We start from the raw sequence: 144,179 nt of genomic DNA on the forward strand, positions 1-144,179 counted from the left end.
CGACAAAACGTCAAATGTCGGTTTTAGCGTCAAAACATTAGCAAATGAATGTGCATTAGCCTAATGTTGTATTCTAATAGGGGGGCTAACTTTTTAATACAAGTTTTCTGAGAAATTAAATATAGGCCTACTTTATTTCTCCAAAATAAGTCCTAGGCTAGCCTGAAAGGTCGACCATAACCAGTTCTATATGAACATTCAAGCTAAGTAAATGAATAAGAGGCTGCAAGGAAGGAACTAAAACGCTAAAGGCATTATTAAAAGATGTTTTGTGTGTGTGTGTGTGTGTGTGTGTGTGTGTGTGTGTGTGTGTGTGTGTGTGTAAACATGTAGCCTAGCTAGGCTACTAGACAGACGTCTTTGACCGTTGAGCTCATTCGCGTGTCGTGGCGTTTAAAAACGCAGCTCAAGTTAAAATAAATTCAACTTTTATAAATGCTTCTGGGTTTTTTCCACTCCTTGTGTTTTAAACGCAAAATGCGTTCTGTGTGAATGGTCCATATACAACCGCTTACCTGACAACCTCGTTTTCATTTGCGAAAAAATAAAAATGGCGTCACACCTGACTAAAGACGTAGGCCTATATTCAACTAAACCATCCCATTATTTGGAAGGTTCCTACAAATCGTTACCACCACATTTTAACATTGTTTATGTCATTTTTTTATTGAGTGAAATGAATAAGTGACAGATAACAGGAATTCAAAGATTGGGGAGGGTTAACCTTCGAAGAAGGAAGCTGTGATGGAGGAGGGAGGGGTAGCCTACTGTTAAACGTCAAAGACAGCACAAAGTCTTTTGCCACGTAATTACGAGAGCCTTTCAGCTCCATCTTCTCTCCCAGGGGTCTCAATTTTTCATTTACAATCCACTCCACTGCATGCCAATGAGCGCCGTTTGAAGTGCCAGAACGTGTGGGTGTGAGTGAGTAGAGCACGGCGTGGAGCAGAGGAGAGCGCCAACAGCTTCGGGAAGGCGGTGGAGTGTCCTGCCTCCTCTCGACGCTTTACACTCATGCATCTGAAAGGCATCAGCATTTCTGGATCGGCGCTCAGTCAACAACTCCGTGGAGCTCCGGGAGCTTTTTTTCTTATTGAACCAACAGTACTTTGCAGAAAGAGATTACATGGCTATGAGTGAACGGATTCAACAGAAATCGTGGTCTTCATATTAAGTTCCACAAAGTTTTAGACCAGGTTGTAATTTTTGTTCCACCTGGATCTGTGGGAACAACTTTCCTATAGGTAGCTAGCTATCATAGTGAGCAAAGGCAACTAAGACATCGGTTTGGAGGCGCTGTTTCTTATGAGTTTGTCTTCAAATATATGCGAGGAGGACCTGTTTGCTTAACCTAATACACTTGCCCAGTTTTTTTTTTCTCTTGCATCGTATTTGCGTCATGACTTCTAGCTATGCACATGTAATGGACAGACAAGCAACCATATCCAGCAGACTGGAGAGTCCCATTACAGCCAACCTGGAAAACCTGCAAGCCAAAAAGAACTTCTCGGTGAGCCACCTGTTGGATCTAGAGGAGGCTAGAGAAATGGTCGGTTCTCAGGCGGATGAAAGTATTGGCGAAACGGGCAGGACTATGCTGGAGTCTCCGGGTTTAACCAGCGGCAGTGATACAACACAGCAGGAGAGTAAGTGTGGCTGCTCATATTCCATAAGAGTTGTTGTAGATAGATAGAATAAATACCACTGAACAGAGACAGCACAATATACAATAAACTAGCATATATAGCCTAAAAATACTGTCAGCTTTATTGACTATTCTGTAAATGTGGCTGTCAGCTCCTTCCTTGATCGCTAAATTGAATTTATGACTTTTAAATGTATTAGGCTATAGGCCTACTACAAAGTTTTTCATTAGAAAACTTGTAGCTAGGCGATGCGAATTTTATGTCCAGAAATAATACTAGCAGAAAAAAAGAATTCCGCATGAGAAAATTTTATGGGTCGTAAACCCATTTTGTACATAATTTATGATTGTTGACATTCCAGCCCGTAATGCATTAATGAAAATATGGCCCCGTAAACATTGCACATTGCGAACTTTGTATTCATATATATATATATATATATATATATATATATATATATATATATATATATATATATATATATATATACTTTTTACGAGAGAACCGCTTTCTGACATTGGCTTTCATTATATAATTTACTTTAGGCTATATGATAGGCTAATTAGAATATTTGCAACGAATTTCAGTTAAAAATGTAGAGAAACTGAATTCATTTTTTAGTTTGCTTAGTCCAAGATACGATAAAAAGGGCGCTGGAAAAAACCCAGTCAAAATCCTAAATCTAGCTGGACCTTTTCAGTTCATTTAAACACTATAATTTGTCATCATTATCCTGCATCCGGAGAACATACATATGCGATTATGGTATCAAATAGCAAACTTCCATTACTAATGTCTAATATAAATTGTGTTTTTTTTTTTTTTTTCTTGAACGAAATAGAAATAGGCTATATAGGTAGGCTAATGAAAATATTTTTATTTTGGCCTGTTGCATGTCTTTCAAACTTACATATAAGGTTACAGTTGGATATAAACCTTTGTCAAAAAAAATTAGTAGGCTATATTATGGATAGGTCCTATTTCTTGTTTTTTTGCATTAGCACATTATTTATTTTTAATGCAAAAATTTAAGCTAATAGCGTTGGCTTGTAAATTGCCGTTCTTAGTGAAATTCACAATTTAAAAACTTTTTTCATAAATGTTTCTGTTGCATTTTTAAGACCATTTCTCTATCACGAAATTAAAATTTTAATTAGCGAAAATGAGAATTATTGCATTGTTTGACACATCTTTTATCCCCCGGCGCTTGTAAAGCATAAATGCGTTAGTTCTCTTTTACAAATCAACATTAGCTACTCACACACCATTCACAAAACTAGAATTTCAACCTCTGAGAATGTAAGTTTGTTTTAATATAATTTACAGATTAGCACAATAATTTGTTTTTATAGGCAACGTTTTAATGAAATTAGCCCCCACATGATCAAACTCCCATATATTAAAATAAATAGCCTTATTGTTGTCATCTTATAAGGATTGTTCCAAAATACTGAGAAATTACAAATACAGGGAAATAAGAATAAGATGCATGAGGTATTTGAACACAGTGTAATACAGTAGTTTATGTTTTGTTATAATTAATTCACTCTTTCATTATTTTTCAGTGCTTTTACTAAAATTCTTGGACTCATTTTGTAGAATCATTTTTAAGCGTTCCCCATAACAAGCCTATGCCCCATTAAACAGCTTGAGTTTTCATTAAATGTAACAAACAGGAAGTTTAAATAGTAATTAAACTGACCTTTACAATCTGGTGAATCTGAAATTCTAACCAATAAAACACTGGCATTTAACAATCTTTCCAACAGGCCTAAAGGGACTGAACCCCTGCTATGCCTTAGGTCAAATGTCAATTTTCATCTTGTGATCCTTTGGAAAATTATGATTGTGGAACTACTGTTGTCATGAAAAAAAAAAAACACTGCAGTTTGTCTGTGCTGTCAGCTGAATGATTATCCAGTCTCATGAGAGTCTAAGTTACTTCTGTGCTTTTGGCTGTAAAGTGGGGACAAATGATGGGAATAGACTCTTTAAACATTGTTTTTAAATATGCTTGTTTTGACATGCTCTTTCTTCATTTTTTTTTCATTTATTTATTGCTTGATTATAGAAGTGCTGGTGAAACAGTGAATATTTTGCTATGCTATTGGTCAGGATAAAGAAAAGCTTTCTTTAAGTTTATAAATCTCCCCTTTACTGCACACTGAAGATGAAACATGAGCTTGAACAAAAACTCAGTTCTTGTGAGAGCACACAATGTTTGTCAAAAGAAGCCCATGACAAAATAAATAAATAAATAAAATGAAAAATATATATATATTTAAAAAATAATAAATCAGCCATGATTTATGGTCTCATTCGAAATGTCTAGGCTCATTACAATATATTTTTCATTTGATAACTTGTACAGTGATGTCCATCGGTTTAACTGGGATGACATTGCTGTGTAAATTTGTTTTTATAGTTTTAAATGTTTCTTTTTCAAGCCACTGTAAAACACTACAAAAGGGAATAAATGTAAAAAAAATTTTTTAGCTTTGTTTGCGATTTATGCTATTCCAAAAAAAATAAAAAAAAAAAAAAATAATAATAAATATATATATATATATATATATATATATATATATATATATATATATATATATATATATAATGATATTTAACTTTTTAAAAAATCCCTTTAAAAATAATCCCAGAAAAATCCAATTTTATTATTTTTACATAGTCACAGCAATGACATGAAAATGGCAAAAATAAAACATATAGTAACATAGTAAGAACAAAACACCTGCTGATGGACATGAAATTTGAATTATCTAAAAGCTGCAGCACCTGAGATAACTATCATATGTGTTTTACCAGATGAGCAGCTAAACTCAGAAGAAAAGAAGAAGCGGAAACAACGGAGGAATAGAACCACATTCAACAGCAGCCAGCTGCAGGCGTTGGAGCGAGTGTTTGAACGGACACACTACCCAGATGCCTTTGTTAGAGAGGACCTGGCACGCAGGGTCAATCTCACTGAGGCTAGAGTTCAGGTGAACTTTACACCTCACAATTACTAACTGCAGTCTATTAGGTCCTGGTTGATTAGAAAATACATACATTTTAAGATTTTTAATTAAAAAAAATGTACTGAAGCTTTATTCAAATAAAGCTACTTCAAAAGTAACAAATGGTTAGAAATAAAACCCGATCAAAATCAAAAAAGATTTAACAAGTTGTCTAATTCAAGGTTTCCACAAGGATGCAGTTACAGATGAACGTGATGGTAACACTGAATCTTTGTGTTGTTTCGCCACTGTCATCGGCCCCATCGCCAGATTTCGACATGATTGTTTAAAAAGCCCCAGCCGATCACTCTGCCTCTCAGCACACATGCTGTAGGCCGCAGCCAGTCTCCACATTCTCCTGTAATGAGACTGTTTTTGTAGAAAGATGGGGATTATTCCCGTTTATAGATCAAGAGAAGGAAGGGGAGAATGAAAGGAAAGAAATAGAACAAACACATCTGCAATTAATGTGTCCCAGAAAGGGAGCAATACAGAAATGCTTTGATAAAAGAGACTTTGAGCTCATTCCTCAGGCGCTGCGTAACCGGACACTGTGCCTCCACCAGGCCTGGTGCTGCAGCCAAAGCTTCGAGATCTGGGCTCCCCGCTCTGCCTTCAACCATGTTTCACAAGCGCGTTTGCTCATTCTTCAAGCCTCTGATGTGTCCTCTGCAAAAAAGGTGTACATGTGTGCACCAGCGGATCAGGCTGAATTTCAAAAAGCGCAGCAAAATACTGCCCTACAAAGGCAAAATGCAGTTAAGCCAACGCTGAGACTTAGAAAAACGACTTCAAAGTTTTTTGATTGAATTTTCAGTGAGTTAATATCAATTTTCACTCTCCATTTTATGAATCCCATCATATCTGACCCATCTTATCTGTATGTCAGTAACAATCTCAAGCAGAACATGAATCATCTAATGTCAGAAAATATAGAAAAACTAACATTTTTTTTCCCTAATGTGGGCAATATTATATCTTGAGTCTTGAATCTGCTTTGCTCTGCAATTCGTCTTTCATCGCTGTGTGCTAAATATCTGGAGTAACCACTGTACTGTCATTTCGGCTTGTGTTCTCATAGGTGTGGTTCCAAAATAGACGGGCAAAGTTTCGACGTAATGAGCGGGCGATGCTGGCCAGTAAGAACGCTTCACTTCTCAAATCCTACTCGGGAGACGTAACGGCAGTGGAGCAGCCTATTGTCCCCCGTCCTGCACCCCGTCCAAATGACTACCTGTCCTGGGGGAGCGCAGCCCCATACAGGTAACCCTCTGAATCCTCCTCATCTCATTGCTTTGGTTTCATTTCCTCTCTGTATGCATCTTCTGCTCTCCTGCCGTGACTTCATCTTCTCCAGCTGCCCATATTTTCTTCTTCCAAACATTTCAAATTCGATTTTTCGCACAGTTTCATTCTTAAGCTCTTTTGGTGTCTTTCAAAATTTTGGTGGAGTCGGAGGGCCACGCCGGCAAACAAGAAAAAATGCTTTTCCCAGTAGCGTTGCGTAGGTAAAATAGTCCAAAGTAGAACAATGACCAGCTAGCGAGCCGTTTTCTGCCTCTCTTTGTGGAAGTGATGGTGGGCCGATCCCCTGATGATGAAGTGATAATCTGAAAACAAACCATATTAAATCCGCCTGTGACCCTCATGACCTTTGGGCCATAGGATACAAATTGACTTTCAGAGGAAGAAAAGTCCTTTGGGCAGGATTTTTTGTGACTCTAGTTACACTATGGTTCTGTTTTACAGTAATCTTCATTCTTAAAAGCCGTATAGAGTAACTAGCCCTGCCACTCCGGCCAACTACCTTTTTCCCAGCAGCTGAAATATGCAACTCGACCGGGAACTCTTTCTGGCATGGATACGCATTTGACCAGTGACCATGCCAGTAAAACGAGCTTGCACAATTTCAACGCACACCTAATGCATTACTGTGCACATAAAATGCATACATATTAATGCAGTATTGAAGTATGAAGAATTATTAACTATTTATATATTCTTAAGCTGGTACCCAAGGCCGGAGGGAGGGCCAATGCGAGTGCCACAGAAAATGCTGCCCACAGAAAGCAAGTACTTTTTTAAATTTCTATTTATGGTTTATCATTTAAATTGCAAACGTAAGCATTATCATTGGGTTCACATGAAAACTTTCCATTTTTATTTATTTATTTTAAATCTGAGGCTCGTTTCTCATCAATTTCTAATTGACACTGTAATGCATGTAACATCATAAAATTTTAATTGACTATCATTCTCATATCTTATTTCCAGCACCATGGCAACCTACCCACCCACTTGTGCCAACACCACTTCCACCCAGGGAATGAACATGGCCAACAGCATTGCTAATCTGAGACTGAAGGCCAAAGAGTACAGCCTCAACCAAGTGCCCACTGTCAACTAAGTCTGAAAAGAGGGACGGGATGAGGGGACAAAGAGAAGCAAGAGACGGTGAGAAGAGAAGAATTCAGAAGAGCTGGATGAGTTTGGCCTCCTGCAGTGTCAGAGCAGAATGGATATGACTTTTCACCCCCTCCTAAACCAATGGAATTGCATTGATGTCCCTCTCATTTGGCTTTTTGTTTCTGAGAAACTCAATCTCATTTTGTACTGATCCGAAGATTGTAAAGACAACGCAAGGTCTGCTCTTTGGAGGACAAGTCAACGAGCAGGGCTCCGCTAAATCAGTAAGAAGTGGCAGACGGAGCGTCTGGATGCTGTAAGCTGTTCTTTCCTTGTTTGTTTTTGGCTGTATTTTGGGTCGTCCGGATGGAAAGTAAAGAAACTTCATGGCAAACAATGGAGGACTGTTGTTCACCATTCAAAATAGTGACCCAAAATGTCTCCAGGTCTACATCCAGTAGAATAAAGACACATTTGTGGAGATTAATCGGTAGACATGAGATGTTTAAAACCATCAATGCTAATGGAAGCACTGGGGCTGGATTACATCTTTTAATGTCTTGAATATTACACCACTGTTAAAGGTAAATACTGTTCCCCATGGTGACCTATGTATCTGCTCTCAGTACATTAACAAAATTATGTTTCAGTTTTTCTTGAGGTGATTTTTTTTTTTTTTTTTGCCAATCATATTTTTCTTCTTATATTTGGAAACCATATAGTAATAAAAAATGTCAAGCAATAAATCTTATACTATTGTGTTGAATTCTGCAGTTGAAGAGACATGCACTCTTTTGCTGTTTTTGCTCACATTTGAGAAACTGTTGCAGGCAACAGTATTACTACATGACCTTAAAAATATATCCGCATGTAACATTTCTTGCTTTATGTTAGTCCAAACACCGACACTACAAAATAAATAATCCAAAATGAATTCTGTTTCATATTATAGATTTCGATGATAGTCAATGTTCTTTGAATTGGGTCTGATAATATGTGAGAGGATAATGGGGTTTTGGATTTATCCTATGATATTTTTGAACTTTTTGCAGGTAAAGTCTTTCCGTGAAATGCACCGTGTTATTTGAAATCATTTTAGAGCATTGTGCAATATTAAACAATGCTGTTGAGCTATGTATTCCTTGTTGTACTAATTCTGCCTTACATCTAACATCTCAGAAAATTTTGTAAATGTTGATTCCTCATGTACAAAGAAAGAAAATGTCCCACTTTTTAGAGCATTTCAAATCAAATTGAATATACGTCTTTTTCAGCAGCATGTAAAGATTAGGCACATTAAATACCAACAAATGTTTCAATTGATTATTTTCAAGTTCAAGCTCTTTGACAGAAGCTCATTACATTAAGTGTCATGGAGTATTATGTTATTTTTCTGTACTGAACATGTTACTCGATATGTTAAGTACATCGTTAAGATTAGTTTCTAGATCCGATATGCTTTTACGTTGCTGGGTGAACAATATGTTGAACTTTTTGAACATGAATTTTAGTTTTGTCGCTTACTCACGCAGATCATTGCAATGTCTTTAACCTTGAAACTTTTAGACCCAATATTTGTTTTCACGAGTATACATGTGTACGATTTGATCACTTTCGGGAAATTCAGTGTTTTGGTTTAATCCCGGCTACCAATTATGTCCTGTATAATATGAGCAGACAGCCACAAGCATGTTTGACACACAGTATGGTGGAAAGATAATCCCGGATACCCATTTATTTCTATGGGGAAAAGAAAAATCCAATAATATGAGGTATTTATAGAAAAACAACATACCCAAAATTTGTAATTTTTTTTGCACTTCAAATAAAAACAACAACAACAACAAAAAAAAATCCTCAATTTTTTTAAACACCAAACCAATTGAATAAAAGAAAACTGTTGATTACAAGCAAATCAATGATTGAAAAATAAGATGCATGCAAGTCTGCACCCTGCCTTGTTTTGCAGATTTAATTACACCTAAAATAAGTTAATTCAGTCAATTTACAATAAACCAAGACTGCAATATATGACATTGATATACTGATATGTAATGATCATCATCAATTCCCAGGTGAAAAAAAATGTATAATGTACTTAAACTGCTCTATTTTCGTGCACTAATTTTGTACTTAATATACTCAAAATTCTTCTTTAGTACTTCTTAAGATTATCTTAAGAACATCTAAGTGTACTCAACTGTGCTATTTTGAGACACCATGAAATATGAATTTAAATGTGCTTTTAATACTATCTCTGTGTTTATAAGTTGTATTTAGATACTACTTATAGTACATTTGAACCCACAGTGTACTACAAGTGGTAACTAAATATATTTTTTAAATACAGAGATAGTATTAAAAGCACATTTTAATCCATATTTCATGGTGTCTCAAAATAGCACAGTTGAGTACACTTAGATATTCTTATGATGATCTTAAGAAGTACTAAAGAAGAATTTTTAGTATATTAAGTACAAAATTAGTGCACGAAAATAAATCACTTTAAGTACATTATTGAAATGTACTTTTTTTTTCACCTGGGTTGTTCCAACAGTTAAAATATAATTTATGTGAGTGTAGCAAAACCTGAAATGGCAATTCGCTGAACTGTGACATATTCTTTATATCTCTAATATTATTATTTATTAATTACTTGGCGATGACACATATTGAAACTCGCAAATGCTATTCAATATAGTGGAATCCACTTCTACAATGAGCAAGACTGTAAGCTAGAAATTCTGGGAAATTCACTAAATCAAAGACAGGGAATGGGGCTGTTATTATTTCCCATCATTATTGTCAGACCAACCTACTGAAAATGCTTTCTACGGTCCGTGTTTACACCCACGGGCGTTGATTAGTGACATGACTCATGTGTATATATGTGTGTGTGTATGGAAGTGCCTTGTTCTCCGTCCAGACTATTGCATACTCTCCACGCTTTGGTGCTCAGGTCAGGTCGAAGCGTCTCACCTTTCAGGCAGCCAGGCCCTGTTGACCTGAAGTGCTTCCAGATGTGCGTAGGCTGTGACCCACTCGCCCCACCACCTCAGGCCTGGGGCCCGGGCCCCCTCCATCAGGGCTGACAGCATCCCCCTCGGATGGGTGTACGCGCAGCCGCCCGAGCAGATGACATACAAACACCTCACCCCCTCAGCACCACATCTGGAGCCTATTACAGAGGAGACAGTCAAAGTGAGCATGGGGGGAAGAGTCTGAACAAGCGTGTGTGAGGAATATATGCATGATAAGGTGGAGATGTTTGGAGTTAATCTGAGCGTGTATGCGTCTACTTATTTCCTGTGACCTTTTTCGTCTCTTGAATCTCCCTTCTTGTCTTTTTTCCTTTGCTCCATAACAAATTTACCGCCTTCCATGTCAGTCCTCTGGCAATTGGCTAAGGCACTGAGAACATGTGGCCACAGCCAGTTTATTAATGTGAGCGCTTGGATTAGGGTTTGCACAAATCTAAAAGTTACTTGTCTTTGGTAAAATACAGTCCAGCTGTTTACAGTGTGCGGTAGAGGCGAATGTCAAGACGGCATTGTGTGCTGACATACTCTGACGCTGAATGGAGTTGAATGAAATGTGTTTTTGCCGTGCAGAGTTCATTGACCACAATCCACCTGCTGGGTTGAGCTACAGAGGAACACAATCATCTTTATGACAAAAAACATAGCACTTTGGCCTTTCAGATGGATTGATTGGCATTTTAAATGTATGTTTAATGTGCATGTCTTGGTGGAATTCCCTTGTGTGGTTTTACTTGCTCTGTGTGTTAACATTGCACTGAGAAAAACAAGGTGTTCTTAGAGCTTTAAAAATGAAAACAGCAGGGGATTTTCTGAGTTTTACTTATTTTAAGTAAATATCTTGACTGAACTTTAAATGTCAAGTTGCCATTATTTAAAATCTGGAACATTTTTACCGTGTTTTACCTGTGATGAGAAATTCATTTTAAACTTGCACAGTTTACGGCGGTCTTAAGAACTTTTCAAGGATTTTTGTTTAGTTCAAATATGCCTTCACGTGCAATCGGAATTATCGTAACTACGAGTTTCCTAGCTCGGGGATAATTTTGATAAGTTCCCGAGTTGGGGGACCATTAACTTTAAACATGGCGGTTGCTGCTGTGACTGGTATTCTGTATTAGTTTTTTTACCCCCACAACAGCTTTTCATTGCCTTGTCATTAAAGTAGTGCATATTTACTTATGAATAACCATTTGAAGCGTATATATTTTATATACAGCGAAAATAGGATGTTTTTGACCGAAATTCCAGAATAGTCAGCAAGTTATCTAGATAGCGCTGTGCATGTTTATGGTTGTCAGTGAATGGGACGCTAAATATAATTTTGACTTTAATAAGATTTATTTCCCTAATAAATACGTAAGAAGAAACCTTGTGGCCTTCTTTCCTTTCCGACAACAAAACATTTGAATGCAACTTCAGTAGTTCAAAATAATTTTAGTTCCTCCTCCATCTTCACGAGCAATACTCAGCGCGTGCCCCATAACGACTAAATAGGATAAACGCGCGCTCTTGTCTTGAAGATTTACGTATGAGTGCAAGATTACGTATGACTCGTGTTTTAAATTATTTTTACGTGAATAATATTATTTTGGAAAAGTAAAGTAAGTGTAAGTAAAGTAACTGTTACTTAACTAAAAGTCAACACCTGTGTTATGATTAGAGGATTTTTAGAATATGTAGGCCTACACACTTAAAAGAAAAAACTAAAAACACTAAAAGAATTAACGTGACAAACGCATGCTGGGAAGAAGGCCAACGATACTGAATCACAAAATGTTCAAAAACATTTTTTTTGTATAGGCTTATGGCTGTCACGATATTAGATTTTTCACACCTCGGTTATTGTGGCCAAAATATTTCACGATATCGATATATCGTGATATTCATAGAATCCTTCAGTCTAAGTAATTTTTACTTTGTTTATTTAGTTTTTCTCTTTCAGGGTTGCTGCACATTTTTTAAAGTAAAATTTAAGGCTTTTTAAGACCTGAAGAAATAAAAATGAATACTAGAATACAGGGGCGGTTTCTTCATTAGGGCAATTGGGCGACGCACCACCTACAACTAAGTGTATTTGTACGATAGCAGTAACTGTGTAAAGTGACTGTTGTAGAGTAATCAAAATAGCCTAATAATCTGTTCTTTTGTTTTTATTTAATTTCATTTTTAGTTTAGTGTATTTAACTTGTGCTTTAAAAAACATTTAAAATTTTAGAATTTAGTCTAGACCTAATGTGATTTGACCTTTTTTGCACATAATATAGCATATAGTACAAGGTTACATACATGTTTGTTTTTATAGCCTTCAATATGAACATTGTTTCAAGGACAATATTGGGCAGGATGTGAAATAACAGTTTTTTTAATTAAATATGCTTTAAATACCTAATTTTCCCTGTTTTAGATAAGCAGTAATGATACATTATTATATCACTTGTTAAATGGTTATTCAACAATTAGCCTATTCATTCCTGCATTTCTAATTTTTTTTTTTTTTGCGCCCCCCCCCAATAATTTTTTGCACCATCCGCCACTGCTAGAATATACATTACGGCTCTTACCAATCAAATTAAAGCTGCTAAATAGGATCTTTCCGTCGACTGAGAATCCAAAGACTGTTACTGAGTTTTTGAAATGAGCGCATGCTTAAGAGCAACCCCCCTCCTTCACAGCTCATTTTGTACACGAGTATTGGAACATGAGTGTTTGTTTACCACCGACATTCGCTGTATCGTGTTAGTGGATTCATTATGTCGGCCTCACCGCAGGTAACTCATAATCTGCAGTTGTTACTCCTGTCTCCTGACAAAAACATTGCATGCGGCGCCTGTGGAGTGTGGAAAGTTACTGGAGCGCGCAGCCGCGCACGTCTCTCACAAGGAACGACATGGCAGTGATTGACAAGCCAGAGGGCCAATCGCTTAAGTGATGATCGTGCAAACGATTGGCTGATGTTTTTAAGGCCCTACCTCGTGCACAGATTATGTATATTAATATTATTCCTTTCAGTGCACCTAATAAATAGTCTTTTATCAGTTAGTAAAGACAGTTTCAAGTAATATTGCAAAAATGTATAAAACAAAACATCCTATTTAGCACCTTTAAATCATTATCATTATATTTACACAGCATTTACAATTTGTCTACATAAATTTAATTCAGTATTTAAATATGGATTACTTTCTAATTTTAACTTTTTAATTAAAATGTCCCTTAAATATGAAACTAAACTAAACTGCCAGTAGGTGGCAGCAAGTCACTGTCTTAATGAGTGAGTGAGTCAACCGATTTGTTCAAATGACTGATTCATTCAGGAACGAAGCTCGGATTCATTCGTTCTAAACGCGGATTCAGTCAGAATAACAAAAACATTTCTGTTGCACAGGGGCTGTTCTGCTGTTCATCATTTTGAAATTTCTTTGGCGAAATAAGGAAAAAAACAATATTAACAATACTTTGTCTAAAATGTAACTCACATTGTTCATTTAACAATAAGTTGAAGGAACATTGCATTTGTGCTGATTTGTGAAAAGGGGCACTCTTGCTCGTGTGATATTGTAATATAACTACATCTTATAATATGATATAATGACAAAAAATCGTCGGGGCAAAACATACCTATGTATCTTGAATTTTGAGGGTATATAACTGCATGCATAACTACGTCACGCTGAATAAGACGAGTAAAGAAAACGCGGTAGGCTACTTATTAAAAGAATCACGCTTTATTTAAATATATGAACACAGAAAATCACTGTTAACAGGTTAATATAACATTTCCCATTCCATGACTAGTAAAATAATCACAACTTACTCTCTGTAAAATGGAGTAATCTGCAGGATGATGGACACGGAGGTGGGTAGAAAGGTTGGTGGTATTGCCACCCTTCGCACTGACTGTAGCCAGGGGCGTAAATCGCGGGGGGGACAGGGGGGTCATGACCCCCCCTATCTGAGTGCTGTCCCCCCAAAAAATATATATAATTAATAACCACGCTAAGTATTGTACATAAATTATATAAACTTAAAATAATTATGTAAGTAGTGAAGCAATACAAACGCAAACGGGCGTTTTAAGTTTAGAAATATTTTGAGTCACCCCTCCCTTGCCTCACAGTGGTTTGGTCCACCGCGCACGTCACACTCGCTTGTGTGTTGATTCTGTATAAGTCCGGCGGCGCCGGCGGGAGAGAATAGTTCTACAGACAGATGAGTTCCAGTAAGTCGGCTCTCAAGGCTATTTTATTCAAAAACATCGGATGAAGTGATTATTTTTACTGTTGTGTGTTCGGTTATGCTCAGTGTGTATTCACAAAGAATAAAAGGGACTTTGGTATTCATCGTATTTTGGTAACTTGGTTGTAAACAACTTCAAAAAAAAAAAAAAGTTTAAATATAACTAATATATATATATATAAATATATATTATAAGATTTTGAAGAATATTTTGGCCAATTTAGTCAGTTTTTTCATTGAACCAAAGAGAAACAATGAGCATAATGGCAGTCTCCATGCTACACTAATAATAGTAGGTTTTCTTCTGTGTAACATTACATATATTCTTTATAAGTAAAATTTTGGCTGTTATTTGTGTCCCCTTCAAAAATTGCTCTTAAGAAATTTTATGTTTATTGTCCCCCCCTACTGTCAGATGAAATTTACGCCCCTGACTGTAGCTAGGAAAATCCTGCGGATTGGGCTGTCTAAGGAGCCGAAAAAACTCCCATACTGTCGAGTTTACTTTACTTTTTTCGGGTGTGGACAGAGCCTCTCTTCCGCTCGGAATAGCCATCTCACGACCAATTCGTACTTATTCTACGAGGTGGCTATTTCGTATAAATTCATACGACATCACTCGTGCGAATTCGTACGATTTGTCTAAACCCCAGTGACGGTTAGGTTTAGGGGCGGGGTTTGGGGTAGGTCATTCGTATGAATTCATACGAATTTGTCAACTCGTAAAATACATACGATTTAGCAAAAAACGTATGAATTAGTACGAGTGAGGTCGTATGAATTCATACGACTTAGCCACCTCGTAAAATACGTACGAATTGCCGTGAGATCAGGTTGCAATAGCTGCGCGCGCTGCATCTTCTTGTTTGACAAGCGTCAGCGTTAAGGTGCAATACTGCAACTTGAGAGCTCAACCAGGTACTGGGGCTGGAGTATTTACATGTCATGATATCATAAGCGTCCTATTCATTTTAAATATTGTGGTTATCGTCAATACCGGTATATCGTCACACCCTAAATTAACACAATATCGATATTTCATGCTTTGAATATCACGGTTATCGTCAATACCGGTAGTATATTGCGATACCCCTAGGCCTAACACAAACATTGCATTCTTTCATCTCACCTGATGCTTGCTGGTGTAACATAAAAAATATGAGTAGGTTGTAATATAAAAGCGGTGTCACTGTCAAGAGGTATTAATTGTGTTCCTGCAAAAATTATTTTGATCATTATTTGCTTGATCTAAGAGTTGTTGTTTTTTTTTTTTTTTACAATTTGTAATGCTACTGGCAGTCTGTTCTTTTTTCTTTTCTTTTTTTAAAACCTTGACCTCTTGCAAACTTGCTAAAAGCAAAGGGAGCGACTCCCCTGTGGTAGCCATATAGCGTTCTATTTTGCTGCGCTTTCACTGTGTCTGTAATTACAGGTTGTCTCTAAAATTTCAAAGGATGCTAATTATTATGCAATAGACATTTGGGGGATGTTAACTGGCTGTTTGGACATCTTAGGCTCAGATGAATATGTATTTTCATTTCTATCTCTTAAACAAACTGCCAGTGCGCACAAGTCTGGTGGCTGATGTGACATCGCTCTTCATCATCATCACCATATAATCAACTTCAGCTTCTCCCTGCACGAAAAGTCACATCTATTCCCTCAACAGCTGAACTATTTAAAATATGCACTGTTAAAAGGCTTTTATTTATAAATGGGGCAATGGAGAAGTGGATTGGGTTTTGGGTTTACATGGCTCAGAGCAAAACACATGTGAGCCCTGGCCCAGCCTGGTGACAGCTTTCAACTCTCCCTGTTCTCGAGTGAGGAACGGAGAAGAAATGCAGACCAAAACATCTTTCTCTCTTGCCAAATTACTTCAGAGCAAAAATCTGTCTATCCTTCTGTGTGGCTTGGCATTGCATTTTAAAAATGATGAAAAAAAAGAGAAAGAGAAAAACGCTAATGGAATACAGTTAACCATTTAGTTGACCTTGAAGGGGTCAATGAATACCTAAAAATGAAAATTATCCCATGATTTATTCACCCTTAAGCCATCCTAGGTGTATATGACTATCTTCTTTCAGATGAACGTTTTCGGAGTTATATTAAAGTATATCCTGACTCTTCCAAGCTTTATAATGGTAGTGAATTGGGGTGCGAATTTGAAGCCCCCAAAAGTGCATCCATCCATCATAAAAAATAATCCATACAGCTCCGGGGTGTTAATAAAGGTCTTCTGAAGATAGATTTTTTAAAGAAAAATATTCATATTAAAAACTTTCTAAACTAAAATCACTATCCGGCAGACGACCTTGCGCATACTGCGCAAATCGATTTGCGCCACAAGAATAAACTCTGATGAGATGTATGATGTAGGAGTAGCATAAGTTTAGACACCTCTCACAGTTTAAACAAGCTCAAGCTCATCTTCTCTCTTTCATCTTTCATATTGAAATCTTCCGACATCTTTAAAATGTCTTGTTATCGTGACCAGTGTTTTGTTCTTCTCTACCCTCTGCACTTCCGCGTTCATCATTACGTCATGCGTCGGGTCAAAACAGTCGCTCTTCTGCCGCAAATCGATGCGTATAGCCGTTATTATAGTTAATAAAGTTTTAAATATGGATTTACAAAAACCCATATCTTCACTTCAGAAGGCCTTTATTAACCCCCGGAGCCATATGGATTATTTATATGATGGATGGATTCACTACACCTACCCCCCACCCCCCCATTCGATACCATTAAGCTTGGAAGAGCTAGGATATTTTTAAATACATCTCCAATTGTGTTCATCTGAGAGGAGATATACACCTAGGATGGCTTGAGGGTGAGTAAATCGTGAGATAATTTCCATTTTGGGTGAACTAACCCTTTAAGTCTTAGGATAAAATATTGAGTGGGGGTCACATGGAGAAACACATGACAGATATGACAAGCTCATGAGCACCATCCTGTGGAGTATTTACAGATGCACTTTGCCCTTTTATACCAGTAGCAAAAATAGTCAACTGAATGAGTAGATTTTAATTGAAAGGAAGTGGTTAGAAATAACATTTATTTATGCTCTGATTCACCAGCACTAGGAAAGCTTGACTGGAAACTACACGGTCCATTCCAAGATACCTAGTCTAATACAAGTACATTTCCTTTTCGCACTAATAAAAGTTGCTGCTGTTCTCACTAAAATGTTAGCATATTACCAAAATGAAAAAAGAAGCATTTCTCAAACAAGATCAAACCTTATAGGGTTAGTTCACCCAAAAATGAAAATAATGTAATTTATTACTCACCCTCATGTCGTTCATCTTCAGAACACAAATTAAGATATTTTTGATAAAATCCGATGGCTCAGTGAGGCATCTATAGACAGCAATGCCATTGTAACTCTCAAGATCCATAAAGGTACTAAAAGCACATTTAAAAGTGTTCATGTGAGTTCAGTGGTTCTACTTTAATATTAAAAAGTGACAAGAATACTTTTTGTGCGCCAAAATACAAAATAACGACTTTTCAACAATATAGTGATGGGCCAATTTCAAAATAATGCTTCAGAGCTTTACGAATCGAATCAGTGATTCGGATCTCCTATCAAATGGCTAAACTGCTGAAATCATGTGACTTTGGTGCTCAGAGTAATAAATTACATTATTTTCATTTTTGGGTGAACTAACTCTTTAAAGGGATAGTTCACCCAAAAATGAAAATTCTGTCATTACTTACTCAGACTCAACTGCATGAATTTATTTCTTCTGCTGAACACAAAAGAAGATATTTTGAAGAATGTCCAAACAGTTGCTAGTCTCCATTGACACCACGGTATTTTTTCTGTTCAGTGGAAGTCAATGGGGCAGATCAACTGTTTGGTTACTCATATTCTTCAAAATATCTTCTTTTGTGTTACTTGAAATAAATTCATATAGGTTTGTACCAACTTGAAGTAAATGATGACAGAATTTTCATTTTTGAGTGAACTATCCCTTTAAGCTCTCAAAATAGATAGGCTATCAGAACCTCCCTTAAACACAAAAAACTAGGAGGAAATCAATCTTACCTTTCCATCATTAAAATGAAACAAAACAGTTGTAGATGATTACGTTTAGGCTATTTTACAGTACTGAATCGACATTAATGACTTTGTATTGTATGGCTTTCTGTGAATCCCATGCAGTCCTAGACAACTTAAAACAGACAACTGAACATAATAAATATATGAATATGAATAAATACTTGCACTTGCTTCTCCTGTGTCTCTTTCTTCTCTCTTTGCAAGCATCTGTATGTATGTGTGTACATGTGCTGTGTGCGTGCACATGTCAGTGTGTGTGCCAGCAGAGAAAATTAAAGGCAGACTTTCCGTGGCAGGCGTCATCCCCAAATTGCACATTTGGTGGGGAATTTGACCTGGCTCGAGATGTGACAATAATATTCATTTCACCATGTATACCCCTGCACCCCCATTTACACACAGTAGAGATCATTTCTGAAATACAAAACCTACCCCAAACTAACACAGAGAGAAAAGAAGAGTGATTGCGAGAGAAAGAAAAAATTATTTCTCCCAGTTTTGGAAGATAAAAACCATTGGTAAGCAGATCTAAGCATCGGCTGTTTGGAGAAGATATGATGTACTAAGGCTTTAATAAAGATTAATGACCAGATTACTTCCTCCCTGTAAAGTTAAAAGAATAGACTCTTCTATGTAATATAAAGCGAACTGTTACTTAAAGTGTAGGGGGATTCTTAAAACAAAAGCTCTTGATCTTTTCTTTTGATGCTAATGTTTGCTGAGGGTCTCAGGCTGACGTCATACCTTGTATTTCAATCGCTTTTGTCTTGGAAACTTTGATTTCTTTTCCTACACAAGTATGCATTAAGCCTGAAACTGCATAACATTAGTCATCATAATCCTAATGAATGGCTTCCTTACGTAGGACCTTTGATGAAGATCTGATCATATGTCTGAATTAACATCTTAAAATACCCTCTCCAGGAATGACCTTTCTTTTAAAACCTGAGGAAATGGTGTGACACAACCTATTTGCGTTTTCCTGCGGTTTTAACAGGCACTAGGGGGATTCGGGTGCACGGTGGATGTTGACCTTTGTGTTTGACTCGGGCGCCGTTGTCACAGCACTGTTTCCTCTCCAGCAGGCCGGCGCCGCCGGGACTTTCTGTCATCTCAGCCCTGCTGGCAAGAGTAATGAAAGCAGGAAGTTATCCAGCTCAAATTAGTGATAGTTTAAACACAGAGGTCAGCCTAAACAGCCCATTCCACACTTCTTGAATATATCAGCAAATGTGTGACAAGGCCTCAAATCTTGTCAGCAAGGTAAAGTGGAAAGTTAAAGGGTTAGTTCACCCAAACATTCTGTAAATAATCATGTCGTTCTAAACCCGTAAGACACTTGTTCATCTTCGGAACACAAATCTTTTCAATGAAATGGGAGAGCTTTCTGTCCATCCATTGACAGTCTACGCAACTACCACTTTCAAACCAGAGAAAGTTAATAATCCATAGCTGCATCCGAAAACTTAGGCAGCTAATTCATTGCCTCGCTGCCTTGTTATAGGCAATGACTCTGCAGACAGCGTTTGAGCACAAAGGTACCTCACGAAACTGATTTCAGACAGATTTGAGGCAACAGTTTAATGATCTACAGCAAAATAGAGCAAGCTTTGGTGAGAACTAATCAAATTTTAATTACTACAGTAGTAATTTCTCGCAAGAAATTACATCAGAAGTGGAAAACGTTGGTCAGAAATGTACATTTACACAAAAACTGACCAGAAACCGCAACGTTCAGATGCCATCTTTCTTTTTCTAGGCAGCATTTGGCTGCATCCAAAAACTGATAAATACTGCCTTTGGAGGACACATTCCAAGGCTGAATCCCAAATGGCACCCTAATAAACCCTCACGGTCTTCCTCTGAGAAATGTACATTTACACAAAAACTGACAAGAAACTGCAACGTTCAGATGCCATCTTTCTATTTCTAGCTCAAATGTCAATGAATGGAATGCATAGGATTGTGGGATATCAAAGGCAGTGAAGGATACATCTATGCTGCCTTCAAAAATCAATCAAAGGAAGGTATCTCAGGAGACAGGAAGTGAAGCTAACATTGGATTCGGACATGCCTTGATGCCTTTCTACCTTGGAATGCATCCTCAGAAGGCAGCATTCAGATCTAGCCCATGTGACTCATGTGATGCATTCACACAACAATGGCTGCATCCAAAAACTGATAAATACTGCCTTTGGAGGACACATTCCAAGGCTGAATCCCAAATGGCACCCTAATAAACCCTCACGATCTTCCTCTGAGTGAAGTGCGCATTGAGCGCGCATAGCGGCCACAAAGGGGGGTGCTCGCGAGCCCCCTTCTGAGACCTAAAATGAATCGGTGCGTTCCAAACGGGATATGTCGCCCTCCGAAAGGCACTTCGGAGTGAAAACAATCATGGCTGCCATATTGAAGGGTCATTCCAAACCAAAGTGCTCAAAACTGGCCACTTCAAAGAGCCCTTCGGAATGAAGGATTTCGAAGGGTACAACTGATGGACACTTCAGGCCCCCATTATCCTTTGCACAGGGAAGTTGTTTGGCATCACAGAATGGGTACAGGAGCCTCAGAGTTTGATTTTACCTATATGTATGTATAATATTTTTCTATACTACTGTAATATTTATACTAGTTAGGTTTGGTACATTATTATGGTCAAAACATTGTACTTCAACAAAAATACTTTACAGCTGCCTTTATCAGCCCATTCAAATGTTTCAAATAGACACAATATACATTATATTTAACGTACAAGACTGGTAAATGAATGCGTATTAATACAAAGAGTAAACCGGGGGGGAAAAGATGAAGGCGCCTCCTTGATTGTCTCGTTAAGATGACGCAGAAGTGCGTTCCAAGAAAAAAAAAAAGTTTTATTGACCCCTACACCCTTCATCCCTTTGAAGCTCTCACTCCGGAGGGTAAACCCTTTGAAGGGATTACGGCATAGGGATGAGCCCTTCGGAACGCAGGGGATGAATGGGACACCCTACAGTCTCGTGGAATTAACGGACACATGCACGCGGCAGCCATTGTAAGTCCACAAGACCGAAAGTGCATAGAAGTGTGCCAAGTCTGTCCATATAAACTTTCCTCATCCACTTCACGAAGTGGAACGCACTTCAAAATGGCGGCAGGGATTCTCCCATAGACAGTAAAAGAAATGGACACAGCGACCCCATTGGAACTCAATTGAGTCAAGTGAAGCCCATTTTTAGCGATTTTTAGTACTTCCGTTTCTGACGCGCAGACTCACACTAAGCTTGATGACGTCCGCAACCTGTCTGACAGATGTAAATCTTCTAGTAGCTGTGCGTGCAAACTGCCATCGTTAATCTTGCAGAGACGGCGAGCTTGAGCGGGGAGTTCTTTGGCGTGAGTGAGCAGGAGTAAGTATTCTGATTAATTATTTTGTGTAGTATTTTAAAATGTAACGCCAGTATGCCATATTAAGATAATCTCCCCGATTGTCTGCGAGCTTCTCCTCCTGTCTGTACGGTAATTTCTATACTGTGCGACAGAGAGTCGAGTGGTTATGACGCAATCGTTAGCTTTCTACGGGGCCATAATGTAACATAGAAGGTAATGGAGCCCTTTATACATTGTTGTGTATCTTTGGAAATAAATAATGGACAAATGGAGTCTTTAAAAGCCTCAGATGTAAAGTTATTCACTGTCAAAGTGACGCCAAAATGAATGGGAGTCAATGGGGATGCTAACGCAAGTGAAGTTCTGCTACAAGATGGCGGCACGCGGCCGACTTCAACTTCCGGTCGACTTACTTGGGCACTGGATTCTCCCGAGAGAAAGTAGCTATGCAGGTCGTGGTGCTCGTGAACGTGCGAGTCTGCTCTCGTATCAACACAACACGCATGCGCCATGGTGCTCTCGTGAACTCACGTTGGAGATTAATATTTTGTAAATAAAGTGGCACATCGTTTTTTTTGTTGTTGTTGTTTTTTTTGTGCAAAAAAAGTAATTAATGACAGAGTTTTAATTTTTGTGTGAACTAACCCTTTAAGAGAAGAGGAATGTTTCATGCTCTATATAGGGCATAATATTTTTGGATCCTGTCCATGTCCTTTTCTAAATAACCCAGAAGTCTATTCTTTCTCACTGAGCGGAAATATTCATCTTGAGAGTTGCCACTGCCTACACAATCCATGAATACAGTTTAACAAACAAAGAAATAATTTATGATCAACAGGGTTATTATAAGAACATTCAACCATACCCCTGCAGGCTTTGATGTTAAATCAGGGATTTTAAAAACTGCATTATAGTGCTGATGTACAGAACTGCACTGCCAAAACTGGGTTCCCGCTAATGAACATAACATTCCTTGTGTCTGTAATATTGTATCTAATGTGTTTATTAATAATTTTAACTCATGTTCAGCACATCTGGAGCCAGTTTTAAAATTTATAGATGTGAATTTTGAGATATTAGGCTTTGTTTAACAATATTAATCAAAAGTAGGCCTATACTGTGTTTATATAAGAAAGTTCTTTACAAGGGCCTATGAATAAATTCTAACATTTTTCAAGCATGTATCCAGTGAGGCTTGTAAATCATTTGGCTCATAAAGATATGCGCAAGTATTTAAAACTCAGTTTGTTGATGTTTTTATATTGGCATTCATTGAAAGCAAGCGGCCCCAAAAGCCACAGGTGAGCATGACGTCTTGGTTCATATTCAGCTCTTACACTAAGGGAAAACCTAGTAACCATCTGTCTGCATTTAATGAAAAGCATTCCACCGCTTTTTGAATTAATGAAATATTACACTGAAATGTTCAAGAATATCTTTAGACAGGATTTACGCGCCAATGGACCTGTTTTGGCTTCCAGGGATGGAGCAATTCTTAGGTTTCCCTAGAATCATCGGTTTCAGAAACAAAGGAAATCCATCTGTAACTTTCATGTCTTGTACTAGAATCTTTCATTCTCAAAAACCATCTATTATACTTAAATTAAAACTAAACTAAACTAAAAAACTCTAATTTACATAGTCAAGCCTACAGAGAGTAGAATCAGTGAATACATTTTGTGAATCTGATGATGAATATGTACTATAATTCAATCAGCGTTTAGCGTGTGGATACCAGACAAAGTCACAGACTTCTGTGGATGTCATTGTAATAAAAAAAAGCCCATCTATGTGCTTTGTTGTCCAGATGAGGCTTTTCTTGTAGCTTGCGCTCCAGCCCTGCTGCTCTGAGGGGAGCACAGTGGAATTTGGTGCATTTCCCCTTTTCGTGCGCTGGACTTGTTCGCTCACTGCCAACTCTGGGCTCCATTTCGTCTCCACATGGATTCTTCCCTCAGGGGTCACCATGACAGCGAGCAGATCGATAATTAGAAAAACAAAAATGGGAGCCTGTGGACATGGAGGGCAGAGTGTAATATTAACACAGACATTGAGGAATGGCTGACGAATCGCAGGCTGTTATGACAGCTCCAAACAATCCCGGGGACGACTGAGGGACAGAGTGATGACTGGGTTAGACAGGGAGGGGCCAGTTAATGACACACCACCCCACTCCCAAACCCCTCTTACTCATGCATTCAGTCATAAATTGTTCTTTATACATGTAAGGCTGTTACTGTTAATTCCGTAGGGTCAAACGGCTGAAAACACTAGTGAAAATTGCTTCTATTTTGATTTATATATATATATAATTTTAATTTAGTATATGTTCTCAGTTATAAATAATATCGTAAGCATAACAATCCGATTAGTGATCTTAAATTAGTGCAGTATCTTAAATATTTCATATTAATTTAACATATTTCCCCCCTCCGCTTTTTCTTCCAAATTTCTTTTGTTTTTAATTTCTCATAGACTAACCCTATAGCTCACCTCCATAGTCTCAAAGAATAACTCCCTCATTCTGGAAACTAATGTGGCGACAATAAATTGACTGTTTGAAGTAATTAAGAGGGAGTCTGATAAATGAAATTCACTTGTGCAGCTGTTTTCATGTTAATCTAATAATATGCTGTAGCAAGTCTTGGCCACAAGGTGGCGTTAAAATGCACAGCAAGCAAGGGCTGTGGGTGGCAGGTACCATGTGTTTTCCGTGACCCCAAAACATTTGACAACAATTTGTTTATTTGCATGTTGTTGTGGGTAAATTTTGAAGGTTGGGCTTGTTTTGTAAATGAACTAGTAACTAACACATAATTATGCTTTTCAAGTGTTGCTCCAGTAGCGAAAATTGTTTCCTTGCTTACCAAAAAGAAAAACAGAGAACCAAAATAAGCTAAAATCTCTTCTCTCAGTGTTCAGCTGACTCAATCTGTAATTATCTTAGAAAGAGGTCTTAACACCTTCAAACATCTAATGTTCAAAAGTAAAAAAAAAGATGTTCCAGATGTGACCTGAACCAAACTCTTTACAGTCTGCATGAAACGGAAGTTCCAAATTGTGATGTATAATCCGAGTGAAACGGCTTCTCGAACTAGAAAAGGTAGAACGGGACTTGATTTTGTCCATCAGCAAATAGACTGAATGGTTGTGTTTTGCTATTGCTGTGATGTCATGTGAGTGACAGGTTGTCCCGCCCTCGCGGCAGTAAACACATCATCAGAGAAGAGATGTTGATGCAGGTAGGAGGGAAAGTTATTTTGCTTAAAGATTATGAGGACACATGAATAAAAAAATAATGATTTGCATGAAAAAAACAATAATAAATACTGCAATATTCCATAAAAAATAAGAATGTAAATTTTGATTTCAAGGTGACTTTAACACACTTCTACGACCAACGACTGTTTACTTTGTTGATTTACTCTTTGATAATGTGATCTATTCCTTCATTTTCCCCTTCTTTCTTCATCCTTGCCTTTCTTTTCTCCCTATTTATGAGAAGAGAGAGAGAAAGAGAGAGAGAGAGGAATTACTTGCCTCTGCTTTAGTTCCTTTAGTTATGTAAGTGTTTTGACTTCAACTGTTTTCCCTTTTAGTTCATGTTGGAGAATAGAACTCTATTTTAGGCTTTTTCATTCATTCTCAAAACACTGAAATGACCAACATGTGTTAAGTTTATCCACATCTTTCTTCATCAAAGCCATAGGAAAAGAGGCCCTGTTTCAAATATGTTTCCTTATGCTGTACTTTTTTCTTTAAATAAACTGTGGATATATACACTAATGTGAACACTGAGATTTTCTGCACAGTGTGCTGCACCTGTACACACACATTTTCCTTTTGTACGTACTCTTACAAATGTGCCATAGAAATTGAGTTGTTAGGAATTATAACTATTTCATAGTTTATGAAACACCATATTAATAACATATGGAATAATGTCGCCTGATGGACTGTATGCAACTTTACACGGCCAAATAAATAAAATAAAATAAATTAAAAAATAATAATTTTTTAAAAAATCACGTTTGACTCTCAGAGACTGACAGATATTTAATTTTTGGGTGAACCTACACTGTAAAAAGTGAAACATTGGATTAACTTAATAAAATTGAAGTAACCATTCACAATAAAGATTTTACATTGACCTAATGTTCAGAAACCATTCAGTTCAAACTAATTTTCTGCATTTCATGCAAACTCTTTTCTGAATTTGGTGTAAATCAATATTTTAAATTGGCTTAAATTAAAAAAAACAAGTTTCTTAACAGACTTGATTTCCTGCAAACTCTTTTCTGAATTTGGTGTAAATCAATATTTTAAATTGGCTTAAATTAAAAAAAAGGTTTTTAAGAGACTTGATCCAAATTTAATTTTCTTCAATCTGAAATATGTATTCATTGCAAGTAATATAAATTGCTTCACAATTGACAATTAAAAATTTTAAATTCTCTCAAAATATATATATTTTAAATGAGTCAGATCAAACATTATTTTAAAAGATTTATTAAATCACTGTTCTTAAGATTAGACTTTTTTTGGCAAAACAAACATTGTTTTACAAATACAAATATAATTCAGAGAAATAAATTTAAATCAAATACAAATCAGAGATATTGCCACATCCAGTAAACAACAAACAACTACTAATACGATGTAGTGGAGACTGGGGTGAAAGAATTTCTGCCATCCTGTGTTCATCAAAGCACTGAAATGGAGGCTGTCAGTCAGTCATTGACTATGCAGCAGAGTGGAGAGGCGACATATTTTGGGGGTCATTTTTCTTGCGCCAAGTTCCATTAAAACTTTCAGAAAAAAACTCAAGTGAATTTCAGTTCTTTTGGATACTCGAGGTATACCACATATGTTAGTCCAAACAGCATTGCTACAAGCAGCTGCGGTTGAGGGCACGTTACTGAGGACCTCTGTGGACTCAATGAGAACCCTGGTGTCTGTCTGTCTCACAGATTAAGACGGCCATTGTTTGCTCCAGTCCATCACCTGGCATATCCTGGCAAGACAATACATAGTAATGAATAAAGAGTGTATCAGTATCTCAGAAAATTAAACACTATTTTGGTTTTGAGTGGTTGATAGCACTGTTGCGGTCTATTGTTTTTGTGTACAGATCTCAGACCCTAGGCTGCCTACAAAGGCGTTTTTTTTGACGGCCTGCTTATGGGGCGTGCAGCTAGCGGATCATAAGGATGAATATGATCATTTATGTTTTCGGCCTGCAATCGCTGATACAACCTTTAAAGGGATAGTTCACCCAAAAATGAAAATGTGATGTTTATCTGCTTACCCCCAGCGCATCCAAGATGTAGATGTCTTTGTTTCTTCAGTAGAACGCAAATGATGATTTTTAAATCAACCGCTGCCGTCTGTCAGTGGTACAATGGAAGTCAGCGGGAACTTGGACTATAAGAGTCGAAAAAACTTCCATAGACAAATCCAAAATTAAATTAAGACATCTTAAACGATCGGTTTGTGTGAGAAACCGAACAGTATTTATATAATTTTTTACCTCTAATACACCACTATGTCCAACTGTGTTCATCAATCGATTTGAGATGTCTGAACTCGCTCCGACAACGGAAGTGATGTCTAGCACTCATTGAAGTATATGGGCGAGACATCACTGCTTTTGTCAGAGCGCGATCAGACATCACGAATCGATTGATGAACACAGTTGGACATAGTGGTGTATTAGAGGTAAAAAATTATATAAATACTGTTCAGTTTCTCACACAAACCGATCGTTTCGTGTCTTAAGACATCAATGTGTCGTCACGAGCGTTGGTGGCGCTTCGTTTGGATTTGTCTGTCGTGTTTTATTTACTTTTATAGTCCCAAGTTCCCGCTGACTTGCATTGTACCACTGACAGACGGCAGCGTTTGGAGTTAAAAATCTTAATTTGTGTTTTACTGAAGAAACAAAGTCTTGGATGCGCTGGGGGTAAGCAGATAAACATCAAATTTTCATTTTTGGGTGAACTATCCCTTTAAAACAACCAGGGCATCCATAACACTTCAGCTGAGCCAAATGCAGATTGCCTCCATATAACACCACACTGAAAAGGCTAACAATGTTAGTTTTAGGGGCATCATGCTCAGATCTTCACTCATTGTGGTTAGACGGAGTTCGTTTGAGCACAAACAATTGAGTTGTCAGGGTTTTAATGTTGGTATCATACAGGGCTGTACAGTGTGACAAACATGCTACAAAAGAAATCAGTCTGTGCTGACAACTTTCAGGCTACTGGTGCTAAAAATCTTTTAACCTATGTAGCACCAGTGTTACGCGCAAAAAAAGTTAACTTGGGTAAAGTTGGTTTTATATTCGCACATTCGGACTTCTGATAAATTCAGACTTTCAATAAATGTGCAATACATTAATGTTTGCGAATTTTAACCAGCGACACGATATTGACAACCAACCATTGTCAACTTACAACATTTTTCACAGTCGATCAAAATAGGCAAGTATTGTTTTAATGGCATATTTACTTCTGAATGTCCAATGTAGTGTGATTAACAAGGCTATTGAATACGGATGTCTGAATGTGCGAATATAAAACCAGCTTTACCCAAGTAAAAAGTTAATGTACAACCCTGTCATAGCGACCATAGAACAGACCAGTTAAGATAATATCAAACATATTTGATTCAGTCTGACTCAGTCGTAATTGTACATACCTCATCTAAACGATGTAAAATCCTGCCATTCTTTTCTTTTGTCACGCCACCCTTTTTCCGTTGTGATTCTCATGAACTCTGCACTGATCTAAAAAATGAAAAGAGCAGAAAATACAAAGTTTGGGATTAATAATTGACCAAATTATTTAAATTAGTAACAAAAGCTGTAATCAAATTACTGTTATGAATACCAAATGAACAAGAATCAACATAGTTTTGTACCAAAACTGACCTCTTCAATTTGAAAAAGTGCTGGCCACCTCTCCCACAACATTTGCAATTCTTCCCAGTCAAATATTAAATTGTCATCTTTCTGAAACATAAGTAAATTAATTATCAGTATCTTACCTGGCAAAAATTTATTTATTCAATGTTATCTACATTATATTGCAACTGCAGCAGCATTTTGAACATTTGCAAAGATACGTTAAGCCATTAACTTTTAAATGAATCATTATATTCAAATTGCAAACACACCAGGACAGTCTCCGCATGGAAAACACACGACTGGTAGATGAACGTGCTACAACATTTCTCTCCGAAAAGGTAGGAAATTAAAATAGATGGAATGGAGGATTTTAACTGTGATAAGATGATTGACATGCCAGTTTACGATGACAGGATGCACGCGACAGATCCGTCCGTTAAAGATGACAAAGTAGTAACTTATCTCCCATGGCTTGCATACTCTTTTGCTACACACTCAAAAGTTTATACTTTTTCTCCACAAAAAGAGTACATACTTTTAGGGCGTATAAGTAGGCGAATTGGGACGCAGCATATGTAATCATTTGCTCCAGCCCTGAATCAGTGCAATCAGTATTGAATGTAATGCACGAATCACCTACTGACCCCAACCCCCTCCCCTCAATGGCAAAAACAACTTACCAGTGTCAGCGAAGACTGGACAACCAAAACTGGCACCAGGAACTAGGCCTACCAAGCAGCAGCTTTCCTAAAATTAAAATCCAAACATTAATCCATTTTAGTTTTACAGTTTCAAAGTGTAAATATATTTTCCTCACATTCATTTCCTGCCTTCGCAAATTTAAAACATAAAACATATAAAATCAGCGTTTATAATGGCATTGAGCGCCCGGAGGTGAGCCAGTAACGTTAAGCCTAAATTCTGAGCGGGAAACGTTACACGTCACACGCATATTGAGGTGATTCATTTCTTTCGGCAAAGAAATGCAATATACTCAAGCTTTAGTCATGAATACAACTAAAAAAATATTTTTTCCTTTCATAATATCCGTTCAATCGGTAGATAATATTAAGTTCTTGGATTTCCCAGGAAAATCGTTAGCTGTAAAATGGCGCAATGTTAACGCTATACCGCTAATGTCAAAATTAACGTTATAATAAATTCTAATCTGCGTATCTGTTCATTAAAATGATATGACGTTAATGCTATTCAAGTATTTAAATGCTGGATGAGTTTCCTCATTACTTTAACGTTATGCTAGAAAGGTCGCGGTAGACTGGCTATCAGTAAAACAGTGACAAGGAAGTCACCTTATAAAAACTGAACTAGTTAACGTTACCTTATAAAAATTATAGTGTGAGTGCTGAAATAAAGGGCAAGGATAACACAGACGTACAATTTTGATTAATTCCTCCCTTACCTGACAAAGTGTCCTGTCCTGTTCGCTTCGCGCCTCCTCCGACTTCTGCCACTTCTGCTGCCGTAGGTCTCTTCCAGAACCTTCTCTCGAGTTTTCATGTGTGCGCATGCGCAAACCATGCTTAATCTAATAAAAGTCGTTTGATCGAATGTATGATTTAAATTTCATTGTTATGTTATAATTTTATATTGTATCGATCTAAGAAAATAGATTGAAAGACACATATAAATTACAAAATGTAATTTTACTTAACAATCTAATAATTTTAGGCTATTGGAATGGAAAAAAATATATCAAACGAAGAACACCAATGTTTTACTTTTTACAGTGTACCCTTTCAGGAATATTTGACCACTTTTTGACCACAAATTTTGTCATTAATTACTCAGCCGTAAGACCTTTGTTCAACTTCAGAACACAAATTAAGATATATTTGATGAAATCCAAGAGGTCTCTGACCCCTCCATAGACAGCAATTTAATTACCACTTTCAAGGCCCAGAAAGGTAGTAAAGACATCATTAAATTAGTCCATGTGACTACAGTGGTTCAACCTTAATTTTATGAAGCGACGATAATACTTTTTGTGTGCAAAAACAAAACAAAAATAATGATTTTATTCAACAATTTCTTCTCTTCCCTGTCAGTCTCCTACACTGTTTACATTGTAAACACAGTGCAGCGCTTCCGGGTTCTACGTCAGAACACCGACTCATTATTGGCCGACGCTGGTCACGTGAGCAGCACGACACATGCGTGAGATGCAGATGCAGGAGCCGGCCAATAATGAGTCGCCATTCTGATGTAAAACCAAGTGCTGCACTCTGTGTTTACTACGTGAATGGTGTAGGAGACTGACATAGAAATTGTTGGAAAGTCATTATTTTTGTTTTGTTTTTGTGCACAAAAAGTATTCTCGGCAGAATTTTCATTTTTGGTTGAACTAGTGCTTTAATACTGTATTTGACCAGTCAGTATTCTGCACCAAAAAAAACCCTAGCGGTGCAGAATAGGCTACTTCATTCATTTATTTGATGAATGTTTTTTTTAAATACAGTGGAGTTTAATAGGCTTAGGCCAGGTTACCCCAGTATTAAAATTGTTATGGAATCAAATTCGTATTTTTTTACGGAATATTTTTTATGGAAATTATATTATCAATAATTAATCTGTGCAAATCATCATTTTTTAAATTCTTGTGCTCTCGTAATTCTTAATCAAAATAACTTGATAAAAAATAACCTGTAACTCTATCCCGACTGACAAAATCAAGTCCCGCACTACATTTTATCTTGTTCGAGAAGTCATTTCACTCGGATATACGTCACAATAGGGAAGAAAAAATACCGCAATTTACGTTTCATGCAATGGCGGGAACATTTTGGCTGCGTCCGAAAACCTAGGTAGGTGTCTTGCTGCCTCGCTGTCTTATCAGAGAATGACTTGTAAGCTTTGTGCATGAAGGTACCTCACGAAACTGATTCGGACAGACGAGGCAGCGTAACAGTTTAATGATCTATAGCAATATAGCGCGAGCTTTGGTGAGAACTAAACAAATATTAGTAGTAATTTCTCGATAGAAATGATATAAAAATTTAAATATGTTGGTCAAAATCGTACATTTATACACAAACTGAGCAGCAAACGCAACTTTCGGACACCATCTTTATTTTTCTAGCTCAACTGTCACAGAATGGAAAGCACAGGATTGTGGGATATCAAAGGCAGCTAAGGATACATCTATGCTCCCTTCAAAAATCGATCTGAGGAAGGTATCTCATGAGAGAGGAAGTGAAGCTAACATTGGATTCGGACGTGCCTTGATGCCTTACTACCTTGAAATGTGTCCTCGGAAGGCATCATTTTCCAGTTTTCGGACGCAGCCATACCAAACTATGATAACTTTATTACGGAAGAGGATTAGGGCCAAGCAATAATAATAAAAAAATAAAATAAAACCATCTCGAGATTAAAGTTGTTAAATTTCGAGAAAAGGTCGAGATAAAATGTTGAGAATAAACTCGTTAAATTACGAGAAAAAAGTCTTTAAATTACGAGAATAAATTCGTTAAATTATGAGAAAAATGTCGTTAAATTTCGAGAAAAAGGTCGAATTTGTTTACGAATTTGTTCTCGTAATTTAACAACTTTTTTCTCGTAATTTAATGAGTTTATTCTCATAATTTAATGAGTTTATTCTCAACATTTTATCTCGACTTTTTACTTGAAATTTAACGACATTTTTCTCATAATTTAACAAATTTGTTCTCGTAATTTAACGACTTTTCTCGTAATTTAATGACTTTATTCTCATTATTTCGACTTTTTTCTCGAAATTTAATGAGTTTATTCTCAACATTTTATCTCGACTTTTTTCTCGAAATTTAACGACATTTTTCTCAAAATTTAACAACTTTAATCTCGAGATGGTTTTATTTTTTTTATTATTGCTTGGCCCTAATCCTCTTCCTTGTAGTTATGTATTCTCACGTTATTTTAAACGAAAAGAGTTCAGTATTTTTCCCACACCATAAATATCCACCAAAAATAATAGCTGCTATAATATTTAACAGTATTAACGGCAAACACAAACACACGATGAATGTGTGTTTTGACTGTAGAGTGAGAGCACGGTCCGCAGCACAAGACTCCTTTGATATGGCTGCATCTCCTGATGCCTGCGATATCCGGAGCACTGGACCGCGGGGGGGGTTTGCTTGCACTGACTCGACAGACACCAGTGACAATGAATGAACTGCGCATCCTCATATTGCTTTCGAAGCTATGAGACTGGTTTTATGACATCTGCAGCACAATGACAGGTTAATTTACCTTAATTTGACGGTTTGATCACACGCGGTATTGTGGATATACAAACAGGCGCATGAAAGATGGACTAATATGGACTGGACAGCGTCCGATGCGCGATACCGGAGAGATGCTGAAAGGTACATCTGCGAGTCCTCAATACACGAAAACAAGTTTAAAATGCTGTGGTGGAGTTGGTTTGTTTCTTTTTTATATCTGCGTAGATATAATTATAACGTTGTCTGTGATGGTGAAGATGTTAAATATCTCAAAACATTTACATTTTTTTCCCCATGTGTGTACATGGCACAGTTCAAGGCTTGTTTTATAAGCTACAAAGGGTTATGACCACTGTGGACCATGTGTTGACAGAAAATACAAGTATCTGTTAATCACGTGTGCATCTGTATCCTGTCATGTTGATCTGTTTTGAAGCTAATAATGTTGAGGCTGTGTTGAAATGTAAGTCTGTGTTTGTTCCTGTGGGGTTCAGTTCTCTTTGGCCAGTTTTGCTTTCCGCTATACATTAGTGAAGCATAATTAGGATAAGGCTGCTAATCCCACTTATAATCAAGTGCTTGTCTAGGGTGCTGAAACTGTTCTAGTGAACAGGCATAAGGACCATCATGGGTGGAGTGATGGATTTGCAAGGATGTAACCAAATGTTAGAGAAAATAGTATTGGTGTCTTATTACTTATTTTAGACCATTAGACCATGTACAGATAAAACCTGACATAAAAAACAGTGCACCTGGGGAGCTCCTACTTGCAATTTGGGCATTTGTATTATTATAATTTGTCCATTCAAGTTGGACAAATAATGCAGATAATATATTTTTAATTTTACATTTATTTCTCATCATATTCAATTCGACTTTGCTTAATCATTCAGATGCTTGAAACTCGTAAATATGCTATTTCCAATTACATTTGAAGATCACGCAACAATATAATAAAATAATACCTGTCTTGGATTCTGATTGGTCAGTAGCTGTGTTTTATTCATGATAAAACATGGCTATGGCCGCTTCACCCAACAGTTCTGTGTATCACTACACAACACCCTTAGCAATCACTCTTAGCAATGTAAACTGTTTGTTCTCAACTGATATTGTTCATTGAAGCTTACTGTATTATGTAGAAGAGCATTGTGAGAAAAAGATCGAGTGAGCGAGTTTATTATCTGCATTCAGATTTAGCATTTTCCTTCAGGTCAGTCCTATGTTCATAATAAAAAATCAGTTTAAATGTCCAATGTATTATCCTGTCCTTTTAACACTTAAGGGGTTTTCCCATGACTGACAGTCGCTAGTCAAAGCGTTTGTCAGTTGCGTCTCGTTCCGTGTTCACAACAATTCATGCTGCGTTCCAATTCGCCTACTTATACTACGCCCTAAAAGTATGTACTCTTTCTGTGAACAAAAAGTACTTACTTTTGAGTGTGTAGCAAAAGAGTAGACAAGCTTTGGGACATACTAACACGTCATACAATCGCGTCAATTCTCTCTGTCGCATCCTGTCACCGTAAACTGGCCTGTCAATCATCTTACATCCTCCACATTTCATTTAGTTCATTTCCTACCGTATCGGAGAGAAATGCAGCACGTTGATCTGCAGTCGCGGGTCTTTCATGTGGAGAACTGTCCTCATATTTATGCATAATGATGCATTTAAAAGTTAATGGCCATTCGGATCTTTATAAAAGTCCACATTGGTATTTGCAGATGAAAAATAACACGGGTAACATTAAATATATATTTTCTATCAGGTTAAAATGATTATTAGTCACTCAAATCTCTCAGGGTCGATCGCGCGTATCCGCCATGTTTTGTAGTTTTTTAACACTTTTTACTCGTGTTTGTAGTTCTGAACTGAATCCTCGTCCAATGCGCAATGGGTTGTGGGCAATATTAGCCTTTATAGTGTGCACGGATCCACACTTCGAAAATCTACCGGAAATAGTAGACCATCCGGGGACTTTTGGCATACTCTTTTCAACATACTATGCTTTGGGACACACTTATTTTAATCTCACATACTATTTAGGATGGATAGTATGGACATTGGAACGCAGGGCGAGTCTTTTCAATGTAAAAGTCTTCACTACTGACTGACACACTCTTTGCTGCCATCTAATGGTGTAATAATGCAACTTCTGTTGCTGTTCACGGTCAAGGAATATTTTTTCCGGCGTAAGAAAGGCTTTAGTGAAAGTTTACTTCTTGAAAGTTGCATTGATACATATTTTTGGCCTTAATATTTATATTGTGTGGTAACTGTTTTATAAAAGCAATAAGGTACTCGAGGCTAGTGCTGTATCGTGAATAAGTCACAGCTGACGGGGTTGCTTGCAGCCTAACATCGCCCTTCAGCCGTGACTTATTACAGCACAGCCTCTCGTACTTTATTGCTTACATATTAATTGTAAGTTAAGATTCAGTTCAAACAGTAAAACTGTATTTAGTTTTAGTATTAATTTGAAACTATTTTCCTTCATTATTGTCATGTAAGTTATCTTGTTTGTGCTTTTATAGGAACATAAACAGCTGTTATAGGACATTACAAATGTTCATAGTCAAAGTTTGTGTTCGACTACATTCATTTTCTTCTCAAGATTGCTGGTAAATGCCACAGCATATGTGAGAGCAGCTGTTTGATGTTATGAAGCTCTCAATGTCATTCACTTCGGTTAATATTTTCAGTGCTCGGGTAGGAATGTTAAAATGACTATGATAATGACTTTCTTAGCATTGCATCTGCTTTCTAATGGCTTTCTAATTGTAATTGACATAATATTGTGTCTGCTTCTAATTCTACTGTCGCAGATGGACGCATAGCAAGGAATTGTACTTGGAGTTATACAACTTCATTAACAGCTTGTAAAAATGTGACAGAGTTAATTATGGAGTCCATCGCCTCCCTCCTTCTTACACACAGACGTATATATACAATGAAGGACATGTCCTGTTTCTAATCAGCCAGTGCAGGGATTGCCTGGGATTCATTCTACACATATGGCAATCCAGAATTTGCCTGTCAGTGCTGTGAATTCATTATATACAAGACATAGAAGCATGAACAATTCCACAAATGAAATGATTAAATAATAATAGCCGTAGCCTGCCTGCTCACATACCATGTAATAGTCGGTAAAAGTAACCGTAACACGTGAGGTCATAGACATCTTAATACTTGAAAACATTTCACCCACATTATGTTTCAAAAATATTATATGGGATAAAAGGGTGCTCAGTTGCTATATATTTATGGCCTATAAAAATACTGGATGTAGTGATGTAATAGCTGTTAGGATCACCTGCTCTGAGGCAAAGCGCTCACCATGAAAGAATCCACTTTTCTGATATAAAACGGGCTGTTTGTGGTTAGTTAGGGTCCTGTGTGACTTGTGGTTCTCTGTCAGTCGTACACCCAGCAGCTGGTCCTGGGCAGCTGTTCAAACATAGGGATTTCAGATTGAAGGGTGGGAACATGGTGTAGTCTCAGTGGTAATTACAGGGTCACCGTTGCTCCTGGGTTAGATACACTGCCTCTTTCTCTGTTATTGGAAATATACTTAGGTTTGGTGTGATTCATTCTGTACATTTTAATGTATTCTCTATCTAACTTTAGTTCTATTTTCTCCTTGAATCTCAAAGCATCTTTAATCATTCTGTCGAGCTGAGGAGAAACCGCTCGGAGAGTCCAAACACAGTCGCATGCTGGCTTTTCTTGAAAGAGTAATGCGTGACATTTCCCAGGCCTGCAAGAAGACTAACGGCAAGCTTAATAAGGAATAAAATGAAGCTGATTATGAACACATGAAGATGAATAGCTAGCAGGCTCTTCTAATGTCAATTATTTAACTGAGGGAAGGTTTTGTAATTATGTAACTTGCCTGAATGGTATTTCTCGCTGGAGCCAGTCTGTGCCTTTAAAGAAAAAGTGACATAACTGTTCTGAGAAGCTCTGGATAGTTCACCCAAAAATGAAAATTCTGTCATAAATTACTCACCCTCATGTTGTTCCACACCCGTAAGACCTTCGTTCATCTTCGGAACACAAGTTAAGATATTTTTGATAAAATCCAATGGCTCAGTGAGGCCTGCATTGACAGCAAGATAACTAACACTTTCAATGCCCAGAAAGCTACTAAAGACATATTTAAATCAGTTCATGTGACTACATCGGTTCAACCTTAATGTTATAAAGTGACGAGAATACTTTTTGTGCGCCAAAAAAAATAAAATAACAACTTCATTCAACAATATCTAGTGATGGGTGATTTCAAAACGCTGCTTCATGAAGCTTTGTGAATTTTTTGTTTCGAATCAGTGGTTCGGAGAATTAAAGTCATGTGATTTCAGTAGCAAGGCTTTGTTATGTCATAAGTGCTTTGAAATTTCAATGGTTCGCGTGACTTTGGCAGTTTGATACACGCTCCGAACCACTGATTCGAAAACAAAAGATTTGTTCATCTACTTCATGAAGCAGTGTTTTGAAATCGCCCATCACTAGATATTGTTGAATAAAGTCGTTATTTTGCTTTTTTTGTGCACAAAAAGTATTCTCGTCACTTCATAACATTAAGGTTGAACCACTGTAGTCACATGAACTGTTTTAAATACGTCTTTAGTAGCTTTCTGGGCATCTGAAAGTGTTGATTATCTTGCTGTCAATGCAGGCCTCTCTGAGCCATCGGATTTTATCAAAAATATCTTCATTTGTGTTCCGAAGATGAACGAAGGTCTTACGGGTGTGGAACGACATGAGGGTGAGTAATTAATGACAGAATTTTCATTTTTGGGTGAACAAACCCTTTAACCTTTATGTCATTGTGTGTGTGTTTGTGTATTCACTCTAATTGCATGCTATATCAGTCACTTTTTCATTGAGATTGCATGTAAGAAAATGAAGTGGATTTTTCTCTGACTAAACTGTTACACAACTCATCAGCCACTCCCCTGGAAAATATGTAATGCAGTTTCCATTTTAGTCCCCTTGAGTTTAGTCACACATTGTGGATTTTATAAATCATCCTGGAGTGAGACAGAACCTCACAGTTATGTCTGTGGCGATATTTATGTCTGTTTATATATATTTCTCTCTCTCTCTCTCTCTGTATTTTACAGCTGAGTTAACTTTCAAAGGCTTCTTGAATTTTGTAACGTCATCTTCAGCTGAAAGAGATAATCTTCTTTAATGCTGTGTTTTACCTACAGACCTGTCTGAGCCTGTGTCTCTCACCGCCCCTCCCCTCAGCTCATAGACAGTAACAGCTAGGGGCGAATAGCCCATTTACAACTTAAAGGATGCTCCTCAAGCCTGGGCAGGAAGGCCCAATTTGGTTTACACCAGTTGGAAACCACACACACCCTCCTCCCCACACATACACAGAGAAACCTGTATTTGAGCATGCACGAACAGATCATTCTTTCAGGGCAAGCCAGTGGCGCTCTGTGTGTGTGTACCCTCACCTCTGTGCTGTTTACCACTTAGCAACCCTGTATGTGTGTTTCACTGACTTCTAGTCTGGCCTTGCCACGTCAAATGACCGTCTCTTGCTTGCAGTCCAGAGAGAAAATAGCAGCTTTGCTCTGCGTGTGTGTGTGTGTGTGTGTGTGTTTGTGCTTGTTTTTGGTTGGACTCCTGACCAGCCTGGTCTTTGGAAATGAAGATTTCTTCACTAAAACACTGGATTGAGATCAGAGCCACAGAAGAGAGCCTGGCTATTCCCCTCTTTAGGAGCTGAGTTTGTTCCTGTCTGTTCTTTTTCAACTTTCGTGTGGTTTGGATGTCGGGAAGATGAGTGGATTTCTGTATCGTGGCAGGTAAGGTATTCACCTCAAACAGAGCAGGAAATGCATACTTCAGGAGAGAAAACAGCTTGCTTTCTGTTTTTGAGGAATTTGTTTTTATATTGCTGTGTGTTCCGCCATGTCTTTGGGATTTGTTTGTTGTTAGAGTTCGAATCCAGGCATAACTTGTGGTAATTTGAAAAACGTGGGAGTACAATGTCTGGTTTGCCTCATCTTAAGGCTGAAATCATTACATTGGTACACTTTGCATGAGTAAATTAAGTAAAGAAAGATTTTCAATGCCATTTATGTTTATGCTATTCTGAATGATTGGAAATACTAAGCTATGCCCCTCTGTTTATGCAATACCTCTGTTTAAACAGCATTCACGTTTGAGCGGACCATTTGTCAGTGTGGGGGAGTTCGTTTCTCAGCTGACCACCAGCGTGATTATGAGTGACCTAGAGCAGGTGGTCATGACTCAGGGATCTTCTTGGAATGTTTTGTTTTTGTGTGATGAAGCTAAATTGTAATTTTTCCTTCTCTATGGAAAATCTGACTGCAATGGTGGCTGTTCAGAGAAACAAAGAGGTACGTTACAAACTTATTAGCATAGGCCCATCCCCCACGATATGCACACCTTAGTGGGTGGATCGTTGGCGGCATGGTGAAGCTGTTGACATCCTCGGTCAGCTGTGTGTGGAAGACCATCTGTTTAGGTTCCTTTTGCTTGCTGAACCATTCTGTCTATCACTCTCTGTGGGGCAATACTGTGATGTGAGATGGATGTTCTTTGGCTTTTAGGAGAATCTGAAATCTTTTAAGTGGTTTGGTACGGATCATGTAAATTAGGCATATTCTTTGTCTCTCAGATCAAAGTGAGGGAATTGAACGGCCCCATCTATCACACTATTATCTAAGCTGTATTATTGTCTGAACCCATTTAGATAAGTGTTAAGAGCTCATGTGTGACAGTCATCATCTAATGGGCCTTTAGGAAGGGACTAGGTGTATATCATTTGGAAGTGGTACTGAAAAGATCATGAGATGAAGACTAACTTTATTTATTTATTTATTTATTTATTCATTCTGGATATGTTTTGTTGTCAAACCAAGGCAATGGTTATTCTGCATTGAATCTGTTACATCAAGTGCCCAATTGTAATAACAATTATTTGAAGTAGATTTTAGTTTACTATTTTAATTAGAGGAGTGATTCCCAACCAGGGGTATATGTACCCCATGGGGGTACTTAAGCAGATTCCAGGGGGTAAGATTTTGCTTTTGCTTTGTCAAACCTTTAAAATGGTTAAAGGTGCCATCGAACGTTTTTTTACAAGATGTAATATAAGTCTAAGGTGTCCCCTGAATGTGTCTGTGAAGTTTCAGCTCAAAATACCCCATAGATTTTTTAAAATAATTTTTTAATTTTGGGGCATCATTAGAAATGCGCCGTTTCAGGGCTGCTGCCCCTTTAATTGCTTGCGCTCTCCGCCCCCCTAGAGCTCTCGACTTCTTTTCAACCTTCTTTCAGAGGTCTTTTAAACAAATGAGATTTATATAAGAAGGAGGAAACAATGGAGTTTGAGACTCACTGTATGTCATTTCCATGTACTGAACTCTTGTTATTCAACTATGCTGAGGTAAATTCAATTTTCAATTCGATGGCACCTTTAAAGTAATCTGATTTGGTGTTGGTGAAGCAGCACTGTAGCCTGATGGGGATATGTAGGGTACATCCATTTTTGAAAGAAATTAATGTTTTTATTCAGCGTAAGTGAATTTAAGTAAAGGTAAAGGTATTTATGATGTAACAAAAGATTTCTGTTTAAAATAAATGCAGTTCTTTTGAACTTTCTATTCATCAAAGAATCCTAAAGAAATGCCACTGTTTCCACAAAAATAGTAAGCACAACTAGTTTCAACACTGTTTTTTAGAATGTGTTCTACACTTTACAATGGATTCATTACAATGATTTCTGAAGGATCACATGACACTGAAGACTGGAGTAATGGCTTCTGAAAATTTTGCTTTGCCAACACAGGAATAACTAAAATATATTAAAATAAAAAAGTGATGATATTACTGTTTTTACTATCAAATTTGATCAGCCTTGCTGAGACTTCTTTCAAAAACATTTACAAATCTTATGGACCCCAGACTTTTTAACAGTAGTGTACCTGAAAAGGTTGAGAGACTAATTTTACAAGATTCTGCATTTACAGCATGTTCCTTTCAGACAAGCATCCATGTGTTAATATGCCAAATTCATTTAACATCTTAGTGAATTAGCCATTTAAAAATTGCAGTGCAGTCAAATGTTTGCTATTATTGAGACATGTGAGCATGAGAGCATCATTTTTACCGGATTACCCTATTAGACTGTCCCTTACTTTAAATCAGCTGTTTACTGATGCAGCAACAAACAGCTGCCTCATGACAAGTGTGGTATGATACTGAATACGCTGGAATATGCCAGGGGTCTTCAGAAGTGGGTCCACAACATGACTGCAGGCAGGTTTGACAATTTATGATAAAATGAAAATACGTGGTAGAATAGAATTTTAAAATCTATGCAATGTACAAGTTTATGACTTTGTAATGGCTATATAAGCACCATAAATGTACACTACTGTTCAAATGTTTTGAGTTAGATTTTATTTTAAAGATATGAATACTTTTATTCACCAAAGACACATTAAAAAGATCAACAGTGACAATAAAGACATTTATAATGTACAGAATATGTCTATTTCAAATAAACGCTGTTCATTTGAACTTTATATTCATCAAAGAATCCTAAAAAAAAATTGCATCACGTCTTCCACAACAATATTAAGTAACATTGATAATAAGAAATGTTTCTTGAGCACCAAATCAGTTGTTTTCTGAAGCCTGACACTGAAGCCTGGAGGCTTGGCTTAAAACCAAGGGGTCCTTAGCATGAAAAAGGTTGAAGACTCCTAAAATATACAATTACAAAATCGATGTCATTCGAAAATAAGCCAAGCACTCAAGCACTGAGTGCATGTGAAAGATGAGTCTGCCTCAAATGTCCTTGTGTCCATTTGTGCTGATGATCTGTAATCTGAGCAGCATTTTGGAGCCTGTGTGCAATAATCAATATGAATGTTTTAGGGGGTTAAATATTAATGTTTAGAGGAACTGCACTATATGAGCACTAAGACTTTTGCTGTATATGGGGCAGAATGAGAGGGAAGCTACTAAGTTATGTTGTCCCACAGCTCATGTCAGCATTATGATTATACAATTATATAACCTCTTATTATAATCAGATCACTATAATTATCATAGTGCCCAAAGAATACCTGTTTATTAGCAGTTCAACTGACTGCGCTGTCCCAACAGATGCTAACATTGCAGTCTATTTTTACATCATAATGTCTGTTTGATAATAGATATTTTTTAATTTGTTGTTTTGTGTAAGGTGGTATAAAGACTAGACTATTTGTCATCTATTAACTAACGTGAAGTAAATGGCAGGTTACAGGCATTCAGACCAAAATTAGGCATTAAAATGATCAGGTCAGTTAACAGAATGAGTCTTTAGTGTGGAAACTCTGAAGGTTTGTGAAATGGATATTTATCTGACATTTGAGAATGTTTAAATATTACTAGATCCAAAGGAAAAAAAATAAAAAAATAGGGCTGACCGATATATCGTATGCGATTGTCACGCGCATTTCGTCAGTAAAGCCGGTTCCCCGATTACCGCGAAATCACCATAACCTGCTTTCAAATGGAGCGGCATTTAATAGACAGAGCCGTAGTTCACTGACAAGCCACACAATATCGCGTTCATATCGCAGATGAATCGCCTTCGATAATGAACGCGATATTGCGTGGCTTATCATATATCGGTAAGCCCTTAAAAAAAAAAAAAAAAAAACCCAACATTGTTTCATGTTCCAAAAATTGTATGTATGTAATACTAATGCTGCATGTTCTAAAGAAATTGATACAAGACAGTGAATGTTTATCTTTTATTGTATGTTTCAGACACTATAATGGACATAAAGCAGCCCGGCCCAAGAGCATGATCGATATGGGTGGTAAGTAGGCTATATAATTTTAGAGTTTCCATTTTAAACAAAGGATAGACTCACCAGTTTTTGCAAGTATTTCCAAATGTACAGTTATTTTCAATAATGTCACAACACATGCCACTTCATGACTTGCCTAAGAAGACCTCTTACCCACAGTAAAATCACTGTACTGCATGGCCTCTTGTGACTTTTTTTTTTTTTATAGAATATTAGACAAACTTTGCCAAATCAACTCATTTAATCTTAGACCTGATTGTGCAAAACACTGTGGCAGTGACATTTTGAAAAATGTTGAAACCCGTTGAGTCTTTCTGCTTGGTTGTGTTGCTTCCTTCTGGATATCAAGTGGCACAACGCTCTTTGAAAAAGATTCAGGGGCTAAAATCTAAAAATAGAAAATTTTTATGCGCTTTGGTTGCTTACACAACAATGGCGTTTTGGGGGCCTGAAAACGCAAACTTTTGAATATGGGTTTCAAACAGGGGCTTTTCCTACGAGTAGGCAAGGGAGGCAGTGCCTCCTCAAAAAAAATAGGATGAGAAATTAATCCATATTACATAAAACAACACAAATATTACAAATTATGACATTAAAAAGAGCGCAAGTCACGCGTATTTCTTAAGGAACACTGCCCAACAGCGACACCCGCAGGTAAAGTTACACAGAGGAGTCATGCCTCCCTTTCCTCTCATAGGAAACCATATTCACCCTGTGTTCCATTCGGAAGGGCTCATTCCTATGCCCTAATCCCTTCAGAGGGTTTACCCTCCGGAGTGAGAGCTTCGAAGGGATGAAGGGTGTAGGGGTAAAAAAAAACTGTTCTTTTGGAACGCACTTCAGCGTTATCTTAACGAGACAATCAAGGATGATAAATTGTGCAAGTTGCGCCTTTTGTTTAACGTTATTATTTATTTATTTATTTATTTTAGGTTTACCGCATGTAGGCTATATTGTATCTATGTATTTGAAACATTTGAATGGACTGATAAATGAGCTGTAAAGTATTTTTTTTTTTTTGAAATACAATGTCATTTTGACCATAATAATGTACCAAATCTAACTCGTATAAATATTACAGTAGTACAGAAAAAATATTATACATACCTTTCGAACTCCTAACCTCCTGTACCCATTCTGTGACGTCAAACAACTTCCTTGTGCAAAGCATCATGGGGGCCCGAAGTGTCCATCAGTTGTTCCCTTCAAAATCCTTCATTCCGAAGGGCCCTTTGAAGTGGCCAGTTTTGAGCACTTTGGTTTGGAACGACCCTTCAATATGGCGGCCATGATTATTTTCACTCCGAAGTGCCCTTCGGAGGGCGATATATCCCGTTTGTAACGCACCGAAAATCATCAGACCCCAGGCGTGCGGTGGGTTTTGTGGGGGGTAATTGAGAATGAATGGGGGAAAGTCACGTGAGAGGAGGCAATGTCTCCATCGCGCTATGATTGGATGTAATTGGTTATGATTGGATATGATTGGTTTGTGCGATAAATCCCACCCGTCGTTGACGTGCGCTTTCCGCGCGTCAGTTTGACTGAACAAATGATGGCGTCAATCGGAAGACTAATTGAAAAGTAAGTAAACAGATCACCAGGTTAGATATCACTGCTTTATGTCACGTCAAAATCAAACTTGAAATGGACTGAAAGCTTGATGGCTGCGGGGATTTTTACTGCAATCAAGCTTGGTGAAATTAAAAATACAATTCGTGTCTGTGACTGTGGAGCATGACTGACGATCCAAAATATCCTAGGTTGACAATTAAAAAGAAAAACCGCAATACACAAATAAAATATATTGTTTAAATTATTGCAAGTTATTATTTTGGAGTGAATGTAGAAATGCTTAAAACACTAACTTGATGAGATTGACTTGGTTTTGATAAATAGAACATTACATTGTTAATGTAAAATTACAAAATAGAATTGTATTTGGTTTCTTTTTTTTCATTTTTGATGTACTGTAATGTTCATTTAACAAGGAAGATGTGTCAACTTTAAGAGTAATGCACATGAATTTACATTGATTCATAAAAAAAAATGTGCCTCCTCATTTCAGAACACCACTGCATGCCACTGGTTTCAAAGTGCAAGTTTTTTAAAGCTATACCGTTATCGTCTCCATGTAAACTACAAAAAAATGTGAATTTGTGAAAACGGTGACGTCATGCGTATTACCTGATCAGTGTATCCGCTTGTTAAGTCGTGACGTAAAGAACGCCGTTTCCGGGTCCAAGCCTCGACTCGTTTCACTTGAGAATGCCATCGACGGAGCGCTATTTATTCATATTAAACATCAATCATTTAAAAAAGTTAAACATTTTAAATACTTACAGTCTACACAACAATCTCCGTGCTCATAGCGTCACAGATATTAATATTTTAATGATTTATAAAAGATGAATCATTGTCTGGCCATCTGGAATTTTGATATGGAGATAAAGGTTGTAATTATATATTTTTTGTAGTATTACACCACATCGTGTATGTATATTAGCACCATTTGTTGTTTTCTTGGGGTATGAGATAGAGCGTTAGGACCCGGAAGCACTACCGCGTGACGTCAGACTTAACAACCGGATAGGCATGTAGTGTTTCTTTACAAAGTGACATCGCCAACTACTGGCCTGGCATGCATAATACAGCTTTTTAGTTGTTTTTGCAGATCCGTGTGAACGGGGATCATTTTGACAATGTTGTCATCTGTACGTAATGCAAATAAAAAACTTTTCCATTTTAGTACATCATTCTCTTGTAAACGTACCCTAAATCATCTCTCCCTCATCTTTTCCCTCCTCCTCTCCTCAGATAAAAGCACATACAGTATATTTCTGGACATATTTATGAGTTGCTAATAAAAAACATAAAACTAATGGCTTAATTATGTTTAAGTAAAAGTTCCAGAAAACTCCCTCTCAGACTAAACCTCACTGTGAGAGTGTTTGACATTTCTCTGGCACGGTAAAAGTGTGGTGCAACAGGCCTGTGCCATGCACTCTTCTCCAATACACCCCCAGGCTCTCTTCCAGTACACATCACTGGCACATATTAAATAAAAGTCCTTTAATAAGCTTTAATGAGGCCATGCTATGGTTTTAAAGAACTGCAAGAAGATTGGGCCTTACCAGTGTTTCTGTGATTATGTCCTGTGGGGGTTCTCCTCTTCTCATGCTTGGAAAAAACACATCATTTTAGCCCTGTTGCTGGAATGTTTCTGCTAACTTGTTTTTTTGTAATGGTTCAGCACAGTTCATTATATTATATTATATTATATTATATTATATTATATTATATTATATTATATTATATTATATTATATTATTTTATATTATATTATATTATATTATATTATATTATATTATATTATATTATATTATATTATATTATATTATATTTATTGAGTCTGGCCTGCAGCATCCCATTTCTCTCTCTTTCCAACAAAAGTTTAGTGTATTCACCACTATCTTATTAATAAAGCAAATATAAATAACCCTGCAAATTCGATATATATATATATATATATATATATATATATATATATATATATATATATATATATATATATATTTTTATTATTTATTTTTTTAATAGAGATTCTAACTGTTGGTTGTATTCTCACAGATTCCTCCAGTGATGACGCAGAGAAGAGCTCTGTTCTGCAGACACATAGCCTGAGAGAGTTTGAGCAGGTAGGTGCTTGCTTCCATTTCCCCGAAATTAGCTTTTGCATGCAACTGTAAGCCTGTGAAAGACATTTGTCAGGCCTCTGAGTGGCTTTCACTGTGCTGAGAACGTTGATCTTTGGCATTTGCCTGCAGATACGGTGATCCAGTGAACTAGATGGAGCGCTTACTTAAAACACAGATGTAAATACTATACTTTGTTTTCCTGAGTAATCAGAACCATCCTCTTGATGCACAGCTAATCACTCCTTTTACCAGTTCTGACATGTTAATACGCCATCAAGCTGTCCTAGTTCATTCTGGGAATGCCAGATTGTGAACAACATCACTATTGACATGTTCTTTCAGCTCGTTGTCCTCTCTAATCACATTTACCCATGCTGTTGTTCAGTAAACACAATGGAATCCATCAAGATTCCTAAAAACTACGTGTGTACACGCACAGCCGAGTAAACTTTCATATGGTTTTTGTAGTATTTTTTTAATGTGATTTCCATAAAATACACTCTGGAGCAGAGCAGAATCTGGAATGTCTGCTTGTACACACACTGCTGTGGTCTATCTGCATGCGAAATGCTTTCTGGGAAAGGAGCCAGCCTATTATGGCTGTGATATAACCTCAGCCTAAGTTGCTACCTTCATTTACGAGAGGCCTCTGTGAAAGACTGCAGTTTTTTTTTTTCTTAGGAAAGGTTCAGTAGTGTGTAAAAAATATTAAATAAGGACACAAAAGAAAAAGATGACAGACCACTGATAAGAATATAACACATATGAGTATTCGATAACAAAAATGCTTTACAAAAATTAAAAGTTGACTTGGGTATTGTATTCTAACCCACTTAATTCAGATCGGTGTTAGTCAGATTTATCCGCAGTTTAATTATCATAAATCTGCATATTCCCTGCTTTATAGAGGAGAAATCTCATCTAATGCTCCTCAGAACTGTTGTAGTTGAAACTGGCCTACATAGTGTTTTTCATGGCTGGGTAAAAATGTTACGTAATGTATTATTTTCATATAACATATATATTATACAATATATTTAAATATGTATCATTTTAATATTTTATGTAAATTTTAATATATATATATATATATATATATATGTTCTGATTAATCACAATCTTCATTTATCCTTTGTTTCTTCGATTCTTAACATCTCAAGATCTCTGATTAGTTATGCATGATATCGGCCACCATATCGGTATTGGCCGATATATGTCCATTTTTAAATGTTATCGTTATCAGCCCGATAACAACATTTGGCCGATTAAAGCCAAAATATAATGGATTATTTCAGCTGAGACACTTCAGATGTGTACTGTCTGCCATTATGGTTTTGAATTGCTTGAAATATGATTTGAAATCACTTCAGAAAGGAAAATACAGTTAAGTAATGTACAGCGCAAGTCTGTCATATAGGCTACATAATATTATAATGAGAACATTACACTTTTAATGGTGAGACTTTTGTTTTTGTAATCAGGCTCTCAAAAATGATCTAAACTTTTATTTAGATTTATCGGTTAATATATCGGTTATCGGCTTTCAAATATAAAGAATTATCGGTATTGGGCCAAAAATTTTATATCGGTGATGCTATGCCTTTTGTCAGTGGCTGCATGATAATGTGAACTGTAGTTTCGATTTATGAAGAAATGGCTAGTTTTAGTGAATTAAAAACATATGCCACAAGCAGTGTAGTCTGATTCTTGTGATGAATGGCTCAAACTGATGAATCAGTCTGAAATACTGTATAATTTACAATATTAACAGAGAAAGATATAAGCAAAATGAACATTCATGCAGAAAAATACTCAAATGAATCAGAATCAAATCTAATAGAATCAGGTTATCTGTATCGATACCTAATCCTATTGTTTTTGCTTTTCGATGGGGCATTTTTGCTAATGTTGTCACATGTGCATTTGAATCATCTTTTTTTGTGTTGTACTTTTGTGTTCGTGTATATGTGAGAGATTTAAATGAGTAACAGTGATCTTTTCTCTATGGATGAAACATTGGTGCTATTGAACACAGTCGGCCTCTAGCCTATATTCCTGTCAGTTGGACGAGCCGATCGTTTCCAAACTCGCTTGAAATATGAATCTGCCAAAATATCATTTGTAACTGTCAAACAACTCAGTGGGGTGTGATTGGAAGGTAGAAGAGTTAAAAGTAAGGAAAAAAATCAAAACACAGTTCTTCAAATAGCCCTTTTTGCTATATCGAAGAAATTGAAAGCATATGGTTGCCCGTTGTTCGTACCGACCACAAAGGCAATTTAAATTAATATAAAAAGATGGTTTGTGCGCTATTACAACCTCAGGACAAATTACAATTGTTAATCTGTTATTTTGCCCTTATTTTGAAGACTTGGCAGCAATGTGGAGATTTTTGACAGGCTCTGTCAAGACCTGATCATTGTGGCCTGGCCCTCTGTGTACCTTTCAGCAAGGAGTCGCCAAAATTCAGAAAGCCTCAGAAAACGAGAGCCGGTTCTGTCTCTCTGGAGATTCTGAGCTCTGTGCAGCACTCCCTTCATTTAGTGTTTCATTTGGATAGAAAATAGGTCAAAATTTTCTGCATGAAGAGCAACACATGCCTTGAAGCATTCGTGTTTTTTTGCTCCTCGTGCCTGATTCATGTCACAAAGACAAAATGACTGAGGGTTTAATCGCTGATTCTTACTGAAACCAGCCCAGCAGAGGGAAAACACAAAATGATGGAGAAAAATATTTTAAACTGAATCATGTTGTATATTCAAGAGCATTTTTGGCTTTTTAGGGAATCGATCAGTATTATTCCCCTTCATGCTGTATATATCATAGAATCCTGGTTCATATCTGCTTAGTCAGAATGGGTATAATCGCTAACATGTGGCCTTTCTCTCCCAATCTGTACATATGAAAGGTTTTTTTAGTCTCCCTCTCATCTCAAGTCAAATTCATCTGGTTTTTTGGGTTATTATTCTCTGACATGAGAGTGATACTTGATACAGTCTGTCTAAATTGCTTTCATTTCCAATATGAAGGCTATATAGAACCTCCTGGGAGGAGGAGGCGGGAGGAAACGTTTAAGATTAAGATTGTGGGAGTTTTTTTTTGTTCGATTTTGGGCTGTTGAAAACACATGTAGTGCCAAAAGTGTCTTGCGCTGCCCTCTACTGGTTTGTTTCACAATAACAGTATATTCGATCCACCCCCTGACCCCATTTCCTTCCCCCCCCCCCCACACACTCTCACTGATCAGCACCATCAAGCATACAGGGAGAGAACTGAGGCCAGACAGCTTAATACGAGCCAGATCTTTGTAGTAAATCAGTGGTCCGCATCAGAGGGACAGAGCCATCATGCTGAGTAAATTATGGAGACAGTCATGGTTGATGATGATAATGTAGTGTTGGATCTAATCTGCACCATGTCTGTCTACAGACTGGATGCACCACGTTACTTTACTGAGGGTTTTCTACTGTATTATTCACTGCATCCTCACAGATCACCCCTATATGTTGTGTATTCGGTTATATTGTGAAGTATAGGAAAATACTACAGTAGCCACTAGGAAGAAATTGGGGATCTTTGAGTTATCAGTAGGAGTGTCTAAAAGTACCGGTAGTTCAATACCAAGCTCATAATATTCTAAAATATTTAATGCTACCGCATTTTCTGCTCAAACAGCCGTTCAGATTTTTGTATTCACAAAAGTGAATTCAAAACATACTGTGGTGTTTATGCTTATTATTAAGATTTTGTATTATTATTAAGGTTTTGTAATGCACTTCAGCACTGTGATGATAAAGCTTCAGCAATTTTCACAATATGAAAATGTAATAAAGTCACATGCTAATGAAGTGCCTTAAAAATAAAGCAATATTTACTTCATGTGCATCTTTGATCTGTTGATGAGAAACACCAACACAGAATTGAGAAATGTGAAATGTTTGTTTATTTAAGAAATACTTGAAGGTTACACTATTATTAATTTAATTAGTTAATATTTATATTAACTTCTTTTTTAGATAATATAAATTAGGGCTGCACAACAATTAATCGCGATTAATCATTTGCAAAATAAAAGTCTGTGTTTACGTAATATGTGTGTGTTCTGTGTATAATAATTATGTATATATAAATACATGCACATACATGTATACATTTAAGAAATATATACATGTATAAATAAATGTACATATTTATATATATTTTATATTACATATAAATATAGATATTTTATATATAAATATAATTTTTTTCTTAAATATATACAGGTACTTATATATACTTAATTATTATACACAGAACACACACATATATTACGTAAACACAGACTTTTATTTTGCAAATGATTAATCGCGATTAATCGTTGTGCAGCCCTAATATAAATCAATGTTTTTACTGTTATAAATTACATTTTTTTGTATTGAAATTGAGAATTGAATATTGAGAATTGTTAAAATTAGTACATGCTACTGAAACTTTACTGTTTTGACAAGCCTGATCTGCAGTAAAAAGTCTGAGACCAGATTGAAAATAGAGGAACCAAAATCTAATTTAAAGCTGGAAACAAGCTGATTTTTTTTGAAGTTGTTGAAAAAATAAAGCAAACGGTATGATGTAAAATAAATAGGAAATATTTCAGGTTTTACGTAGTATAATTTACTTATATTTATTTTCCTATTCAACATTTAATTACTGAAATTATTATGTTAAAAATATCATTTGTGATTAAAAGTTTGTATTAAATTAGAAAAATACATAAAAGATTTCACTAGATTTTTTTGGGATCCCACTGTATGTTTGAAGCAGCCTTGTTCTGGCTTCAGATTTCAAACCGTCTGCTGTGAAATCATTGCTATTTCAAGCTCCATGCACAATGTTTACAGATTGAGTATTGTGAGTGTATTTTTTAGAGGAAGTGTGTGTCACAGTATCTACACTCTAAAAAAATAATGTGTTGGCTTAAGAACAACAAAAATGAATGCAACAGTTTGTTATGACAACTTTGAGGGAATTTACATTCAACCAACAAGCTACATTTTGCACTTTCACATTCACGATCAAAGGGGTAGGGCTCAAGACCCCCCCCACCCACCACCACCACCACACACACACGTCTAGGCACGCAACGGTCTAGTCCTGTGCAAAGCATGTTGGGAACTAGAAATCCACTGCCTAATTTCTGAAGTTATCAAGACAGTTTATTTAAGTTACTACAACCTAATTTTTTAAAAAAAGAGCCAATTAAAGCAGATTTTAAATTACAGAAGATATTAAGCTGATGTAATGATCAACATTTATTATGTCAACAGAACACTACAAAATAATGTTTGCAACTTAAAAGGTTTAATTAAAACAATAAATTAGAATTTTTTAACTTGCAACCATGCATTTATTTAAATTGTGGTAACAAGTCCCCTCAATTACTTTGTAGTGTATGTGCCTTTATAGGTATATGAGTGTGTGCGAGTCATTTTGAATTCGTAAGCCATCCCTGTCTCCGTTTCAGTATTTTTATTATTCCTTGAGGCCATATGGGACCAATTACAAACAAAATATGCAGGGAGGGGCAAAAGCCATATTTTTATGAATTGCTTCAGCACTTAGTGGCAGACCTAATGCCGCAATTATTGTACAATAAAGCAAAGACATTAACTGAGGTCAAAGAACCAGCAAACCATACTATACTCTGTAAATCTTGACAGTCGCTGGCCAAATTGCATGGCAGAGCTGGATTAAAAAAATGAAGAAACATTCAAATTTACAGATTTAATGAGACCTCAGATGATAAATGAGTTGCGGTCAGATTCCTGAATGACAGAAAGATCGGCCGAGTCTTTTTTCCCTATTCAAAAAGGCTTTTAAATCATGAAGCAAACTGTTCTTAATTAAATGTAACCTGTCTTTTGTGTATGCCAGCACTACTCATATATCATTGTAGTGAGTCACTGTGTAAATAGGAGCGAGTGCTTTAGGCCAGGGCTGTGACACACAACTCTGCGCTCTGACCCACTGACTTTCTCTTCTACAATAGTAAAAGTGCTCTGAAGCAAAGAAAAGCATTTATGCATTTGTTTTTAATTTAACTTCTGTCTTGATATATGTATACAGTATACAGCAACCACAAGGAAAAAATTGATTGTGTGGACATTAGAGCGTTAAAAGATCGCAATCTCGATTAAAACTCTCACGTGATCTTATTCCTAAATAACAGCGATTCAACTATGTCTATTAAATCAAGTACGATCACAGCGAACATTCAGATGTGCGTCAGCAATGCCGCTGACCCAGAGAGAGCAATTGTCAGGTACAGTTATGAAACAGTCTCAACCATAGTATCATTATTTCTATGTTACAGTAATTCAAATTATCACAGAAGTACTGGGAAAAGTTTATAGTAGATGTAAACACTGATGTCTTTGGTAGTGATCAAAATACAGCTAATCGCCTTTTGAAAGTAACTTGATGCTTCACAGAAGCAGTAGGTGGCGTCAAGTGACTGTTAATAAAATGTATTTATCATTGAATCATTTAAGAAATTCGTTCAAAAACACTGATTCATTTCAAATTGAAACAAGTGTAGTCTTTATGAGTGAGTCATTGAATCATTCACTCAAAACGATATTTTAATCTTTAAATAGACTGTAGCAGTTAACATATTGTCAGAACCTAAATGTTATTTCCTTTAGTTGTTTATTCAGAATTGTGGGAGAGTTGTGATCCCTATTTTAAGCAAAAATGTCTTGAATCATGCAGCTCTAGTGGACAGTCTATTTCATGTATTAATTCTCATGGCTTTTTTTTTTTTTTTTTGAAGATTGTTTTGTTCAGAAAATGTGTAATGCATCATTTCTATTGAGCCAGTTATTTTAAAAAAAGATCTTAGAAATATAAAAATATTTTTATTTAATTAATGTTGATATATAGAGCCCCACATCCAGCTTCACATTTAGAGGTCTCATTGTTGATTTGGATGGAGCAGAATTGGACTGTTTTTTTATTTATTTTTTATTTTAATGTTTAATCCGTTTCTTCTCCAGATGTTTTGCTGTTGGGTTCTTCAAACAGCTCTGTTTTGTTCCAGTGTTTGGTGGTTTTCCCCTTCGTTCCATCTTCTGTTTCCTTGGCCCACTCAGGTTTTGCAGTTTATGCAGTTACATTTTCTGACATCTTGCCAGTACTCAAATGTTCTTTAGTTTCTCTGTCTGCGCCGTGCTTGCGTTCTGGCGTGGTAGTTTGGAATGGTAATAATACTAATTTCATCGGGGGCACTCTTTCCTGGGGGAAACTTAAAGGCCGTGAGATCATATTTTGAGATCTCAGTCCAGTTTTGACATCAAACGCACAGGCCTGCATGTTCTCAGGCGAGGCCGTAATCCGATTTTGAAAATATACCTAACGTCTGCTTTAATGAGCTAACTCGAGTGCCTCATACCCCCTGTGAAAATATTCTAACTGCCTATGAAATACAAGAATTGAACCATCAAACCCTTGTTAAAGCACTCAGGGGATGATACTGTGTGGTGGAAGCACAGTGCTGTTATGTGTTCTGGCTGGTTCTGTAGAAACGGTGGGCCACTATAGGCCTGGGAGGATGGAATAGCGGTGTTTGTAAATACCACTCCAATTATCGGTAATGCGCCACTAATAGGAACCAGCTGAACGTTTATTTAATTTGTCAGAAAGGTAAAATTAAGAAGAGCAAGACTCAGAGTCATGGAGCTGAATTGAGTCTGTACGGTTCTCGTGCGCCAGTGTGCTTTTGTTATTCTTGTTGATTTTTTTTTTTTAAGACCATAATCAAACATTTAGTTGGTCAGGAAATGCCGGGGGTTGACTTACTTTAATTGGATTTCACATCTCCTAAATAAAGCATACAACTTGGACAGAATAAATCATATTAAGATTTTTTAAACTACTTAAATCCCAGTCCAATTAGATATGTACACTGTGTAATATCATGTTTTATTTTTTAGAACTTATTTCAGTTAACGTTATTACATCTATTTAAATTTTCACAGCACAATTTTGGGGTATAGGCTACCGACCATGAAATTTTAGATACGTAAAAACTAGGGCTGGGACAATATATTGATGCATCGCGAATAGAGAAATGATTCTGGATCGATTCTGATATTTTCCAAATGCATCATGATTTTCTCTCAAAGTTCAGTTTGTTATAGCAGATGGCATTGTGTGCTTTAGAAACAGCCATACTCTGCTTCCTTCCAATTTCTTACACATACCACTTAAAATAATCATTCATAAAGTTTGAAAAGATTGAAGTGAATTACAAAAGTGTTTGCAGTTGGCTGTTTACATTAATATTGCATCATCATAAAAGCATTCTGAGGTGCAAATACATTCTCAGACTCGGCTGAACGCACGAGCGCTCTTCTTCATGAGCATTTGAGTGTGCAGTTAAAAACTAGCCTAGAGCGCCATCTGATGTTAAAAACTAAGCTTAGAATCGATTTACGATGCATTTGGAAAATATCAGAAGCGATCCACAAATCGCGATGCATCAATATATTGTCCCAGCCCTAGTAGAAACCTCTTATAAACATGGAGGACCAGTGTGCGAGATTCTCTCCGTACTATCATAGCAAGTATACATTATTACATCGCACAACCAAGGTTGAAAAAAGCCTCATGCTTTTGTGGCAAAAGCCAGAAGCACTTGGCTGAATGTGTTAACCACTGATTCTTTTAAAAAACTTAAAAAGGGAAGCTACGAAAGATTCAGATGGTCTGTTGTTCATTTGAGTTTGCAGTGTTTGACAGTAGTGCTCTCGAACTTAACTCTGTAATTATATATAATGATAAATGGCAAGTATAATTGAAATATGCACTATCATTTTGTGCATATTATGTATTTTTCAGTATCTCTCTTACACGTGTACAATGAACATGCCTGTTCTTTATATAAATCCTTTGTGGTCAAGAAATAGTAGGTAGTCGTACATTAACTGAAAGTGCCCTAAAGCAAGTTCTGTGATTGTATATTGCCATTCACCCGTATATAAATGGACAACAGCAAATTGGTACAAACACAAACCCATGTTTTTTTGTCAGTGTCTTAAGGGAATGCTTACTATAGGCTATTTGTTATTAGCGAGAATTAAATGAAATTGTAAGCACTGTGTAGCTGCTTTCAGTTCAACTTTATCTATTCTAATTTAATCTAATTAGATTTTAATAAATTAATTTGAGGAATAGGAGAAATTAAAAATAATGAAATAAACTGTATTCATTTTATTCTCTTTGAAAGCGAGGAATTGTACTTCTAACCCAATGGGTTTTATTAGTCGCACTGTTTAAAAGTCTGCTGTTAAAAGCTCAAAACTTACAGCTATAAAGGAATTTTTTTTCCAACTGCAGAAATCTGTGTTGTCTATATTTCAAAGGCCTGTAATTTCTCTTTTCAGTCAGTGAATCCACACGGACAGATGCTGGAAGACTGCAGTGACCTGTGGAGGTCTGGTTGTTGGCATGGTTGGATTTTTTTTTTTCCTGTGCTCTGGTTTTAAAGAATGACTGCTCTCTTTGTTTCTGAGCTCTGTTTAATTCGAAGCAACTTTCCCAATCATGTTAAGCAGAAATAGACAGAAGACAAAGAGAGTTCGAGGGGAAATTCTGTTGCACGTCACACATGGACAATAGCATTCAATGCAAAAGTCCATGACAATTGGCTGCGGGTTTCAGAGCTGGTTGAACTTGATCCCATAATTTAGTCTCACCATAAACACACTGAATTAAAGGCAGATTTAGTCTTTGAAGTGCGACTGAAAACCAGTGTTTTATTTTGCTTCTTCCAAACAGAATTCAGCCTGTAACATGAAATGCTCGCGCAGAGGAGGTCTCGTTCGCTGTGTTTACGGTTTGCTCTTGGAAAATGCCTTGCTGGACAGCTTGTGACACAGTAGTCAATCTCAGTCGCTTTTTGTTGCACTTCATTGAGGAAAGCCAGTGACTTGATTTGTTTTACAGTGACTTTTATGTGTACATAAACATCAGTGATTATTCTTTCACTAAGTGATTTCTCATTTGAGATCACATACTTCTGTTAAACATAAGAAGCTGATTGCTCATTTGACATTCTGCTAGAAATGGCAAAATCTTGTTGATATAGTAAATCCATACAGTGACGTGACGAGAAGCTCTCAGTAGAACAGCTTTGTGTAGAAATGTGCGGTGTAATTCGTTTTTCACTGCTTACATTTAGTACGTATGGTGCATCAAAACACGTTTTGCCAGATTTGACATCAGTGATGGTAAAATCTATTAGTTCGATTTTTATTTTATTTTATTTGAATCAATAATATAAAATATTAAAATCTAGGAAGGAAAAAAAAACTACTGTTTAAAAGCTTGGAGCTTGTAAGATTTTTTTATTGTTTTTAAAAGAAGTCTCTTATGTACGGAAGAGGATTAGGGCCAAGCAATAATAAAAAAATAAAACCATCTCGAAATGTTGTTAAATTTATAAAATGTTATAAAATGAGATAAAATGTTGAGAATAAAGTCATTAAATTACAAGAAAAAAGTTGTTAAATTATGAGAACAAATTCGTTAAATTATGAGAAAAATGTCGTAAAATTTCGAGAAAAAAGTCGAGATAAAATGTTGAGAATAAACTCATTAAATTATGAGAATAAAGTCATTAAATTACGAGAAAAAAGTCATTAAATTATGAGAACAAAAAACGATTTTTTTCTCGTAATTTAACGAGTTTATTCTCAACATTTTATCTCGACTTTTTTCTCGAAATTTAACGAGTTTTTTCTCGTAATTTAACGAGTTTATTCTCAACATTTTATCTCGACTTTTTTCTCGACATTTAACTAGTTTTTTCTCGAAATTTAACAACTTTACTCTCGAGATGGTTTTATTTTTTTATTATTGCTTGGCCCTAATCCTCTTCTGTACTTATGTTAACCAAAGCTTCATTTATTTAATTAAACAAAATTGTAGCATTGTAAAATTTTATTACAATTTAAAATAACTGTTTTCTATTTTAATATATTTTAAAAAGTAGTTTATTCTTTAAAAGGCTAAATTTTCAGCAACATTACTCCAGTTTTTAGTGTCACATGATCCTTCAGAAATTATTTGATATGCTGATTTGATGCTCAGGAATCATTTCTTATTAATGGCTCAGCATGATGAAGTGATCCCTGTTTTCTCTGATGGCTTTATGTTGTTGACTGTGGAGTTAAACCTTTCTTTAAAACTCAGATTACTGTCCTTCCTCTCATTACTGAAAACGGATGTGGAAATAATGAATTGGTTGCTATCAGAGAGTAACATGTGCTGCAATTGAAGAGATGTATGATGTATTTCCTGAGTCACAGCGAAGAGGCTTAGCATTAATTGGAATTTAGCAAAAAGAAGAAAGATGTGAGTAAACAAATTAACAGACAAAATGGGAGATGGGAATAAGTCATCTTGTGTAGTTTGGTCATTTTGCAGCCGTTGTTGTGCTGAAGCCTGAATTGAAGCCCAGAGGCTCAGCAGGAGTATCGGTCTGCTGAGTGGATGCGAGCTCAACGACAAGAGCCATCCGTCACACTCCATGCCCAGGGACGTCCACGTTTGCCTGGGTAAAATATCACAACCCTGCAAGGGCCGGGGAACTCCGACAGGAGCATCAGATCTTTGGCCAAGAAGGCTCTGGTCTGGTATTCAGTGTCAAGCTGAAAAGTAATCTCTCTGTTAAAATGTATGGCTTGGATGTGTAAATGGCACCAGGATGTGATGTTCTCTCTTCATTTCCTTTAGAAGTTAGTGCAAAGAATGCAGATGAACATTGACTGAGCTATTGCAGTGTTGTTTTCTTACACTATATACCACCATCAGTAAAAAAAAAAAGTTCATACTTTTATTATGCAATTATGCATTTAATAGATCAAAGAGTGACAGTAAAAACTTTTAGAATTACTATTTCAATTTCAACTTTATTCATCAAAGAATCTTTTAAAAAAGTATCATGTATTCACAAAAATATTAAGCAACACAACTGTTTTTAATGTTCATAATAGTAAGAAATGTTTCTTGAGCACCAAAACAGCATGTTAGAATGATTTCTGAAGGATCATGTGACACTGAAGACTGGAGTAATGACTTCTGCTTTGCCAATGCTCAAAATAATGAACTGGTTTGAGTTGGACAAACATAAATTAAACAAATTAGTTCAGTCAAATCAACTTTTATGAGTATTTAGCACTTTCTTTTTCTTTCAAGTTCACAGAACTGATATATTTTCAGTAAACTGAACTGTTTCATTGTTTTGAGTTTTACGAACTTATTTCTTTTAATTTAGATGAACTTAAGTTTAACTGAAACTGGGCTGGGATTTCTTTTTCCCAGCATGCTTTGTCTATGGCACTTGAAAGGGAGAGTAAATGCTAAAATTAAGTGTTATATATATTTTTTGCGCAAGATTAATGTTAAGTGGGAGGTTTAGTAGTGATTGTTTTGTTATGCTAATTTAGAAGAGTTTCTGTTAATGTTGATTTTTGGAGAGTTACCATCATGGTGACATGTGGTGCATGTGGCCTGGTTTGAGAGCAAGTATGTTAAATGCGCTATATTGCTGTACTCATTCAGCAAGTACTATACCATGCTATTGTTAACATGTTAGCAAATTAGCAATTTAGCATTTTCTGAATTAGCTTGTTATAGCTAGCTAAGTTTACATTAATAAAATATTTACATTGAGGTTACAAAACAATTTTAAGTTAAATGTATGAATTAAGCGTGCTGCTGCATGAAAACTTTGAATTTATTAACTTTATTAACTACATTTTGCCTCAATTTTTTTGAGTTTTGCCAACTTATTCAGGTTCACAGTGCAGGAATAAGTAACATTATTCTTTTGTTATTATCTAACTTTTGAAGCGTAGTATTGCTGCTCTGAGCATTTTCATTCTGTTGACACCTTTATGTTATGTTACCTTTACACTCGACATCATTAATCCCATTAGCTCCTTCTGCGTTAGCCACCAGGGTGGCTTTACCTCATAAACGTTCTGCCAATGAACTGTTAAACCCAATACGAGGGACCTTGACTTTTTAACAAAAATGTAGTCACCACTGTAGGGGGCCGGGATAGTGGTTCAGACACAGAACCTGCTTTCTGTACGGCAGTGTTGATGTGTTGAGGTGTGTGTTTCTCATATGTGTGTCTGGCGTATGGCTTTCGTGTTTGTCTGTGAGTGCTTGTGCTTGCGTGTTAGGCTCAGTGGGGCTGGCATAGTCTGTGGAAAAGCTCTCCCCTCGTCTCAGTACGATGCTGGCAAACAGGCAGAGGCTCCAATGTACACGTACCACTAGCACCATCCCGTGCCATCGCATCTGGAAATGATTTACCAGTGAGAGAGGACGAGGAGGAGATTGTGAATGGAAAAAAGAGGTTACATAGGGGGAATTGAAAAATGAGTTGAAAGAGTTCTCCAAAAACTGACAATTCTGTCATCTTTTAATCATCCTCATGTCATTTCAAACCCATGAAACACAAAATATGCAGCATAAAAGTGATGGCTTGTGCTGTATTTCGAGACTTCTGAAGCCGTATGGTAACTTTATGTAAGAAAAGACTCACTGAAAATTACATGAAATTCTTCATATTCATTTCTATTTTTAAATATCAAATTGGACCCAGTGTTATTTTTGAGATATTATTATAGGTTTTTGTTAATATTTTGAATTCATTTTTTATTTTTTATATTTTCCGTTTTCATTTTAATTTTAGTTAAACTTTTTGTTATTTTGTTGTTTTTGTAATTTTTAGTTAAATTACCAATATAATTTATTTTGTAGATTTTATTTAAATTTAAAATATTTACATTAAATGAAAATTAAAATGTTACCTAGGCAACTAGCTAAAATAAAATGTTGAATTTAAATTTTTTAAAAAATTCCAGTTTATGTTCAGTTTGTTTATTTAATTTTATTTAATTTTTAAATATATTGTTTTAGTTTTGTTAACTATAATACTAGTTAACTATAATAACCCTAATTGGATCCCACTGACTTTCACTGTTTATTCATTGTACATTTTTCAAAATATCTTCTTTTGTGTTCCACAGATGAAAGCAAGGGAAATAATGATGCAGCCTTTTCATTTTTGAGTGAACTATCCCTTTAAGACAGATTATTTGACATTTTTGGGTTCAAAATTTGTATTTTTGCATCATTAATAGAAAGGAATTGTTTTCAGATTTAGGTTCATGAAACAATAGATTGAATCAAGCTAAAAGAGAGGTTCCCATCCACCTCCCTTCCATTTATCTTTTCTGTCTCCATGGCAACAAGAAGGATGTCCTGTGGAATTGGCTCAGGAATCTGGGTCTCTGCAAGAAGGCACAAAAATACATGAAAACGCCACAACAAACTGTTGCTGAACTCATTAGTCAGATGTAAGGTGACTCATTACTTAAGACGATGCAACGGTAGTTGTAGATACAGCGGAGTGGCCGTGACTGTTGATTTTCTGCTTGATTTATGTCTGTGTTAAATAGAGCACAGGCTCTGAGCTCTCAACCCTCTCAGGCTTAGCCTGTCAGGCTGAGTTTCACACAAACACATCAGCCATATGCTTCGGTCATCATAATTACAAGATTCAAATAAACACAGAAATGGTCCAAAATAATTGACGTCTTTATTGGACTGTAAAATTGTAGTTAAAATAATTTGTTCTGGATTTAATTTGTATCAGATGAGAGATGTTGCAGGCCTTCAGCATGTTTATAGCACATCAGGCTGTTTAATATGTTTTTATAGCATTATCTAAAGGCATTTCCCCATCGAGTCTAAAGACTACATTTGCCAAGGGGTACTTGCTGCCTCAGTCTCATTTGTCATTTAATAACTGAAATATTTCACTACATGAATGAAGGGTGTCAAATTTAGTTTGACACATTTTATGCTTTGTTTTTGTGTGCGTGTATGTATATTCCAAATTGTTCCAGAGAAAAAGGTTATTTCTCAGCAGTTGCTCACAAATTGTGCATACTCATTTTCCCTAGTTTTACATTTAGATTACATTTGTCATCATTTAAAACTCACTTAAAGGGTTTATAATGGGAGTAAATGGAAACCGAGATTTTGAAGCCCAAAAAAGCACTTTTATGATGAATGGATGTTACCTTGTTCTCAGTTACCATTCACTCCCATTATAAAGCTTGGAAGAGACAGCATATTTTTTAATATAACTCCGATTGTTTTTGACAGAAAGAAGAAAGTCATTTACACCTAGAATGGCTTGAGGGTGAGTAAATTATGAGATAATTTTCATTTTTGGGTGAACTATCCCTTTAAAGTTCATATTTAAAAAAAATAAAAAATTTTAACATATATCCATTTCCATACTGTACTCTGTATTGTTGCCTAAAATCACTGTAGCATTTAAAATGATTGATTTGGGGGGTTTATTTAGTGTTCTAAACATAATAGTATAGAAAATAGTATAGAATTATACATTACTGTTAAAAGGTTTCATTATTACAATTTTAAATAACTGTGTTCTATTTTAATATATTTTAAATGTAATTTATTTCTGTGATGACAAAGCTGAATTTTCAGCAGTCATTACTCCAGTCTCCAGAAATCACTGAAATATGCTGATTTGTTAATAAAAATGATCCTTATTATTATCAATGTTGAAAATAGTGCTTAATATTTTTTTGTGGAAACCTTGATAAAAAATTTTCAGGACATATACAACACAAAAAGAAAATGAGAGATGTGTGTATCACTTGATGTGTATGTTTCTGTCCTTGGACACCCTGTGTCACCTACTCATATTACGTTACATTCATTAATCAATTTGTCAGTGCAGTATTCCATAAAACTGCTGGATAAGATATGAGAGAAGTGAAGCAGCAGTTGGGACTCAGAAAGCAAGTCTCTCTGACACAGGGCGCCATAGCAACGTTAAACCGTCTACAGTAAATGCAAATGAGGGAGACACAGAGCTGTTCACGAATACATTCCTGCACAGAAACAAGAGCGATCCTGTCTTCGGTAATTAGATGTGCTTCATTGCAAACTCTGCATTTTATATAGCTGTTCTGTTGTATTTTTAAGAGATTGTAATCGTAGCAAGATGAATTTGATTAATAAGGCTTGGATTTAAATGTTCTCTGTGTCTGGGAAATATCACACTAATATTATAGGACCTGCTGACTGAGTTTGTTGCTCATTGTCTTTATACATAGTTATTATTATGATTAATGACTCCTAGTAATGATTGATATAGACTTTCATTCCTAATCTCTAACCAAAAGTCCATATCACTTGTACAGCTTGTCATCTGGCATTACTTTTATGGCAGACAAATCCCTTCATTTGCATTTTTTCGGCATTTGTAATCCTTTAAACGAGCCAGTTCCCATTAGCCCGCTCATAATATCAAAGCTCAAGTGCTCAATAAGAGTCAGTCAGTCAGCTCTGACAGTGAACGGAGACTGCATGTACATTAACCTCGGTACGGCACACAGAAGCTCACTGTCTTTGGCCTCCCTGTGTCAGACCTCTGCCCATCAGACAGCGACAGAATGACAGAGTCCAGGCGCTGATGTGTCTCTTTACAAACTTGTCAAACCTCCCATTTTCCTCCCACAACGGAAAAGCTCAGACCTGTAGGACTCAAGTTCCCTCGCTGACAGACTGAGCAATGCAATCACCCTCGTGATGGGGCACAGACAGCAAGCGCTAGGGAAATATCCATGACAGAACAGTATTGCATTTATGTAATCCAGTCTCACTGCCTCTAGCAACGTCTAAGACTGAATCCAGATTTAAATGAATAGAGTTTGCTTAAATTTGAAGTGCGATATTTCTACAGTATATGTATGAGCCCTTAATGAGTTTTTAGGGGTCTCCAGTTGTCATTCCCAGTTGTCCTAGACTTTGAAGTTTAGTCCACCAAGCTTTTTGTGCATATGAAATTTCTCTTTTTTGTGAAATCAATCATGTTCAACTTTATTACTTATTTTAAACCATCTATTGATCAGTATTATTTTGTGCAATATTTTTGCATTTTACAAAAACTAATTTTTGAAGCTTTAATTTGAACCCTAGCAACTCATATTCACAAACCTTTTTTCTTTCTCTCTCTCTCTTTGTGAAATAATTTTATTGGGAAATGGTGAATCTGTCTCCACATAAGTGTTTGGCTTGTTGATGTATATGTTGGTTGGGGTTCGAAGAGAGATCCAGTCTAGAATTCCTTGGTGACAGTTGGTATAGGATACCTCCTGAAAATAACCCTGAAAGTACTTTGTCTTACTAAAGTTCACTTTCTGCAGAGTTTAGATCCATACTGCCCTCCAATGGTTAAACACTGTGACAAATAAAGATAAATTAAAGTGCATATTTACATGTAAATAAATCTTTAGGTGGGTCATTCTTATTATTCATACATGTGTTAATATATAGGATAAATGATTAAACTAATAATGTTTAAAGACACAATATCGTTCAAATGTTTGTGGTCTGTGAGATCTTTTAATGTTTTTAAAAAGAAATAGTGCAAATTTTCTTTTGTCAAAATGTTTTAAATTATATTAAAGTATTATCTGGAAGAAAAATGTTATATCAAAATATTACTTTAATAATAATTAACTGAATAGTGGTAGCCTAATTATATTGTTAATTTTTAAATACTCACCAATATGGAACTTGAAAAACTATCAATAAATGAAGAAACATTCCAGACGTTTCTTCATTTTTCTTGCTCTAATCAAAATATTTCATACCAAACATAATATTGTATTAATTGGTAATACATTGCTTGGCTTTTTTTTTCTTTATTTTTTTTAATGACATCATACTCAAGGAAACATTTAAAGGGGTCTTCTATGCTTTTTTACATTTTCAATGTAAAAACTGTTTTCAACTTTTGTGTGTGTGTGTGTAATGTTGCTGTTTGAGCATAAAAAAGGTCTGCGAAGTTACAAAGAACAAAGTCCACTCCAAAGTTGTTATTATTATTATCAGAATGTAATTATATATTATTATAAAACGGTTAATTCCTGTCCTTGATTCTGATTGGTCAATAGCTGTGTTTTATTTATGATAAAATACAGCTATGACCACTTCACCCAACAGTTCTGTGTATCACTACACAACACCCTTAGCTATCACTCTTAGCAATGTAAACTGTTTGTTCTCAACCGATATTGTTCATTGAAGCTTACTGTATTATGTAGAAGAGTATTGTGAGAAAAAGATTGAGTGAGCGAGTTTATTATCTGCATTCAGATTTAGCATTTTCCTTTAGGTCAGAGTTATGCTCATAACAAAAAATCAGTTTAAATGTCCAATGTATTATCTTTTCCTTTTAACAGTTAATGGGTTTTCCCGTGACTGACAGCGCTAGTCAAAGCATTTGTCGGTTGTGTCTTGTTCCGTGTTCACAACAATTCAGTCTTTTCAATCTAAAAGTCTTCACTACTGACTGACACACTCATTAAGACAGTCTTTGCCGCCATCTAATGGTGTAATAATGTAATTTCTGTTACTGTTCACGGTCAGGGACTATTTTTTCCGGCGTTAGGAAGGCTTTAGTGAAAGTTTACTTCATGTAAGTTGCATTGATATATATTTTTGGCTTTAATATTTGTATTGTGAGATAACTGTTTTATAAAAGCAATAAGGTACTCGAAGCTAGTGCTGTATCGTGAATAAGTCACAGCTGAAGGCACCACTTTGCGTCGTACCAAACAACGCCCTTCAGCCGTGACTTATTCATGATAGCACAGCCTCTCGTACCTTATTGCTTACATATAGTGTATGTTAATTATTATATCAGTAAGCGCTGTTTCTGAACTCCCTGAAAAACCTCTATTGTAGTCTGGAGTTTTCCTCCAGGAACGCACACGCATATCAAGGCATTCGCCAAAAAAAAGGGGACAAGGCCTCGTGGAGTTGCGTTAGTAGTGCGTTTAAACTTGCGGTTATGGTAAGAGGTATGACATTTCTGAAACACGGTCAAAGCTTTTGACCAATCACAACACACTACCACATCTAACCAATCAGATCACATTGTGCTTTTCAGAAAAAGGGGCTTCATAGAGACTGGAACTAAACAGAGTGTTACTGACAGACTGGGAAGAGAGGTGCTGCAATAATGTAAATGGGGGAAAAAAAGTGTTTTTGGGTTTTTTTTCAAGCATGAAACCTATTCTAGTAGAACCCAAAAACAAACTCAAGACAAAGGGCATAATAGGTCTCCTTTACACAAGTCTGTTCACTTTATTTTTATTTTATTTTTGTTTTTTATTATTCTTATTATTTTGTGGACTGCAGTCGACCTGAATCATGACAGCATGCTGTCAGTCACAGCAAATTGTTTTGAGAGAGAATTGAGGAACAGGTTTAGTAATAGAAGTTATCAGATAAAGGATGGCAGTTGTAAATTCAGTTGAATCTAGTTGAATCATCCACTTTTGGAATGAGCAGTCTGATTTTTAGCACGTAAGCCTCCTCTTCTCTCTCTGTCTGTTCTATTTCATTGTCAGTTAACACATCAAGTGTGTTAACACATCAAGTGTGTCTGTGATCTTTGAAGGTAATTCTTTCTGGTGGCTGTTGAAGTAAAAAAAGATCCCAATAATCACTCGGACAACCCCTCCTTCTTTGCATACACCACACATGGGGGGTGGGGGTTAGACCCCTTTGAGAAAGAGGACCCTTGTTGTGTCACTTACAGTTCATGCTGTTTATATTGATGTTGTTGTCCTAGTTTTTGAAAACCTACTACATCTTAGTTGGATTCTTTTAGATATCTTCAATAGCATTTAATGTGAGCACGTGATTTAGGCAGTATGGCGCAGGTATGAGGGGTCTGAGAACCCCCGTGTGAAGCAAGCAGTCATGTTTAATGGCTACCGTACTATTTCACAGCACCTCAATGACCTGAAGAAGGAGAACTTCAGCCTCAAGCTTCGCATCTACTTCTTGGAGGAGCGCTTCCAGCAAAAATTTGAGGACAGTAGCAGTGAGGATGTCCACCGCCGGGTGAGTGTCACTAGGCTACTGTTAAGGTGTTGATGTAAACAATTAATTTTTGCAACAAATTATGAACCAATTATTAACCTAAAGGCCAATCTATTGCCGGAAAATGCAAATTTTTAGCATGTTTTATGATCATAAGAAAATACAGGGACAAGTCACATTTTACTCCAGGTCATGTGGATATTTTGTGATGACAAATGTTATGGTAAGTTGTCTTGCCATTAAACAGCCTATTATTGTATTTTCATCACAATTTAACTGCAATTGTGCAATTAAGCAATTATGAAATTCAAACAATTCATGAAACACCAAAAACTGTAACAACAAAATATCAAGCCATTATTTTGGCCAACAAATATTGCATTTAATAAGTAGAATTTTTTTTTTTTTTTTTTTTACATTTGAAACACACATGAAAACTGTCACTGAATATGTTGGAGGTGACAATAAGCTTTTACATAAGTAAATTCGAGTACTATAGCACTTGTTTTGCTGGCTTGACAAATGCAAAAACCTAAAATAGCCCATAGATTAGAACCGCAGACACCCAACCATCCAGTAAGTCAAACAGTGAATAACAACTGCAGCCTGGATATGTGGCTCTATTTAAATAAACAACATTAATATGGATCAGCAGTCTCTTGCACCTGTTACAAACTGACTATCGGCACGGGAAAAACTGGATTATGGGTAGAGTTGACTGGCTGAGTCTGGTTGGGTTTGGTTACTATGGGGAAGTAAAGGTGACACTTTCAGCTGTTATCTTCCATATACTACTATACCAGTCTGGAACACAGAAAAAGAAGAGTGTATCACGATGCAACACTGTGAACTTTAAACGCACTTTTGTTGCATATAGAGTGACATACAGGTCCAAAAGTCTGAGATCACATTGAAAATCTGCTATTAATAAACCAAAACTCTTTACTCAATTTTTTTTTGCTGGTAAAAAAAAAAAGGTCAGACTTTTGAACCCCACTGTATATTTATGCATCACATGTCAGGTCACTTATAAAGGCCCATTATTCCTAAGGTGTATGGTTATAATATTCATGCATGAAGCATTAATATTGTAATGAAATCCACACCATTACATTATACCTGTCTTTATTGGAACAATTTAATTCATTTTGATTAATTAGATGAACATGCATTCATGCACAATTGGACTTAAAATAGCATTGCTTAGCTGTTCTGGTAACTGATACTCACAACTGAAATGTGGGTGCAAAGAAAGCCCAAAGACGCTGTATTATTGCCAAAACCAGGCTATTTCTGTGTCTGACCTTTTCAAATGAACCTGATAAAACAAATATTAGTCCCACTGACCCATATAGGCGGCACAAATCATTAAGAACGACTGATATATGACAGCTGCTCCTGAGTGCTTTCATTCATCAAACACTATTTTACTGGCAATGCTCTCTGAGGGCTTTGTATGTATCATTTCAAGAACATACCTATGCACACAAGTACAAGCAGAGACTGATCTCTTGCCAGCTACATTGAGTATCTGGTGGTGAGAGTTATAAAAGTCTCTGTTGCTGTGGCCTGATGCATTGTGGGAAGAAAAAAGTAAAGGGGTCATGTTTGAGTGTGTGTCAGAGAGAGTGAAAGAGCAGGTGGTTGGCGTCTCTTGTTCTATTTTAGGGTCTCCTCACACCCATGAGACTGCAGCTGCACGTGCAGAGAGCTCACGCAGGCTCTGCAGACTCAGCAGAGAAGATCCATGAAATATTTACAACTTTATTTTTAGTGTTTTTAATTGAGCATAGCCTATTAATTGCAGAATAATCTATATGAAAAAAGTCTCTTGGTGGAAGTAAGCATGAATTTCTAATGGACGATTATTAACTGAACAGAAATAAAGACAGGAATGCAATGTTTTTTGAAAATCATATTTTTGAATGCAATACATGCAAAAGCAAAAAACACAAAACATTTGTCTCCAGATTCTGCAAAATGTGATCGCAATGACTTTTTCAAAGAATCTCTTTGTTTTTCAGAACATTGAGCTGAAGGTTGAGGTGGAAAGTTTGAAACAAGATCTCCAGGAAAGACAGGAACAGCTTGACAAGGCCCTGTAAGTATCAAACAACACAAATATATTCTTTATATTTTTATATATTTTCTGTTGACAAATTACAGGCCCTACATTCACACAGCAGAATATGGTTGTCAGTCCTGAGTGCTAAATCCAGTTACATTTACATGTCAGTTATAAATTAAAGTATAAATGAACTAACTCCCTTACATTTTTAACTATCTGCATTTTCAGAGCTTATATGGACAGAATAAACTATTAGTAAATGATATAGACCGTGGGAATGCAACCTTTTAGTTGTTAAGCTATACAGCTATAAGAAAAAATCTAAAATGATAATATTTAGTTAAGTATCATATCATATAATTAAGTATTTATTAAGAGTGCAGATAGTGAAGCCAAACATAATCAGGAAAGCCGTGAAAGCAGCTGAGACAGAAGTCTGTGGTCTATGAATCTGTCTGTTCTTCAGTCTGGTGATCCTCTCTCTCACTCATAATGCTGGGCTGCTTCCAACTACTATCAGCACAACTGCTTCTCATAGGCATGTGCGACTTATCTTGCTATACTGCCAAATGCAAAAGGCCAGAGCCCACTGCCAAGTCCATGTCGAACACTTATCAGGTTTGGGGGGCAGGGCGGAGTGTCATGATGCCCTTTGAAACATGTACCGCAGCACACAGCCCTGTGACTTTATTTTGCTGATGGAGAGGGTATTTGAGCCCCTTTTTTTAAAAAAATAAGTCTCTAATACTCACCAAGGCTGCATTTACTTAATTAAAAAAACAGTCAAAAAAAAAAAAAAAACAGTAATATTGTGAAATATTAAAGGTGTCATCGAAAGTTTTTTTACAAGATGTAATATAAGTCTAAGGTGTCCCCTGAATGTGTCTGTGAAGTTTCAGCTCAAAATACCCCATAGATTTTTTTAAATTAATTTATTTTAACTGCCTATTTTGGGGCATAATTAGAAATGCGCCGATTCAGGCTGCGGCCCCTTTAATTGCTTGCGCTCTCCGCCCCCTCCACTCTATCATTGCATAAAAAAGTTCTCACAGCTAATATAACCCTCAAAATGGATCTTTACAAAGTGTTCGTCATGCATGCTGCATGCATACATCGGATTATGCGAGTATTGTATTTATTTGGATGTTTACATTTGATTCTGAATGAGTTTGAGGCTGTGCTCCATGGCTAACGGCTAATGCTACACTGTTGGAGAGATTTATAAAGAAAGTTGTGTTTATGAATTATACAGACTGCAAGTGTTTAAAAATGAAAATAGCGACGGCTCTTGATCTCCGTGAATACAGTAAGAAACGATGGTAACTTTAACAACATTTAACAGTACATTAGCAACATGCTAACGAAACATTTAGAAAGACAGTTTACAAATATCACTAAAAATATCATGTAATCATGGATCATGTCAGTTATTATTGCTCCATCTGCCATTTTTCGCTATTGTTCTTGCTTGCTTACCTAGTCTGATGATTCAGCTGTGCACAGATCCAGATGTTAAAGGTCCCGTTCTTCGTGATCCCATGTTTCAAACTTTAGTTAGTGTGTAATGTTGTTGTTAGAGTATAAATAAAATCTGTAAAATTTGAAAGCTCAAAGTTCAATGCCAAGCGAGATATTTTATTTAACAGAAGTCGCCTACATCGAACGGCCAGTTTGGACTACATCCCTCTACTTCCTTCTTTAATGACGTCACTAAAACCTCCGCCCACAGGAATACACAAAAAAGGGGGCGTGGTCTTGTTGCGCTCCCACGGAGAAGAGCAAGAGTTGCGTTTGTAGAGTGTGTTTGTTGCCATGTCGTCGAAACGGTGTTATTTTCATCCCACAGTCCAATCACCTTTGTGTGGCCTTCCCAGGGACGCTGTACTTAGAGATCAATGGTTACAATTTATGTTTAACTCGGTTCCCGAAAATTATAATTGTGGTATCCTTACTGCAATAGTTAATGTTGGACTGCAGTGCACATAATGGCCACAAGAGGGGACTATGTTTATGTATATGGCTGTTTTCCGTATGAGGTACTCTTCTGAGTGAGTGCTAACGTTGTACATTTTCTGTCGCTGCTTGTGGAGATTAAAGAGTTCAGTCTCTCGGGAATTATTGTCTTTTGTGTTCATTCGGCACAACACCACAATAATCCACATGTAAAACTATGTGCAGCACATGTTATGGTAAGAGGCGTGACCTTTCCGGGCAAGGAGCGCTCAGAGCCATCTCTATGGCTCTGGGTGCGCTAAGATGCTGTCGAATCACAACACAGGAACCGCTGACACAATCAGAACTCGTTACGTATTTCTGAAGGAGGGACTTCATAGAACAAGGAAGTCATCAGCCCGTTTTTATGACAGTGGAAACAGCGGTATAAAGATAAGTAAATTATGTGAAAAATACTGTGTTTTTTTTACACGCGAAACATGAACACATGTTATATTGCACACTATAAACACAATCAAAGCTTCAAAAAAACACGAAAAACGGGACCTTTAATACTGGCTTGTGTAATGCCTTGGGCTGGCATATGCAAATATTGGGGGTGTACATATTAATGATCCTGACTGTTACGTAATCGCCTGTTCTTCGGAGGTCTTTTAAACAACTGAGATTTATATAAGGAGGAGGAAACAATGGAGTTTGTGACTCACTGTATGTCATTTCCATGTACTGAACTCTTGTTATTTAACTATGCCAAGGTAAATTCAATTTTTAATTCTAGGGCACCTTTAATACAATTTAAAATAACAAATAGTTTTCTATTTGAATATATTTTAAAATGTAATTTATTTCTGTGATGGCAAAGCTGAATTTTCAGCATCATTACTACAGTCTTCAGTGTCACATGATCCTTTAGAAATCATTCTAATATGCTGATTTGGTGCTCAAGAAAATTTATTATCAATGTTGAAAACAGTTGAGCTGCTTAATATTTTTGTAGAAACCCTTATTAAATTTTTTATGGAGTCTTTTTAGTAAAAAGCTAAAAAGTAAAAAGTTTTTTGGTAACAATTTAAGTCTTTACTGTCACTTTTGATCAATTTAATGAATACTTGTTGAATGAAAGTTTCAATTTCTTTCAAAAAACAAAAACAAAAAACATTTGAATTGTACTGTATGCACCTGTATATAGCGTCAAGAGCTAATTCGTTCTCAGTAAAACACACAATGAGCAACTCAGTCCTCACATAAGTGGGGTTAAGTTTTGTGCTTGATGGCAGAAGCTTTGGTTTTTCTTGTACGGTCGAGTGGAAGTGTGTCAGTAATGTTTAAATTTACAGTAGGATCCATTGGCCTTCAGGGGATCACCTGTAAATGAGACCCCCTTCCTTAATGTTATTCTTCAGGTGACATCATTGTTCTGTTGAAAGGCCAGTTGCTGTGTATCATTTCCATCACACGCTCTGTTCTGTTCTGATGATGTGTTTGCCGGTGACCTGCGTCTGAGTCTTAGGAATCGCGCAAAAAAATCCCATCATAATTTCTCCTCGCTTTTTTTTTTTTCTTCATAGCTTCCTCTAAGACACTCAGAACTAACATTCTGTTCACTGAGGACTAAAAAAACAAGCAGAACTGAATGATATCACCTCCTGAGCTAAATGACATGTCTGTAGGCTGTGAATACTAACTGTTTTAGTGACTGATCAGGACGATCGCTCAAACCGCTCGTTGCAATAATGGATGTCCTGGCACGGCGCAGTTAAAAACCCAGAGGTGCCATTTGCTCTAGATCAAACAATTACAACGGGGTCAGTGCCGCAGTCATCATCACGTTCAAAAACAGCTCCGCTGCAGTGGAGCAACGGGGTCTGGAAAAGCCGTTATGAAGTCCTCGAGAGGCTTCCCGAGCACTGCGCTGAGTGAGAGGCTCTCACAGACACTCCAGAATACTTAAAATGTCAGAGCAATGCCCTTCACACACACAAAGAACTTTTAAAAACATCCCAGAGGAGACGTGAGCAAAGACTGTTACGACTCACCTTTGTGACTCTCTTCTTTTGCTTTAATACTCTTTGGGGATTGAAAAATGAAACTGAGACTGAAAGGTATGAATGTGCTCAGGGACAAAGATTAAATAAATCAAACATGACCACTAGTAATGTTTTTCCCCCAAAGGACACTGATACGTTTTTTTTTTGTATAATTTATTTTTAGAATTTTTTATATTATATAGAGTTTTAGAATTAAATTGGTAAGTTCTATATATATAATCACTATAAACACTGTTCCATGCATATATATAAATTGTCATTTATTTCAGTGAAAACACTTCCTTTCTTTGTAAACTAGGCTTTTTATAGATTCAGCGCTGTTTGCATGACACAATTTTGTTTAAATTATTGTAATGAGTGCATTTCTATTGATCATGGCAGAAGTAATTAATTGTTTTAGCCTCTTAGTTAACCTAGAAACAAATTCACAGTGGCACAGGCAGCATTCAGATCAAAAGCATCCTTTCCCCATTTGTATCTATGGATTTGTTTTGACGCATTCTTTCTGAATTGTTCACTAAATCTATTTTGTTTGTATTGTGTTACTTCACAGAACCACAGCAGAGAGTCTGACCAATCAGAATGAGGTGGAGGTGCAGCGTCGCTGTGAGGAACGGCAGCAGGAGATCGGACATATGCAAGAGATTCTGGAGACCAAGATCCAGCTTCTGCAGGAGGTACACATTACATTCCCACACACACAAAAAAAAAAATCTACAGTGTTTAGTATTTAAAACACTTTTGCTGCTTTTGGTTACTTACTCTTTTAAGTGTGTGTTTTTGAAACAAAGTCTGTATAAGAGACTTTATAAAATCATATGCTTATTGTGCAGAACCAAAACTATTTTATTTTATTTTATTTTATTTTAATATGCAGAACCAAAACTATTTTTATTTTATTTTATTTTATTTTTTTATTTTATTTTATTTTAATGTACAGAACAATACGGAAGAGGATAAGGGTCAAGCAATAATAAAAAAATAAGTCTCGAGATTAAAGTTGTTAAATTTCGAGAAAAAACTCATTAAATTTCGAGAAAAAAGTTGAGATAAAATGCTGAGAATAAAGTCATTAAATTACGAGAAAAAAGTTGTTAGACTATGAGAACAAATTCGTTAAATTATGAGAAAAAAAGTCGTTAAATTTCGAGGAAAAAAAGTTGAGATAAAATGTTGAGAATAAAGTCATTAAATTATGAGAAAAATAGCGTAATTTAACGACTTTTTTCTCGTAATTTAATGCTTATTCTCGTAATTTAATGACTTTATTCTCAACATTTTATCTCGACCTTTTTCTCGAAATTTAACAAGTTTTTCTCGTAATTTAATGAGTTTATTCTCAACATTTTATTTCGACTTTTTTGTTTTTAAATTTAACGAGTTTTTTCTCGAAATTGAGCAACTTTAATCTCAAGATGGTTTTATTTTTTTATTATTTCGTGGCCCTAATCCTCTTCCGTAGGTACCAAACTATTTTATTTTATTGCGTTTTTTTCATTTGATTTTATTGCATTTTTTTTTGCATTTTATTTTATCACATTTTTTTATTTTCAGGAGGCTCAATTGGCAAGAAGTGAAGCAGAAAAAATGGCTTCTCTGGCTGACTCGGAGACCCGACGCTGTTTGGCCCTAGAAAGGAGGATGATGATGGAAATGCAGGAGGGAAATGAAAGCTTGTCTGCTGTAGCACAGCATGATGAGATGGCTGAGAAGGACAGGTAAACATTACAGCACTGACAATGAAAATTACTGAATATGCTGCAGTTAATCCAGGGATTGTTTTAAATAGTGTTGATTATTCTGATATTCTGTTACTCAATCTCTGACGCCTTTTCCTCTCTTTGTTTCTCTTAGGTTAATAGCAGAACTGAATGAAACCGTATGCAAGAGAGAGCAAGAAGCAGCCGATCTGAGTGCACAGAGGGATGTCCTTACTGCAAAACTAACTGAGCTGGAAGAGCAAGTGCAGAGCCTCAACTTTTCCCTCCAGCAGAAAGAGAAACACACACAGGTAGCTATACAATAGGACTCTCATTCATGTAAACACACATACACAGATTTAACAGTGGCCTAGATAATCAGTAACCCCTGCAGCCGCCAGTGTGTCACAGAATAATGCTTTTGGCCATATAATAGCATACATACTCAAACATACACACACACATAATTGTGTGTTATATGTGATTGTGCATGTGACATCTGGCTCTTCTGTACTCTTCAGTGTGGTTAACTAGGTCACTTTGGCCTCTGGCCCCTGTTCAACCCCAAAAGAGAAAATGGTTTCGGATATCAGACTGTATTTATAAACACATACACACACAGTCATGCCGTTGCAAATAGGTCATGGCACATGCAGGAGTGATTCAATACTTCACCCAGATTAGTATATTTACAGTATGGGTATAAATCACACACACAAGATGATTTATATTTACTTCACCTTAGATTCATATGTAAACTGAGACATAAAATTAGTATAGCCTACGTGTAGATAAACTTGTTTAACATTGTAACGACAATAAATCAAATTGACTAGAAAATGCAAATTGAAACAAATGCAAAGGAAATTGTTTAACCCTATAAAGCTTACTGTGTCATATTTAAAATGCAAATATCTAAATTATCAACATAATCAAAACTTTGACAAAGCATTTTGTCTAAAGGTTCAATAAACTGTTCCATTTCAAATAATTATATGGCTTTACAGACAGAAAAACAAAATCAAAGGTTATATTAGTCTGTGAACTGTGTGGACATGGCTTGTTTTGTCAAGCTGCAGGCTACATCATTTTCTCTTTTTTAGACCCTCAGAGAAGAACTGGCTCATGGAAAAAGCAACACAGAGAAAGAGATGCAAGTAAGACTTTTTCTTCTATTATTATTTTATTAGTTATTACAAAGGTTTGAATGAACTGTCCAATTTTTAGGAAAATGGCTGTAGTTTAGCTGAACAAGCAGCATCCCCAGTGTGCTGAGAGCGACATCTAGCGACAGTGTACAGCAACAACTATTTAAACTTGACAACTGACATCTGAATTTGTCGTTTATCATCCAATCCAATGTTTTTTCATTTTTCATTTTGTCATTTTTCATGTCTTTTCATGTATTTTACATGAAAGTTATTTTATGTTCCGTGCTGCTATTTGCTCTTGTAAATATTTTTTGTAATGCCATAGAAAAAAAGACACAACTGAGGGGTTAAAGTCTGTACACAGAATAATAATGAAAAATCACAGTTAATTTTACTGTCTCTCAGCAGCTCCTTGCCATCACTGTCACTGGTTAACATAAACAATGAGATAATACTACATTTGCCTGATTAGGATAAATAGGTTTTTGATTAAGGGTGTTTTGTGTTTTAGCACTGTTATGGTGTTCTGTCTCCGTTGTCTAAATTCTAGAGACCTTTGAATGAAAAATCCACACAAGGACACCACAAACTGCCAGAATGTGCAAATATGCTATAAAACATGACATAATTCAGTTATTTCAAGATAGAATCAATATAAATTTATATGAGACTGATCCATCTATTCCCACAAGGTTAGTGTGTGGATGTTTAAATCAACATTCTTCACTGCTGCCATTTACAAGCAGTGTTGAAATGCAGATTTGTATGTCCAACTGCACATTTACTATAATGCTAATAAAAACAACCATTCACACAAATTCAGGATTGTAACCAGGAATATTTAGATCAGTGGTGTAAATAGATATGATGAAACCAGGACGTCTGAAAATCAAAATCACTTTCCCAGTTGCACTTCCTTTGGCGAAAATGGAAATAAGTATGTAAAGCAGTGTCAGCTTTTGCTTGGCTTGTTCCCTTTGTTCGACCGGTTCACTGCAAATACTGAGGGGTGATCTGAGAATTTACAAAAACACCGCTGACAAACAATAAACGACAAAAGGACGATTTAGATAATACTTGTAATATAATTGCGTATTCGGAAGTCAACAGCCGTTGCTACGTTTCAAATAAGTAACATTTTTTGTAGAAACGCATATTTGTGACACCCCTTTTTAGCCAGGAAAATGGTACGCGCCATTTTCCCTGCCTCACTTCTGCCACATCGTTTGCTGCTTCACTGTCTGTACAGTGAGACCCGATTATACACTCAGAATGTTTGCAAACCTCTAATGTAACCATCAGGGGATATAATGTGATATTATTTCCGTTTACATGTCGTGTAATGGTGGTTATATAAAAATGATACGCTTTTTAAACCGGAGTCGGTCGGTGGGATTTAAATGATGTCCTGTCATGTCGGCGTCTTCACAGAAGAGCGAATGAAACATTATCTGGACCGCGCGAGTGAAGGACAAAACACGCATCTTTATTTCCATTGACGAGGACGAGCATCTCGACATCGAAATCAAAATCGAGATTTATTTCCAGCGATATATATATTTAAACAACGATCTCAAGGACATAAATAAGGACATAAAATACTACAACTTTAAGATATAGTGGATTGACTGGGATAAATGAAAGGCGTCATCTAATCTATGACAATCAACCTGACGTGAATTTATGATCATTTACAATGACTGTACACATATATATTTAAAAAGATAAATATTAGTTGCCTTTATTTTTTAAATGTCTTGTTTTTCATTGAAGAAAATTTAGAAATTTAAGAACTTTATATATCATGACACATTTTCACTTTCACTCTTGGTATAGTCTTGGCGCAAACACATGTAGATTATTATTCAGTTGAAGATTTATGATGTTGGACTCGAAGATGAAGGACGTGTGTCGCATCTGTGCAAGGGAGCTGTATGGTAACCAGCGGCGATGGATCTTCCATCCAACTGCCAAGCTGAGTTTGCAGGTGCTGCTGTCCTACGCGTTGGGCAAGGAGATGACCCGAGATGGCCGGGGAGAGTTCGCCTGCAGCAAGTGTGCCTTCATGCTGGACCGAATGTACCGCTTCGACACTGTGATCGCCAGGGTGGAGGCGTTGTCTGTTGAACGAATGCAGAAGCTCTTGTTGGAGAAAGACCGGCTCAGACAGTGCATTGGTGGAATGTACCGCAAAAACAATGCTGATGATTTCGGAGGGGATGGCGGTGCTTCGGACTCTCCTGTAGTGGACTTCTCCAGGTTGGCTGAAGTTGAATACAGTGCTCTACTGCAGGAAGATCTGACATACTCTGTCTATGAGTCCTGGGCTGAGCAAGGCACTCAAGAGCAGGTTCAAGACCACCAATGCCCTTTTCACAATCAGTGCCATGCAGCAGCAGATGCCACTTCATGTCCCCGACCCAGGAAGTGCAAAGGATGCGCTGCACTGCGAGTGCCTGATTCAGATTATGAGGCGGTGTGCAAGGTTCCCAGGAAAGTGGGTCGGAGCACTTCCTGCGGGCCCTCAACACGGTACTCCGGTAGTGTTCCGGACAGCGCTGAGGAGACCGTCCCATCTGCTCCTCCACCAGAACCCGAACCTGTAGAGAACAACCAAACACGCCACCCCGGTGATCCAGAGCCTGTCGGCATAAGTCCTGCCTCCTCTGTGGAGTCTTTGGACACTGCTGTAGATGTCACCCAAGAGTCTCATCCAAAAGTCCATCCTAACACCTTGCAGGGAGAGTCTGAAGAGGAACAATCTACTATCAGGAGGCCCGACTCCAGGCCTGCTTCTGTGTGTGGAATTGACATGGCCCTCAACCTGCTTAAAAGCTTTGAATATCACCCTCTCCAGAGTCACAGAGGTAGTCGGATTCCTGTGCTCCTCAAACCTAATGCTACACCCATGGAGAGCCCTTATCCTCTGCTTCAGTTGCCTCCCACTGGGATAGAGTGTCCCCTTTCCCCCCATCTTCCAGATGCTCCTTCTAGCATCCAGCAGGAGCTTCAGCTAGAGTTGGCAGAATTGGAAGACCTGTGGTTGGATGATTACGTTCAGTGCAAGCCATCAGGGCTTCAGAAGGTACATAAGAAGACCTAAAGATTCTCAGAAAAACATCAGAATGAAGAAAAGGAGGAATTAATGAGGGTTGTTTGAAAATAATATTCTGTGGACTGTCCTTTGCCTATATTAAGAAAGAGGAAGGATGAATTTATAGGGCACAAACTAGATGAGCTGATCAAGGACTCCCTCAGGCTTTTTTGTTCCCAGAGCTCTCCAGCTCTCTGATTGCTTTTGATTACTAGGTTACCCATCATCTTCTTAGCAACTCTTGCATAGCAACTGTTGTTGTGAGCAACAATGCTTCCTGACACAGGCCAATTCCGAAAGGATCATATATTCTTGCTCTTCTAATTAATACATATTGGCTGTGTAAATTTGGGGTCAGTTTATTAAAGAAATTAATACTTTTATTCAGCAAGAATGCATTAAATTGATCAAAAGTGACAGTAAAGACATTTATAATGTTACAAAAGATTCTATTACAAATAAGTGAAATTTCTGTTCATCAAAGAATCTTAAAAATGTATCAAGAACAAAAATATTAAGCAGCACAACTAGTTTTAACATTTATAATAATATAATCAATGTTTCTTGAGCACCAAATCAGCATATTAGAATGATTTCTGAAGGATCATGTGACACTGAAAACTGGTGTAATGGCTGCTGAAAATTCAGCCTTGCATCACAGAAATGAATTACATTTTAAAATATATTAAAATAGAATCTTTCATAATTCTTACTGTATTTTTGATCAAAGAAATGCAGGCTTGGTGAGCATAAGATACTTCCTTCAAAAACATTAAGAAATCTTACAGACCTAAACCTTTGAATGGTGTATATATCTTAAACAAAACACTATTAAGTATATATGATCTTTTTGGCAATATAAATTCATGTAATGTTTAATCCAAGCTATCAAAAGGTACACCCTCATTGTGTGAACCCATGTACTGACAGATAAAGAAACATGCAGTGTGAGTAATTTGATCTTTAGTGTTCAGTATTGTACTGTGCACAGGCAGTTGTAATCACTGTATGTTACTGTAGACAGGGCTGGATCAGAAACATTATCCTCCAGTTAATGGTGCTACTGCTTTTGTGCTAGACAAACTTATTTTTGCGCACAGGCAAGTCTCTATTTATCATAGAGACTAATATTTTTTTATTACAAGATAGTATGATAGTCAGTAAATAGAGAAAGAAATGATGCTAAGTGAAAATGAAAAACAAGGAAATGAACGGCATGCCGCCATGGAAAAATAGGACTTCCTGAGGAAGTTGTAGAGGGAGGCTATGGTCGTAACTGTTTGTTCAGCACTGCGTGTGTCCTCTCACATCAATGCACTTTTTTTTTAAGCATATATGCTCATTTAGTAATCAGAAAAGCAAAGTTGCATCAAATTTTAATACATTTCGCAGTAAACATTTTAAAGTATTTGTTTGTGTGATCTGTCTGTGTCTCAGAGGTTGATTGAGGAGCAGCAGTGTCAGCTGGCAGAGTATGAGAGCGCAGCGGGTCAGTGTGTGAGTGAGCTGCAGAAGGCCCAACAGCAGGTCCAATCTCTCCAGACCAAGATTCGAGAAAGCGAGGCCAGTAATAAGGTATTGACATCAAATGTAAAAGCTGTTTCCTCAAGCAGTGGTTATTTGTCTTTTGACTGTCATCTTGTTATTGTGTATTCTTCTTTGCTGTGTGTGTTGCTATGGCATTTTTATGTCTCAGCAAGCATGAGAATCATTAAATCATTATTGCACTGAGCTCTTTTGTTTGTGTTCACAGAAGTTACAACAAAGGCTCGGGGACATGGAAAGTGAACTACGCTCTGTCAGAGAAGCAGCATGTGGTCAAGAGAGAACAATACAGACCTTGAGTGACTCACTCAACACTAAAGACTGTGAGGTATGTCTGCCCCTTAAGCGTAAAGCAGTGGCTGGAATATCAGGCATTCCTCACATGCTTGAGACACACTGTTTGGCATTTGGACTTTTAGATAACGTATGGGAAAAGTTAGATAAATTTGAAGAAGTATAGCCACATAAATCTGTGAATGGTGTATTCAAATGTAGAAAACAAAAAAGGAATTCAAACTATATTAATAATGTAATATTAATATAAAATAATGTCCTTTCCTGCTAGATTACTGATTTCCATCGGCTCATTGAAGAGCAGAATGAGCTTCTTCGCTCTCTGAAACAACAGAACAACCATTACCAGCTTCAGCAGCAGCAGGTGGGAATCCTTCAGTAAAGCTCAAAGATCACACTCCTCAACATTTCATTTGTATCAGTTCTGTTAAATGCTTAGCATTAGTTTTACACTTTCTCGTTGTCAACATTGTTTTATTACAGCCACTAGGGAATGAGTCTTATAAACCCATTTTGATGACTATATCTGGTTCTCGTTGGTGCAGGTGTCTGGAGTGACTCCGAGCCGTCTGCAGGCTGATCTGTTGGAGCTCCAGGGCTCTCTGTTCTCAGCCCAGCTTGAGCTACAGGGCCTTCAAAGAGCACAGCAGCAGGGCCAGAGACGAGAAGACGACCTGGCCCGAGGAAACCAGCATCTCCAGGCTGACCTGCAGGGAGCCCTGCAGCACCACCAGGAGGCAGAAAGACACAACCAGGATCTACTGGCTGCTCTAGAGAGGGCTCGCTTTGATGTACAGCAAATGGAGGAGAAATGGAGAGATGAAGGGAGACAGAGAGAGAAAGAAGTTGAGGAAAGAGAGAAGACCATCCGAGAACTAAAGACTTCACTAGAGCACAAAGAACAAGTGATACAAGTAAGACATACAAAGAACATTTTGATTATTAGTTCCAGTATTAGTATTAGTATTAGTATTAGTATTAGTTCCAGTATTAGTATTAGTTTAATTAGTATTAGACTTGTTAATCTCTGATGCTTTATACTCTTGATCAGGACTACAGCGAGATGGTGGATGGTCAGAAAGAGCCTGCCGGAAATAAAGACAACCTCATCTTCAAGCTCAAACAACGCATTCAGGAAAGAGACAGAGCATTGGAGGTACATAAGCACATTTTTACAAAACATACAGTGCTATTATTATTAATATTAATAAAATATATAATTAATAATAAATATTTATTTGTATTTTTATTTTTTTGTCTTAATGATCTTAAATTATTTTAAGTGACATAAAAATGTGCATTACTGTACATTACTGATTTTGTACATTACTAATTTTAGCTCAGTAATATTTTTAATGTTTTTAAAAGAAGTCTCTTATGCTCACCAAAGCTTCATTTATTTGTTTTAAAAAAATAAACAGTTAAAACAGTAATATTGTGAAATACTATTACAATTTAAAATAACTGCCTATTTCAGTATATTTTAAAATGTAATTTATTCCTGTAATGGCAAAGCTGAATTTTCTGCATCATTACTCCAGTCACAGTGTCACATGATCCTTCAGAAATCATTCTGATATGCTGATTTGCTGCTTAAGAAACATTTCTTATTATCAATGTTGAAAATAGTTGCGCTGCTTAATATTTTTGTGGAAACTGTGATATATTTTTTTCAAGATACTGAACAGAAAGTTCCAAGAACAGCACTTATTTGAAAAAGAAATCTTTTGTAACATGATTAATGTCTTTACTGTCATTTTTTTATAAGTTTAAATTTTCAGGGTTTATGTAGTTCAGCATTTATTTAAAATAGAAATCATTATAAATCCATTCTTGCTTTAAAATTACTATTGTATATGAAATGTGCAATATCAAACTTTGCTTTGCCTGTCTCAGCGAGCTGTAGACGAGAAGTTCACGTGCATGGAACAGAAGGAAGACGAGGTGCGTAAACTGCAACTGCTACTGAGAGAGAAAGAGAGAGACCTGGAGAAACTTCGATGTGTGCTTTCCAACAACGAGGAAACCATCACGGTATTGATGTCACACGCTTATCCTGCTAAAATTGTGAATACCAGCATTAAAGTTCATTCAAAACTATTTTGAATGTTCTTATCTTTACAGAGTCTGGAGTTGTTGCTGCGTGGCAAAGGTTTAGAGCTGGAACAGGTGTGTGAGGCCTGGCACAGTGCTCAGGGTGTTCAGCGTGAGAGAGAGGAGTCACACATGTGCAGCCTGAGAGAAAGAGACGCTTTAATCAGCCAGCTGCGGACATCACTGCACACACGCACCAAAGAGGCGGAGGTGAACACACGCTTCAGATATATTGCATATCTATGTTCTTTTTAACTCTTTAGGTTCATTCCATCCAACATCCAACATGCATCTCTATGCAGGATATGACTGTGGTTCTGCTCAGCAAGATGCCAGTCGGGTCCAATGAGGTGGCTGAGGAGCTCAAGTCTCGGCTGCAGCTGAAGGAGCGCTTGTTCCAGGAGCTTCTGTCGGACCGCACCAAACAGACTCAAGAGCATTACTCACAGGTCCAAGACCTGCTAAACACAATCAACTCAAGAGAGCAGTACATAAAGGTGACACTCTACCACTGATCTCCAAACTACAGGCTTCATAAAAATCTAATGTTATCTCTTGAGCTTTATATAGTTTTTAACATTACACTCAATCTCCCAGGATTCTGCAGGGCGTGTGGGTCAGTTAATGGCTGAACAGACTGCTCGATTGCAAGAGCTACGCAGGCAACTTGGGTCGGCAAACCCTCAGTTAACCGAAGTCGACACGCAAGCGCTTCAGGATGAGCTCCAGTTGACCCTGCGCAGAGAAAGAGAGTCCCAGAACCAGCTTACCGCCTTGCGCTCCACCCTAGCGGCCCATCAAGACCAGCTCCAGGCCCAGGCCTCAGATCTGGAGGCCTTAAGCAGGACTGTGAGCATCAAAGAGGAAATCATCAAGGTTTGTGTTTAGGCTCTGAGTTTAAAATATGATATTTCAGCACATGTGTATATTTATCAAGTTTATTTTTCAGGATCTGCAGATGCAGTTGGTGGAGCCATCAGGTTTACCACTGGTAGAGCGCTTGACCCAAGAGCTGCAGCTGCTGAGAGAGAAAGTGGAACATCAGGATGCCACCTGCATTAATCACAAGGTAAGTAAAGAGCGTCAACACAAATAACTGAGCTTAAAGGGATAGTTCACCCAAAAATCAAAATTATCCTATGATTGACTCACCTTCATGCCATCCTATGTGTATATGACTATCTTCTTTCAGGCAAACACAATCTGAGTTATATTAAAAAAAAAAGCATGGCTCTTCCAAGCTTTATAAAGGTAGTGAATGGGGCTCCTGATTTTGAAGTCCAAAAAAGTGCAAACATCATTCATAAAAGATATCCACACAGCCCCAGGGGTTAATAAAGGCCTTCTAAAGTGAAGTGATGGGTTTTTGTAAGAAAAATATCCCTATTTAAATCTTTATAAACTAAAATTTCTAGTTTTCGGCAGACGGCCTACTCAAATTTTGTCGTGATGCAATGACGAATGCGGAAGGGCAGAGGATAGAGCAAAACAAAACAAAACATGAATTAGAAGCCTAAAACGAGAATTTTTTCGATATAAGAGAAGAGGAGCTTAAATTTGTTTCCCAGCCCTATTTGTTTAAACCGCGAGAGGCATCTAAGCTTACACTACTCCTACATCCTACATCGCGTCAGGGGTTACTCTTGTGACATAAGTCGACTTGCATAGTTATTTTAGTTTATAAAGTTTTAAATATGGATATTTTTCTTACAAAAAACAATCGCTTCGCTTCCGAAGGCCTTTATTAAAGGAACACTCCGCTTTCTTTGAAAATAGGCTCATTTTCCAACTCTCCTAGAGTTAAGCAGTTGAGTTTTACCGTTTTCAAATCCATTCAGCCGATCTCCGGGTCTGGCGGTACCACTTTTAGCATAGCTTAGCATAGTTAAGCACAGGCAGCAGCCAGGCTTAGCACAGGTGCAATGATATTACACAGCATCTCTCACAAATGTCTCCATGGTTGCAAGGCATAATATCATTGCGCCTGCTGCACCCATGGTACGGCAGCAAAGTTCATTGATTATTACGCCGGAAAGACAGTATAGTCCCTAGCCATATCAGCCTAGAAAATCACAACTTTTCATTTTCCGTCGGTCTTAGTACACGATATAACTACAGAAGAGTCAAGTTTTAAATATGAAAAATATTGAAACTCTTTGGTCATTTTTGAGTGAGATGCTAACGGTCTAATCAGATTTTAAGCTATGCTAAAAGTGGTACCGTCAGACCCCAAGATCAGCTGATTGGATTCGAAAATGGTAAAACTCAACTGTTTAACTCTAGGAGTTGGAAAATGAGCCTATTTTCAAAAAATGTGGAGGGTTCCTTTAACCCCCTGGAGCCGTATGGATTATTTTTATGATGGATGTATGCACTTTTTTGGACAAAAGAGCACCATTCACTACCATTATAAAGCATATTTTTTGAAAAATAAAACTCCGATTGTGTTTGTCTGAAAGATGATGTTGGTCATATACACCTAGGAAGGCTTGTGGGTAAGTAAATCATGGGGTAAAAAAACTATCCCTTTAAACTAAATAGCAAAATATTATACTACAACACATGGTACTGTACAATTTCAGGTTTTTATATATGTACTGTATGATTATTATTTTTTTAAGCAGGCTGTTTTGGATCCACTGGTGTCCATGGAAACAGGACATGCTGATTTTGGAGGTGGGGACAGGCTGCAGTTTGGTCTGTAATGTGGCCTCTCCCAGGCTGCAGAGGAAAAATGATGCTTTGTGCATTTCAGTCATGTTCATAATTATTAGATAAGCATGTTTTGAGATTAACAAATGTTTGAAATTATTAATAACTAAAGACCGAATTGTGCATTTTTATTTATTTGAAACCACTAGAGCCTATAAATACTATTGTAATGGATTCTAACATGTTTACTCGTGTTTCCTCTTATCTGTGTGCATGAAGTTTTTGAACGTTTTTTTTTTTTTTTAACAGTGCAATCATTTGTATTAGACTTCATTTTGTTTATTTTTATTCAAATATATGTAGTTAAATGTACTTTATTAATTTAAAGAGAAAAACAAAAACCTTAATATATTAATTTGAGGACTACAAAAAAAAAGTTGGTCTTATATTATTTTACTGCCACTGTGTTCACTGAAGAAACCTGTAAAAAATTGATTCTAGAAAGACTGTAGTACCAAAAAATTAGTTTAACTGTATTTAAGTGCTGCTGTGTTAATTTAGAATAATGATTTATTCAATAGGGTTAGAGCATAATTTTAATATATCATAAGTGTGTCTCTGCATGCAAAATAACAAGAACTGGTGTTTGTAGCATGTCTCATACAGATTGTTTGCACTTAGTATTGAGCTGAATACATAATGTCACTGCCTAACTGATGCCTTCATGGACATTTGATTGATATGTGTTGTGCTTTCTTAATTGGTTTTCAGATTTGTTTGTATGTACCATGATCATTTTGACTCTCAGTAAATTATTTGATGAAATATACTCAAAAGGAAAAACACTGGGGTGATATGGTGAAAACCTGTCTATTCTTTTTATTCTTGGACATATATTGGGCCTTTTTCTCTTCTGTATCTCTCTCTTACTGCTATTTTCCATTTTCCAAAGTCACAAGCACAATCAATGCCTAAGATTAAATGTCACAGTAAACCTAACAACCCTTTTGTGTGTTTATAACTGATCCATATGGTATATGCAGCTAAAATACTTGTCAAAAGTCCTAGAGATGTTGTTTTCGGATATTACACCACATACACAGCAGAGCTCGTGTGTTGAACACAGTCCAGAATAATAATCCCGGCAATCACTCATCCTCAAAACCCAAGGTTTTCAAACCCTATCAGTAGTAGATTTATATCAAATCTGTCATGAAATTATTATGATACTGTCAAATTTACTCTGCTCAGTAAATGAATGCAATACACACCAGCCCTTAGCTCCAATTTGAGTGTACATAAATGTATAGTGCGAGTAGCAGCTTCCCATTTATAAATGCTCCAATTTTAATATTCAATAATACTAGAATCTTGTTGGCTATAAACGATTAAAGTTTCCCTGTAGTTACTTTTAATATACTGATAAATTAACATCCTGTTGGACGTATACAAGTCAATAACATTTACAATATTCTTTTTTTTTTTTTAAGTTATATGAGCTGCAGAAAAAATTAATATACCACTGAATTTACAATATAGCACTCAAAACAGACCTTTCCAATATGTGAACCTGCGCAAAACATTAACTTGTACAGTAATGGAACAAAACCACAACTGGGCAGTGCTGCCACTCAGGAAATGAGTATTCATCTATTTGCTCTTGCTCTTCCTGTCTTTCTGCTTATTTTTTGTGTGCTTACTGGCCTGGTGAATCTGTTTGTCACTGAGAGTCAAAATGATCCTGGATATGCGTGGTTTTAACGTGGGATAGTTTGTGAATACGTTGCTGATGAAAGGTTACTCAGAGAAGTCCACTGTCAGTAAGACGAGCCTCTTTAGAGTATTATGTTCTCTAGTCTCCATAGTGACACATGCAACAGTCAGTGCACAGTGTGTGTTTGTGTATGACTGCGTTTGCGTGTATTTCTGTACTACAATGCAACTATTTTTCCTCTAGGTTTCACGTCAGATGATGAAGACTGCAATAGTGAGTTTGCTGACAGTGCCGAAGACGAGGAGTGCTCCAAACTGACTGCTCAGTCTCTGCTCAGCATACAGGTACTGTATGTCAACATGCTGAAAGCTTTATAGTACTGTATATATGGGCATAGTTACAAATATGTTTTTTATAGATGTCTGAAGATGTAATATGTAAAGTAAATCTGAAACATAGTTTGCATTTATACAGGTGCTGGTCATAAAATTAGAATATTGTGAAAAAGTTCATTTTTTTATTGTAAATTATTTTTAAAAATGAAATGTTTATATATTCTAGATTCCCTACATGTAAAGTAAAACATTTCAAAAGTTTTTTATTTTTTTTATTTTGATGATTAGAGCGTACAGCTCATGAAAGTCCAAAATCCAGTATCTCAAAATATTAGAATATTTAAGATCAATCAAAAAATGGATTTCCAAAGCAGAAAAGTTCAAGTTCTTTGAAGTATGTTCATTTGTACACTCAATACTTGGTCGGCAGCACATATTACAGCAAATGACTTGCTCTAGCAGCAAATGAAATTGCTCACAGCATCAGTGAAGTGTGGCATGTAAGTGATCATCCTGTGGCACTGCTGAGGCACTATTGAGCCTTCAGATCATCTGTATATTGTTGGATCGATTGTTTCTCATCTTTCTCTTGAAAATATCCCATAGATTCAGGGGTCAGGCATGTTGGCTGGCCAGTAAAGCACAGTAATGTCATGGTCAGCAAACCACTTGGAAGTGGTTTTTGCACTGTGGGCAGGTGCTAAAGTCCTGCTGGAAAAGGAAATCAGCATCTCCATAAAGCTTGTCAGCAGATTGAAGCATAAAGTGCTCCAAAATATCCTGGAAGATGGCTGCATTGACTTTGCACTTGAGAAAACACAATGGACCAACACCAGAAGATGTCACGTCCCCCCAAATCATTACTAACTTCAGAAACTTCACACTAGACTTCAAGCAGCTTGGATTCTGTGCCTCTCCAGTCTTCCTTCAGACTCTGGGACCATGATTTCAACATGAAATGCAAAATTTACTTTTATCTGAAAAGAGGACTTTCGACCACTGTTCACTGTCCAGTTCTTTTTCTCCTTAGCCCAGGTAAGATGCTTCTGATGTTGTTTCTGTTTCAGAAGTGGCTTGGTAGTCCTTTTCCTGAAGATCTCTGAGTGTGGTGGCTCTTGATGCGCGGACTCCGGCTTCATTTGACTCATTGTGAAGCTCTCCCAAGTGTCTGAATCGGCTTTACTTGACAGTATTCTCAAGCTTGTGGTCATCCCTGTTGCTTGTGCACCTTTGCCTACCCAATTTCTTCCTTCTAGTCAACTTTGCATTTAATATGCTTTGATACATCACTCTGTAAACAGCCACCCCATTCAGTAATGACCTTCTGTGACTTTCTCTCTTTGTGGAGGGTGTCAATGATTGTCTCCTGGACCATTGTCATGTCAGCAGTCTTACCCATTAGTGTGGTTTCAAAGAACAAGAGATACCCGGAATTTATACTGTAGGGATTGTCATTTAATGAAACTCAAATGTAAATATTCTAATATTTTGAGATACTGGATTTTGGACTTTCATTAGCTGTACGCTCTAATCAACAAATAAAAAATAAATAAAAAAAACTTTTGAAATGTTTTACTTTACATGTAGGGAATCTAGTATAAATGAAAGTTTCATTTTTTTTTTAAATAATTTACAATAAAAAAATTAACTTTTTCACGATATTCTAATTATATGACCAGCACCTGTATTTAACTTCAAATATTTAAATTCTAGCTTACTATACTATGTTGTAGCATACAAAAACTATTCAATTCTACATCCATGCTGACTTATACTATACAATAGTATTGGTAAGGCACGTTTATTTACATAGCACATTTCATACACAATGGTAATTCAAAGTGCTTTGTAAAGGGAGAAAGAAAAATGACATGCAAATAAATAAAAAATTAATAAAAATAAAATTAATATGTATTATATACAATAGTCACAGTATTAGTAATCAAGACATCTGCCCAAAGTGTAAAATATCAAAATCATAGAACAACTAGGTAAAATCATTTGTTTTCTATAAGACATCAAATGTGGATTGATGCATATAAAATGTATAATATGTTCACTATATACAGATCATTTATTTTGAAGTATAGCACAGGTCTCAGTTTTCCTAATAATAGTCTTTCTCCTTTCATAGAGCTGCGATCAGCATAGCGGTCTTAAAGGCTGCCAGGATGCAGTAGCTGAGGGCCCGGGCCTGACAGAGGTCAAGCTACTGGTGGAGCAGAAGAGGGCAGTAGAGAGAGAACTGATGGAGCTCAAGTCCCAGCTGGGAAAGGCTGGTTTCTCCTCTCTCTCTCAGATGAGGTACAGCTCTCCATATATCAAACAAAGTTACAAAGGCTATTTTACAGATAATAAATGTGAAAAAGTGTGAAAATTCATGTGTGTGCTTCTGAAACAGGAAAGCTTTCTTCAATTTACGCTCTGAAAATGAGGAGCTCAAGAGTATGGTGACGGGAAGAAAGCCTCAGAATGATGGACGGAAGAACACATCAGATAGGTCCGACGGACAACTAGTGGATGCATGTGGTACAGAGGTGAGTTTGACTTTACATTTGAGGTTAAATATTGTCCATGGGTTTTTACTGCAAACTTTCATGCATATTTGTGTTTCAGCCTAATGAAAAAGATTCGGTGAGTCTGAAGTCTGACCTTGAGCAGGTCCAGCAGGAGAGCAGAGAGCTTCAAGAGAGACTCATGGTGTCCGAGGCCACAGTTCAAGCTCAAGCTGAACAACTCAAAGATTACAGAGAACTGCTCAGTGAGTGTAAACACAACATCACCAATGAAACTGCTGGCAGAAATGTTTGTCAACGAAGGCTTTTTTGTCATTAAGAATGTCATTTTGGGATCCCACTCTTTTTCATAAAAGTAAAATGCATTAAATGAACTAAAATTAATAAATCTGACATCATGAAATACGATAATTTAATTTAAGACTATGATTATTACAGTATGAATATTAAAGTCCCCCTGTAGTCAATAATTGTATCCATTAAAACTCATCTTTGATCACCAAAATGACTTATTTAAAAAAAATTTCCTGTGCAAAAAAAAAAAAAAAATTCTTCATGCCTTAAAATTGCTTGAATGTAACTCTGCACCCTTACTTCATTTAGTATACGTGGTTCTATGACTATGCTAATTAGCCCCGCCTCCACTCACTCGCACAAGCTCTGAGATCCGCTCGGTCAACTTACTAAGGTAAAATCTGCACAATGGTATCGCTTTTTACAATGTTGGACACATAACGGTAATTAAATGATTAACCTTTGCTTGACGACATTATCAAACAGCTAATAATGTGTTGCTAATGTTACTCAAACCATGTTCCCATTCGCCATCTCAGAGTCAGACAGCTGCCTTTTGAAAATCAGTATACTTAGAAACGCTTTGAACAATGTCAGTGGAGAAAGGCATATAGTTCATCATAACATCATAATATACCCGCTATATCTACCTGATTTTTCATATCGACAGAAAAATATACCTGGATAACCTGGCTTCGCTTGAGACTTCTTTAGAGCATTCATAGTTAATGATATGCTAAAGCCCGCCAGAAGCACTAGCGATTTCAAACCGCGTTTTTGAAACTGTCTTTTAGATCACTGCAGTTTTAAAGAGAAAATATTCAGCAATGGTGTCGGCTTATGAATTTGTACATGGTTTGTCTTAAAGCATATTAAAAACACCACATAAACATATAAACAACATTAAAAACTTGATTTTCACCACAGGGGGTCTTTAACACTTACACACAAAATAGAATGCATTAAATGAAAGGTTTGTCTGGTCATTGATTTAGCGGAAACATCAGTACAGCAGGACAATAAGCAGGTCCAGGTGGACATCCAGGATCTGGGTTATGAAACATGTGGCCGCAGTGAGAATGAGGCAGAAAGAGAAGACACCAGCAGCCCAGGTAATCTCATTTGGTGTTACCACTAGGGGGCATTAATATCTTAAGGTCATAGTGCTTATTTTTACTTTCTGAACACAGTATCAAAATGTATGTCTTGCTTTGCCACAGAGTTTGATGATCTGGAGCTGTGCACATCTCTCTCCTATCGTGATGGCAGTTCTCAGTGGTGGGGTGGTCCCAGCTCACTGAACGCTGGAAAGACTGAACATGACGTGACGTACCTGCAGCAGCTGGTAGAGGACATGCGCGGTCAGCTCTCCCAGTCTCAGGCTCTGATCCGTAGCTTGCAGGCCCAAACGCGTGATCAAACTCCAGTCAGCACTCCTCGTAAGGTCAACTGGGGCTTGGATAACTCGGAGGCACAGAGTACAGCTGAGGAGGACGAGGGCTGGCAGTCGTCTGACGGCTTCGGTTCTCTCCCCCGCCAGCCAAAGCAAGACCGAGAGCTACAGGAGCTTGTCTCCCGTGTGACATCTCTGGAGGAGCAGCTCAGGAAGGGCAAAGGTCATGCAGAAGATGGCAAGGCTGTAAACTGGCCGGGGTGAGTTTATTTATGTAATATTCTTGCAGGAGAGCAAACTATAAACTACGTTTTGAAATTTTAGAGATATATTGAATGTAAATGCAAATAAATGTAACATTAATCACAATGAATTACTTTTAATTAGCAATTATGCAATTTAAAAAATATTACATTTATTTACAGTTTTTTTTTGTGTGTATATATATTTGTGTTTGTATATACTGTATATATATTTAAAATGTATAATTCATATTAAAATATTATAATATATATTAAAGGTGATTAATTGCAATTTTGCAATACAATATTCTTATAATTATGAAAATAATTATGTTTTTGAATACTATATACTGTGTTTGTGTGTGTGTTAGTATTCAAAAAATTTTGTTTCAAGTTTTAAATATATGACTACGGAAGAGGATTAGGGCCAAGCAATAATAAAAAATAAAACCATCTCGAGATTAAAGTTGTTAAATTTCGAGAAAAAAGTCGAGATAAAATGTTGATAATAAAGTCATTAAATTATGAGAAAGTCGTTAAATTACGAGAACAAATTCATTAAATTACGAATTTGTTCTCATAATTTAACAAATTTTCTCGTAAATTAATGACTTTATTCTCATAATTTAATGAGTTTATTCTCAACATTTTATCTCTACTTTTTTCTCGAAATTTAACTACATTTTTCTCAATTTAACGAATTTGTTCTCGCAATTTAACGACTTTTTTCTCGTAATTTAACAAGTTTATTCTCAACATTTTATCTTGACTTTTTTCTTGAAATTTAACAACATTTTTCTCATAATTTAACGAATTTGTTCTCATAATTTAACGACTTTCTTCTCGTAATTTAACGAGTTTATTCTCAACATTTTATCTTGACTTTTTTCTTGAAATTTAACAACATTTTTCTCATAATTTAACGAATTTGTTCTCATAATTTAACAACTTTTTTCTCGTAATTTAACGAGTTTATTCTCTACATTTTATCTTGACTTTTTTCTTGAAATTTAACTACATTTTTCTCAATTTAACGAATTTGTTCTCGCAATTTAACGACTTTTTTCTCGTAATTTAACAAGTTTATTCTCAACATTTTATCTTGACTTTTTTCTTGAAATTTAACAACATTTTTCTCATAATTTAACGAATTTGTTCTCATAATTTAACGACTTTCTTCTCATAATTTAACGAGTTTATTCTCAACATTTTATCTTGACTTTTTTCTTGAAATTTAACAACATTTTTCTCATAATTTAACGAATTTGTTCTCATAATTTAACGACTTTTTTCTCGTAATTTAATGAGTTTATTCTCAACATTTAATTTTTTTATTATTGCTTGGCCCTATTCCTCTTCCGTATATGAACGTTTAGAAATTTGACAAGTTTAAGATTACAGTTACATTAAAGTAGTGCTGCCAATCAATTAAAAAAAATCTACTAATTAATCGCATTTTTCTGTAATTGCAATTAATCACATCTAACATTAAAGTTTTTATATTTTTATAATGTAATAATTTCAAATTAAACTGAAAAAATTAACTGCAATGGTTAACGCATTAATTTTGACAGCACTACATTAAATAAACAAACAAACAATATGATTAATCACAATTATTCACTTGTAATTAGTGATTAATTCTTTCTTCAAAATATGACATTTAATATATTACATTTTAAAACTGTATTTGAAATGTAATATAAAAAATATGATATATTGTGATTATTTTGCGATTTGAGATTAATCACTTGAAATAATCAGTTTATCTGTTTAATTCTATCTATATATCTGTTTTCTGTTTAATATCTATTTATTTAGTTTATTTGATTTAAAATTAAATCTGTTGATGGCACAAAAATGTCACACCATGTATTTTCACTCTAAGTAACACAGATGCGTAAATGCTACTCTCACCAATCTCCCTGCAGTAAATTTGACACGCTGATCCAAGCGCAGGCCCGTGAGCTTTCTCACCTGCGTCAGAGGATGCGGGAGGGCCGTGGCGTGTGCCATATTCTGACTCAGCACCTGGGAGACACCACCAAGACTTTTGAAGAGCTGCTGCGTTCAAATGACATTGATTACTACATGGGACAGAGCTTCAGAGACCAGCTCTCTCAGAGCATCTCCCTCGCCCAGAGAGTCAGCACCAAGATCAGTGGCCGTGAGTGACACATGCATACTTACATATGTACGGTAGCCATATAAATCTGACAGTATCTCTGAATGCCTTTCTGTGACAAAAGCATTTATTTATTTTATCATTACAGGGGATCACTCTGAGGTCCCAGATGATAAATCAGGCCATGAGCTGCTCGCAATACGGTGAGTCAACTAAACATATAATTGATCACACGTTGTCATTGTAACGCTTCAGAACTGTATCAGTTTGCCTTTGCGGTCAGTACCAAAGGCCATATTGATTTGTTGAAATTTGTTTCATATTGACAGACTGTACTGACACAAATTTCAGTTTAAACTCCCAATAAAGAGCCTTTAAAGGAGTGTTTTACCTCAGCATATTATCTCAGTAAAGTCTAATTGCTTGCAGTGCATTAAAAGTATGTTTTATGTGTTCATAAAGCAGAGCAGCTTGTTGTGTAATGATTAATTTTGGCAGTGCATGCATTTGGTGGAATGATCGCAGATCATTTTGGTGTACTATTGACTTGGACACCAGCTGTGATGAGTTTTCACCCAGTAAGCATCATGGAAACGTTCAGTCTGTGCTGGATGAATCAATGTGAGAGACTATTTCAGTAATGAGACATGGTCAAGTCAGTGACTGGCATTTGAATCCTACATACATCCTCAGACTAGTTATTTTGTCACTGCAAGTATATTATCGGTCCATATATATAAATAATATATATATATACAATATAATAATACTCAAAAAAAGTTTGTTAATCCAGTTATGCTGGATGAAAGAATCAGGTTTTAAAGGACTGTTTAGGGTTAAGGAAGTAAAAAGTTTGTAATGCACTTACAGAGGAAGTGTATGGGATAAATTAACCTTTTAATAGGGTTTAAAATGGGTTAAAAAGCTTGTATTTTGATTACAACACTAATAAATTATTCAGTAACACGTTTAATTTTTCTGATTATGCATTACAAAATTGATTGCATGTTCAAGTTGGTAAAAAAAAAAACAGTCAAGTTCATCAAATATTGTTATAGTCAGAATGGAACATTTTTTTTTGGCAGTTTTAGATTTAAAGGGCACCTATTATGCAAAATTCACTTTTACATGGTGTTTGACCATAAATGTGTGTTGGCAGTGTGTGAGCAAAACCACCCTAGAATGAGAAAAATCCACCCAGTGGTTTTTTTTACAATCTCAATAATTCATAAGCACTGTCTCAGAACGCCCTGTTCTAAGATTGCTCTCACTGTGACGTAGAATTGCGCTAAGCCCCACCCACGTGGTTTGATTGACAATCTGGTTTTGGCATAGACTCCGCCCTCGGTGATCTATCGACCATCCTCCATTGTTTCAACGACAGCCGGTAATCCGGTCTCCTAAGAAACATAATCGTTCTGTTGTGGGATGTAATAATGAACATAGTAGTTTTTACTTACTTCCGACATCAGAGCCACTGAAAACGCAGTGGATGGATTTTATTTACTAAGGAAAGGCGCCACTCAAAATTCCAAAATACGTTTATGTTTGCGTGAATCATTTTTTGACTGACTGTTTTGAGAACGAAGGTCAATTCAAAGCACGTCTTGCTTCAAAGTTAATCCTCAAGTGTGGATCGTTGCCTACTGTTCGCGATCCAACGTCACCTCCAGAAGAAGTAAGTGTATTTAATGTTTTTTGAGCAAATAGTCATTTCAGTCGATGTCAGCCAATTCAATAACAAATGCGTCTAAAGTTGTTGTCGTCGTCGTAGAATGTCTGTGTATATAATTTAAACCTTGTTTGTATAGTGTGTATCTAACGTACTTAGCAAACGTTATCACAGTATTTGTGTTTATAGTTTCAAAAAATTGTGCGAACGTTATCACAGTGTGTGTGTGTGTTGCACATCCATAATTGCAAAGGGGACGCGATTAAAACTCTGTAAGTACATAAATGTATCAAATAACCATTCAGAGACGTCCTGCTCCATTCTCAATTGTGTTTCTTCTGCCGGAGTCTCTTCATCATCTGAGTCTGATTCCGGTTCAAACGTGTACGGCTAAATGCCATACAAAACAGCGGGTCTCTCATTCTCAGCCATTCTGCTTCTACCGACTGTTTATTGCAAGTTACGCCCACATCCAAAGGCAGGGCGGGGATATGCAGCTCATTTATATTTAAGGTGGTACACACCAAAACAGCTCTTTTTAAAACAGGCCCCAAAAATGACATTTTCAAATGGTTAAAATAAATTAACTGTGGGGTATTTTGTGCTGAAACTTCACAAATACATTCTGGGGACACCCAAGACCAATATTACATCTTGTAAAAAGGGGCATAATAGGTGCCCTTTAAATCTGTTAACGTGACCTTTTAATATTAAGAGGTTGTTTAAGGTATTTGATTTCGGTAGTCTTTATTTCTTTTCTGTTTCTATTCCTCTTTTCTTTCATAATCGCTTCCCCAACACCTCCATCTGTAACTCACTGACTTCATTCTACTCTTTCACGAGCACTGGAGTGGACTTATTTGACTTTGCCCGCAGGCCAGTTAAGCGATGCTGTACACTAATGCTAATGTGAACTGTCAGAAGCTTGCTACATAATGTCACTGCTAGTTCTAGGGCATCTCTGAAATGTTTAGAACTCATGGGACTTTTTAGCAGAATTCATGCCCCCATTCCCCTACAGGAAATGACCCTTATTTTTCTTTCCCTTACACCATCATGCATTGTGTTGAGCGGTAGTTAGCGGGTGAGCGTGCATGAGCTGGGAAGATCTGCACTGTCTGCCTGTGAACAGAATCATCTGTGTTTGTACATCAAACGCTATGGCAGAGAGATTTTTTTGGCAATATATTTAAAAAATATCAATATTTTTGAAGTTTCTGCTGGAACATCTAGATGGATTGACCTGATTATGAGAAAGACTTGGTCGTTGCTCTCATGTCTGGTGGAATTGAGCTCTCCTGCATCCTTTTGCATTTTTTTGTGTGTATCCACATGCAACCCACTGTGTCTGGAGGCATTCCGAGTTATCCAAAGCTAGGATTGATTGCTTTGCTGGATGGGTTAGTTGAAGAGATGGTCTTAATTTGAAGAGAATTAAGAGACAACCACTAGACATCAGAGGAACAGTATTTCTTTTGAAATATTTCTGGTGACCAACAAGTGGTTAATTTAAAAAAAAAAAAAAATCTATATATATATATATATATATATATATATATATATATATATATATATATATATATATATAATATATTTATTTATTTATTTATTTTTAAATATCAGATGTGAACAAGATTCGGTTGTGTTAACAGGTTTCGCACATTCAATTTTCTACAGATACAAATGGAACACCATACAAAAATATATAAAGTTTCCTACACTATTCATTCAGTGGTGCTGCAACACCGCTACTGAATTTACAGTAGTACTGAATTTCTGAATGATTGACTCTTATATACTGATTCTTTTTAGTGAATCAAAATTATACAATACAAATAGCTGGGATGCAGCTGGGAGTGCTGGATGATTACTGATATACTGCAGGCCAAATTATATTGGAGTAAAGAGGTTCAGGGAACGTTCCGGGAACGTTCTGGGAAGGTTAGGGGAAAGTTCTCCAAACTAACAGGGAACGTTCTATTTACGTAAAGAACTTGCCTGGCTAATCAACAGAAAAGGTTAGGATGTCTGTTCTGGGAACGTTTCCAGAACCAAAAATTTGTTACCTGGGAGTGTAGTCTGATTCGCAAATGAGTTGAAATGACTCATGAGTTGATTCTTTGTAGTGATTTATAAACATGCAGCGTAACCAGTATAATCCAACCAATGTAGTCTGATTTCCAAACGAATGACTCTTATCAACTTGTTCTTTTTAGTGAATCAAACACATACACACAATCAGAGCTGTCAGATTATAGAACAAATGACTTTAATGAGTCAGTTCTTTTAGTGAATCAATCACTTTAGCTAACTGTGAGACTTAAATCACTGTAGTTACTTACTGGCTGTTCAAATGACAATGTGTAGTTAATGCTTATGCACATTATGAGTAAATGAATGAAATATATTAACATGTATTTTTGCTTTGTTTTTTTTAATATATTGTTAAGAGGAATCGGAACCGGAAACGGAACCATTAAGTTCTTTATGATTCCCTTCCCTACTGCACCAAACCATGAATCATTTCCGAGGGACCATTTAACTAATAATACAGTTGACTTCTTAAATCACAGGGGATCTGTCGTCTTCATAATGGCTTTAATTGCAGTTTAGAGCCATCTTTGTCAATCTGGTAGAGCATGTCACCTCCTTGTCCCTTATTTCATAATGGAAGCTCACAGCCAGAAAAGGATCATATCCAGTGTGTAATCTCCTTCTGGAAATGTCTCTGTTTGTCTCTAATATTGCAGCCTTTAATGAGGTGAAAGAGAGTGAAAGGGTGCGCAGATGGCCAACCAGATGCACGGCTGGACTTAACCGTATTTTGTTGCCAGTCGGCTCATTTAGCTGGAGCTTGTAATTGAGTGAAAACGGAGGGGATTTGCATCGGTTTGATGTCCTAAGTGTTTTATGTGTGTTTTCGTGTCCTCTTGAGAACATTTGCCCTGGGACAGAGCTGTCATGGTTGGTAGCTGTGCTGTGACTACCCGTCTCTGGATTGGGTGTTGACTTCAGCGCTAATCAGGTTAAGTTATTAAAACCTCATGAGTGAAATAGGTCAGAGGCAGCTAAAGCTGACAGAGAAAGAGAGCGAGAAAGATGAGAAGATGGTGGAAGAAGACCACATCCGAGGCCATGTGAAAGAACAGTGTGACTGAATGCCAAAAGAGGAGGGACGACAGAATATCGTCACATTTTCCTTTTTCGTATGTCTTCATTTGGATGGTTATGGATACGAAACCATACAGAAAAAGAAGGAACTTTTACCAAAATCAATGTTGTGATGATTTACAAGAGGCATTTTTTTAGGTTTCCTAATTTTATAAGCATTTAATAGTCTGGATATGCTTTATATTTGTTTATTGGAACACAGATGTGTCTCTTTTGACTGAAGCACCCTGTTTATGCGCAGAGGAACACATCAGCCCAACGGCAAGGACCACACATACACGCACACTTCACCATGAGGGTTTGTTGTGTTTGAGAGCTCATGAGGAAGGACGTTACGTTTCAGGAAGATATACCGATTACCCTTTTCCTCTTTTGGGAATAAATAGAAAAGCACTGGTCTCTGAGAAGAAGGACTTACTGAACAGTCAACATCAGGGGCTTTTGTTTCTTTGAAATCGAGACTTCAGGAATTTCAGGTTGGCTTTGTGATTATTAGTTCCTCAAGGATGTGTTTGATCTGTTCCTATAGTCCAGGAAGGACTTGAAAAAGAAGAGAAGTTTTGGTAAGACTATATTGGATGTCACAACAGTTGGTATTTTTGCATTATGTGGATGTATTAAAACTCTCCATTGTGTTTGGGAATAAACAGCGTTTAGTGTAATCTCGGGAATCGCTTTGCTCTTCACCCAACTGCCTGCTGGAGAATTCCCAACTCCTCCCCCATCACTACTCTCAATCTGGGCAAACCCCCCTTCCTTCGTCACACGAATGATCGCAGCCCAGTTACCACGGAGACCCAGTTGACAGGCGCTACACCGGCTGCCAGTAATGCAGCCCCTGATCTGCTCCTCTGTGTTTCCCAGCCAGCCGTGAGTTTGGAAAGTCAGGATGAAGTGGCAGTGACCAAGCCTCAAGGGAGCATAAGGGGTCAGGCTGGGCGGGGGGCCATGGCTCCACTTTGGAAGAACATGCTGTCCAAAAGCAGCCCCCTGTATCGTGACTCCCTCTTCTCCTTCTCTCTGTGGGAATGGCAGGTACAGAAGAGAGAGTTGGCTATTGTCAAGAAGCAGACAGAAAGGGAAAGAAGAACCTTGCACAGACAGATTGAGAAGTAAGAGCTTCAAGGTGTTTTACATGTGTAAATAATTTTGTAAACTATATAAAACCAAAAATTGTGCTTGTGTAGTCTAATCTTACTATCCCCAAACTTTTGAACTGTAATGTTTTTGAAAGTCTCTTATGCTCACCATGGCATTTATTTAATCAAAAATACAGTAAAACAGTAATTTTGTGAAATATATTATTGCGATATTTAATAACAGTTTTTTTTATCAGCTGTTACTCCAGTCTTCAGTGTCACATGGTCCTTCGGAGATCATTCTAATATGCAGATTTGGTGCTTAAGAAACATATATTATCAATATTCAAACAGTTGTGCTGCTTAATATTTTTGTGAAGACAAAAAGCAGTAGAAACTGCTACAAATTTTCAGAATTATTTCATGGCCATAAAGTTCAAAAGAACAGCATTTATTTGAAATGAAAATATTTGTAACATTTTAAAGGTCTTAAGTTTAACTTTTGATCAATTTAATGCATCCTTGCTGAATAGAGTAAAAAAACATTTTGTTATGTTTCCTGTGCATTGAGGTCTATTTGGTGCCTATGTAGTGTTAAAAAAATCTCTTATGGGGTTCCATTTCTGTTAGGATGACAGGTGCCTATGTAGACAGTAAGGCGGCTTACTAGGTCTTTAGCTTCTGAAGAAGTTGCTAGGTGTGTGGAATAGAAGAAATACTTCACGCTGCGGCGACAGACGGCAACAGACTCTTCATCAGGTTTTGTCAGATCAATGTGTTAGCCTTGTCGGCGTCTGTTACGTCTGTCGGAGTGTGTTTTCGCCAAATTGAACATGTTGAATCAGTGCATGTTGGGTCGTGGAATATCTGAGAGCTGACGTAGTGTAATCTGGTGATTGTCTGCATTGATCGGCTTCAGTCGGTGCAGTGTAAATTGACCTTAAAATGTCAGTGCAATGAATTTTGTTAGATATTATGTAAGACGTAACTGTTGGTGGTGTTAAACTTTGGTGCATATGATTGTGTGTCTGTATAATTAAAGCATAAGTGATTTGGAGATGGAGCACGTGTGAGATAGATGGCACACACTGTGTAACTGTGTGTGTGTGTGTGTGTGTGTGTGTGTGTGTGTGAGTGTGTGATCTGGGTAAACCCTAAGTGACCAAATGTCACTTCGAGGACAGTAAAACGTGACATTTTTGACCATGTGTGGACTTTTTTTTTGTGGTCCCCATGAGGAAAGCAGCTTGAAAATCCCTCAATATGTTTTGGGTTTTTTATGTAAAAATGCAGAAAGTTTTCTGCAAGGGTTCTGTTTAGGGTAGGGTTTGTGAATAGAATATACAGTTTGTACAGTACATTGTCTATAGAAATTCCCCATAAAACATGATGTGTGTGGGAGGGGCGGTGTTTCATGTTTACCCAATGTTATTTGGACAAAATGTCTCCAATATCCAAAATAATTGACCTTGTGGGGACATTTTTTTGGTCCCCATGAGGAAAACAGCTTATAAATCATACTAAGTGATGTTTTTTTTTTTTTTTTTAATTAAAAATGCAAAAGCTTTCTGTGATGGTTAGGGTCTAGAATATACTCTGTGTGTGTGTGTTTTGACTCTAACAGAACAAAAACAGGCCTGTCTTAATTAATCCAGCTTAGAACGAATTGTGGGTACAAAATTAGCCTAATGCCCTACATGCGGGACACACCTGGCATGTGCCAAACAGAATATGGTGACAATTTGCATGTACAACACACTTAATTTGAATCCACATAAGCATAATAAACCCAAAACTCACTTTTATCAGAACCTGACGTTTACATTTATTCATTGAGCAAATTTGACTTACAGGAGAGGAGAAGCACAACACAATCTCTTCATCACATGTGGGTGGCACATTAACAAAAGTAATCGTAAGTGGGAAATAGCGGAAGCATTTACTTGTGTATTGAATGAAAAGCAATGAAAAGAATGCTTATTTTGCTCATATTCTGAAAATATAGTTATATATTTATTGTTTGCAGATTGTGCTCCATGCTTGCTTTTGTCCTAATCATCATAACTAGCCTCAGCTGCAACAAGCAGCGGGATATTTTGATGATCACTTGGCTTCTGTTTCTGCAGCTGGGTAGCCCCACCCACTGTGATATCTGATTAGTCCAAAGTCACTGCTTCTCATAACTGTACGTTAATCATCAAATATCTTCTGAATGGCTTACAGACATACAGTGGTCCCTCACTGTCATCTCATGGCAGACGATTAGCTTAATATTAAATACTACCAATGTAAAATGTAATTTTTGTATGTTCTTAGGCTGAGCAAGGAGCTACAACAAAAAGACAAACTCATCGAGTCCCTACGCTCCAAACTTGACCAGCAACAACCACGATCGGATACACCTACTAGCAGCCATGCCCTCTCTGTGGCCACAGACCAATCAGACAGGACCTCTTTTGTGTCAGATGACCACGGCTCAACCAATGAGGATCTAGAGCTGTGCTCCGAACTAGATGCTGCCAGTGAATATGGCCAAGAGGAGGCAGCAAGAAGTGCCACAGGTTTTTGACTTTATTATCATCATGTTTGTGCATTTTATCATGTTTTCCCCCACGTTATCATATTCAGATTAGCTTCTCATCCACCTCTTTTCATTGTCCGTCTGTTTTGTTTCAGATTCACACATTCATAGAGGCTCAGCCTCATTACATCCATCCAATCCTCCATCTATTACTTCCTCTCACAGCCACCAGTCTTCCAACACCTGTCCCAGCACACACTGCACACCACACAGGCCAATGGAAACCCAGGCCCAGACAGGTAGGAAGAGTGAGAGGATACAAAACCACACATGCCCTTTTTAGTGTCTCTCATAACAATGTTATTTTATCACAATGTACACTACCGTTCAAAAGTGAGGCTTCAGTATGACTATTTAAAAAAGAAGAAATTAATACTTTTTTCCAGCAAGGATGCATTAAATGCAGTAACGGCATCCCATTCTTCTGAAATTTTTATTAATCAAAGAATCCTGAAACAAAAAGGTATAAAGGTTTCCACAAAAAATATTATGCAGTATTTTCAACATTGATAATAAGAAGAAATATTTCTCGAGCACCAAATCAGCATTAGAATGATTTCTGAAGGATCATGTGACACAAGACTTCTTTCAAAAAACATTAAAAAAATCATACCTAAAAAAAAAAAAACTTTTGAACGGTAGTGTGTTGTTTTTAATTAATAATATATGAAAAGGTTTCGTTTGTTCTATAGGCCAGCAAAAGTTTCACACAATGAAGTATCTGTAGCTCTTTCTCTGTGTCCTCCTATCAGGCCTCTCTACTGTACCTCTGTCCAGCTCCATTTCTTTCTCCACCTCCCTCCACTGTCCTCAAATGTCCTCTCCATCTGTGTTTGACCCTCAAACTCGTCCCTTGAGATCCCGTCACCCTTATGGTGGGGGATTCTCACTGGCAGAAGTTCACCAAGAGCTTCAAATGCTCCAGAAACAGCTTGGAAACAGTGAGCCTGCATCTGAGTGTGTGTGGCACAGACTAATTCATACTAATTCCATCACTGAATCTTCTTGACTAGAATAATGCTTTTTCCAAATAGAAAATCAGATTTTGATGTTAACTTTTTGTCAGTCAGACTTGAAAATGTATTGTTGCATTATGCAAACGGTAAATGTTGACTCACTAATACGCATGCAATTTTTTTTTTCTCAATCTGTATTTTTCTAATAAAAATATCTAAACATCCTCTATAAAAGACTGAATTGAAGAAATTGTGCAAGATAATAAAGTCTTATTTTTAGAGGATATATTGTAAATTCAAATTATTTATCTTACTTTTCTTGTTATAAGCATAGACCTCATTACATTTGGTTAGATTTATGCCTTAAGGAATTATTTATTAATGGTCTAAGAAAAATAGATGGCATGCAAAATTTTATTTCTCTCACTTAAATTTTCACAAATTACTGAGATCATTCACTGTGAGGTAGCTTCACTCACATTTGCATCTTCTTTTTTTTAACCTGCATTTGCTATATAATTATGTGCACTACCATTCAAAAGTTTGGGGTTAGTAAGATTTTTTTTTAAATACTTTTATTCAGCAAGGGTGCATTAAATTGATCAGAAGTAAACAGTAAAGTCTTTTACATTGTTACAAAGAAAAACTATTATAAAAAAGGTTTCCACAAAAATAGTAAGCAGCAAAACTGTTTTCAACATTGATAATAAGGAATATTTCTTGAGATGCAAATCAGCATATTAGAATGATTTCTGAAGGATCATGTGACACTGATAACTGATATAATGTAATATATTAACATATATTAAAATAGAAAACAGTTATTTTCTCATATTCAGTAATATTTATCAATATTAATGTTTTTACTGTATTTTTATTCAAATAAATGCAGCCTTGGTGAGCATACAAGACTTATTTTAAAAACATTACAAAAAATCTCATAGACCCTAAACGCTTTGAGTAATATGTATATTCTCACAGTTTACATTCTCTCTATTAATATTTGTTTTTTTTTATCCCGGTACAGGCTACCATGGTCCTCAGATCAAACCCCTTCCTGCATTTCCACTTGGATCCCATGCTCAGCTTGACCATAGCAGTTTACACCCACTATCCCATCATGCCTTTGAACAGTCACCTGTCAGCAGCAGGCACACCAGTCCTGCTATGAAATCAGGGTCAAGCCTTCTGGAGAGCAGTGCAATGTGGGATATGATGTATGGCCCAAGACCTTTAAGACCAGGCGTTTATGGAGACGTGTCCTCTGGTTCTTCAGGATATCAGTCAGGCCATACAGGTGCTCCAGCTGTGGAGAACACATAGTTAATTCTAATGCTAATATGTTGTTTTTATATATTTTGGTGAGCTTATCATGCTGTTTTTATAATATACTTCAGGTGCAGACTTGATGGAAGAGCACCTTAGGGAAATTCGCACTCTCCGACGGCGTCTAGAAGATTCTATCCAGACCAATGACCGTCTGAGACAACAGCTGGAGGAGAGACTGGCCTCCTCTGTGCGAAATGGAGGTCAGAGACTTAGGCAATCACATTCATCCAGTCAGAAAGTCCAACAGGGTGTTTTGGCTGTAAACCGTAATATTTTTGATTATATATTTTATATAAGTTTCAAATGTATCTATATTTCTGCCTACTTTTCACTAGGAGGAGGAGCACCCACTAACATCTATATCCAAGGCCTTGATTCTGTCAATCAGCTGTCCAATGAGATTCGATTGCTGAAAGAGGAAAATCACGCCCTGCAGAACCAACTCCAACAGGCCAGGACAGGTAAGATCTTAGTCCTACTATATTCATAAGGAATGTTAGCAGTAACTTGTTAGCAACTTTAATATATTAAGAGTAAGTAAGCAAGCATAATACTTGTCAGTGTTCGCAATGGAATAGTAGCGTAGTGCATACTGAGTACTGCACAGTATACACTGCATAGGCAGTTTTTCATGTTAAATTTTAGTTAGCATCTTTGGAAATTAAAAAGCGTTATTTTGCATTTTTAATATAATTTTGAGTAAGGACGTGTTTAACATTTTGGCAGAGATTATATCTAAAGACATCAGATAATACTCAAGTCGAGCGCATTGCATTGTGGGATACAGTATCCCATGCAGGAAGCTCTGTTGTATTTGGCACATTTTGCCAAATGTATCATGTAATCTGGATTTTTATTGCATTCTGTGCACAGTATATACATATTTTATACAGGTATTGCACTACAGTACACTATTAAGTATTCCAATATGATTAGGATAGTAGTATGCTATTCTGAACCAGTGTTATTTTAGTATCTTTGAGGTAACATTATAGTTTTTGTTAATATTTAATGTTTTAGTTATTTTAGTACATCAAGTTAAGGTAAATGAAAATGAGAAATGTTGACTTGGCAATTTTAAATATTTTTAAATTTTAAAAAATTCTATTTCAGTTGTCATTTAATTTATTTTAAAGGCACAATATGTAATATTTTTGGATTAAAATATCCACAAAACAGTAGAACAATATATATTATATATTTTGTTGACTTGTGTATTTGCATTATCCTAAATGTTTCCAAGAATAATTGAATCCAGAGAAATTAGCAATTTTAACAAATACACAAACCGTGTCTGTGCGTTGCCTTATACCCGCATTACCCCCGATTTCCGTTTTTATTTTGTAGAAACCATGGAAACACGCTTTAATATATTATTTGTTTTATTAATCAGGTGAGCAACTGTTTGGATACATTCATCGATAAAAAAATAATCATTGTTATATAGCTCAAAATAGTAAGTCTTTTTGTTTAAATCTCGTTTTCTTGATTTACCGCGAGTACCATATTTTACCATGCCTAATATCGATCTAGCTTACTGCAGTGTGCAACAAGTGTCTCATAGTAGCATTATAACAACTTTAAACACACAAATGTAATATGATCAAACAGAGCTGCATTACCCCACATACGTTTGACCGGAAGAAGCGGAAATGGCATAATAAAAGCTCCATTGCTCTCGAGCCGTGTGTCATGCTTTTCTCCAATTAACAGCCTCGTTCCGCTCCAGTGGCTATCAGCCACACCCTGCTTCATACTACAGTAATGTTAATAAATCTTTAATACATTAGCTCATCCATGAATATGATTTCTGCCCAAGTCCCATTGGATTCTTTTCCACCAGCTGTAGACATGATGACAACAAGCCCTCATGAAGCTACGCCTTTGTTTTGAATAAGCGACCTCTAGCGGTGAAAAATGACATATTGTGCCTTTAAGTATCACAAATGTAGCCAATATCTCCTGAGATGTTTTTCATTCATGTGCAGATGGCAGTAAAGAGATGGAGCGGCTGAGAGAAGTGGTTCTGTCTGGGCGTGGCCAGTTAAAGCAGGCGGAGCTAGAGGCGGGCAGGTGGGCGGATCAATGCAGGCAGCTGCAAGCTCAGATTAGAGAGCAGGCTCAGGCAGTACAACACCTCAAACAAGACAAACAGAACAGCCTGGACAACAGCACCAGGTACAGTGTCAGTCTACAGTGACTCTTTGTGCCCTCAACAAAAATGTGTCAGACTGCTTTGAATAATATGTATGTGCATACATCTGTGAACAGGCTACAGCATGAAGTGAATGTTCTCCAGCAGCAGTTGAGTGAGTGTCAGTGTCTAGTGCACACACTGCAGTGTGAACTACAGGTGTATCAGAGAGTCTGTGGCACTACTGAGAGCAACACAGGTAAGAGAAACTCGTGAAGCAAAATTACTGAACTTTTTGTTTGCAACTATTGCAGTGTGCATCCAGGACTCAGGGATTAATTCTTTAGATTCAGGATAGGTTGACCAAATTGATGATTGTATAAACTGTAGGGGTGTAAAAGTACACAAAAATGGCGGTTCGGTATGTACCTCGGTTTTTAAGTCATGGGCCTATATGTTTTTGGTACAGCAGAGAAAAAACTTTTTTTTTTTTTTATTAAATAGTAGTTTACTGAATAACCACATAAATTGCACATGTGAAACACATACTTTGCACATGGGAAATGTCGTTTTGGAGCAGTTCCCATGTGAAATCCATGAGATCACATATAGAAAGATGGGAAATTCATGTAGTTTTTCCGTAAGGGATATGTCTTTACACCCTAATAAACAGAGTATTAAAAAGTTATTTAACATTGATGTACTGATATATTGTGCCCTCTACTACTCTAGGGTCAGGATTTAATTTGACCTTTGACCTACATGAGCGAGAGTCTAAAATACCTTTGTTGGAGCAGCAGTTGAGAGAGAGGCTGGACCAGTGTATGCCTCGCCTCTCAGCCAGAAAACAGCTATTCCACGGTGAGTTAACTAATTACAGTATAAGAAGTTTATCATGATTTAAAACACATTTGCGGATTCATTGTGACATGTTTATAATATTTCCATTGACCTTGGTCTCACCATCTGCTGTAGACCAATCACCATCTCCCCCCGTTCGAGATACAGGGTTCTCAAGCCCTGCTTCGCCAGCCGTGGAACCAGATGACCCAAAGTCTTCTGCTAGTGGTAAGAGTCTTATATAAAACACATTTGATGCTTTATATAAGAGATAAACCTCACTCAACTGAGTGTGAGTCACAGAAAACTAATTAATCAATGCACATCTTCTGATTAGACTCGCCAAAGTCTGCTGCTGAGGAACTGGAAGCTGAGGCCCCTGACGGCTCCTTCGCCTGCAGGACAGGGCGTCATATGATTGGTCACGTAGATGACTTCTGTGCCCTTCAGCAGCAGCTACTGGAGGGGAAGGTGGTTATCTGCAAAATGGAGGTGGCACTGCAGTCCAGCACAGAATCGCATGACCTGCCAGAGGTCAGTGTATTTAAGATGAAAGGCTGATGTGATGCTAGGGGAACTCCAAATGAAATGTTACTCATGCGCAGTCTCTCTCTCTGCAGGGTTATGTGAGGAACTTGCATGCCAGCACAAAGACACTGAAGCAGATTCTGGAGGAGACAAGCTCTCTCTTAAGAATGTTCTGGAGGGCGGCTCTGCCCAGCACTGACGCCTCGGCCCAGCAGCTTAAAAAGGTCAGAAAGCACTTAGAAAGTAAACATTTCAGTTATCATGTATAAGTCTTGGAAACACTACCTACTTTTGTGCTCCTACTGTATGTGACATCACATGTGAAATTCACACCAACAGCAACAGAAAATGAATTCAGGAATGCTCCTTTACTTGATTAAACCATTAAAGGTGCCCTAGAATTAAAAATTGAATTGATCTTGGCATAGTTAAATAACAAGAATTCAGTACATGGAAATGACTTACAGTTGGTCTCAAACTCCATTGTTTCCTCCTTCTTATATAAATCTCATTTGTTTAAAAGACCTTCGAAGAACAGGCGAATCTCAACATAACACCGACTGTTACGTAACAGTTGGGCTCATTAATATGTACGCCCCCCATTATTTGCATATGCCAGCTCATGTTCAAGGCATTACACAAGGGCAGCCAGTATAAACGTCTGGATCTGCACAGCTGAATCATCAGACTAGGTAAGCAAGCAAGAACAACAGTGAAAAATGGCAGATGGAGCAATAATAACTGACATGATCCATGATATCATGATATTTTTAGTGATATTTGTAAATTGTCTTTCTAAATGTTTCGTTAGCATGTTGCTAATGTACTGTTAAATGTTGTTAAAGTTACCATTGTTTATTAGTATATTCACGGAGACGAGACTGTCGATATTTTCATTTTTTAAACATTTGCAGTCTGTATAATTCATAAATACAACTTCATTCTTTATAAATCTCTCCAACAGTGTGTAATGTTAGCTTTAGCCACGGAGCACTATCAAACTTGTTCAAAATCAAATGTAAACATCCAAATAAACACTGTACTTGTGCGATTAGACATGCTGCATGACGAACACTTTGTAAAGATCCATTTTGAGGGTTATATTAACTGTGTGATATATTAACTTTGTTTATGCTGTTTAAGGCAAGCTCGAGCTCCGGAGGCGGGAGAGCAAGAGATTTAAAGGGGTCGCGCAAGGAATCGGTGCATATATAATTTTGGCTCAAAATAGGCAGTTAAAAAAAATTAATGAAAAAAATCTATGGGGTATTTTGACCTGAAACTTCACAGACACATTCAGGAGACACCTTAGATTTATATCTTTTAAAAAGACATTCTACAGCACCTTTAATAAAAACCTATTTGAATGTCAGTTATTGGTGTAATGCTAAAGGTTTTTTTTTTTTAATTGTTTGTGCAGGAGCAGTCTTTGAGAAAAGAGGTTGTCGCATTGAGGCGCAAGTTGTCGGAGCAAGAGCAGCTTCTCAGGGACACAATGGAGAATCTAAAGACCTCCAGTCGCACTAAAGACAACATGGAGCAATTCATTGTCAATCAACGTGAGCGACTCTCTTCTATTTTCTATTATCTTTGTTCATGTTTATTGTTCTTCTCTTCTCTTCACTGTTTTTGTTTTTTTCCAGTGTCAAGAACGCGGGATGTGTTGAAACAAGCTCGCTCAAACCTAGAGGTGAGCTTTTTCTACCATTCATACATGCATCTCTTTTACAACCTCAAGCATGTTTCTTTTTGTAAAATGTTGGTCGCACACCCAAAGTGTAGCCCATTGGCTGCTGGCCAATAGAGGGCCTAAGGTGCTGCCCTCCCTGAACCACACACAATTATTATAATTAATCATATAAATTTGATATTGATATGATAGAAAATCATCTGTACAAAATATATGCTTTCCCTATATGTCCCCTCTTCTTGTCCACATGTCTCAAGTTTAGCTCTGGGGTGATAATTGCCCACAGAAGGCAGGTCTGCGTAGCACAATAGCAAATTCAAGTATTCAAGGTATGACATAAAATTTAGCCTATCAAGTGTCCTCAATTCTAATGCGAAAAGAGAGATTATTTTATCACCCATAGCGAGCCACTGCTAAAGTCAGGACTAGGGGCTGGATAAAGCAAACCAGTGTCTTGCTAGTAAAGTTTTGATGGATGATGATTGTAATCAAGGTAAAGACATGAGCACATTTCAATATGGTCGAGTGTTTTCTAATGGATGCTCGCCTAAGAAGTATGTTTTTGAGGAGTTTGCGAGGGTCAGTGGTGTTTATGTACATATGAACATCAGACACTCCAAGCACAGACTCAAACACTCGCTCTGACAGAACTGTTCACTGATGCTGTCGACTCAGATCACTGTATTTTGTTGTGTTAAGTAATTCTGAATGGATCTGTGTAGTGTATATATGCAGTCAAGTCAAGGTGACGGCTGGAATCTCCATGTGGTCCTGTTTGGTATCGCACATTGACTTGTAGTTATATATGAAAAAGCTCTAAACAAATGTAACATTCATTTTTTCCTCAGTTTTTGCTGTTGCAGTGTATACATACATTGTGAAATTATTATTATATATATATATATATATATATATATTTTTTTTTTAAAGCTTGTAGAAAATTGCATCATAATGGGATGTTTGCTGGAATTGTCCAATAACTGCAGCCCTGCCTTGAAAATTTTCCACCAGACACCACTGGTGTAGCCCAATTGTTTTTTTTAGCATCTCAACATAGTTTTTAGCTGAATAGATGTTTTCATCAAAGGAGCAAAACCAAAAATCAGACGATTGCTAGCTATTAAAGGCTCTATCTCCGGCTCTTTCTCACTGGGTTATTTTCCTTCTCCCCTGTATCTCTATGTCTTCTGAGTTATTCCAGAAGAATGAACTCAAGATTGCCTCTCTAGGCTGTACCCCTCTCCCTTCATCCTTCTATTCGGTTCCATCCACTTCTTCTTGGTCTGATAGAGGTACTGGTATAAGTGTGTGTTAGTGTGTATGTGTTTGTCTAGCAACACATGCATGCCTGACCCAATCTATCGCAACCAGCATGAAGTGTCATCCAGCTGCTTTTTTCCATCACTTTTTCAGGCAGCCAAAAATCTTTTTTTTTTATCCAATCAAAATTTGTTCAGTTTTTTATGGAAGAGGATTAGGGCCAAGCAATAATAAAAAAAATAAAACTATCTCGAGATTAAAGTTGTTAAATTTCGAGAAAAATCTCGTTAAATTTCGGGAAAAAAGTCTAGATAAAATGTTGAGAATAAAGTCATTAAATTACTAGAAAAAAGTCATTAAATAACGAGAACAAATTCGTTAAATTATGAGAAAAATGAATTTGTTCTCGGAATTTAATGACTTTTTTTCTCGTAATTAAACGACTTTATTCTCAACATTTTATCTCGACTTTTTTTTTTTTTTATTTAAATATTTTTTTCCTCGTAATTTAACGAGTTTATTCTCAACATTTTATTTAGACTTTTTTCTCAAAATTTAACAACTTTAATCTCGAGATGGTTTTATTTTTTTTATTATTGCTTGGCCCTAATCCTCTTCTGTAGTTTTTTGTAGGCTAAACACATGAAATCTGATTTCTAGCTACCTGCTCTATATTAATATTTGCAGAAGTGACAGTAAAAATCTGGACATATATAAATGACAGTTTAAAAGTTTTTTTGTTTGTTTTTGAAAAGATTTTAAATGTGTTCTCTGTCACTTTTGATCAATTTAATGTGTCCTTGCTGAATAAAAGTGTTGATTTCTTTGAATAATAATTAAAAAAAAAAAAATCTTACTTTCTCCAAAATTTTGAATGGTTGTATAACTTGCACTTTGAATAGTGTCTAAAAGATTTCACCTGTAGTATGAATGAAGCTTTTATGTCACACACAAAACACTATCAATCAGAAGTTTGTGGCATTATGGGTAAATAAAATTAATGGAATCCAGTCATTTAGAAGGGAAATGATCATGTCAATCAAGTCTTTCAAATAATATATATATATATATATATATATATATATATATATATATATATATATATATATATATATATATATATATATATATATATATATGTATATGTATATATATTTTAAAGCTCTTTCCATTTTTGTACATAAGCTGAGGCTAGTTAGACCTGACAATAAAGTAATCATCACATAGTATGCTGCCCTCTCTTGGCTTGGAGGGAAACTACAGAACCAACTTTTGTTTATTCAGTTGGTGCGTAATCTAAATTAAAACATCACCTTTGCTTTGTCCTTTAATGGCACAGTGCATTATTAGTGATTTGTTATGTAACATTATAATGACTATTCCTGTCACTTTGTTCAGGTGAGGTCTCAACAGCCTCCCTCAAATACGCCTCCTCTCTTGGTTGGAATTTCGTGACCCCTCATGCTCAGGATCAGCACAAAGTGATGACCGCCTCATGGCCGGCACAGGGGAGTGACAGACAGCGCCTCCTACAGGTGTCCTGCAGAACAGACTCCAGACTGAGTGCTGCTATCTCTCCCTGTCTCTGAGTGAATCAGTGTCATATTATTTCACCATAAAATGCATTAGATGTACTGGATTATGTGTAGATCTGTTATTCAGTTTTATTTGCTACATAAGAACCACCAAAAAGCTCTCAATGTTGCTTTTAGTATTATAAACATTTGGATTGGCAATCCATGTCTTTAACCAAAGTAACATCTTTATGTTTGGTGTTAGGGTTTATATTGAACCAGCAACACAATTAATGTGCAATTATGATACTACTGTGCTGCCAGCCAGACCTGCTACACTGTAAATGGAAGTCACCCCAGGGACGAGCTGAAGAGCGATGGTGCAATAATCTTTCTGTCAGCCTGCTACTGTAGTCTTGAAATTGGAATATCCAAATACAAGATCTGTTTGTTTGTTCTCTGTTATTGCCAAAATTTGAGTCTGTTGCTTTTGATGAACTAACCTATTGTACATTTTTTCCTTTTTATTTTTCACTGACCATCTTTTTTTTTTTCTTTTTTACAGTTTTTATTTGAACTTTTTTCCTGTTTTAGATAAATTCTCATACTGGAGATTATTGATAATTTTTTTTTACGTCATTTTTTGGTTTTTGGTCCAAAAAAAAAAGTGTTTTATATTCCTATTTGCTGTATCAGCTTTTCTTGATGGACCATTTTTGATTTGTTTTTTGTTTTGTTTTCATTTATTTGGTTTGTTTTTATTTACTTTGTTTATTTTTATTTTGTTTTCAGTTATTTTGTTTTTGTTTACTTTTTTGTTTTAGATTTGTTATGTCTGTAAATTGTTTCCCTTGAGATCAAAAATACTAAAGTAAAACATTATCTCAAGTTAATAAGTTAATATTACAGAGTTAAATTATTATTGTGTTAGACACTGCAGACAATTTTACAAATTGTACATTGTGAGAGGCTGGTCATAATGCTACAAAACATGTGCATAGCTTTATTGCTCTATCTGTATGTGGATTTGAAAGAAAGCCTGTTGCTCTTGCATGAACCACCTAACTTTACACTGTGCAGTATTTCAGTATTCCACAACAGTGCGAGAAGTCCTGGGGTTTCTGCTCTATATGTCAACTGAACTGGTGCCATTTTGTTTATTCTGTATATTATGTGTTTGTTTATGAGAGTCCGGATTACTTCTGTCAATACATCAGGCATGGACACGTTATGATGAATTCCTGAGACAAAGGAGAGCCATGGGTCATTTCAGTTCAACCTGCACTCATTGTTTTATGACAATCAAATATTTCTCAGAGGATTGTAATTTTGGACTGTCAGTTGTTTAAAATAATGGTAGCAATGCAATTTGATTTTAAATTTCCCTTTGTAAATTAATGTACATTGAGTGAGGATTGTTGAAGAGAGTAAAATGCATGTGTATTTCAGGAAAAAGTGTGTGGAGGAAACTCTCAAAACCAAAAGGGACATTTTAATAAAAAGGGAATCATACATGCGTCTTATTGTATATTTATTTCTTATAATACTTTCTTCAGTTGTCTTATTGGCACACAACAATATTTTCCACCTCTTCAAACAAATGTCCAATTTCTTGGGTCTTGGTTTTGTATTTAGACATTTTATCTATAGAAGCACTTTTCTCAATACATTAGTCTTAATAATACGCTTTACACCAGCAGATGGCACAATAGACCTGCTCCACATTAAAGGATTAGTTTACTTTCAAATGAAATTTGGGGGGGGTTAATGAAGGCCTTCATTAAACCCTGATGCGTTTGTTTAAAAAAAATCCATATTTAACAAGTTATGAAGTAAAATACCTAGCTTCCGCTAGACCCCTTCCGTATTCAAGTTACAAAGAAAGTGTAAACTGGCGTCGCGTCAGTTACACTTTTTCCGTAAGTTGAATAGGGAAGGCGTAGGATGTAGCGTAAGCCTTTTGAACTGCAAGAGTTTTAGACTTTTTTCATATGTTAAATGCGGAAGATGGTCTGGTGGAAGCTAGATAAAAAGCTTGGGTTAATTTACATTTGAAAGTGAACTAATCCTTTAAGTGATGCATGAAGTATATTAGCCACATCAGTAACGAGGAAGCAATCGAAAGCTTTTTTCAGGAAGAATTCATCTTTACTGTCCAGTATAATGTGTACTTTAATACTTAACACCAGCGTGCTCTTTAGGAAGTCTAACTGAATCCAAACGTAATCAAACGCACTAAGAAATCCAGCTTTTGCGTCAGAAGTGTGTAAAAATAGTTATATTGTGAAATATTACAATTTAATACATTTTAAAATAATTAATTCCTGTGATGGCAAAGCTGAATTTTAAGTAGCAATTACTCTACAGTGTATAGAAAAAGTTAAGGATTCTTTAATGAATAAAAAGTTCAAAATAACAATGTATTTGAAATAGATAATCTGAACATTGTAACATTTTAAATTTCTTTACGGTCACTTTTGACAGTATCTGGTAAAATGTGCAATAAAACAAAACAAACTGTATTAAAATACAACCTTTAATATAAACAAGGGTTCCTGAAATATCCAAACATTGGGGATAAAGGCAACACAACTTAAAATTCTATTTCCAATGTATAGCTGAGATGGAAAAGGACCCACAGAGAAATTGAACCAATGATATAAGGCACATTTAGCTCTTTATGTCATGTGGGTTCCCATTTTGCATTGTTTCTCTGGTTCTTGTTTTTCTGTGGATATTTAGCAGTTTTCACAGAACATATAGAACAGACTGACTGCAGTGTTTAAAGACTTGAATACGGCCCAACCTAATTCACTTAAAAAAATTATACCCTTTATAATAAGGTACAATTACTTTATACAAGAAGGCAGATTTTAATGGTCTATGTATCTATCTATGTATCTATCTATCTATGTATCTATCTATGTATCTATCTATGTATCTATCTATGTATCTATCTATCTATCTATGTATCTAGTGTAAAACAGAGACTGATACTGCATAGCATTATAGTGCATTGGCTCACAATGGCTTCAGGTACTACATGACCACAACATGGTCACATGATAAAATCATATAAACAGACACAATTTTATAATATTTCAGAAATTCATTAAATACATATAGGTGCATTTATATTTCAGTGTAAACATTAATTAGGTTGGGCCCAAACTCAATCCAAGACACCATCATGTTTTTTTCCAAGGTTGAATTTTAAACACTTCGGTTACTGAGCAAAACATTTTATCCCATCATGGAGGGTGTTTTCAAAGAGAGGAGTTTAAAAGTTGTGCGTGTAAAAACATGCAAGACTATCATACGAACATCATCATTTTGAGATGCCTAATCCAGACCTCATATACTCATACACCACATAGCTGATGCTGACAGCTGGGATCACTTTCATGAAGTTGGGCAAGATCCCACGGTATAGCCCGAAAAAGCCCTCCTTCTCCATGATCTTCTTCACTAACTTGGACATTGACACCTGCTCTGATCCCTCCAATGATGCTGGGAAGAATAAAAGGAAAACATTAGGTAAATCACAGTGCAAAAGCATTGATGAGGTGTATATTCTGGCCTGAGTATTTACCCTGGGCCTGCATGCGTGTGCGGATCAGAGCGAGAGGGTAACTGGCCAACTGGCCACATGTGCTGGAAATGGTCCCGCAACCGACAAGAACCAGCACTCCTGGGTTAGCAGTGTCTTGAGCATAGCGAGACAACCAGGCGTTCTTCAAGGTCTGCAGAGAGAGAATGGATAAAATGATACAGCCATTTAACCACCATTTTCAATGCCCAGAAAGGTAATAAAGACATTGTTAAAATAGTCGAAATGACTACAGTGGTTCAACCTTAATGTTAGGAAGCGATGAGAATACTTTTTGTGAATGTGAATGTTCCGAACGCTGGGTCAGTATTGGCAGATGCTGTTCACATGAGCAGCACAATGCATGCATGTTATGCAGATACAGGAACCGGCCAATAAGAAGTCAGCGTTCTGACGTAAAACCTGAAACCGCTGAATGTAAAGTGTATGAGAATGACACAGACATTTACAAAAGATATTCTCATCGCTTCATAAAATTAAGGTTGAATCACTCCAGTCATGTCGACTGTTTTAATTATATCTTTAGTACCTTTCTGGACCTTGAAAGCGGTAGTTAATTTGCTGTCTATGGACGAGTCATATACCTCAGATTTCATCAAAAACATCTTAATTTGTGTTCCAAAGATGAATGAAGGTCTTACAGGTTTGGAAATGACATGAGGGTGAGTAATTAATGACAGAATTTTCATTTTTGGGTGAACTAACCCTTAAAAGGATAGTTCACCCAAAAATTCTGTCATAATTTGCTCACCCATAACTTGTTCCAAACCTGAATTAATTTCTTTGTACTGCTGAATGCAAAGGAAGATATTTTAAAGAAAGTTTGTAACCAGCCTGCTTTGGGCCTCCATTGACTTCCATAGTAGGAAAATAAAAATACTATGGAAGTCAATGGTGGCCCAAAACGGCCGGGTTACAAACTTTTTTCAAATTATCTTTCTTTGTTTTCAACAGAACAAAGAAATGTATACAGGTTTGGAACAAGCTGAGGGTGAGTAAATGATGACAGTATTTTTGGGTGAACTATCCCTTTAATATATTTTTTTAAAAAGTGCCACATCTATTAGAAAGTTCTTTTCACGTCCTTCATTAAGAGTCAACTATATTTATGAGAATTAAATACACAAACATGCAAACATCTGCCACATTTTTCATGTCACGAACCTGAAAAACCTGAAAAACTTGCCCAGAGGTGTGAAAATATGAAACCGAAATATTCAGAAACTGGGTTTATAGTTTAACAATATAATCTTGAGGTATTTAACAGTGTTTCAGAGTTTGTACTCACCTCATAAACTGCTAAATCTATTCCAGCATATGGAAGAATTCCCAGGATATTGGGCACATAGCCTTTATAAAAAGCCTTCACTCCCTCCTTCTTCAGAATCTTCTTAGCACAGTCAAACATCCCAGAATACTGGCCGGTCTTCCTCAGAGTAAGTCTGGTCTTCATTACCTACAATTTAAAAGAGTTAAAACATTCTTTTTAAATATTACTATCATAATCATTTACCTGAAGATGGGTACCATGTGTCATTATTGCCACTGAGGGCTACAGTTCATTTTTATTGGGCAATGCTGGAGCCATGAGATATATATATATATCAAATAGAATCAAGAACATCATATAGAAAAATCAATTTCCATGGGTCTCATTTCTCACCTCCATTGGGTAGATGGCCGTTTGAGCGGTTGCCCCTGCAAGAGAGCCAGCAATTAACCTTTCATGTGATTGGATTTTCCCACCTTCTTTGGTCAGCAGCTTCTTGTACTGTCAAAGCACAACACAAAACACATTATGCAAGACTGATTTAACGTGTGAAAGCTCGGCTACGCAAAACTGAGAAGGGTTTAAAACAATCTGTTCACTTTTCATTAGGTAAAGGAAATGCGATCTTCTCCATTGCAATTATCCTCTGTCCTCCACACCGGATTACCAGTTCAGGGTTTTGTGAATGACTGCTGTTAAAATAGCTCTCACTGACACACTGCTTGTGTAAGACACTTAAGCAATGTCACATAAGCATTTGGCCACAGCTTTGTTGATATTTAGCAAAACTAGTAGTCATAATCTACAAGTTTTCATTTTGAGCGATTTTTGCACACAATATGGCTAGTTATTTTGCTTATTCTTGCTTCACCAAGATAAATGATAAGATTGTGGCAAAAATAAATGCAAAAGTGGAAGTGGTTTTCAGTGTTTGTGGGTTTTTTGGTAACGTGGGTTTCTCATTGTCGCACTGGAAATCTAAACCAACAGATATATTCACTGAGCATCTGTCTCATCTGTAGTTTAGTATTATTTGTTCATTTAGAGGGGAGTTTCTCACCTGCTCATAAGCCATGAACTTGATTGCAGTTTCTGGGGCGATTTTTATGACGTTGACTCCATTACCCCTCCAAAGAGAGGCCACGCCCCCTTCTTTAATCATCTGCTTAAATCCACCCAACAGACTGATTTTGTTGGTTTTTGAGGAATGAACCTATGAAAAGGATAGACTCATTACGCCATTCAAGTAAATATGAAGTGAATTACATTATATATATTATAATATTCCTCAGCCAATTCAAATACCAGTTGATCATAATTGTTATTACCTCGTAATAAAATCATAATCACAGTCATGTTGATACTCAGTAAAACAGTTCCATAATCTACAAGTTAATTTTGAATAACTGACATTTTACATACAATATGGCCAGTTTATTATATTATATATATTCTCTGAAAAATTATTTTTTATTACCTCACAGAATTTTATTTCTCAAGTAAATGTATCTTGTTTTATGGATGTGTACACATTTTACTAGAAATAATACTATTTGATTAGGAAAAAATTGTGAAAAATCTGAACTGCACCTGCATGAAGACTTTCATTCTGTCCAGGGGGGCGGTGCCTGTTCGAGAGACCGCCCCTGCCACGGCCCCAGCAACAAGCTGCCTCCACCAGATACCAGTTGTCTTCTCCTCCTCAGTGAACTCATCTGGAATGGTTAGACTGTCACCTATATCCAACACCTAGCACACAATAGAGGTGAAGTTAGTTCCTAACCAGTTACACTGCACAGTAACTTACCAAACCATACTGAATGCTACATGTGACTTATGTTTGAGCACTGAGAAGAAGTTTCTTTGTCTTAGTGTTGGATTAAATTATGAAATCAATATTCTGATACCGCTTTGTGACTGATCATATACAGTGACATGCAAAGAATATGAAAATAGGCAAACAGCAGAATGTACATGGGCCTCATTGCTGGACCAACTCTGACCTTTAACCTTTCACAATGCACGGCTACGGACTCCCTAAAGATTTATCATTCGTAAGAGCAAAATAACCCTCAAAACACTGAAAGGGGTTCATTTGTAATAATGTTATTTTCCACTTATCACACATCTTATTTGCACCTAATTCATAACACATATCCCAACCTGTATCTAATTGCAACCTAGCTCCTAATCCAAATTAGTGCAATCTAATGTCATCATCACCATCATCTTATGTAAGATCAGTATTGCATCACAGAAGGGATAGTGATTTTTCTGTAGAACACAAAGGAAGATATTTTGAAGGATGTTGATAAGCAATCAGCTTGGTTCCCACTGACTTGCATTGTATTTTTTGTCCAAATAATGGTCAAATGGGAATAGTCAATGGGAACTGAAACTGTTTGGTTACCACCATCCTTCAAAATATCAACTTTTATGTTCCACAGGAGAAAGAAAATAAATATTTGGAATGACATGAATAAATGACTAATGTTTATGTACCTTCTTAATGTTTAACAACCTTCAAATATTTTGTTAACTATGCCATTATGAATAGAAAATTAAACTATTTAGAAATGAAACATACCTCAATAGCAGAAAGAATTTCTATCATTAAATAATTTCATATTTTCAACTTTTATCTTTACATCATAATATATAGGATATAGATCAATAGGCTAAAGCTGCTTTGGCCTCTATGAAATAATGTGGTTCAGGGGACCTACCATATCTACATCCATCACATATACAGCTTCTTCATCCTCAAAATCAATGATGAGCCATTCCCTCTTGTGCTCCTGCAGCAAAGCCATGCTGACCCTCTGCCACCAGCTCGTCTGATACCAACCGTAGATGCTAACAACTCCAACGAAGACCTATTGCTTTACCTGCTCTCCTCACAATCGCTCCTTCATCTCTGCCCAGCCTCACTGCACTTCCATCAGTCCTGAAGTCAGATGACGAGCACATCCCGGGATAATCCCAGTGCAGGACAGTCTTAAATTAGCTTTGCTGCAATTGGTTGTAACAACTCTCATTATACCTGCACTGCTCAAATATCCGTGTGATTCAGGGTGATTTTTGCCCTTCACTTATCTTAAATCTTAAATCATAAATCAACCCAAAAACATGTTAGTTAAAAGAAGTGGACATTTCATTGTTATTTAAAAACAATACAAGTCTGTGATTTGTCCTCATTTATATAATAAACGTGTGCGTGCAAGAGATGCTAAGATGTCTTGCACATTTAAAATTAGTATTAGTGTGACTTTCGTTAACATTTGACACTTAATCAGTTAAGAGACTCCTTATCCTTCCTGCTCTCAACACTTTTCTCACGATTTCTCAATCCTGTCCACTGACGGAGGGATATAAATGGCTGGCCAAGCTGATTACAGGGCTAACCAACTGTGTGCCTGACTAGACAACTGACTGGCCGTCTGACCAGCTGATGACATGTGACCATTTGAATACACAAAGCTGGGTCGTCACCACAGCATTTAGTGTTTATCATAACTGATGACCTGCTTCAAATCAGTTGGTAATGGATTTATGTAATATCTGAGTTCTTTTGTGGAACTTACAGTGGAGTGTTTCCAGTAGCGTATGATTTCCTGAAGGTTATCCGCTGGGTTGAAGAGGAAATGCTCCCTCCATTCATTCCAATCCACAGTCATAGTTCCATCCACATCAATACTGGAAGACAAAGGTCAAATTAGAGAGGACAAGTAGGTCTGGAGAACAATGTTCTATGTGATAAAGTTACCAGCTTAAAGGGTGAATCAATTGAAATTGTCAATGAAACGGACAATGAAAATGTCTTATTTCAGCAGGTATATTATATATACGTATTCAAATCATTACTAAACTTTTTTTCCTGCATGGTAATCATAGATTTTCCCAAGAAACTCTGCCATTGTCTGCAATACTTTATCACAAACTAACTAGACTGATCATGAGCATTTCACAAGCAGTGACTTAACACAAGCATGTTGTGGACTTCACAAATCACTGACAACACAAATGTGTTGCAAAAACATACATAAATATTTAAAGGCCTGTTCACAACAAGTAAACTATCACTTTATCACTACATAAAAGCAACTAAAATTCAGGTGTGTAATATTTAGCATTAAAGTGACAGGAATCTGTGTCCGGTGAATTATAGTCTGCATTGCTATAAATTAAATGATGTCTCTGACAAATTTTGATTATGGTATGAACAGACCGAATTTTTGTTTCACTTTTTTTTTTTTTTTTTCGTTCTTGGTGAGAATAGGCCTTAGGATTACCTGTGGAGGATCTTCTCTGCATCTTGATCTGTCAAGTTTATGCCAATGTCTTTAAGTGACTGCTGAATCTCTTTGGCATCAATGCGACCTGCATACACAAATAATGTTGTTAATTAATGTTTATTTTGGGATAAACATCAAGTTTTTTAATTTGACTCTAAATTAGATTTTGATCACTGGATGTAAAGTCGAATCAAATTTATTTCTATAGCACTTTTCACAATAGACATTGTTTCAAAGCAGCTTTACAGAAAGTCATACTGTTAAGTCTGTATAATGCCTTAAAGGTGCACTATGTAATATTTTCTGTCCGCTAGAAGCCTATTCAAAACAAAGGCGTAGCTTGATGACGCCAAGTTTGAGAGCGGAATCTTGGGACATGTGGTCTTCATCTCAACGGCCGGTGGAAAAGAATTGGGATAGGACTCGGGAACAAATCATGTTCATGGATGCGATTATTAATGTTACTGTAGTATGAAGCAGAGCAGGACCGAATGTTGTGGGAGCTGAACGAGACCACTGGAGCGACTGCTCCGCTTTCCGGTCATGAGTATGAGGTAACACAGCTCTGTTTATCATATTAGAGTGTGTTGAAAATGATGTTATAACGTTACTCTGTGCTTTCGCTCGGTGGCTGCTGTGAGACACTTATTTGAGACACACTGCAGTAAGATAAATCGCTTTTAGAATATCATAATAAATGCTGGATGGCTTGTGTTGATATATGCCATGCAATTAATTTTAAAACGTATTGTATGATGGAGAAAATGCTGTATTACTGTTACTAAAAATAAAGCTGCATCTGATTATGCTATGTTATCTATTTGACAAAATAGTGTTTTTCTCTGAGGCACGGTAAAGCATGGTACTCGAAAAAAAATCAAGAAATTTAGATTTAAACAAGACTAAACATGTTGAGCTATATAACAATAATTAGTTTTCTGTCTATAAATATATCAAAACAGTTGTTCCCTTGTCTATTAAAACATGTAAATATTGGTGTTTCCATGGTTACTACAAAATAAAACCAGAAACCGAGGGTAACGTGGGTATGACGCAATTGACAGGCGACTCCTCACACGTCCCGGAGCCTTGGTTACAAATAGTTGCAAACATTTGGGATGTTGTAAGTACTCAAGTGAACAAAATATATAACACTGGCCTAGTGGTTTTTGGATATTTTACTGCAAAATTCTTACATATTGCACCTTTAATGCTTTAACATGATTTTAGGGCTGGGTGAGATTACAATATATAAAAACAATGGTATAAATAATCCCATGAATTTAATAGTTAAAATAGTTCAAATATGCTTCAAAATTAGTCCTCAAAGAAGGAGAGCAAAAAACATACAGTAACATACTTTAATCTTACCATCCTCATTTTTATCCAGGCTCTTAAAAGTCAATTTGAGTTTTTTCTCATGTTCTTTCAGATACTTTGAAAACTCCTCAAAGTCCAGCCCCTCATCCTTATCAGTGTCTCCAGAGGAAACAATTTTCTGTAGGAGAAAAACACAGTAACAGTCCATGAGGATCCTGGAAAATGCCAATCACTGAGTACAAGAAACTCTGTAGTGTATCGGTAGCAAAATATACAAAACAAACTTTTTTCTTTGAACATTGTACAGATTCTGTTGAAGATCTATACCCTATGGAAACAATGACATCTCAACCTTATGCTAGATAAAAACATTTGCTCATTTACTCCTCATTTTCATATTCAAACTGACAAACCTGGCTGTTTCTCTGACATCAATGTGGGCTTTTAAAACACTGCCACCCATTGTTGTCATTTAGGTGCAATTATAGACTTCTACACACTCCAGTATAATGCAGAAATACAGGTAATACAAATCAAATGAGCAACAAATTATCACTCAAAACAAGACAACTATTAGAAACCCAATGTATGTGACCTGATGAGTTTGCTGGCACGCTCTCTGTCTTTGAACTTTGATACAGTGAGACTCATTTGCTTAGGCAAGGTGGGGTTAAATCAGCTGTCTCAGGTGTAAGGAATGCCAAGGGATAATGGAATGTGGGTTTATATGAGCAGTACAGGAGTGTCTTTACCCACCCTTTTGCTTTAAGTGCACGTCCTGGCAAGGGACAGGAAATGACATAACCTATATGTGATTTGAAAACTCTATTTGAAAGGAATTCCTAATTGGGGGAATGTTTAGTCAAAATGCTATAACCTGCAGTAGTCAAAGTTTGGTGACTACTTCTATGAGCCATAAACCTAAAAAAAAATAAGCATGACTACATTTTCTCCGATCTGCGAATAGTATCAAATATTACTAGAAGAGGAAGAAGAGGAGGATGTGGGCTGGTACTAAATGCATCATTTCCCATCTTTTGTTTGAACTACTACTGCTGCTAGTATTTTCTATGAAGGGTTCAGCATGTATAACAAAATGGTGGATTTTTCTTAGTAGTAAATTCCCCTGGCACGCGAACAATGTATCTGAGCAGCCTGCCAGCCAGTGTGGTTTATTGGTTTATGTGGTTTGTACTGCACTCAATACACAGATCCCTAACAACAGAAGTGAGTCAACAACAGAAATGCAATGAGCCAGTGAACTGGAATTACCTGCGCTTCTCCTTTCCCCATAGAAAAGCCCATAGCAGCCAGGCCCGTCTTGAGCTCAGAAACGTCCACTTTCCCATCTTTATTAACATCCAACTTCTCAAACAACTCCGCGAAACTTTTCGAGCTGTCCTCCTCCAAACAATGCGACTCGGTGAACACGAATTTCCTTATAAGCTGATACATGATGAACTGCGATATTTATACTGTATATTTTTTCCGCACGAGATCCAAAGATTGCAGGAAAACTGCGGAAGAAAAACAGATGTTGCCTGGCACTGGAGAAAACAGACCCTCCCTAAACGTCTTGCCCACTATGTCAGACTATCGTAGTCATTCTTTTATTGCCACTATCTCTTGACACTCAATAATGTATTATTAATATGTAGGCGTCTGACTGAGCTAAGAAGGAGGGACTAGTATTACTGGGTTATTTGTACGCGGTGCCTCCTCATCAGACGGACACACCCAAATGTACACGAGCTCATAGCCAGCCAGTTTGACTCGCTGTCAAAAATTACTTAACAGAGGTTGCATTTAGCAATTCATACTCAACTTCTCATAGCACTATTTGCTGAAATGCATCCTATATATATAAAAAAAAAAAAAAAAAAAAAAAAAAAAATATATATATATATATATATATATATATATATATATATATATATATATATATATATATATATATATATATATATTATTATTATTATTATTATTATGTGCAATGCATAATTAGTTTAGTGTTGCACAGCTGTTGAAACAAATCCCTAGATCAACCTAAAAATAGTAAGTTACTACAGTGGTCAGATATGAATGGTGTAAATATGGCTTCAAAAGACTGCATAGCAGTTATTAAAATTGCAGTAACGTTACAAGTTTCAGTTATCACTTAGGACAGCCATGATAGTAGCTGATAGCCAGAGGCAATTTTGAAACATTCATGATACTATACCAAAGTCCTTATATCGATTGGGTATACTCTGTGTCATTACTCTATTACAATGACACTTTTATTATGTTCATAACAATCGCTAACTGTATTTTTCTGACAATAAGTTTCAATTTATTATATATTACAATATTTATTACACAAATAGCCTCCTTAAAAGAAAAAATATATTACTACAGAGATCATTTGAACACTAGAGGTCCTCCTCTGAACTGCTGTAGCAAAGTGCCTGGCAACTTTACGACAACTGTACTTACATGTGTTGCTTTAACGACACACGCATTCGCTTTACGGTAGAGTGTAGCATGTTGTTCACTGATGTTGACGTTTTTATCTGTGGGTTGATGATCTAACGAACTGACAGTTTTAGTGTTTATAGTATACAAGTTGTGGATTATTTGTAGATTGTTTCCAAGATGGGAAAGCCGAAAAAGAAGAGTAAGTATTTACTGCTAATTTTAAGCAGGACGTATTCTGTTAGCTGCTAAGAGCATGTTGTAATGTCTAAACTTTTATAATCTACTATGACCTGGGTATTGTATGTTTATGGGATTTATATATCTCGGTTGTAATTGACATAACCAGTTTAGTAACTGTTCGTCACTATTACAATGTCAATGTGGCAAAAAGTTAACAAAGTTTTGTGAATGAATGCACATCATGGGATTCTTGCATACTAAATTAACCTAAATTAATTTCTGGGAAATAATTTGACTATGAGCACACATGGAATTACTATTGTTTTCTTTTTACTCCAAAACATCAATCCACATGTGTGTTAGGTGTAAGGTTTATGATAAAAGGTTGTATCAATCAAAGCTGTCAGTCCATCCCAAGTAACTAGTTCTGTCCTTTAACAAGTCCTTAACAGTAGTGTTGACACAAGAGTACACATAGAGATTTGTGTTTCTCTAACATGACCTGTCTGCTTAACTCGGAGCTTTCTGTGTCCACAACAGGTGACTTGAGCCGTGCAGAACTGATGATGATGACAATTGCAGATGTCATTAAACAGCTGGTTGAGGCCCATGAACAGGGAAAAGATATTAACCTTAACAAGTCAGTACATTTTAAAGATTAATCTATTATCTTAAAGGGTTAGTTCACCCAAAAATGAAAATAATGTCATTAATTACTCACCCTCATGTCGTTCTACACCCGTAAGACCTTCGTTCATCTTCAGAACTCAAATTAAGATATTGTTGATGAAATCCGTTGGCTCTATTGAGAGCAAAGCCATTTAAACTCTCAAGGTCCATAAAGGTACTAAAAACATATTTGAAGCAGTGTTTTGAAAGTGGCCCATATAGATATTGTTGAAAAGTCAGTTTTTTGGCGCACAAAAAGTATTCTTGTCGCTTTATAATATTAAGATAGAACCACTGAACTCACATGAACTGTTTCAAATATGTTTTTAGTACCTTTATGAACCTTGAAAGTTTGAATGGCTATATGCTCTCAATAGAGGCCTCACTGAGCCAACAGATTTCATCAAAAATATCTTAATTTGTGTTCGGAAGATGAACGAAGGTCTTGTGGGTGTAGAACAACATGAGGGTGAGTAATAAATGGCATTATTTTCATTTTTAGGTGAACTAACCCTTTAAGCTTCAAAAACACAGATGGAACTGATTTCTTTCTGGATAACAATAAACCAAGAGACTGACAACTAAAATTATGTCTTTATAGAGTCAAAACGAAGACATCAGCCAAATACGGTCTCTCTGCACAGCCACGGCTTGTGGATATAATTGCTGCAGTGCCGCCTCATTATCGAAGAGCCTTGGTGCCCAAATTGAAAGCCAAACCCATCCGCACTGCCAGTGGGGTAAGGATGGCTTGTTGGCCATTTGTTATTTGTATTGGGCTGACGTAAAGATCATAATATAGAAATGAAACCAGTGCCCATACTTTGATTTAACTTTTCTTTGTAGATTGCAGTTGTTGCTGTGATGTGCAAGCCTCATCGTTGTCCACACATCAGCTTCACTGGCAACATCTGTGTGTGAGTATGACGAGAATAATGTGTCCTTGTGTTTCTTTTACACTACCGTTCATAAGTTTGGGGTCAGTAACAATTTTTTTTTTTTTTTTTGAAAGAAAGAAAGAAAGAAATTAAACACTTTTATTTTGCAAGGATGCATTAAATGAACCAAAATATAATGTTATAAAAGAGTTCTATTTTAAATAAATTATGTTCTATGGAACTTTATTCATCGAAGAATCCTGAAAAAATGTATCATGGTTTCTACAAAAATCTTAAAATATTTTTGTACTGTTTTCAACATTGATAATAATGATAAATGTTTCTTAAAGGGATAGCTCACCCAAAAATGAAAATTCATAATTTACTCACCCTCATGTTGTTCCAAACTTATATAAGTTTCTGCTGTTTTGCACAAAAGAAGATATTGATGGTAGTCATTTACTTCCATAGTATTTTTCCCCTACTATGGAAGTCAATGGATATTGTCAACTGTTTGATTACCAATATTTTTTAAAATATCTTGGATGTTCAACAGAAAAAAGAAACTCATACAGGTTTGGAACAGCATTTTGGGGTGAATGAAAATAAAAAATGAAAATTTGATGTTTATCTGCTTACCCCCAGGGCATCCAAGATGTAGGTGACTTTGTTTCTTCATTAGAATACAAATGATGATTTTTAACTCCAACCGTTGCGGTCTGTCAGTCGTATAATGCATGTCAATGGGAACTCCATCTATAAGAGAAAAAAAAAACATACACAGACAAATCCAAATTAAACCCTGCGGCTCGTGACGACACACTGATGTTCTAAGACACAAAACCGGACAGTATTTATATAATTTTTTACCTCTAAAACACCACTATGTCCAACTGCCTTGTGCATCCGGTTGGTGAGGTCTGAACGCGCTCTGACAACGGAAGTGATGTCTCGCACTCATTGAAATATACAGTATATTCTGCCGTCATCAGAACGTGTTTTCAGACCTCACCAACCGGATACACAAGGCAGTTGGACATAGTGGTGTTTTAGAGGTAAAAAATGATATAAATACTGTTCGGTTTCTCACACAAACCGATCATTTCGTGTCTTAGGACATCAATGTGTGGTCATGAGCCGCAGGGTTTAATTTGGATTTGTCTGTGCATGTTTTTTTACTCTTATAGACGAAGTTCCCATTGACATTGGCATTATACAACTGACAAACGGCAACGGTTGAAAGTTAAAAATCATCATTTGTGTTTTACTAAAGAAACAAAGTCACCTACATCTTGGATGCCCTGGGGGTAAGCAGATAAACATCAAATTTTCATTTTTGGGTGAACTATCCCTTTAAGCATGATTTCTGAAGGATCATTTGACACTAAAGACTGGAGCAATGGATACTAAAAATGTAGCTTTGCTATCACAGGTATAATTTACATTTTAAAATATATTAAAAAAGAAACAGTTTAAAATTTGTTAATGTTTTACTGTATTTTTGATCACAAGAGACAAAAACCTTAAAAGTCTTACCAACCCCGAACAGTAGTGTGAATGTATTCATTCAACTCATGCTTTTATACAAAATGACTTGCAAATGAGCAATTTTACAACACAAGCTATTCATCCTAAAAAAGGTGCCTTGAACCTTTCCATGTGGGCCTGCATCTTGTTCAAGCATATTAGCATTGTGTATCAGTTGGTGGGGAAACTTTTATGAGCAGGATATAATGATAAAACTGGTCTCAGTTTTGGAGTTGACATGGTGTGTTTTTGTTTTTATTTGCTCAAACAGCTACTGCCCAGGGGGTCCGGACTCAGATTTTGAATATTCCACACAGTCTTATACTGGATACGAGGTAATTATCCTTCTGTCTCCCAAAGCAATGCTATCACACATATTTTTATGAGTTTTCCACTGGTGTCGTGCAGTATGCTTCATTTTGACTGTCTATTCACACTCTCACCTAGCCCACATCAATGAGAGCCATCCGTGCACGATATGATCCCTACCTCCAGACTAGGCATCGAGTAGAACAGGTGAGTCATCTTCACAGCTCATGTTTATCAGCTGCTTTTTTAGTACAGTTGCAATCATAAGGGATCATTTACTACTTAATGGTTTTGATTTTACGGTTTAGATCTGCAGGGTTGATGATCCTCTCAGCTTTTCCACTCATTTAGATGGTGTTAATGTCATTATGCTGCTGTGTTTGCACATCTAGCTCAAGCAGCTGGGTCACAGCGTGGATAAAGTGGAGTTCATTGTGATGGGAGGCACATTCATGGCTCTGCCGGAGGAGTACAGGGACTATTTCATCCGTAACCTCCACGACGCACTGTCAGGACACACGTCCAACAATGTCACTGAAGCTGTCAGGTACCAGCACCCCATGATAAACTTGTCTGAGTGATAGAATCAGGCCACTCTTAATTATGAGATTCATGACACAAATTCACAGCGCCAGGAGAGGGCAAGAAACTGTCTATCACCAGTGGGTGCTATGCCTTAGGAAAGACAGCATTCTCTGTGGAAGAATGTGATTGTCTTTTTAAAAATTAGAAAGTAAGAATTACTTCATAATTTCTGTTATTCGTCATGAAATGTTGCTTGAAATTAAGTTATAATGTAAAAATTATGAATGATTACAATTCTATGCAATTTTGTTTACATAAATAAAAATAAAAAAACACAAACTTAGTTAATTTAGGCATCACAAAAACAATAATCATTTTTTATTTTCTAATTTTATTTCTCATAAAAAAGCATGCACAGTACAACATGCAGTGAAATGCTTTTAAATGTACATAAAAAACAATTAAATCAATTAAATATCAGCTGATATATAGAGATATATATATATAATATATATATATATATATATATATATATATATATATATATATATATATATATATACACTGCCCTCCAAAAGTTTGGAAACACCCCTGGCAAACTATGGTTTTGGACCACATTTTGCAAATGTATTAAAGTCACTCAACATTATCATTGAAGACCAACAATAATATAATTTTCATTTTGATTACATAATAATGGCAATATATAAATGTCAAAGTCAGACATGCCCCTTTGCCAGATGTGATGCCTGGTTACTGGTTTAAACTTGGCCCAGGTTAGTAAAAGATTTTTGGGTCAGCACACCTTAATAGCTTCAACAATTGATTGCCAATTAAAATTAGAATACAATGAACTAATTAGAGCCCAGTTTAGGTCAGATAGCTGCTAATGGTGGATATTTTGATGAATCGAAAATTTAAGTTTTTTTTCTATGTATAAACTGTTTATGCAATAAAATATGTTTTCGTAATTTGTCTCATCCCTTATCAGTGCAAAATTATCACAAATTAAAAAGGATTCATGCCAATATTGTCCAAAACCCCACTTTTCTAGGGCATTTCCAAACTTTTGAAGGGCAGTGTGTGTGTGTATATATATAATCCAGCTACTCAGCAACAAAACACAGTTTAGCATCTATCAGAAGTGCAAATAGTAGCATTGTGCAAATTGACAAAGTGCAGTTATGTAAATAACAGCAAATAAATAATAAGCTTGGATACTAAAATATTTCTATAATTATAAATCTAAAAGTATAAATATATAAATATTAATTTTAATATTCTTTATATATATCAATACTGATATATTGACCAATAAACTATGTGGTACCGATATATCATGAATGCCTACTCACTACTTTTCTTCAGAATTATTTATACATAAATGTACTTGTCTTCAACCAATTACACAACTGGTCCAAGATCAGTTGATAAGTGCAGGAGTTAGATAAAAGTAGATGGATTGCAGCAGCTGTGTTGTCTTATTATGTGTATCTGGGGAAAATCACTAGGTAATAAGCTCTGACCTGGGATCAGTGCTTATTGCTGCTGGATAATTTAAGTATTTATAAGCAAATTGAACAAATGCAGCACTTGGATCAGTTAAAGCACAGTGCCAAAACCCCCTGGTGAGCAAATTTGGTAGGGTGGCACTGTTGGGAGGAAGAACTGGTGCTTTTGGACTGGTCTTCCACTATCAGAGCAGCTGCATTGGCTCTGCTTTCTGCGTATTCACAGAACAACAAGACAGAATGTGAAATTTGGGCTCTTTGCTTAAATGATGAAGACAAGACAGGATAAAGTATGTTATCAGTCACATCTCCTGATCTGTTATTTAACAGTTTAGCCGGCATTAACTTGGCTAACCAAGCAAATAAAAGCCTTGTTTTCACTTTGACCATTAGTCTTAAGACCGTTTAAATAGGTGATGTATGCGCGATTTCTGTGCCACTAACAACATCAGCCGAAACTGAAAAAAAAAATATTTTATAACTTTTTATATATTTGTTAGGATTTTATATTTTTTCAGACAACTTGTTTGCATCAGTTTTGGCTCAGACACTGTTGACCACCCCTGTGACATCAGCTCCATGAGTAAAGCAAATGCTTTGATGTTAGAATGAAAGCCAAAGGAGATGATTGTAAGATGTGGATAGACTGCCACTGCAGGGCGCTGTTAGTTTATTACTGCGTTTTTGTGTTATTTATTTTCTTGGTAAGAGAGAGTGTGTGTGTGTGTGTATGTGTGTGTGTGTGTGTGTGTGTGTGTGTGTGTGTGTGTGTGTGCACGTAGGCAGAGGTCCGCAGGATTGTCGGCACACCACAGCTTATCAGCGGGTTTGTTAAGATGACACGATTGCTATAATTGTTCCGCCGGCTAATCAGCCAGAGATGGGGGAGACAACGGTTCGATTTCAGGCACATTGCTTATCTTAGGAGGATGTGTGTGTGTGTGAGTGTGTGAGAGAGAGAGAGAGAGAGAGAGTGAGTGTGTGAGGGAGAAATACAAAAAAAAAAGTACAAATGAAAAACGCTCTGTTGGTTTCATAACTATTTTGTCTAAAATCTGGAGCAAGAAACAGGAGCTAAATGGACAGAAAGAGTTTTTGGGCTATTAAATGTCCATTAAAACTTCAGAACTATGCTAGGCATGACAGGAAGCCAAAAACCACACATTTCTGAATTATTATTAAATTGACGCAAACCAATTCTGTTGGCCAATTGAAGCCAATTCAGTCGTAAAATAGTTTTCATGTTATCATCTGAAACTATAATAGGACGATTTTTCTATTTTGTCATGCATTCATTTAGACTTTCACAAAAGCCTTTTTTTTAAAAGCCATTTTAAAAAGACATTCAGAAGTTTGGGATCAGTTTTTGAAAGACGTCTCTTATGCTCAACAAAGCTGCTTTTATTTGATCAAAACATAATAAAAATAGTAATATACTGTTTTCTATCTCAATATATTTTAAAATGTACTTTATTCCTGTAATGAAAAAGCTGAATTTTCAGCATCATTACTCCAGTTTGCAGTGTCACATGATCCTTCAGAAATCATTCTAATATTCTGATTTGGTGCCCAAGAAACATTCATTATTATTATCAGTGTTGAAAACAGTTGTGCTGCTTAATATTTTTGTGGAAACTAAAACATATTTTTCTGAAATTAGCATTTATTTGAAATATAATCTTTAAAATATAGTCTATATAGTCTTTACTGTGACTTTTGATCAATTTAATGCATCCTTAATGTGTCATAAATAACATACATATAAATACATACATACACATATAATATAGTATCCAAATTTCGGAGTTGCTATTGATTTTTTTTCTCAGGTACTCTGAACGCAGTAACACCAAATGTGTCGGCATCACGATTGAGACCAGACCCGACTACTGCCTGAAGAGGCACTTGAGTGACATGCTGGCCTACGGTTGCACCAGACTAGAGATCGGCGTACAGAGTGTTTATGAAGATGTGGCTCGTGATACCAACAGGTCAGAGTTGGCTGCTTTTAATATGAAGGACTTTAAATGGAGGCGCCATAGATGAGTGTTTGGTATTTGTTTAAACTTGATCATGGGATGTTAATTCGCATAACATCGGTGTTAAGACTCATTTTGTTCCAACAGTTTCTGTCTCATGTTGGTAATTGCAGTTTACTCGCTTGATTATGTGTCATTTAGGAATCACTTCAAGGCATTAGGAGACTTAGCAACTATGCTAATTACACTATACTTACACCCTTTGGTGTAGTTGTAAGCACTTTGCTGAAGGACACAGTGGGATTTTATCAGAGACCTTTTTAGCAGGACAGATCTTTAACAGTTAGCCTCAATCTTGTGATATTTCTAGATCTATATCAGATTGTTCAAATAAAAATCATAATTAATTGGAAAATGTACATTTTTACCTAGCCATATGACCATACAAAATTCAATCCTACAAAACACTGGAGGATATTTCTATTTTTAACTGCATGCTTTTTATATTGACTTTATGTTCTTTTTCTAGGGGACATACAGTTCGGGCTGTGTGTGAATCTTTCCACCTTGCAAAGGATGCCGGTTTTAAAGTTGTAGCCCACATGATGCCAGACTTACCCAATGTTGGCATGGAAAGAGACGTGGAGCAGTTTATAGTGAGTACTTCCTGGATCATTTTAATTCTGCAGCATTCAACAAAAAACAACATTCATAAAATTAGTAAATAGTACTCCTGTGCTATATTTTGTATTTTTTTATTGTGAGGAACAAATTTTGGTATTCACTAATAATCTTTGGTGTCATTCACATTCATACTTAAATACTTTTATTCAGTATGCATTAAATCGAACAAAAGTGACAGTAAAAAAATGTGTAATGTTTCAATTTCAGATAAAAACTATTCTTTTAATTTTATTTTAAATAGTATTTCACAATATTATAGTTATTACTGTTTATTTTTATCAAATAAATGCTGCCTTGGTGAACATAAGAGTCTTCTTTCAAAAACATAAAAAAAGTTTCCAATTCCAAACTTTTGAATTATAGTGTATATTCAAATAAGCATAACAAGACATGTCAAAGCAGGTTTGATATCAGGGATGTCAAATATCACTTTGAATATGCACATTTAAATCAAAAAGGTGAGATTTTCAGTGAATAACAACTTAAATTTTAGTCTGTTCCTCACACAAAGTAATTGTATGCCTTCATAAGACTTGTAATATAGCACACAAGTAGTATAGACTACATTTACGATACATTTATGGTGATTTTTGACAATTTTGGAGAAATGGCATTGAACATTCTGCTAAATGTCTCATTTGGTGTTTCCTTGAATAAAGAAAGCCATGCAGGTTTGTAGTAAATAATAAAAAAAATAATAATAATTTCAAGACCCTTTCAGAAGTGTTACTTCAATAATCATGTTTGAAAGGATTTCTTCAAATAAGGCTCAAATGTACACTTCAAAAGGATTATGGGAAGTTTTGTAATTTATGGTCCTCATACTTATAACTGTTTTTTTTTTCTGTAAGAACTTTTAATGTAAATGAAGTGAGGAGCTGAGAGACAGACGACTAATTCCTCATGCACAGGTTTATCTCTGTATACCTCACAGGTTACGCAGGTGGTTTACAAAATGTCATTTTCATCAACTAAAAGAGTCCAATTAATCAACATTTCTGTGAAATAGCTGTTGGGATATCCAAAATTTCCATATTGCTTTCGGGTGCTCTTAATTTTGACACTTGAAGTAGAAGGAACTACTAAGTCACAGTCATCATCAAGCAGACTGCCCAGAGGTATTAGGACAAAAATTAGAATAGAGAAATGTTGCTCCTTTCTAATAGTTTGAAGTAAAAATGAATAGCAAAATGAATATCACACAGCCCTAGGTTACAATGCAAAGAGGCAAACAAGAGGTTATACACAAGACGTATAGTACAGGAACACCATAACACGACTATCCCAAGGAAAATGTCACTATTATCGGGTGCAGTAGCTAATTGTCACATAACGGGAATGATGGGTGAATGTAAATGAAGTGGGGAGTGATGTGCCATGGCAGGCTGCGCTTTTATGGCCCCTGTCAGTGTCCAGCTGTGACGCATTGGTTCGCATTATCAGGGGCTTCATTACGTGAAGTGAATAGAGCATTCATTATGGTGGGTTTCATTACCGAGGCATGGAGATCCAATCAGTGACTGTGCTCTGGAACCTATTCAAAGTGCTTCTCTCTGAAAGACTGTATTAAACACCAACCAGGAGCAATCCAGGTGCCAACAGGTTTCTTTGATGTCTTAAGCGAACGCTGTCAGTGCACGATCTCGGGAGTTGAGCGATTTAAAGCTGGTGATTATTTCCCATTAGGAGAACAGAAGAGCCTAGAATGAAGTGAGTGACATTAATGTTGCATAAGAAACATCATGATTAACAGTGCAATTATATAAATAATATTTTGCATTAACACTCACATAAATGCCACTTAACTGTAGAAGAGAACCATTAACTTTTTATTGCAAATCATCTAATCTCTAGAGTCTATGAAGGCATGTGTCTCTAAAGCTAAAAGTCTTCACTTAGATTTTTACATTGTTGTACCAAGCCCACATTACACCTACCTCATTTCCCCTTGGGAGGCTCTTTTCGCCTCCACACTGCTGCAATCAACTGACAGCTCCAAAATATTTGGACAGCAACACCATTTGTACTCTATTTGTACAATTTGTAATTGTAGTGTTGCAATTAGAGGCTAATAGAGCAAACAATCTACTTTATTCTAAAATATCCTCTTTTTTACACTTTTGTCAAATTTTTTTGTCCTCTTTTAATGTTAGTCAAAGTTTCTTGTACCAAAAAACAGAGAACTGTGTATTCTGATGAAATAAAATATTACTAGTGCAATTATTTTAACAAAAGCTCTTAGTAGGGAAATAAATTTATATTTTCCCTGACTGCTTCTTTTTGTCACAGCTCAGGAAAGTGTCATGGGATTTGCCATGCCATGACATTATTTCCTGTGACTCAAAAGTAGGGATGCACTGATATTAAAGGTGCCCTAGAATTAAAAATTGAATTTACCTTGTCATAGTTAAATAACAAGAGTTCAGTACATGGAAATGACATACAGTGAGTCTCAAACTCCATTGTTTCCTCCTTATATAAATCCCATTTGTTTAAATGACCTCAGAAGAACAGGCAAATCTCAACATAACACCGACTGTTGCGTAACAGTTGGGATCATTAATATATACGCCCCCAATATTTGCATATGAGAGTGCGAGCAATTAAAGGGGCCGCAGCCTGAATCGGCGCATTTTTAATGATGCCCCAAAATAGGCAGTTAAAAAAATGAATTTAAAAAAAATATTTTGAGCTGGAACTTCACAGACACATTCAGGGGACACCTTGGACTTATATTACATCTTGTAAAAAAATGTTCGATGGCAACTTTAAAGTTCTGGCTGATACTGATAAGAAAATTAGTTATCATCATGCTTTCATTAACCAGTTAATGACTGATAGTAAAATTCTCGTTGATACCAATAATTATTTTCATGCTATGGTCATTAACCGATGAATGGCCAATAGTAAAATTCTGGTTGATACCAAAAAGATGATTAATTATTTTCATGTTATGGCCATTAAATGATAAAGGACCGATATTCTGGCTGATTCTGGTGAATAATTTTTTCATGTTATGGCCATTAACCGATAAATGGCCGATTAGTAAATTTCTGGCAGATACCGATAAGATAATTAATCAATTTTCACTTTTTGGACATTTACCAATAAATGGCCGATAGTAAAATTCTGGCTGATTCATTATTTTCATGTTATGGCCATTAACCGATAAAGGACCAATATTAAAGTTTTGTCTGATACCAATAAGATGATTAATTTTTTTCATGTTATGGTCGTTAACTGATAAATGGCCGATTAGTAAAATTCTGGCAGATACCGATAAGATAATTAATTTTCACCTTTTGGACATTGACCGATAAGTGGCCGATAGTAAAAATCTGGCTGATACCAATAAGATGATTAATTATTTTCATGTTATGGCCCCTAACCGATAAATGGCCAATATTAAAGTTCAATACTATTTTATATAATTTTTTTTTTTTTTTTTTTTTTAAATGCTTGAAACTAAAATAATTTAAAATGTTACATAATTTAAAAGTGAATTTAAAAATGTATATTCATTCTGAGATTTGCTGAAGATTATATTTAGTAATGTTTATTAAATTATTAGCATTATTTGTATTTCTGTACCCTCTGCAGTTAAGCATAAGACACCCCTTCTTTCTCATCTGTAGATTTGGGTCGGCATGACCATATACCGGCAAACTGTTCCATGTGTTCGTCCGCACTGAGTTCCTGTTGTTTTGTTTCCCACTTCATATTCCTGACCATATTGTTGCTTTCCTAATTACAATGAAACTTTGTACTATGTACCAGCAGCACCCATACGTTTTGACAATAATCGGTTCATTGCTTTGCCGATTTTCCTCCCAATTCCTTTGGATCCATTTCACACATAAATTTCAATGTCTATAAAACCGTCTCTCTTCACACACCTGTTGTGATATCTATGTGATAGAGAGCCATTAGAAGGCAGTTTGTCAGAGCGAGAGAGAGAGAGAGATTAATGGCTCTGGAAGGTGGTCTCTGACCCCATTGCTATCAGCTCCCCTCCTCCGCCACCGTGTGCCCACATAGCCTCACCTGTGTCACCCACCGGCAGCGCTCGGCTAGTTTATCTCACCTAACCTGCTTTCTCTGATGCTCGTGCTCTCCTCTTCCCCTCCCACTTGCTCGCTCACTCTCCGTCACGCCTCTCCCTACCTTTCGAGACGGGGACCTGACGGCGCTATCTCAGTATGTGTGTGCGGTGGAAAGGAGCGTGGCTTGGTGATAATGGAATCCCATTACTGGCTCGTCTGACTCTCACTTCTCACTTATCAGACTGTGTGCAGGCTTCCCTCCCTACATAATAAAAATAACACTCAGCGTAAATATATCACACAAAGTCTCATTTCATTTGACTCTTAGAGTAAGGAGAAGCTCAAACTGCAAGGCTAGTCGTGACTCGAGTAATCCGTCGTTTCAGTTTGCCTTTGAAAGGCAACTGTTTTTGTTTGTTTGCACTATTTAGAGTCACTGTTTAGTTTAGACCCATGGAGTCATTGTTTAAATGCACCAGTGTCCAGTTTGATGATTCGCTAGTATGTCAGGAACTTGGACAGTTCCAATTAAATGACCATTGGCATTGTCTCTTTGATTGTAACGGTTTCATTTCTAAATGTGCTGCATGAACCCTGAGGTTCTCAAAGTGACGGGTAAAAAAAAAAATCTCACTATTACGTGTTAAGAAACAGACGTAAGCAGGATCAGTGACGGAAGTCATGAGCCTTTTTTTAGCAGTTTAACAATTCTTGAACTCATGAATGATGTTACATTCCAATTACGTTTGATCCATTAAGTGAAATGAATCAGTATTGTAATCGGTATTGTAATGAGAGTACAAAATCTACCAGCATGCAAGCTGAGTTTGCTTATATTCTACTTAAAATTGTATCATGAATCTCATACAGCTTCTAATTTCCGTTAAGAGATATCTTCAGTGGCAACATTTTGGAAAAAGATTAAAAGTTTGATAACTAGTAAAAGATATCTTTATTATTTTGTGCTATAATAATTTGGGAAGTTTGTGAAGTCTTTCATATGAGTGGGTTAGTGGCGGCAGAATCCACTAATTACAGAGCAGTGTGACTGATATTATGCTTATATATCAAAAATAATTAAATTTTATGATGGCAAATGAGATATAAATAGGTTATATATTGTATAAAACTGCTTAAATTAAAAACATATTTTACACAATATTTACTTAGAATTCACTACTAAAAATGGAATTGAAAATGTTTTTTATGCATTGGCATTCATTGCTCTGTAGTGCACTCATTAATGGGCCTAGATAAATAAGTCTCATGTTATCACTGCTCTGCAAAAAACATCTCTCATCTCTGTCCCCAGGAGTTTTTTGAGAACCCTGCATTCAGACCAGATGGGCTCAAACTGTACCCTACGCTGGTGATTCGAGGCACTGGACTGTATGAGCTGTGGAAAACGGGCCGCTATAAGAGCTACTCTCCCAGTGCATTGGTGGACCTGGTAGCACGAATATTAGCGTTGGTCCCACCATGGACTCGTGTGTATCGTGTACAGAGGTAAGAGAGACTTAATGTAAATTCATATAGTGAAAATACCAACAGAGTATCTAAACGTCACAAATTGACCGCACAAACTTGGAGGATAAACTAATTCTAAACATCACTATGAACATGTTATGGCTGATTATTAGCCAATATTAAAATTTTTACTATTTTGTATAAATAAATTAAAATACTAAAAACTATAACCCATTGAATTAATAAAGTGAGTTTAACCATAACAGTATTTTTTTGTACTATTTGAAATAGGGTAACACTTGAAAATAAGGTCACATTAGTTAAAGGTGCCCAAGAACAGCTCAAAATACCCCATAGATTTTTTTAAATTAATTTTTTTAACTGCCTATTTTGGGGCATAATTAGAAATGAGCCGATTCAGGGTGTGTTGCCCTTTAATTCTCGTGCTCCACGCCCCAAGAGCTTGCGCTTACCTTAAACAACATAAAAAAAGTTCAAACAGCTAATATAACCCTCAAAATGGATCTTTACAAAGTGTTCGTCATGCAACATGTCTAATCGTTGTAAGTACAGTGTTTATTTGGATGTTTACATTGATTCTGAATGAGTTTGAGGCTATGCTCCGTGGCTAACGGCTAATGCTACACTGTTTGAGAGATTTATAAAGAATGAAGTTGTGTTTATGAAGTATACAGACTGCAAGTGTTTAATAATGAAAATAGCGACGGCTCTTGTCTCTGTGAATAAAGTAAGAAACGATGGTAACTTTAACCACATTTAACAGTACATTAGCAACATGCTAACGAAACATTTAGAAAGACAGTTTACAAATATCACTAAAAATATCATGTAATCATGGATCATGTCAGTTATTATTGCTCCATCTGCCATTTTTTGCTATTGTCCTTGCTTGCTTACCTAGTCTGATGATTCAGCTGTGCACATCCAGACGTTACTGCCCTTGTGTAATGCCTTGATCATGGGCTAGCATATGCAAATATTGGGGGCGTACATATTAATGATCCCGACTGTTACGTAACAGTCGGTGTTATGTTGAGATTTGCCTGTTCTTCAGAGGTCTTTTAAACAAATGAGATTTATATAAGGAGGAAACAATGGAGTTTGAGACTCACTGTATGTCTTTGAACTCTTGTTATTTAACTATGCTGAGGTAAATTCAATTTTTGAATCTGGGGCACCTTTAATCAGGGTTGCCAACTCTCACGCATCTGGCGTGACACTCACGCTTTCAGCATCAATCTCACGCTCTCACGCACACGCAAGAAATGTCACGCCAAAATCCATTCTTCTCCCCTCTCAATCCGTTACTTTCTGTTGATGACAGGAGAGGAGTTTAATGCCCACAGCTGTTACATCTCCTTACAACGTTCTCACTGCAGTATTCTCTGATCGTTGATTGGCTGAAAACCTTGCACGTGATACGTCAGTTGCGTGTGAGAAGTGAGAGAGAGCCCCGGCCGCGCGCGCGCACTCAATATACAGAGCAGAGCGGCCAAAGCACAGAACGTCTTCAGCACTTCCGGATCATGCACACTCCGCCGCTGGCCAGGCTGCTTCTGCTTTACACACCATGGCCGTTATTTTCTCGAGAAAAGGAGTTTTCTCATAGCTTTGCAACGCAATACTCGTTCCCTTATCTCTCAGGGAACCGAGGTTACGTAAGTAACCGAGTAACGTTACGTTATATACGTTTTATTATATAACAACCGATATGACAACTTTAGCACATTTATCAGCTATACATTCATTCAGTGTTTTCCATTAATGACCCTCTGCTGCCGCCACTGTTTCATAATGAACTGAAAACTTAAAACATACTACGTTTGCCAACGAACTAAAACTGTGATATGGCTTTGTGCCTTTATAAAACAGCAAAAGACAGTGATTAAGTATATACAGTCTGTGTGTGCTGCGTGTTTTAAAGAGAAGAGCGCGCATTTGTGCACGCGATCAGCTGGTGATCAAAATAAAAGCGCAAGGATGTCTTTTAAAAAGAAATGAGTACAAAAGTATTGTAAAAAAAAAAAAAAAATGTTTGAACCCTTTTTAATGTCCAGGTACAAGTCAATGCTGTTTCTTTGTTCAATTTGCACACTGTACATGGGTTGAAGCTCTTAATTTTGAGTTTCCAGAGTGCACCAGATTGATGCATTTAACCTTAAAATGTACAAAATTTTCTTACGGGGGGGCATACCCCCGGACCCCCCTAGCAGAGGTACATCCAACAAAGTTTTACAAATTACAGTGTTAAATAATGTACATATTCATACGACAACAAAAGCGCCTTTCATGTCATTAAAGGTATTAATAGAAAATTGAAATGTCTTTGGACAAATATAGATTTGGAATAAGCCCCCCCCTAATGTTTACAATGTCTGGCTCCGCCCCTGTCAGGTAACAAAACTGACAAAAAATAAAATAAAGTATTTCACCTCAATGATACTAAGTAAACTGTGACTGACATTGATTTTTAAAATTAGAGTTACCAAACATTTTCTCCACGCAAACTGAAATTTTTACAAAGTCTCACTCCAGCCAAAGTCCCAAAGTTGGCAACCCTGCCTTTAATGTTAAAATATTATCTAACTTGAACTAACAATGAGCAATAGATTTGTTACAGTATTTATTCATCTTTGTTAATGTAAGTAAATAAAAATACAACTGATCATTGTTAGCTCATGTTAACTCGGGTCCATTAAATAAAATGTTTAGATGCAACTTTTGATTTTAATAATGTATTACTAAATGTTAAAGTTAACTAAGATTCAAAAAATGCTTTAAAAGTATTTTTCATGCTGGTTCATGTTAACTATGTTCTTAACTAATGTTAACAAATGGATTCTTATTGTAAAGTGTTACAGAAAAAAACGAATATTTATTTTGAGATTACATTTAATAGTGTTAAATTTGTGTTTTTAAAGATTAACTTGAGCATTAAATGATGGCAAATGTAATCTAAAAATGTAAAAATAGAGGAAATGAGCATTAAGTCAAATATCCAGTATAATTTGATGCCGATTAAATAAAAAAACTCTTAATATCAGTAACTGATATGGTACTGATGTATCATGCATCTCTAGTTTATTATTTATTCAAAAGAGAAGCATTTCTTTTGCCAATATTCATTCTAGTGTGACCACCATTTAGTTTTTAAACAGTTTTGAAGAAGTCTGATAATAATCTGTGTCCTTTTTCAGGGATATCCCCATGCCTTTGGTGAGCTCTGGTGTGGAACATGGAAATCTGAGAGAGCTGGCATTGGCCAGAATGAAAGACATGGGCACTGAGGTAACATTAAACTTTTAACCATTTAATTTGTTTACCGTATTAATTCAAGGTCATTAATTGCAAACCATGTTGTTGACTCCTGCAGTGTAGAGACGTACGAACCAGAGAAGTGGGCATACAAGAGATTCATCACAAAGTTCGACCATATCAGGTAATTCATGTTTGTTGTCCGCAATTAGCAGAAACTTGTTAAAGGGTTAGTTCATTGAGAAATTAAAATGCTGTCATTTATTACTTACCCTCATGCTGTTCCACATTCGTAAGACCTTCGTTAATCTTTGGAACACAAATTAAGATATTTTAGTTGAAATCCGATGGCTCCATGAGGCCTGCATAGGGAGCAATGACATTTCCTCTCTCAAGATCCATAAAGTTACTAAAAACACATCTAAATCAGTTCATGTGAGTACAGTGGTTCAATATTAATATTATAAAGCAACGAGGATATTTTTGGTGTGCCAAAAAAATAAATAAAAATAACGACTTATATAGTGATGGCCGATTTCAAAACACTGCTTCAGGAAGCACCGGAGCATAATGAATCAGCGTGTCAAATCAGCTGTTCGAAGCACCAAAGTCACGTGATTTCAGCAGTTTGGCAGTTTGACACGTGTTCCGAATCATGATTCGATACACTGATTCATAACGCTCCAAACCTTCCTGAAGCAGTGTTTTGAAATCGGCCATCACTAAATAAGTCGTTATTTTGTTTTTTTTGGCGCACCAGAAATATTCTCGTCGCTTTATAATATTAATATTGAACCACTGTACTCACATGAACCAATTTAAATATGTTTTTAGTACATTAATGGATCTTGAGAGAGGAAATGTTATTGCTGGCTATGGAAGCCTCACTGAGCCATCAGATTTCAACTAAAATATCTTAATTTGTGTTCCGAAGATTAACAAAGGTCTTACGGGTGTGAAACGGCATGAGGGTGAGTAATAATGATAAATGAATTTTCATTTTTGGGTGAACTAACCCTTTAAAGCATGTACAGTTATCAACAGAAAGAGATTCGTTTCTCTCATAGGTCGAGCTGATCCGCAGAGACTATGTGGCTAATGGGGGCTGGGAGACCTTCCTGTCTTATGAGGACCCCGGGCAGGACATTTTAATTGGTCTCCTGCGCCTTCGCCGCTGCTCACCACAGTCCTTCCGGCCTGAGTTGAAGGGTGGTGTGTCCATTGTTCGGGAGCTGCATGTCTACGGAAGTGTGGTGCCTGTCAGCAGCCGAGACCCCAGCAAGTTCCAGCACCAGGTAAAACACCGTATTTCTGACAGTAGCACACGGCAGAAACTGCTTTAACTTGATTTTACATTTAACTCTTTCCCCACCAACTTTTTTTGCCACCCAGCGCCAGCATTTTTTATCATTTTCACAAAAGTTTCATGGTCCCGTGAATATTTTGTTGTATGAATTTCCTAACATGCATTATATCAAAAGAAAGAACAAAGCCTCTGCTTAAAACAAAAAAGTTTTTTTTTTTTTTTCTCCAGTGTTTTATTCTAGCTTCAATCATTCTTTTTCATCATTTGAATGTGGGAAGGTTTCATAAAAAAAGCTACATTTTGAGCAAAATGCTGAAAAAATTTTGTCTTAAGACTACGTCTGGTTCGGATTCACAATGATGATCAAAACATAGATGGAGTAGATCCAGTCCATCAACACCCCCCAAAGCTTGCACAATCCTATACC

At 36.5% G+C, this 144,179-nt stretch overlaps 4 protein-coding genes and 1 long non-coding RNA gene across 12 annotated transcripts in view; 3 read left to right on the top strand and 2 right to left on the bottom strand.

The window, feature by feature from the left end:
• Positions 1–1,064: 1,064 nt before the first annotated feature.
• prrx1b (paired related homeobox 1b) lies at positions 1,065–7,660 on the top strand. 2 transcript variants are annotated; one of them, XM_067383104.1, is made up of 5 exons: positions 1,065–1,646; positions 4,470–4,645; positions 5,742–5,923; positions 6,668–6,733; positions 6,935–7,660. In XM_067383104.1, exons 1-5 carry the CDS (start codon positions 1,400–1,402, stop codon positions 7,065–7,067), a joined length of 804 nt encoding a protein of 267 aa, XP_067239205.1. In that variant the 5' UTR covers positions 1,065–1,399; the 3' UTR covers positions 7,068–7,660. The 2 variants fall into 2 exon arrangements, with proteins under 2 accessions (XP_067239205.1, XP_067239206.1); XM_067383105.1 differs by having other exon boundaries at positions 6,668–6,729.
• Positions 7,661–26,421: 18,761 nt separating this feature from the next.
• On the bottom strand, positions 26,422–30,200 carry LOC137018459 (uncharacterized). Its single transcript, XR_010894910.1, has 5 exons — positions 30,115–30,200; positions 29,375–29,441; positions 28,719–28,799; positions 28,487–28,574; positions 26,422–26,798 (listed from the first exon to the last, which is right to left on the bottom strand). It is a non-coding gene; the product is annotated as an uncharacterized lncRNA (long non-coding RNA).
• An 8,414-nt stretch (positions 30,201–38,614) lies between these two features.
• pde4dip (phosphodiesterase 4D interacting protein) lies at positions 38,615–113,589 on the top strand. Of its 7 annotated transcripts, XM_067384116.1 has the most exons (44): positions 38,615–38,749; positions 42,738–42,790; positions 46,409–46,476; positions 66,382–66,495; positions 68,499–68,575; positions 73,097–73,220; positions 74,098–74,261; positions 74,398–74,554; positions 75,347–75,400; positions 79,926–80,063; positions 80,242–80,361; positions 80,599–80,691; positions 80,873–81,241; positions 81,379–81,483; positions 82,224–82,361; positions 82,452–82,631; positions 82,724–82,918; positions 83,019–83,297; positions 83,371–83,490; positions 85,043–85,097; positions 87,031–87,131; positions 89,257–89,426; positions 89,524–89,659; positions 89,739–89,883; positions 90,928–91,044; positions 91,153–91,585; positions 93,499–93,734; positions 93,841–93,895; positions 101,931–102,175; positions 102,291–102,434; positions 102,948–103,136; positions 104,179–104,448; positions 104,549–104,680; positions 104,816–104,941; positions 106,469–106,658; positions 106,752–106,873; positions 107,347–107,475; positions 107,590–107,682; positions 107,792–107,988; positions 108,075–108,206; positions 109,403–109,541; positions 109,626–109,672; positions 110,874–110,964; positions 112,331–113,589. In XM_067384116.1, exons 1-44 carry the CDS (start codon positions 38,724–38,726, stop codon positions 112,519–112,521), a joined length of 6,459 nt encoding a protein of 2,152 aa, XP_067240217.1. In that variant the 5' UTR covers positions 38,615–38,723; the 3' UTR covers positions 112,522–113,589. The 7 variants fall into 7 exon arrangements, 6 of the variants coding, with proteins under 6 accessions (XP_067240217.1, XP_067240211.1, XP_067240212.1 ...); XR_010894962.1 differs by lacking the exons at positions 38,615–38,749; positions 42,738–42,790; positions 46,409–46,476; ... (4 more) ...; positions 74,398–74,554; positions 75,347–75,400 and adding exons at positions 76,655–78,479; positions 109,935–110,001 and having other exon boundaries at positions 112,331–112,386; XM_067384110.1 differs by lacking the exons at positions 38,615–38,749; positions 42,738–42,790; positions 46,409–46,476; ... (4 more) ...; positions 74,398–74,554; positions 75,347–75,400 and adding an exon at positions 76,655–78,479.
• Positions 113,590–114,962: 1,373 nt separating this feature from the next.
• slc25a24 (solute carrier family 25 member 24) lies at positions 114,963–124,649 on the bottom strand. Its single transcript, XM_067383106.1, has 10 exons — positions 124,214–124,649; positions 122,993–123,119; positions 121,619–121,706; positions 120,911–121,022; positions 118,917–119,075; positions 118,387–118,539; positions 117,720–117,827; positions 117,345–117,512; positions 116,039–116,189; positions 114,963–115,956 (listed from the first exon to the last, which is right to left on the bottom strand). The coding sequence occupies exons 1-10, from the start codon at positions 124,394–124,396 to the stop codon at positions 115,775–115,777; spliced, it is 1,431 nt and encodes a 476-aa protein (XP_067239207.1). The 5' UTR covers positions 124,397–124,649; the 3' UTR covers positions 114,963–115,774.
• A 799-nt stretch (positions 124,650–125,448) lies between these two features.
• The window catches only part of elp3 (elongator acetyltransferase complex subunit 3), a 21,939-nt gene continuing 3,208 nt past the window's right edge, over positions 125,449–144,179 (top strand). Inside the window, exons 1-13 of the mRNA XM_067383107.1 lie at positions 125,449–125,597; positions 126,119–126,218; positions 126,849–126,987; positions 127,094–127,164; positions 128,924–128,987; positions 129,100–129,168; positions 129,354–129,508; positions 132,827–132,988; positions 133,506–133,632; positions 139,016–139,209; positions 142,389–142,479; positions 142,565–142,630; positions 143,514–143,741. Coding sequence (XP_067239208.1) covers positions 125,576–125,597; positions 126,119–126,218; positions 126,849–126,987; positions 127,094–127,164; positions 128,924–128,987; positions 129,100–129,168; positions 129,354–129,508; positions 132,827–132,988; positions 133,506–133,632; positions 139,016–139,209; positions 142,389–142,479; positions 142,565–142,630; positions 143,514–143,741 — 1,488 coding nt within the window. The 5' untranslated portion in view covers positions 125,449–125,575. The remainder of the gene's footprint in view (positions 125,598–126,118; positions 126,219–126,848; positions 126,988–127,093; positions 127,165–128,923; positions 128,988–129,099; positions 129,169–129,353; positions 129,509–132,826; positions 132,989–133,505; positions 133,633–139,015; positions 139,210–142,388; positions 142,480–142,564; positions 142,631–143,513; positions 143,742–144,179) is intronic.

This window comes from Chanodichthys erythropterus, chromosome 4 (genome assembly GCF_024489055.1).
Source record: "Chanodichthys erythropterus isolate Z2021 chromosome 4, ASM2448905v1, whole genome shotgun sequence".
NCBI classification, from domain to species: domain Eukaryota; kingdom Metazoa; phylum Chordata; class Actinopteri; order Cypriniformes; family Xenocyprididae; genus Chanodichthys; species Chanodichthys erythropterus.

Bases quoted from the DNA above. Each gene is read 5' to 3' on its own strand.
- slc25a24 (XM_067383106.1), bottom strand. From the start codon at position 124,396: ATGTATCAGCTTATAAGGAAATTCGTGTTCACCGAGTCGCATTGTTTG. The intron at 117,513-117,719 runs GTGAGAAATGAG...TTTAAATTGTAG, and splicing joins CGGCCATCTACCCAATGGAG to GTAATGAAGACCAGACTTAC. The intron at 116,190-117,344 runs GTGAGTACAAAC...CTCTCTCTGCAG, and splicing joins TAGATTTAGCAGTTTATGAG to ACCTTGAAGAACGCCTGGTT.
- pde4dip (XM_067384110.1), top strand. From the start codon at position 77,274: ATGATGTTGGACTCGAAGATGAAGGACGTGTGTCGCATCTGTGCAAGG. The intron at 78,480-79,925 runs GTACATAAGAAG...TCTGTGTCTCAG, and splicing joins AGCCATCAGGGCTTCAGAAG to AGGTTGATTGAGGAGCAGCA. The intron at 82,362-82,451 runs GTATTGATGTCA...TTATCTTTACAG, and splicing joins ACAACGAGGAAACCATCACG to AGTCTGGAGTTGTTGCTGCG.
- prrx1b (XM_067383104.1), top strand. From the start codon at position 1,400: ATGACTTCTAGCTATGCACATGTAATGGACAGACAAGCAACCATATCC. The intron at 5,924-6,667 runs GTAACCCTCTGA...TATATTCTTAAG, and splicing joins GGGAGCGCAGCCCCATACAG to CTGGTACCCAAGGCCGGAGG. The intron at 6,734-6,934 runs GTACTTTTTTAA...TCTTATTTCCAG, and splicing joins ATGCTGCCCACAGAAAGCAA to CACCATGGCAACCTACCCAC.